Below are 144179 nucleotides of genomic sequence, written 5' to 3'. Positions count from 1 at the left end.
ATTGGGTTCAGATAAATGTGGAGAGGAGGCTACTAACTCAAGGACAGGAATGACCTTGTGGTCAGATACTGACTGACCATCTGTGTTGTGATTTGTTCTGCTTTTGTATTTAAGGAAGTTCTGAAATAAACCCTGAGCTGTTTGGCTGCTTCAGCATTACTGAACCCACCTCCCAATTCTATCCTGATTTCTTTTTCTTCTGACTTTTCTCTGGCCTCAAGGATCCCCTATCCAGGAAGCCTAGCTGACCCCGTAGGAGCAGCTCCTACAGGTGACATCCTGTTGTGCAACTCTCTGGGGAGGGGTTACAGGGACACACAAATTCCAAGTGTGCTCTCATGTGCATTAAGTACATCCTGGGAGCATCAGAAGTTGCACGGTGTAAATATAAATAAGAAGTTAGCTGTACAGCATGAAAAACAAGTAAGGAGTAACTCGAGTATAATTGTAAAATAAGTAATAGGAAAATAAGAAGTAATTTGTATAAAATTTTCAAAAAGTTAAATATATACCAGGAAAAGAGCAAATGGCTATTTGTACATTACTTATAAATATTCTAAAGGTCAGGGGTACTAAGGAAGGACACCAATATTTGCCTCAGTTTTTGAAATGTATAAAATATGTGTGCTTCCCACATTTCCTCAAGAATGAAGTATAAATCTAGAGCTTTAAAAAAGTGTGTGTGAATGAATGAGTGTATGTTTTCTTGGTCTGTGTTTTGACTGTTAGTACATTGCTGTTTTATATGATTATGTTTCTAAAAATGTTAAGTGGTACCAGGACCTGTTTTTCTGCCATTACTGTACATTTTGCTGTATTCACCTTCTTTTCTATCCTGAAAGAAATGAGGCAGGCAGCCTCTGCTTTTATCCTTCTGGGAATTTTTATTGGATCAGTTTCAGAAATGTGGGTCTCAAAAGAAAAGGCTCTCTAATGAGAGGCATGCCGCTCACCAAATTCCTTCATTAGTCTCTGGACCATAGCCTTCCAGCAGTTCCTGCAGAGGGCAAAGGTGCATGCGCATGCTCACATGGGCACAGATCCTACAGAGAAACATGCTCATGGAAATGGGGCAGCAGCAAAAAATTGTCTACTTGCAGTTAAAGAGCTGCAGGCATGTGAAACAAAAAATCTTTGATTGTGGCCAGAGATGTTAAAAGTGATCCATCACATCTGGGATGAGTTCAATTCTCATAAGGGTTTCCAAATGAAAGTAATGTTTGTGAATGTCGGCACAACTTGAGGAGTTTTTGAAGCATTCCAAGGGAAGAATGTCTTCACACAAATCTCCAAACGAGAGATTTATTTGAGAGGGAAGAAACCAAAAGCATAAATACCCCTGCCAGTGTGGAATGGAAAAACTGCATACTGAATTTGCATATGGCTTATATAGGTCTTCTTAAAACCAGGGGATATCAAAGGAGATTTTGAAGGAGGGAATTTGTTAGATTTTAATCCCCAATCCTGAACAAGGTCAGAGATGGGCTGTATTTTATATTGAGGGACTAGTAACATTTGTGCTCACTTGGAAAAGGGTAGAGTGTGGGGCTTTATTATTTGGTTGTGTTTTGAGAGTGTGTTTCTTTCACTGGCACTTTTTAATGTTTGGACTGTTTTCAGGGAAATATTGTTTCTTTAGCCAGTTCTAGATTCAGAGAAAAAGTGCTTTCTTTTGGCTCTGCTTTCAGGTCCGAGGTGTGCTTCTGTGACTAGCCCTTTCTCCCACCCATAGACTCAAAAAATGTTTTGCCCATTAGTTTGATGGTTCAAACAAAATAAAGAGATATCATAGCGCTTAAACAGATTTTTGCGCTATCCATTTTTTACGAGATAATAACTGCTGTTAGTTTACTGACTGTATGTGTGATGGCTTAAGATCTTTAAAAAATAAGTTATAATAAGCCCTCAGTTTCTTCCACAGGTCCAAATGATTAGGGTAATATGCATAAGCTTTATCAGATTGATTACACAAAAAGGTCTTACTCCTGTATGAAGTACAAAACATTAAAACACTAAATTCACTTATTGAGTGTTGTGTCGCTTTGGCCAGCAAAGAAAACGCAACACAGGACTCTTCTCAATGCAGTTTAATCAGGAAACCTTGAATAATCTTCTCACCCTGGGGAAAGCCAGCCCACAGCTAAAATAGCCTCTGGGTAGCCAACTCCAGCAAGCCATGTGGGAAATGCAGATAGGCCCAGGTACACAGAAACAAGCCAGACCCTTAGCTTTAGCCATGTATGGAGTTATTTACAACTGAAAGCACATCCCACCCGGGGGGTGGAGTGCAGAGGACAGTACCATCTTTAAGGTGCGGCACAAAGCAGCTCACTACAAGAGAGTTTCACTATAGTACAATTTTTCTCACGGTTTTGCAGAATAGACACATTAAATTCATAGAGTTTTTCTGCAAGATGGTTTATTTCATGTATTTGCAGATGATTGTGACAAAGGATTTACCACAGATTCTATTCAGAGTTTTCTCTCCAGTTTGTTTTCTCCAGTATGCATTTGAAAATGAATAATATGTGAAAAGTCTTTCTTACACTGATACACATTCTTAAAGTTTCCCTACACTGTGTGTTCTTTTATTACCATGAAAAGTACAGTGGTCTCCAAAGACTTAACCACACTGACTACATTCATAGGGGTTCTCTCTACTCTGTGATCTTTTGTACATTTGAAGATGACTGTGTTTTGCAAATGCCATACCAAAATGATTACAATCATAGGGTTTCTCTCTAGAATGTGTTTTTTATGTAATTGAAGATGACTGCAACTTGCAACAGCCTTATCACACTGATTACATTCATGGTGTTTCTATTCAGTATATATATTCTTCAATGCAATTGAAGATTTCTGTGTGTTGCAAAGGCCTTACAACACTGATAATATTCATAGGGTTTTCTTCTCTCCAGTATGTTTTCTTTCAAGCAATTGAAAAATATTTTGATATGCAAAGACCTTACCACATTGGTTACATTCATAGGGTTTCTCTCCAGCATGTGTTCTTTTATGCTTTTGAAGATTACAGTGCTGGGCAAAGAACTTAACACATTGATTACATTTACAGGGTTTCTCTCCAGTATGTGTTCTTTTAAGCTTTAGAAGATCACTGTGACATGCAAAGGCATTACAACGCTGATTTCATTCATAAGGTTTCTCTCCAATATGTGTTGTATTATGCAATTTAAGATAACTGTGCTGGGAAAAGGCCTTACCACATTGAATACATTCATAGGGTTTCTCTCCAGTTTGTGTTCTTTCATGCTTTTAAAGATAACTGTGAAATGCAAAGGCCTTACCACATTGATTACATTCATAGGGTTTCTCTCCAGTATGTGTTCTTTTATGGCTTTTCAGATTACTGTGACCTGGAAAGGCCTTACCACACTGATTATATTCATAGGGTTTCTCTCCAGAATGTGTTCTTTTATGCTTTTGAAGATCACTGTGACATGCAACGGCCTTACCACACTCATTACAATCATACGGTTTATCTCCAGTATGTGTTCTTTTATGCAATTGAAGATAACTGTGCCAGGCAAAGGTTTTACCACAATGATTACATTCATAAGGTTTCTCTCCAGTATGTGTTCTTTTATGCTTTGGAAGATAACTGTGCCGGGCAAAGGACTTACCACACTGTTTACATTCATAGGGTTTCTCTCCAGTATGTGTTCTTTTATGATTTTGAAGATTAACCTGAGTTGCAAGGGCCTTACCACACTGATTACATTCATAGGATTTCTCTCCAGTATGCATTCTTTTATGCTTTTGAAGATCAGTTTGACATGCATACACATTACCACACTGATTAAATTCATAGGGTTTCTCTCCAGGAGTATTCTTTTATGACTTTAATACGTTTCTTAAAGAACAAAGTCTTTATCTCCGTGACTGTATTCATAGGGTTTTTTTTCAGTGTGTTTACTTTTAAGCACTTGAATATGACTGTGATGAGCAAATGCTGTACCACACTGCTTACTTTTAGAGGATTTTTGCCCAGAATGTGTTTTCTCATTCCTTAGAAGGTGAGTGTCATAACACAAGGCTTTAACACAGTGAGTATACACTGAAAGTTTCTTTTTCACCATTTTGATTCCTTTCAATCCTGCAAGGATAATTGGCATATTTAAAAACTTTACCACATTCAAGATACAGTTGAACTTTATATCTGTATGAATTAATTTTATACCTTGATCCAATTCTAAAAGGAATTAGGTATTAAGATTTCATAACTCCTTTTAAAATCATGTTTGCTTTTTAAATAGGGGTCAGGTTGCATCTAGGAATATAAGTATAATGATAAATTCCTTTGTTTCATGGTTTACCTGTTTACATTTACAAAAACAGTTTTTTATATTGTTCACATTTTCAAAGACAACTGAATACACTGAGAGATTTACCAAGTTTACTGCATTTATAAATTTTATGATACTGTAAAACATATATATTTGCTTAGTGAATTAGTACATTCAGAAGTATTTACACAAACTTAGAACTCGTGGGGTATTTTTGCAATGTTTATATATTAATAATCATGCTATAAAACCATCAGTATTGTATACTTGAATCAAATTCAACAAGTATACTCTACATGGGAACTACTGCTTGTCTTCTTTTTATCTTAAGCAAATATATGTTAAATCTATCCACAACACTATGCTCAAAAGCCTTTATACACATAGAAATGGAAGAAAAATTCACATACATGTATTGAGGTATATGGATTTGTGAGAATTTAATAACCATCTATGCATTTAAAGCTGAGCTTATTTGCAATGCTGCTTTTATTTAAAAGTTCTAGGAAAAAGTGTAATCTCATCAGAGAGACATTGTTATCAACTTGCACATGAAAATTATCTTGCATGTCTTCTAGAACAATGCCAGTGTTCTTCAGTGTTATGGTCTTCTCAAATGTATCCTAAAATACAGGTCCAGAATATATGTCATATCATTTAACAATGTGCAACATTTAGTTTATTATCTTAAATGCACCTATAATGTATGACTGCTTTATTCACCTCATTCTTCTTTCTAAATCAAATTGCAGAACAACATCCTTAACCAAGGAAAAGTTGTGTCCATATTTTGAACCATGAAGGAAATTCATTTTTACCTCCAAAACTGAGGTTCCTGTAGGTCTCCAGCATTACATCTTTATAGAGATTCTTCTGGGAAGGATTCAGCAGATCCCCCTCTTCCTGAGTGAAGTTGATATACACATCATCATAGGTCACTTCCATCTAAAATATACCACACATGTGTAAAATGGAAAGCATGACAGTGACAAAGGTAGAAATGCATACTTCTTTCAGAGTATAGACATATGATTCTGGTGTTCCTTACTCTTATTTCATGACATAGACAGTCACTTTTGATGGAAATTGAGCAGCAGAGTCAACTCTGTCATTTCTGTACTCTTTATATGGGATACTACCTCAAAAGAACAATGTCTATTGAGAGGAAGAAACAACAAAACAGATCAACTGTACATAGTATTCATGAGAAAATTATATGAAGTGATATAGACCACACAAAAAAAGTAATATGGACACACTGGGTTTATTGTGTCTTCAACCACAACACTCAGAAAACAGAGGTGGATATATTTGTCTCTAAGTTGAATGCCAGTCAAACCTATGCAGTCAGGTCCAGGACAGGTGGAAGTACACATTAAGACACCATCTCCATTGCAAAAGTCAGTGAAACAAACAAATGGAATAGAAAGAACTGAAAGACATTTATTGAACTTCTTACAAATAATTTTGCATTCACTCCAGTTCTGTATTCATCGTCCAGATATCTAAGTGTTATAATTTAAACTGTAAGTCCAGTAATATTTTGTAGAATGGAACTTCATGTATAAAGCAGTTAAAATGGACAGATGAAAATACTAGAAATATAAATGTTGGTCATAAATAATCAAGAAAGGGCTGGAGAGAGGGTAGAGTAATTCAGAGATCTTGCTGGTCTAGAATGGAGTTGGGCACATTTTCCAGTACTTACATGTGGATCACAACTTTCCATTGTCCCATGATCAAGATCTTTGATCACCTTGATGAACAGGTACCCATGTAACGAATATCCATGCAGACTTATAAAATAGTCCTAATGATTTTTAAAAAATCAAATCAAGCATAACAAGCCAAACGAAGTTCATGTACTTGCAATTAACTGACTCATAATACTCAGGCAGTATTAATGTCATAAATACATGACATCCTGGGAATCAGAATGATACCCTCTTTCAAATTTTAGAATTCAAGATACACATAGAGCTCAGCATAGAAGCATATACTTGACATTTAAAAAACCTATATTCCATGGCTATCACCCTATAATATAAAAATGAATACAGCCAGAAATGATGGCCCCATTTAATGTCAGGAATTTGGAGCCACACAGTAAGGGTTACTTAGACAAGCAAACAAAACAATTAAGATAGCAGGTTGCCAAACTCCTTAACAGCAACTGTTTCTGCTATATCTCATTTTTACTTATAAAATATAGGTAAGATATAGAATATAGAGATCAAGCTTGTAATGATATTAAATTCATTTCAGTATATGTAGGAAACTGTCAAATTAATGACAAACACAAAACAGTAGATATAAATCTCAGGAAATAGTTGAGGGTATTGATACTTATCACATACAATGAGGAATTTCATCTAGACAGGTTTCTCCTACTAAAGATTCACAGGAAATTGAAAGAAAGCCAGCAAGGAGAGAAAGTTTTTCAAATACATGATCTTTTCTGGGAGGTTGTTCATTCAATAAGTACATTCTGACCTCAGTCATTGTTGGTTCATGGTCAAGAATGGAAAAAAAGCATTTAGTCATTTCAAGGATAGACATTTAAATGATCCTTCTCTGCAATGGTCCCTACACTGTCCAAATGTGTAATGTCCCCTCTGGCACTAAGGACAATCTGTTGACAACAATATCTTATAAAACCTGAAAACACATTATCTCTTTCTAACATCAATGGCACAAAATAACATTAACATTCCAAAAGCGAAAAATAAACACACAGTAAGGGAATACTGGACCAAGGCAATACTGAAGCAGGGCAAGACAATCACCAACTCCTGTAGCTGTCTAGTCAAATGTATGGGCTTCTGTTTTAAATGACTCAAATGGCCCTATCCTTGCAACTTCTCATGCATTTCTCTCTTTGGTACTTTCCACTCACTATAAGCAGCAAGGTATCCCTGGAAGTTGTGTCATAACTTAGGAATCTTAACATTTGGGGACTCAAAATGTAACCCAGCGTGTTTTGAAATAATATTTTTTAAATGTGTTTTATTTATTTATGTTGTGGAGCATTTGTTTTAATGATGCAAAAATTTTTTCCATTGGTTTAGTTGTGTGAAGTTGTGGTGCTTTGCCTATTTAAAATACCTAGTTGGTCTAAAAAAGAATTGAATGACCAATTGTAGGACAAGAAAGAATAGGCAGGGCTGCAAGGAAAGAGAAGAAATGCAAGGGAAAATCTGGGAGGAATAAAGAAGAGGCAGCATAAAGAGAGAACAATAGGAGCCTTTAATCCAGCTACACAGCAAGCCTTGGAGTAAGAAATAAAGAAAGGAATAAAGATAAAGGCCAGGGGGAAATGTAGAGAGAACAATTAAATTGAAAACAACCTGCCTTGAAATGAGCCAAAGTCAAGTATTTATAAGAAAAAAAATAAGCCTTCATGTGTGAAATTTAATTCTGAACTGTGTGCCACGTCCTAAAGGAACAAGAGAGTAAAAGAAACTACTAACAACTCCCCACCCAGCTCCAATCTTTACAGCTTCATGCAATGAACTCTCACTGTCTCCTCATTGGGCTTCTGATTGTGCCAAACACAGATGCCTGAAACAATGGTAAACTATAACCATAAACTAAAAAAATCCATGATCCTAAATTTTGATTCTTTCATGTTCCCAAGACTGACACATTACTGGTGATGCTGAGAAATTGATATTTTTAACTGCAAAGAACACTAACGAGCTTGGACCACAAGTGTAGAAGGTTTGGAATGAAGTAGCTTCCTGAGACTATGAGTCACTTTGCTCAACCATCCCTAAATTGAAGGTTTATGTGTATGGAGTCTTACTCTTAGGGCACCTTGATAAGCTTCCAGTCCAGAGCAATGGCTGTTTCTGTAATGATGATAAACTCTTTGAAAAATCCTGCCTGTATTAACACATAAATGCCTTTTTAAACTTCCTTTTTATTTTCATTTATTTCTGCCCTACTTGTATTTTTTTACTGTACAGCTAAATAAGTCATCAGTGATAACCATTGAACAGCTTCAATATTCCATTAAAGACATTAGCCCATTAGATTTTAATTTGGCATCCATCCCTGTCTATGCTGGGACTCCGCATGCTCTAAGTTGGACATTGAACTCAATTTGTACACAATCCATCTTCATTTTTAAGTTGGCATTATAACTCAGAGAAGTAGGAGTGGCCCCCATTTACCGGTCTATTTTTTTTTTCTCACTACCACTTAAGACCCAGCCCTGAAGCAGTTGCAGGACTTTTCAGCACTTGGAAGCAGAAGCAGGATTATGTGTGCAAAGGAATTCTCAATGGCATCGTGTGTGGCCAGCCTAAGTTACCAGAGACATTGTTTAAACATAAATAACTAAAAAACAGACTTGATAAAAAATGGAAAGAAATCCTTAATGACCTAGAACCAATGGAAAACAGGGAGAAATAAGAAATTAGAGCAGTGATGCATTTAAAGAAATTCTAAGTTAAAAATTGAAATTCATAGTTTGTTTTTAAAAAGATGTAGATGAAAAAACCATAAAGGTAGACTGACTTTGAAAAACACAAAACCATTCTCTGGCAGAGGGAATGGCATTAATAACATATTATTCCTCCCTGTCCTTAAATGCAATGTTAGCTGCTTGGACCTGTCACTTGACAAAAACAGCTAGAGCTAATGGATATAACCATGACAAACAAGACTGAACATACTGTATATTAGAACTCCTTGTTGGAATTTCAATATTCATTGGCTGAATTAACCTTCCCACATTGTACACTCAAATCTGGCCTGCCTTCATTACATGACATGGATCAGTACATGCTGGGAAATTACAAAATCACTTATCCATCTACAATCATATCTTGTTTCATAATGGTGACTTCACTGCTGCCTGCCTACAGTGTTTCCCCAATAGGATACACAGCCTGTGTTTACTGTTAGGTTCTGAAGGCCAAAACCATGCTCCATACAAATCCTTTTCTTGTTATTGAAATGAACAGTTTACTCCATTACTCAAATTTAAAATTTCACAACTAAGTGGTATCTGAGTTCTTCAATCTAAATATATAGATGGTTTAATCACCAGGAAAGCAAGGTCAATTTCCTGGGCAGCAATGGAGTGGTATCAAGGCTACATGATTTTGGTTTTTAAACTCTTAATAGTATTTTTATCGATTATGCCAAAAGAATGGAGTCGGGGCATTTGGGAATATCCATATGTCCTTTTCCATGGTGATAGAAAGGGACAGTGACAGCAAAGACTCTCCCTCGATTTTGTGTTTCATACAGAAGTTTAAGAAAACACACTAATTCTAATTCATGCAAAATTACATCTGAAAACTCAGTCAGTTAAAACAATCCCCATTTAATTCAGAATGAATTTCTTAGAATATCTAGTACAACACTGGCCCCATTTCTCCTGTGTGGTTATGCATGTGTAAAGATAGTTTCTATTGTATGGAATCACACAATAAAATATTACCATATTATCATACACAAAAAAAGAATATAAAGAAATGCAAGTTTGGTCAGGAAGTGGTGGTGCATGCTTTAAACTCCTGCACCTGGGAGGAAGAGACAGGCAGATCTTTGTGAGTTTGAGAACAACCTGCTGTATAGTTTGAGTCCCAGCAGAGCCAGATATACACAGAGAAACCTTCTCTTGAAAAACCCACTAAAGCCTTGTTGGCCAGAGAAGGGTGGTGTACACCTTTCATTCCAGCACTCAGGAGGCAAAGACAGGTGGATCTCTGTGAGTTTGAGGCCAAACTGGTCTACAAGAGCTAGTTCCAGACGAGGCTCTAAAACTACCTGAAACCCTGTCTTGAAAAACCAAAAAAAGCCCAAGAAAAAACAAAAAACAAAAAGACTTCAAAGATACAGAAAACCCCTGTCTTGAGAAAATGAAAACCAAACAAACAAGCAACAAGTGAAGAAACTTAAAAACTGAAGTTTAAAAAATATACTCATGATCCATTGGATCCTGAATTCTACAAGTCCCACTCTGCCCCAAATCTCCTATTACACCCCTAGAAACCCTTGCCAGGTAGTGATTAACTCTGTTGTGACTTTAAGCAAGCTTTATTATCAGAATATAATCAAAATCTCATACATTTCCTGATTTGTCTAATTAAAAAGTGGAGGTTTTAACTGACACAGTAAATCTATAGACACTAAATACAATAACTATATATATAATATATACATTGAAGAATTATACTAACAATGTCTAATCCATTTGTATTTGATAAATTTAAAGAAAATGTTTGATCATCTATCATCTAAGCCCAAGGTGTTGTACAGAAATTACTTTTCATCCTAATCTTACCAACCTTAAATAATCTTTCTATGTCTCTTAGCCTTATACACTTTATACATTTTTATGTCGTTTTTTTCAATGTGTTAACATGCATAATTACAATTATCGAGTCTTTAGCTCCATCAGTGAACCCAGAAGGATATAATATTACCTGAGTAAGCAAGAAGTATAAAGCCAACAACATTTAAAATGAAGAAGCAACACCTATTTAATATAAAATTTTGCCAGGCTGTAGTGGTGCATGCCATTACTCCCAGCACTTTCATAGCAGAGGAAGATATATCTCACTGAGTTACAGGCCAGTCTATTCTACATAGTGAGTTCCAGGAAAGCAAGAGGAACACAGAGGAATGTGTCTTTTAAAAAAAAGGGAGAAAGAAAATGTCCTTTTGTTTCATCTTGAAAACACACCTAACATGATTATAAGCATGATTAAAATAAGTGACTATTAGGCCAATTTATTCTTTTGGATGGGAATATTTTATTTGGATGATGCATTTTTTTTTAGACATCTCCGTTGTCTAGTGGTTTTTTTGATTTCTTAGTTCAATGTTTTCATACTTTTGTAAAGACAAAACAAAACTCTGCCTTAAGCCTAACTTTATGGAGTTTTATTTTTGGAAATTATATTTATTCAAAAGGAAAACATCTGTTACTCATATGAATTAGTTAACATTAAATGATAATGCTCTCTGATGAACTATTATCTCTTTTACTCAAGATAACTTTTTGTTTAAAACTAATCTTTAAGGATTTAAGTGGTCTCTATAACATTATTTCCTAATTTAATATATATCTTGGTTTTTATTCTGAACACAATGTATCTTTAAAGCATACAGATTGGTTTAATTTTGCAGGGCTTTTCTATTATCTAATGTCTACCCACACCTGTTGTTTCCTTTTTATTAGCATTTAAAAATTTAAAAGTTAATAATCTATGCTATAACTTATCTCTGTAAGCCTTAATTACCCTTTCTGTTAACTGAGCATATATTTTAAGATGCCTGATGAAGTGTTAATCTAATTAATCTTTTTCAATCCCAAAACAACCTACAAAATGATTTAAAATCTGCTTCCTGCTACATGGCATAGAGCAGAATATGTGGATTGTGCCCTATCTACCTGTCTAATACAATGCACACCTGAGAAATCTGTGTACATCAGAAACTCTTTTTGCCCAATGGAACTAAGCTTTACTGGATCACACCATTGCAGCTAGTTGCAGCACCATGTTAAGCATTCTACTCGGGGCTGGAAAGATGGCTCAGTGGTTAAGAGCACTGGCTGCTCTTCCAGAGGTCCTGAGTTCAATTCCTAGAAAACACATGGTGGCTCACAACCATCTGTAAAGAGATCAGGTGTCTTCTTCTGGTGTGCAGGCATACATGTAAGGAATGTTGCATACATAAGAAATAAATAAATATTTAAAAAAAGCATTTTAGTCAACTATGGCTCTCCCAGGTCCTAAACAATTTGTAATGTTTATAACACAAACCTGAAATTGGAATGTAATATTCAGAACTTCTAGAAACTAAATCTTCAGCTTTCTAATCTCTCTTCCCACTGTACAACAAAAAAAAATGCCCATGTGTACTCTGGACAGAGAAACATCCAGCATCATATCCTTCCATTCCAGGCCTTCAGACTCTCCCCTTTCCAAGTATGTCCATACACAAAGAGGCCACAGAGAATAAGGGAATAAAGGCCACTGCCAATATGAACAACATGGACCAACATAACTACAGTCTAGCCCATGGTACTTCCAAGTCCCAGCAGAAATAAAAGTTCAAGAAACCTGCTCTGAACACCCCCCACTCATTACAGGATAGCATATGGTCTTGCTTACCACTCCCTACAGCAGAGACAGAAGAGAATCATGAGAAGAACTCACAAATTGCCTGCTACTAGTATTCTTGATTGCTAACCCTTCCCAGAATCCCTCACTGGCTAGGGACACTGAGCTGGGTCTCTCAATATTAGCAGCTCCACTACAGGCAGATCAGAGATCAAATGACTCAGACAGCACAGGCCTTCCATGTCTGTCCTTCCAGCCAATCAAACAGGACCCCAGTTTAGACAGTTTGTATTTAGTACACATTTTCCCACTCTCCTAGAGCACATAATCATCCTCATCCAAAGCATAGGGTCCTCTGTGTGCACATTCCATTACACACTCACTTTCCAGTGCATCCATCCTATTGCCTCAGAGATGGGAAATCCCAAAGACAAACAGGTCACATTCCTACAGTAACTACTGTAACTGTGTAACTGTGGTTACTTTGTAACTGTTGTTAAAAAAAAAAGCAGAGCAGGAATTATAAAACAATTCAGGCATATTGGGGCTTGGAGGCAGCAAGGACAATGTAAATATGATGAAGTTGTCATCTCAAAAACTATTTTGAAAACTTGAGATAGACTTTATGGTCATGTACTCCAGAGACTAGGGATTTGTATTAGAGCACATTAAAATTTTCTCATGTATTTTCTCTAAAGAGCAATGTCTTAATAGAGAAAAGTCCTGTTAAGCAGGGCCACAGCTTCTATTTTAGATTAACTACTGTAAATATAGCAATTAAGTTTAAAGATAAGGTCAGTTCCTTTCCCAGATTCCTGATTGCCCTGGTCTGTGGACTGCAAACAATGGTCAATCGGGACATTCATAAAACATCTCCAATTGACTACCTGATTCCACATAGATAATCTCAACTACTTATGAAGGAGGAAAGTTCTCAACATCAGTCCAACCTCTCCCTTTCTGCACTGTGTCTCCACCAGCTTGAATAAAGTCTTCCTCCTATTGTGGTCTGAAGACAGAAGGAATTCTCCATATGCAAATCCTTTCCCTGGAACTGCATTGCATAGTCAACTACATGACTCAATAATGCATAATTTTAAAGTTGTGCAGTGGTACAGTCATTTTTAAAGGAATTTTGAAAGTCTAATGTACAGGACAGCAAGGTCATTGCCCTGGACAGCATCAGACCAAGGACACCTGCGTCAACATAAAGGAACTTGTCTCAGAAACTATTTTTTTAATAGGATGGAAATACAGCTGTTCTAGAATTAATATAACTTTCCATTGAGAAATCACATCACACAGTTAGGGTGCGAACCTGTAATCCCTCCTTGAAAAGCTTAATAGAGGTTGTTCTTTGATATGTGTGTCTTAGCATCCTAATTTCTAACAGCCCTGATTAAAACACATTTATCTTTGGGATGTTTTAGAGGCAGTCCTCCCTCAGCTAAATTCTACTTTGTGAGACTGAACTATTTCAAAGGCATTGGCAAATCCTTTGTATCAGTAATTCTACTCTTCTACATTGCAGCTTAGAAGTGGAGTGCTATCTGACAGGTGAGATGCATTGATAACGTCCACATAGTTAAATATAAATGGAGATTGTATGTAAGGTTAAATGCAAAGTGCTCAACATCGAGAAGATACTGGAGAAACGAGGAGTCTCCAACTTTGGCATATTGAAGTTGACAAGAAAGATGTTTGTACACACAACACCCTGCTCCCAATTCTCTAAGCGGATTAAGCCCAAAGTGCAAAGTTGTTCGGAGGCCTGTCCCTAGGTCTAGGAATTTACAGGACTGCATGGGACTTCACAATGCAGGGAATATGGCGGCAGATTCCCAGATGGATCCCGGAAGGACACAATACTGTCTCCCACACCTCACCCTCTTCTCCTCACCATCTGGAGACAGCATTCCCCTGCTCACCATGTTGTGGTTTCTTGGCTTGCCAAAGCCCTCAGTTTATCATCTCCCTGCAGCAACAATTTCACTGCAACAAAGGAAACCACTGGTGCCCGCTCATCTGCAAAATGGAGACTGAATGAGGATGACAGGAAGAGCCTTGCATGACTTCTGACTGGCAGGTCACCTGATGGTACTGATTGACTAGTGCGGCCTGAGTGACAAAAACACCTCCACAGTGCTGAAGTGTACTTAAAGAGACAGCACAGAGTTTTCTGGCCATACCATCCACCTGAGTCAAAGATCTTTTCTTGATTGGCTGAAATATGCATTTCAATAGCACTTGCCCGTGGCTACAAAAGCAAACACCATCAAAATCTTTTTTTTTAAAGTAATTTTATTAAATTATAAAAGTTTCCATTTCCGCCCCTCCTCCCCACCATCAAAATCTTGCACTCCATAGGATCTTTCCCTTTTCTCTCCAGGACACAACATAGCCAGCTGGCTTGTACAGTGCACTGTGCTGTGTTAGGTGGGTGCAGTGATTTCCTGTCCCACAGAGGAAAGAATGCCCAGAATATTAACAGCTAAAGAGAATTTTGAGGTTACAAAAAGAGATGATTGTTCTGTGACTTCATGCTAAGGTCCAATGAACTGAAGGAACTTTTTACATGGTTTTCATAGATATTTCACACAACAGAAAGGAGAAAAGATGGAGCCAGATCTCAAACAAGATGATAGGTCTTTCCCCCATCAGAAGGCTGAATGATGGCTCCACCTCTTTACGAATTTTATTACTGAAACTCGAAGCAAACTCCAGGAAAATGAATAATAATAAAAAGAGTAGTGTTCATGGAAATGTAAATACCTAGAGAAAAATGGAGCTAAAAAGAATGTCTTCATGAACACTATTGTTAGCCAGCACATCTTCCTCCATGGTAGGTGAATAAAATATACAACGGCAGTATTCAAGATTCTCTACATGAAGAGAACAGGTAGAATGAAGCTAAACATGTATGTGAAAAGTGGTCTTATTAGAATTTCTTACAAGCTGTGTTTCAGGTTGTCTAAAAATAGCTACTTATAAATGACAATTGATGAATCCAATAGATTTCTTCTCAGTCTTTTAGGAAGTTGCATTCTTACACTTCCTGTTTACTTAATTACATTATTTCATTCCTGGAACTCTGAGGGAATTGAAGACAACATAGTTATCATCATAGTTTACTATTTTTTTAAAAGCAGACTCAGAAAAGAAAATCACTACAGTGGTATAAATTGTATAAGCTTTAAAGACATCAAATATTGTTTTTGATAGTAATGCTAGTTAAGATATAAAGTGAATTAGGTATAAAACTTTGGATTCACCAAAGATAGGACAGATAGTGCTGTGTTTCCTCTGAATTTTCAAATAAAAATGAACTAGGCATTGTTGATTTACTCATTGTCTGTGAATATTATACATTGTTATTTTACTTACATGCTTTTTTATATTAGTTATAAATTCTTTTTTGCTATTTTAGGAAAAAAGGAAAATTTTGGTATTTTTTTGTTATCTAGCAAACAAAGCTTGCCTGAAGGTCAGAATATGGTTCTAAACTTCTAGTTGTCCATATAATCCAGACATTGGTGGCACACACTTTTAATCCCAGAATTGGGGTGGTAGAGGCAGGTGGATCTCTCTGTGTTCCAGGCTACCCTGGGCTACATGTTATTGATCCAGTCTAAAGGCAGAACACAGCCAGGTGGTGATGGCTCACATTTTCATGCCTTTAATCCCAGGATTTTACAATCACACACACTTAATTCCAGCACAAGGAACATGGATACAAGAAGGGATATGGCTTGGTAGAGCGAGGAATATATTGTGGGAGAGGACAGAAACCCATGGCATTTAATCTGAGTATTCATGGAGACAGGAACTTGACCATTTTATTCTGAGGATTTGATTGACATAAAAGAACTTTATAGTATTTGACTGCTTCATTTCTCGGATCTTTCAGCATTTTCCCCAATATTTGACTCTGCCTTTTTATAATTAGGCACAACTAGACTTTGTGCTACAGTGATTTGTAAAATAAATTTCATTAATACATTTAGTTCCACAAATCTCACAAAACATTTTTGCATATATTGTTTTTTATTTTCTATTTTATATTTTTAAGAGATTAATTTATTATGTATACTGTGCTCTGCCTGCATGTTATGCCTACAAGCCAGAAGAGGACACCATATCTCTTTTCAGACAGTTGTGAGCTATCATGTAGTTGCTGAGAATTGAACTCAGGACCTCTGAAAGAGCAACCAGTGCTATTAACTACTGATACATCTCTCCAGCCCCATGTATATTGTTTTTTTACAGTCTGACATCATAATTAACATTTACTTTTAGAGCTTTTGAATTCCAATTTTATACCTTCAAGTTTATCAACTGAAGCATGCAAAAATACCTCTGAAAATCCATTAAGTTAGGGTGATAGTAGCATAAGATATCTCCATTTAGAATTTAATGTTGAATTTCATTCAGTGTGTTAAAATTATTTATCTGTATTTTATGTGCATTTTTTGCTTTCCATTCATGTATGTCTGTGTGATAGTGTCATATCCTTTAGAACTAAAGCTACAGACAGTTATGAACTTCCATGTCGGTGCTGAGAATGGAACCAAGGTCCCCTACAAGAGGAGTCAGTACTCTAAACCACAGTACCATCTCTCCAGCCCCATCATTCATCTACAATTCAAAATATGGCTTTAGAATTGGAAACAGAGTTTACTTTCTCATTCTTTATTGTGTGGAGATTTGATGGTGGTATTTCTCTTTTAAGCATCAATTTACTTAATTTTTGAATTTTAATACACCTAAAGAACAGATGACTACAAGATAAAACTGGTAGAAAAATAGCTTTCCACTAATAAGTACCTATCAACTTGATCAAAACAAATAATCAAATCTTATTGTGGATCTAATAACTTTATGTTTTACTGTTTCCTATATTCTTTATCTTATTACAGTATGAAAGGTTATTGTCTTCAAATGTATATAATTTGATAATAAAGTATTTGCTATGATTGTTCAGATGTGTAGTTAAAGTACAAATAGAAAAATTAGGAATTAAAAGTTTAAAACTTTAATTGACTGAAAATCACAGTATATTAGTCAGGGCCAGTTAGAGTCACAGAACTTATTAACTAAAACCCTCTCTCCATCTATCTATCTATCTATTTATCTATCTATCTATCTATCTATCTATCTATCTATCTATCTATCTATCTATCATCTATCTATCTATGTGTATATGGGGATTTATTGGAGTAAATTACAAAATGTAGTCTAACAATGGCTGTTAGTGAATGGAAAATTCATGAATATAGTTGATGCTCAGTACCACAAGAATTTGTAACATGACGGCTGGCTGGCTTGGGTATCTGTCCCACCTGGTACCCCACAGGTGGCAAGCCCCAATCAAAATCACACACAGGATTCCATAAGATTATAAAACTGATTGGCCCTTAGCTCTGGCTTCTTATTAGTTCTTATAACTTATGTTACCCCATTATCCTTATCTACATTAGCCACATGGTTCAGTACCTTTCTCAGCTGGGCAAGATACATGTTGCCTCTTCTGTGGTCTGCGCAGGAATGGTTGAGGGAGCTTCCTGCTTTCCAGAATACTCCCAGGCTCTTTGCTTCACCCCTACTTCCTGTCTGACTTTCCCGCCTATACTGCCTGCTTGGCCAATCAGCGTTTTATTAAAATACATGATTGACAGAATTCAGACAATTCTCCCACACCATTTCCCACTTTTTTTTTAAACAAAGGAAAATACCCATAGTCCTTTTGTTGGGAATGTGGGTGTAGTATTTCAGGCTACTTTCTGCTGGTTGGGGACACTGATAATCTTATGGGGGACTAAAGAAAATTATCATCAAGTCCTGACTGGAGTGTCCTGTGAGTTTGATCATCTCAGGCAGCAGTCTTCAATCTGCTCTGGATGTAGAACTCAGGCATCCGGGCCATCTGTTCCTAAGGGAGATTTCTCGGGTGGTCTTCCTTGTTCAAATCTGATTTTTCTTAGCTCAGAATGAATCCACAGCCTCTCATTTCCTGTGGAAACAAAAACAAAATCTCTTCTCCAAAGTAACATACCTTTTGACTTCAGTTTTGAAGCCAAGGTATTTTCAAAATATAATCTTGGATGAGTTCAACATTATTTATAAACAAAAGTCTTTTAGCAGCTGTTTCTCCTTCCTCAGCTTTCAAACAATTCAAAGAGCATAATAACATACAGTATCAAGATTCTCTATGTATTTTCCATCTTTATGTGGCTTTATTTTAACCTCTATTTCTTTTATTTTTACTTTTACTTTTTGAGACAGGTTCTCTGTATATCTTTGTCCTGGAATAACTCTGTAGCCCAGGCTGTCCTTGAACTCACAGAGATCCACTTGTCTCTGCCTCCCAAGTGCTAGGATTAAAGGTGTGTGCTACAGCACCTTGAACTCTCAGAGATCTGTCTGTCTCTGCCTCCCAGGCATTGGGATTAAAGGTGCTTGCTACCACAACTTGAAGTCACAGAAGTCAATCTACCTCTACTCCTTGAAGTCACAGAGGTCAATATGCCTCTGCCTCCCAGGCATTGGGATTAAAGGTGTGTACTACCACACCCAACTACACTTTTTCTTCTTTTTTTACTTTTAAGAACTTTAACCTTTAGCCTGCATATATTTTTAACACACTGTAATACATTTAGAGGTTTTCTTCCTCTTTGAATCTCTCTTTACTGTATATCGCTCTTTTTCTGACCACATGAGCCTTTAATTTACTAAGCAATATGGAGAGCTGTGGCTTTGACCTCTAGATCTAGCCCATTTCTTAGCTCTCCAGCCTCATGGTGGAGGAACCATCAGAGCCATATTTGTTGTCACAACTCTACAGTGTTTCAAGGTTCCTGCCAGCAAGCAAGTTGCAGCATTCTGCTCACAGACCACACCCAGTCAGACTGCCTGCCTAGCCAATCAGCGTTTTATTAAAATATGATTGACAGAATACAGACAATTCTCCCACACCAAGAATTGTCTCAGCTGCTTTGTGTATATGCAACATTATATATAATTATACATTATAATATACATATAATAATATGTATATTCTTAGGGATTCTTAGAATCCCTAAGAAGCAAACTTCAATGACAATGAAGTAAAACCTGTGCTGACAAGGTGAGGGAACACAGAGAAATGTTGGCGTCCACAAGACTGTTAAGTGAATGCACAGCTGATAGACCAATAGGCAGTTCCACAGGAAGTGTATAAACACATGTCCACATGGAGCAATCAATTTTACAGAGCTGCAGGAACACTTATCATTTGGAAACATCACTATCATATCTGTGGAAACATTGGGAAGCCTGATTCTTCACTTTAAAATGAGATTTTTCCTAAAACACCTCAACAGTGTGACTTATGCAGGACAACTGAGTGAACTTGCTCCATAACCCCATACCAGGAGGCCTTAGAGAGATAACTTTCATTCTTTGTTCTAGCAGTCAAATTTACATAGAGTCAAACCCACAAAATTACCCACTAACAGAGTACAGAAATTTTTATAGAAGACAGGCCCTAGCAGGAAGGCAGCAAGTCCCACCTTTGCTAAAAACAAATCTTGGCATTCCCAAATCTGATTATCACCAAAGAGATTAGATAAGAAGAATGGGTGAATCCAGGTCTCAGGTGTGTTTATTAACTTTATCTAGTTGTTTGGAATGTCAGAATTTCTCCTGGAATGTGGTCTCTTTCCTAGGTTGGGTCACCTGTTCTGGAGTACTGCTTTGTCAGGTAAAACCTGTCCCTTTTGTGATTTTGACATGCATATTATCATTGTGCTTTCCTGTGAAATATTCCAACTATGTCTGTAAATACTAAAAACCTCGTGGAGATCAGCCTTTACTCTTACTCTTATTCTTCTCCTCACTACTTCTACTTCTTCCCCTTACTCTCCTTTCTTCTCCTTATTCTTTCCTTTCTTTTCTGCTTATTGTTTTTCTCCACTGTGCCCCTTTCAATTCATTTTCCCCTTGCATAAAAAAATAAAGAAGTTACTGAGTTAATGAACTTAAGGTTAATTTTTACACTCAGATCCTTGCCTGCCATAGATATCCAGTTCTGAGACCCAAGGGGTTACTGAGGCTGGTACACAAGGCACCTGATAGAGAGACAAATAACACCCCACTTTTCTTCTTCAATTGTCCTTCCAGCAGAAAGTGTGACATATATTGAAGGTGTGTCCTCCAGCTTCCAGATCTAGATTAAAGACGTGTGTCATCTTTCCTCAACATTTGGATCAAAGTTATGTTATCTTCTTACCTTAAGGTCCAGATCACAACTGTGACCTCCATTTCTGAATTGTAGTTATCCAGATATAGGAAAGTCGACAAACAGAAACAGCTATCATAATCCACACCTTGCCAATTGGCATACAATCATAATACCTTATAAATTTCCAAATGAAAATCAATCAGCCAGATGTAATTATTCCTAAACATAAGTAAATAAAATACAAATGCATTATAAATTTATGATAGTGGTAATGTTCCTTGGAGGACATCTTTTTAGTATCTCAATCTTACTTCTGATAACCACAGATATTCTCTTAATGATGTTGCATCATCTAATAAGAAAATTCAAAGATTATAGAAATAACATTACAAATGTATTATCAGCAAAATACAATAAAAGCACTCATATCAGTCAAAACTCTCATTTCCGCAATGGTCACGTGGCCTTAGATGGTATTTAGACATGCCATCCTCAGCTACCCATTTTGTATTTCTTCCAACATCTGCAAGCACTTCACAAAGGTTTTTCATCTTTTCCTAGAGAAGTGGCCTGTACCATCATTGGTGAGAGATCTGTGACCTTTGTCATACTTATTGGATTATAGTGTTCTTGTTGCAGATTAGTTTTAGTCACAAAGCATAATATCACAAAGAGATGCCCTAAAAGCTTTCTTGCAGTTCATACATAATCCTTCTTATCTCTATTGTGCAGAGACAATCAAATTTCTCCATGTTAATCTGGATATATCACTCTGCAGAAAAACCCTGTCTGAAAAACCCCTAAAAGAACAGGCAGTTGTGGCATATGCCTTTAATCCCAGCACTCGAGAGGCAGAGGCAGAAGGATCTCTGTGACTTAGAGACCAGCCTCTCTAGGATCATCAACTATAGGCTCAGTATTTATTCACCCACTCTTAACAAGGATACAGTTAGAAGGGATTTGTGGCATGGGAGGATTGAACAGATAAAAAGAAAAAGTTATATAATGTCTTTTTATTAACAATTTTTGAAGATTAATTTTAAATTAAGGAGGAGCTAGATAGATGACTCAACATTAAGAGAGCTGGGTGCTTTTACAGAGGACCTTGCTTCCGTTCCAGGACCCGTCAAGCTAGCTAACCATTTGCTCTAATTTTAGTCCCAGCTATCTCCTCTCTTCTTCTGCCCTCTGTAAATACTGTGCACAGGCACATGCAGGCAAAACACCATATAGTTAACTATGTTGTAAAGATAGAAGAAAGAATGAAATTGCCTACTGTGTTTTCAGACCCTGAGACAACAAGCCAGGGCTATTTAAAATGGACTCTTATTTGTCTGCATGAGAACAGTTGTGGCCTTTTGCCTAGTCAGCCTGCTCAGAGCAAAAGCAGCTTTGCTCTGATATTAATAAAGATCATCATAATTGTTCTTCCAGGAGGACTGTATGGAGGACTGTTAAGTGACTCTTTCTTAAATTTTTCTTGTTTTGTGTTATCTATCTTTAGTGTTTGTGAGAATTATGGTGTTGGTACGCTTATCTTTTAGATGAAACATCAAGATTGACAATTGACTTTTCAAAGTGTCATTTTCTTGATTTTCAGCTAAGAACTTATGCTACAATATGAACATGCCAGAAGCAGTTATTTCCATTGTTTTTCTAATTTACATATATTCTTACATGACTTTGAGGTAAGAATGTCCCTAAATGTCTCTGCTTTAATTCTGTGATCATGTTTAGAAGTGGATTTGTTAACTGAGTATGTTTAAAAGTAAGAAAAACATTGCATGAGCATGTTCAGACTCACTAAGTAAAATTCCCATGCTTCCTTTGTTGAGGAAAAACACTGTTTTGAAAATCATTCCCTTGCTCCTCCTGCCTCATGCAGGCTAGATTTTGTTCTCATTTCTTCTGTCTTGGCTTTTGAGATGTCTATTATTGGTAGTCAAAGTGACTACAACTGGGATTAACTAATACATATAGAACTGATAATACCTGAGAGATTTTACTTAAAGGTGTTGAAATGGGAAAACCCTCCATTAATCTGGAAAACTTGAGATAATATGACCGACCTTTAGCTGCTTGCTCTCAATGCACACTTAAACACCATCACTCAAGAGGCAGAGGCAGTGCGATTTTCTGAGTTTGAGGCCAGTCTGGCCTACAGAATGAGTTTCAGAACTACACAGATAAATCCTGCCATAAAATCACCCAAATAAATAAATAAAAATAAACCCAAATAGTACAAAGACTATGATTGAAATTTAATGAGGATCTCACAATCTGGTATCAGCAGTCACATATAAAGTATACTGAAGAAGAAAATTCTCTTATTTTGGCTTCTTGCTCTACCTCTGCCTCCCAAGCTCATTCCTTTACTAGCATTAGAGTCCACTTCTTTGGAATTTTGTGTATACAGAAAACCAACTTAGACATCGAGTCTCATAGGCTGAAAAACAACTGAATTCTTCACTTGATCTTAGACAAGAGGCTGAGTAGTAATCTGGATTTTTCAATTGCCATTGGTAGGCAGCTATTTTTAGGTGACCAGGACTACAGCTTGTGAGACATTCTAATAAGCCCACTTCCTACTTAAATGGTGAGATTCATTCTATCAACCCTGTTCATGTAGAGAATCTTTTTTAAAACTGCAGTTGTATATTTTATTCACCTGACCTTGAAAACTGTAGTTGTATATTTTATTTACCTGACTTTGAAGGGAGACGTGCTAGCTAACAATAGTGCTCATGAAGACATTTTTCCTAGCTCCATTTTTTTATTCAAATTTTCATGAATACTACCCTCTTTATTATTATTCATTTGCCTGGAGGTTGCTTTGAATTTTAGGGGAAAAAAAACAAAGCAATAAACCATCATCCAGCTTTTCAATGTGGGAAAGACCTATCTTTTTGTTGAGACAGGGTTTCTCTATAGCTTTGAAAGCTTCCCTGGAACTAGCTCTTGTAGAACAAGCTGGCCTCCAACTCACAGAGATCTGCCTGCATCTGCCTCCTTCCCAAGTCCCCACTGAGAACTGGGATTAAAGGCGTGCACCACCACCATCTGGCAAGACCTATCATCTTGTTTGTGATCTGGTTTCCGCTTTTCTTTTTTCTGTTGGAAATCCCTGTGAAAGCCATGTTAAAAGTACCTTCATTTCATACGTCCTCAGCATGAATCCACAGAAAAAGTATCTCGTTTTGTAACTTTAAAACTCTCTCTAGTTGTTAATATTCTGAACATTCTTGCCCCTGTGGCATAGGAAATTACTCCACCCAGCTAGCTTGGTAAACTGTACAAACTAGCTAGCTACTTTGCATCCAGGAGGAAAAGGGGAAAGTTCCTAGGGAGTGCAAGAAGGTGACAGTGACTGCTTTTGTAGCCAGGGGCAAGTGCATGCATATGTTCTCAGATCTGGAATAGAATTTTTGATGGGGTGGGAGGAATGACCAGGAACCAATGTGCTGTCTCTTTAAGCACACTATAACCCCATGGGAGGTGTTTCCTCCACTCCGGCCTCACTAGCCAATCATACTGGCCAGGTAACCTGCCAGTCAAAGCAGGGCAGGTCTCTTGCTGGCAGCTGCCTTCAGGCTTGACTTTGAAGGGGAGCTTATGGCAGTGATTTCCTGTGCTGTGGAACAGTTGCTGCTGCTGGGCCATGATGAACTGAGAGCTTTGGCGACCTGGAGAACAACGGCATGGTGAGCGGGGGAATGCTGTTTCCAAGTGGGGACAAGCAGAGTGCGAGGTGCGGGAGGCACTATGGTGTGTCCTCCCCGGATCTGGGTGGGAACCTGCTGCCATATTCCCTGTATTGTTAAGACCGAAAGGGTCCCTGCTAACTCATCGGCCTAGGGGCAGTTTTTTGAATAACTTTGCTCTGTGACTTAATCTGCTTAAAGTATTGGGAACAGGAAGCTGTGTGCACAGACACCATTCTAGTCAACTTCAACAGGCTTGTTGCGTCCATTAAAAACAAGTTGTCAAACTCAGAGAAGCCTAGATTCTCCAGTATCTTTTCAATATTGAGCATTTTGCATTCAGCCTTTAAATATAATTATTAAGAATAAGTGAAGGCCCGCCGGTGCAAGAAATACAATTTGGTCAAATCAAGCCAAATCAAAATGCCCGTCGTTTTATTAAGTTAGACGATCTCAAGTGGCCGAGCACATTGTGGGGAGACAGGACAGCAAGGACCTCATGTTGATCCCAAAATCCACTTGTTCCTCCTGTAGGAGGCCCCTTAAATACCCTGTGGGACTGGTTCTGACCCCCCCCACACACACAGGGAGGGATCAGGACTTGCATGATGGGATTTGGAGTCCAGAGCAAAGCAACCCCCAGGCCAGGAGCTGGGGCTACGCCCCCAACTTAATAATAATATGAATTTATATTTAAACTTGTGGAGGTTATCAAAGTCATCTCACATGTTGGGTAGCAATCCACTACTATACCATAGTGTAGAAGAGGAGAATTGGTGATATAAAAGATTTACCAATGCTTAGTGAGTAATTAAGTCTCACAAAGTAGAATTTAGCAGAGGGAGGGCTGTGTCTAAAACACCCCAAAACTAAGAATATGCTAATCAGGGATAGAAGAAATTAGAATGCTTGGGTACACATTGATCACCAGGATTGCCCAGATACTTGGCTCCAAACCATTTCAAAGAAGCCATCACTGATTTAAAAAAAAAAATTCACTAGGCCCATCCAAATATAAAATAACAGGCCTCTTACCAAGCTGCTCAAGGAGGCATTACAGAGTCACAAGCAACCTTAAGACCTGTTGTGCCTTAAAGTTCTAGTTTTCTTTTTAAGAAAAGCACAGTTCTGCCAAATGGGCAATATGACAGCAGGTGACTTATATTTGAAATGTAAAACACTGTTGTGTGAAGTTCTCGCCTGATCAATCAAGGATCGATTTAGGACCTCAGGCAGGGAGAAGGGATGCTTTTGGAAAATCTAGAAACAGCCTGGGACCTAAGTCTTGTGAGTTTCCGTAAGGACCTGATAAATTGATAATCAAACACAGATCCTTCTCTAAAAGCAGAAATATGCTTTGGAGCTGGTAATGGTCTGGTGCCAAGGTCTTTGTGGAGGGGTTGCCTCAGCTCTGGAGAACTCAACTCAGAACTATGCATATCAGTCCCAAGGCCACTCTGCCCTAAACAAAGTTTGTGAAATACCCTGTGTTCCCCTTGTGTATAATTATTGAATTAGCCTCCTCCTAAATTTGTCTCACTGGATAATAGTTTCTTCTGACTTCATATAATTTTTTTTCATTTTTCCTCTGGAAGTAGTGCATAAAATGCTAGCTGATGTCTTCTATTTTTTGATTTTCTTAGACAGATCCTCTGGGACAGTTCTGACTATCCTGGAACTCTGTAGACTAGGCTGGCCTTGAACTCACAGAGAAGCTCATGGCTATTTCCCCTGTGTCTTGGGATTAAAGGTGTGTGCCACCACCACCTGGCAAAATGCTATTTTTCTTCAGAAACTTACTAGGCATGGGACATATCCTCTGCAACACCTCCCCACCCTATGTTTTTTACCTTTTAGTTGTCCTATCTTTCTCATCCCCTGTGACCATCATTGTCAGTGAACAATGACCTGATGTAACAGGTCACTGATGTACTTATAATATTCTGGGAATATTTTTGCTGTGTAATTCTGCCATCTCCCTAAATGTCTAGACTGGAAAGTTGCCTGTTTGTATTCCAATTGTTCAAAGTGTAATCTGGACCATGAACCTAAAGGATACTTAAGGATATGTTCAACATTTCCTTAAGTGTCTTTCAGCCAGTATAGATTCCTCTGTTGAAAAAATTTCTCTGATTAGGTCTGTACTCCATTTTTTTATTAGATCATGTGATGTTTTGGAGTCCAATTTCTTTAGTTCTATGTATATTTTGGAGATCAGACCCCTGTCTGACATGGGGTTAGTGAAGATCTCTTCCAATTCTGTAGGCTGTTGTTTTATCTTGTTGACTGTGTCTTTGCTTTACAGAAGTTTTTCAGTTTCAGAAGGTCCCATTTATTAATTATTTCTCTAAGATTCTGTGCTGCTGGGATTATATTTAGGATGTGGTTCCCTGTCCCAATACATTCAAGTGTACTTCCCACTTTCTCTTCTATAAGGTTCAGTGTGGCTGGCTTTATGTTAAGATCTTTGATCCATTTGGATTTGAGTTTTGTGCATGGTGATAGATATGGATCTATTTTCATTTTTATACATGTTGATATCCAGTTATGCCAGCATCATTTGTTAAATGTGCTTTTTTCCATTTGATATTTTTTGATTCTTTAGCAAAGTGGGACATTGAAGTCTCCTACTATTCTGGTATGGAATTTGATGTGCAATTTAAGTTTTAGTAATGTTTCTTTTACATGTGTGGGTGTTCTTTTATTTGTGGCATAAATGTTCAGGATTGAGACTTCATCTTGATGTATTGTTTCTTTTAATGGGTGTGAATTGTCCTTCATCTATTCTGATTGGCTTTACTTTGAAGTATATTTTGTTAGTGTTTAAGATATCTACACTTCTGTGTTGCTTAGGTCCATTTGATTTGAAAATCTTTTTTCAACACTTTACAGCAATGTTTGTCTTTGAGGTTTAGGTGTGTTTCTTTTATAAAGCAAAAGAATGGATCCTGATTTTATATCCATTTTCTTAGCTTGTGTCATTTTATAGGTTAATTGAGACTACGGTTATTACGAGGTGTAAACAACCTGGTATTAGTTCCTGGTATTGTTCAGTAGTGGTGTTTGTGTGTTTCCCTTCTTTGGGGTTTGTGGGTGTGGAGATATCTCTTGCATGTGTTTACAGTTAGCTTCCTTGGGTTGGAGTTTTCCCTCTAGTACTTTCTATATGACTGGATTGTGGATAGGTATTATATAAATCTGGATTTGACATGGAATATCTTGTTTTCTCCATTGATGGTGGTTGAAAGCTTTGGTAGGTCTCGTGTCTGTGGTCTCTTAGTGTCTTCAGCACATCTGTCCAGGGTCTTCTTGGTTTCATGGTTTCCAAGAGAATTTGGGTATTATTCTGAAAAGTCTGCCTTTATATTGCACTTGCCCATCATCCTTTGCAGCTCTTAATATTTTTTTTCATTCTCTATGCTTTGCATTTTGATCATTATATGTTGGGGGGACTATTTTTAGGTCTAGTCTATTTGGTGTTCTCTAAGCTTCTTGTATCTTCATAGATACCCTTTGGGTTGGGAAAGGTTTTTTCCTATGTTTTTTTTTGTTGTTGTTGTTGAGTATAGTTCCTGTGCCTTTGAGTTGGTGTTGTTCTCTTTCTTCTATCCCTATTATTCTTAGCTTTTAATTTTTTCAATGGTGTCCCAGATTTACAGGATGTTTAGTGTAAGGAATTGGTTGGATTTATTGTTTTCTTTGACCAATGATTTGATTTCCTCTATAGTATCTTTAGCACCTGAGATCCTCTCTTCTATCTCTTGTATTCTGTTGGTTACACTTCCTGCTGTAGTTCCCATTTGTTTACCCAGATTTTCCATATACAGTATTCCCTTCATTTGTGTCCTTTGTTGCTCCTATTTCAGTCAAGTCTTGAGCTGTTTGTTTCATCTGTTTGATTGTTTTTTTCTTGTTTTCTTTGAAAGATTTATTGATGTCTTCCAATTTTTTCTTCATCTTTTCCTTGATTTCTTTAAGGGAATTTTTATTTCCTTCATCATCCTCCTATTGTTACATTGGGGACCCCTTCATCCTCCCAAAGCTACATTGAAAATAGTTTTGTTTTTTTTTTTTTGCTTCTTTTGGGTTATGATGATTACAACTTCCTATAGTATGATCACTGGGTTCTGGTGTTACCATGTTGCATTCTATGTTGTTGGATGAATTCTTGCATTCGCACCTACCCATCTCATCCTTCAGTTGGTACCAGCACTGTCTTTGCCTCTTGGTCCAGTCCTTGAAGTGATTGCTTTTGTCTTTGAGACCTGTTCTTGGCCAGCTCTGTGTTTCAGAGAGCCATGCCACTGAGGTCTGTCTTTGCACTCTCTCTTGACCTGCTCTTTTGGTCTGCATTTCTGGGTCATTCTCTTGGTCCAGTCTGTGCAGTCACAGCTTGTGCTTCAGGGTCCCTGTCTTGGTCCACCCTGTGAAGCTGCATCTTGTGTTTTAATGTTCTTCTGAAGTTTCAAGTGGCTGGGAGGTAGGATGGGGAGTTTTGGGGGTGGAGTGAGACTTGTAGCTTTCAGGGTCTGATGGATGGTGTAGGGGTGTTTGAGCAGCACACCTGGAGGAAACTTGCCTGTTGGCTGTCACGTGAACTGAAGCAGGTAGTGTTTGGGCCCAGAGTTTTTCCCCAGTATGGATGTCCTAGGGAGGATGTTTGCTGGGTGTGTCATCACTCACCTCTTCGTCCTTTCTGTGTAATAGCAGGCTGTGCTTCAGAGTTCCACTTAGGTTGGGGGTGCATGGATAGGAGGGCTTGGGGCAGAGTGGGACTTGTAGCTTTCAAGGTTCAATGGATGGGATGGAGGTGTTGGAGCAGCCTACTTTCAGGAAACTCACATGCTAGCTGGCTAGGGAAGCTGAGGCCACTGGGGGGTGTCCTGGAGTTTTGCTCTGGTATGGAGGGCCTAGATAGTGCGCTGTCCTGCTGTACGGTCCCCTCTGTGTAGTACAAAGCTGTGTTTCAGAGTTCCATTGATGTTGTGGCAGGGTTGAGTAGGGGAGTAATAGGACATTTAGGGCAGAGTGGAACTTGTAGAATTCAGGGTCCAATGGATCATGAGTATGTTTCTTAAACTTCAGTTTTTAAGTTTCTTCACTTCTTGCTTGTTTGTTTGCTTTTCATATTCTCAAGACAGGGGTTTTCTGTATCTTTGAAGTCTTTTTGTTTTCTGTTTTTGTTGGGCTTTTTTTTTTTTTTGGTTTTTCAAGACAGCGTTTCAGGTAGTTTTAGAACCTGGCCTTGAACTAGTTCTAACTACAACACGGAACTTGTAGACCATGTTGGCCTCAAACTCACAGAGATCCACTTGTCTCTGCCTCCTGAGTGCTGGGATGAAAGGTGTACATCACCCTTCTCTGGCCAACAAGGCTTTAGTGGGTTTTTCAAGAGAAGATTTCTCTGTGTATATCTGGCTCTGCTGGGACTCAAACTATACAGCAGGTTGTTCTCAAACTCACAGAGATCTGCCTGTCTCTTCCTCCCAGGTGCAGGGATTTAAAGCATGCACCACCATTTCATAGGCAAACTTGCATTTCTTTTTTTTTAAATATGTATTTATTTATTATGTATACAATATTCTGTTTACATGTATGCCTGCAGGCCAGAAGAGGTCACCAGACCTCATTACAGATGGTTGTGAGCCACCATGTGGTTGCTGGGAATTGAACTCAGGACCTTTGGAAGAGCAGGCAATGCTCTTAACTGCTGAGCCATCTCTCCAGCCCCCAAAACTTGCATTTCTTTATAGCCTTTTTTGTGTGTGAAAATATGGTAATATTTATTGTGTGATTCCATACAACAGAAACTATCTTTACACTTGCATAACCACACAGGAGTAATGGGGCAGTGTTGTACTAGATATTCTAAGTAATTCATTCTGAATTAAAGGAGGATGGTTTTAACTGATTGAGTTTTCAGATGTAATTTTGCATGAATTAGAATCAGTGTGTTCTCTTAAACTTCTGTATGAAACACAAAATCTAGGGAGAGTTGATGCATTTCTACTAGATTTGAAGAAAGTTTATAAACTTCCCATTCATTTCATGTCTTTGCTGTCACTGTCCCCTTCTATCACCATGGTGAATTTCTCTCAGCTTCCATATCATTTCCAATGAAATTTCAGGTAAAACAATGTTTCTTCTATGGAAAAGGACATATGGACATTCCCAATTGCCCTGACTTGATTCTGGGTTTTGTTTGTTGAAATGTGTTTCATTATAGATAAAAATATTAATAAGAGTTTAAAAACCAAAATTCTGATCTCTTTGAATCAAGAAGTATGATCAATTTATCAGGTCCCTTTAGGGACTATTATTTATACTTCTCTTGCTACTTTTTCTCCTAGATTGAAATCAGGTACAAATATTTGATCATGTAATTTGGGTACTTTTGAACTGTTCCTTACCTATTCTTTCTGATTGTAAATTAGAGGAAGTTTGCTGTGAGACAAGGGTCATGGACTTTTTAAAGACTTGTCACTTGAATTGTTTTAACAAAATGCTCATTGGCCAGTGGCCATGTGGGAAGTATATGCTGGGTGACCAAGCAGGAAGTATTGACAGGGCTGATCAGAGCAGGAGAATTCTGGGAAGAGGAAAGGTTTAGCCTGCAGTTATCACCCAGCAGCAGAGGACATCAATGAGATTGCCTTGCTGATAAAAGGTACCAAGCCATGTGACTGACACAGACAAGAATTATGGGTGATTGTAGGATGTAAGGGTTAATAGGAAGCATGAGATAATAGACACACCAGTTTATAATCAATACAGACCTCTGTTTGTTTTTTGGGGACTGAATGACTATAGGACCAGGTGAAACAGAAACCTCTGTTAACAAATGTTGTCAACATGAATAACTAAATCCAATTTAAACCAGAGAGAGCTTGGAAATTAATTCAATATGCAAAAAAACAGAGTTAGCCGGGCGGTGGTGGTGCATGCCTTTAATCCCAGCAGTCAGGAGGCAGAGGCAGGTGGATCTCTCTGAGGTCGAGGCCAGCCTGGTCTATAAGAGCTAGTTTCAGGACAGACCCCAAAGCTACAGAGAGACCCTGTCTCAAAAAACAAAAAAGCAAAAGAATAGAGTTAAGCATGGTTTCTTGGTATCAGCATTTTCTTAGCTTGGCTCTGAGAGAGGCAAGCATTGCTCATTTAAGAGAAGCTTCTTGAGTCAGTTTTTGCTGTAAAAACCTTGCAGCCCTTTTAAGAAGCACCACACCAAACACTTAAATGGTGTCTATGTACAGTCATCACCATGCTTCTTGGTGGTGCTAAAAACCTTAAAAGTCCATAGAACTGTGGCAATAAACATGGCTCCTGCCATTCCCTCAACCATGAGGCTAGACTCTCAGAAAGCTAAGGAATCAGGTGGATCCAGCTGGGAAAGCCAAGTTTTTATCCATAGCCATATTGCTTAGCATATTATAGGGGTAAAGAGAAGATTCAATAATCTACATTTTTATCCTATCATTTCATTGGGTGCCTCCTTTAGGTGGATGTTTCTGCCCCAACAAAAACTCTCAAGTGCACAGCAGCCACCTCATAAACAATTGACCCAAAAGCTTAACACATCTTATGAAAGCTTTTGCCGTGGCTTAGGCTTATTGCTAATTCACTCTTAGACTGAATATTAATACAAATTAAGAATGCTTGTGACATAGCTTAGGCTTATTACTAACTCACTCTTAGACTGAATATTGACATTCATCAAAGCAATCATGCTACCATTTAATGCTTATTTAATTCTTTTTTCTCTCATTCAATGATATGTCTTTTAAAACACATATTTCAGCTGGAATTAGCGGTGTACGGCTGTAATCACTGTACACAGGAGTGTGGGTGGGGCCAATCTCGGTTGAGTTTTAGGGTTTGAGGCCATCTTGTTCCCCATAATAAATTCCTGGCATCCATGTCAATGTAGACATATCCTGTCTCAAAAAAGTCCCAGAAGAAAGCCTACTTCAAATTATGGAACTTTTCCTTATAAAATTTGGCTGGACTTAGACTAAATTCAACCATCCTTTTTATCTTTACTCACACAGAGAGAGCTGTCTTAACAATGAAAATAAGAAGGAATATACAAATTCCATTCATATTCTGTCCATTGGATCCTTTGACAACCATCAAGAGGTAACTTTATCTTTCAAATGATAAGAGACAGAAGGAAGAGTGGGTCACCTTCACCTTCAGCACTGTAATGACATATGTGGGACCCAGAGAGTTGTCTCATGAGTACTGGTCCTCTTGGGTACCCATCTTTGAATCCTAGCACACACATCAGATTGGACTGTCCTCCCTGTATTTGTAGGTTCTGAAGATCTGGTGCATTCTTCTGGCTTTAGGGCACCAGATTGGCAAATGTTGAAGAAAAAGGTTTGTGGGTGACTCTATGTTTTAAATATGTTTTCTTCATGCGTACATATACGTGATAATATTAAAAATACATAAATATTTATAAATACTCATGACATAGTTTTAATGTTTTCTGTCAAAGGCAGATAAGAATCATGTTGCTCAAAAACAAGTAAAATTTTACAGAAAGTGGGTAAATTAGCTTCAGACATGGATGATCTCCGTATTTGTGTGTTCAAATGGCCATTTTCAGTCCTGAAACAACAACACACAATGAACAGAAATGGACTCAGTAGATTCTATTCACATATTTGTCCAAACTTAATAGTACATACTTAACAATGAAGAAATTGGAAGAGAAATATTTGGAAAGGGATAGAGAGAGGACACAAGAGGGTAAAGAGATGTAATATATTTTAATTTAAATGTGTAAAAATAGATTTTAATTAGAATGTGGCTTAAGAGATAGCTTAGAAATTAAGAGTAATGGTTGTTTTTGAAGACAGCAGGGTCATGTTGCTAGAACTCCTGTAACTCAGGTTGAAGTGATCTGATTCCCTCTTCTGCTCTGCAGGTCTTGACACAGACACATTTGTACAAACATCCATACATATAAAATGAAACTTAAAGAATGCAATCCTGTAGAGTAAATTTCACAACCTTGAAACAGATAGTAGTCAGTGCTAATTAAAATGAACAGTTTTTGGTCCTTTTTAGAAGTATCTCTGGTCTTCCTTTGAACCACCATTTTCAGTGTCAAAAGAAGCCTTGTTCTGAAGTTAGAAGAGCTCAGAATAGCTGTTCATTTAAGACAATCTTTTATAATTTGTACAGGACTTTCCCATATTTTGTATTTGTGGTCTATTTCCTATGTATATGGATATATGTTTAGAATTTATCTTTTAGATCTTGCTTGATCAGAACAATAGTTTTGGTTTGTAAATCTCCATCTGCCTACTTGGTTAGACATGCCTTCTCCTGTCTTCCTCCCCTTTTTGTTGTTTTTCAAGACTAGGTTTCTCTGTAGTTGTGAAGCCTGACATGGAACTAGCTCTTGTAGATGAGTCTGGCCTTGAACTCACAGAGCTCTGTCTACCTCTGACTCCCTAGAGTTCAGATTAAAGGTGTGTGTTACCACTGCCTGACTTCTGTCCCTCTTTAAGTTGTTCACAGTATATCCTTGGTCTTGAACTCAAAAGAAACTTCAAGATGACAGCATATGTGGAATGCAAAATGTGTTCCAGGCTGGCTCCTCTTTTTAGCATTAACCACTAGTAGATGCCTGCTGTTGTTACAGCAATTTGTGTTAATTAAATGTTTAAGTTTGTGGAATGATTTATGCCTGGGAAGGCATATTAATTCTAGAACATCAGTCTTGAGAAAAATGTTTCTGTGACAAAAATTCTTTTGTTGGATCATGTAGCCTTGATCCCACTCCATTACTGCCCAGGGAATTGACCTTGCTCTCCTGGTGATTAAACCAACTAAATTTTTAAATTGAAGAACTTAGTCACCACTGAGTTGGGAAATTTCAAATTTGAGTCATGGAGTCAACTGTTCATTTCAGTAACAGGAAAAGTATTTGTGTGGAGCATGGTTTTGGCCTTCAGATCCTAATAGTATACACAAGCTGTGTTTCCTATAGGGGAAACACTGTAGGCAAGCAGCTGTGAAGTCACCATTATGAAATAAGATGTGATTGTATTTGGATAAGTGATTTTGTAATTTCCCAGCATGTACTGATTCATTTCATGTAATGAAGGCAGGCCAGATTTGGGAGTACAATGTGGGAAGATTAATTGAGCCAATGAATACTGAAATTCCAACAAGAAGCTCTAATATACAGATATGTTCAATCTAGTTTGTCCTGGTTATATCCGTTAGCTCTAGCTGTGGTTGTCAGGTGACAGGTCCCAGAAGCAAACATTGCATTTATGGACAGGGCGCAATAATATCATATTAATGCCATTCCCTTTGCCAGAGAATGGTTTGTGTTTTTCAAAGTCAGTCTACCTTTATGGTTTTTTCATGTACATCTTTTAAAAAATAAACTATGAGTTTCAATTTTTAACTTAGAATTTCTTTAAATGCATCATTGCTTATTTCTTATTTCTCCCTGTTTCCCATTGTTTAAAGGTCAGTAGGATTTCTTTTCATTTTTTTTTTAAATCAAGTTTGTTGTTTACTAATTTATGTTTAAGCAATGTCTCTGGTAACTTAGGCTGGCCACACATGATGTCATTGAGAATTCGATTGCACACCTAATCCTGCTTCTGCTTCCAAGTTCTGAAAGGTCCTGCAACTGCTTCATGGCTGGGCATTAACTGGTCAGTGAGAAAAAACTAGACCGGTAAATGGGGGCCCTCCTACTTCTCTGGGTTATAATGCCAACTTAAAAATGAAGATGGATGGGTGTACAAATTGAGTTCAATGACCAACTAAAAGCATGCACAGTCCCAGTACAGAAAGGGATGGACAAGAAGAAGCATGAATACTTACTAAAGTAGTCTACTTTAGAAATAAGTAGTGAGGTGATATATTCAAGATGATTGATTGAAAGGTGATCCGAATTAATAGTATTAATAAAATCCCAGAGTCAGATATTGGGGTAAAGCTGACAGAACAGAGAAGCAACACAAAAGTCGCATTTACTTTTTGCCTCTCCAAATCCCCATGGTTATGGGAAATATAACTGAGATCATCTTTTGGGCAGTGAGTGATTTTAGCCTCTCAGCAATCTCCCCAGGTCAAGACTGAGGGCTTCAAAACCAATTTGAACTTGACAAATGATATAGATTTCTGCTGGGCACATTGTTCCCCACCAATAATCCCAACACATTGAATATGGGCACAGGAGGATTTTGCCCTTCTGGTTCAGTTAGTGTACATAGCAAGAACCTGTCTCAAAAGAAAACATTAAACAACTATCATTCATGCTGATTTTGATGGTTCATACTTTAGATTTCACTACATAGCAAGTTGATGCAGGAGTATCACCAATAGATTCAAACCAGGCTAAGGTATCTTGTGAGACCCTGGTTAACAAATCTTCCCTTCCCCAAACTGTTCAGACTGCTGTTCTTTTTACTGTTTCTTAAACCTAACAAAGGTCTACCCATTTGTTTGGGAATGCTGAAACCAATACCTAAAATGAAAATGGAGAACTAATTAGCACTTCTTGTAGATTCTAACTTCATAATTCTCAAGGGGATAAATACTATCTAAGCACTTTTCACTCTTTTAAATAAGTGAGCCTGTTAAAATAATGTTAAAATGTTTTCATTAAATATAAAATGATTTACTAGCTAGGGACTTGAGAAATTATGAATAAACTCTATCTCAGAAAAAAATTCAGATTGTTAATTCAGCACATCCAATACAAAATGTCAGTGGGTTTTACCTTGCTATGGTTTAAGCTTTAATGTTGCTATATCCCTTGTAAGCATCCATTTACTTAATTTTAAATTTTAATAGACTTGAATAGATGAAAGCAAGATAAAATTTAATGATAAATAGATTTCTACTCACAAGTACCTTCAACTTGATCAAAACAAATGATTAAATCTTGCCATAGATCTAATGGCCCATGCTGTTTGATAAATTTTTCATCAGTATGACACTCAATATTACACTTCATTTTCTGCATACTCTTTCAACTATTACTGCATGAAAGATTATTTTCTTCATGAGTATATTATGTGATATTGAAGTAGTTGCTAAAAGTGCTTCAGGTATGTAATTATGACATAAATAAAAAAATTGGGAACTAGATGTGGATATAGGACAGGGAAGAAAATACCTACATTAAGGCATCCATTTTAGGGTTGGAAAGAGACTTGTCTCTAGAGGGGATCCCAGATGTCCATGGGATGTCTGCAGCTAGGGCCTTCAACAGCAGGGGAGAGGGTACCTGAAAGGTGCTTTCCTCACTATCATGCTGATTATCTTGTATATCACCATAGAATTTTCATCTGGCAATGGATGGAGATAGAGACAGAGACCCTCATCAGAGGTATAGACTGAGCTCCCAAGATCCAGTTGAAAATCAGAAGGAGGGAAAAGACTCATTACCACTTGGGGTTGGTCCACCTACTGAGGCAGATATCCCGATTTTTATGTGACAAAAAATAGAAAGTTGAACATATTTAACTGTTCTTGTAGGACCAGGAAAATGCAAATGTAATGGCTGAAAGTGGGTATTGAGATCATTAGATTTCAGTTGAAAATAAAGTTGATAAAAAAAACCAATCCTGGGTTCTTTTGTCTGATTTTTTTTGTTGTTATTGTTTTCCAAGACAGGGTTTTTTTAGTGTAACAGTCTTACCTGTCCTGGCACTAGCTCTTGTAGATCAGGCTAGCCTCAACCTCAAGGGCTTCACCTGCCTCTGTCTCCCCAGGGCTAGGATTAAAGGCGTGTGTCACCACTATCCAGACATTTGTGTGAAATTTTATCTCCAAATTTTTTCTTATTCTGCCTATGTTCTAGAAATTTAGTAATGCCAAATTAAAATGTAATGAGCTAATGTCTTTAATGGAATATTGAAGTTGTTCAATGGTTATCACTGACAACTTACTTAGCTGTACAGTAAAAAGAAAAAACAAGTAGGGCAGAAATAAGTGAAAATGAAAAGGTAGTTTCAAAGGGCATTTATGTGTTAATACAGGCAGGATTTTTCAAAGAGTATATCATCATTACAGAAACAGCCATTGCTCTGGACTGGAAGCTTATCAAGGTGCCCTAAGAGTAAGACTCCATACACATAAACCTTCAATTTAGGGATGGTTGAGCAAAGTGACTCATAGTCTCAGGAAGCTACTTCATTCCAAACCTTCTACACTTGTGGTCCAAGCTCGTTAGTGTTCTTTGCAGTTAAAAATATCAATTTCTCAGCATCACCAGTAATGTGTCAGTCTTGGGAACATGAAAGAATCAAAATTTAGGATCATGGATTTTTTTAGTTTATGGTTATAGTTTACCATTGTTTCAGGCATCTGTGTTTGGCACAATCAGAAGCCCAATGAGGAGACAGTGAGAGTTCATTGCATGAAGCTGTAAAGATTGGAGCTGGGTGGGGAGTTGTTAGTTGTTTCTTTTACTCTCTTGTTCCTTTAGGACGTGGCACACAGTTCAGAATTAAATTTCACAAATGAAGGCTTATTTTTTTTCTTATAAATACTTGACTTTGGCTCATTTCAAGGCAGGTTGTTTTTCATTTAACTGCTCTCTCTATATTTCTTCCTGGCCTTTATCTTTATTCCTCTCTTTATTTCTTACTCCATGGCTTGCTGTGTAGCTGGATTAAAGGCTCCTGTTGTTCTCTCCTTATGCTGCCTCTTCTTTAATCCTCCCAGATTTTTCCTACCATTTATTCTCTTTTCCTCACAACCCTGCCTATCCTTTCTTGTCCTACAATTGGTCATTCAATTCTTTTTTAGACCGACTAGGTATTTTATATAGGCAAAACATCATAACGTCACACAGCTAAACCAATGAAACAATTCTTTGCATCATTAAAACAAATGCTCCACAACATAAAGAAATATAACATATTTTAAAATATTATTTCAAAACACACTGGGTTACATTTTGAGCCCACAGATGTTAAGATTCCTAAGTTATGACACAACTTCAATGGAGACCTAGCTACTTATAGTGAGTGGAAGTTACCAAAGAGAGAAATGCACAAGAAGTTGCAAGGATAGGGCCATTTAAGTCATTTGAAACTGAAGCTCATACATCTGACCAGAGAGCTACAGGATTTGATGTTTGTCTTGCTCTGCTTCAGTCTTGCCTTGGTCCAATCATCCCTTACTGTGTGTTTATTTTTCTCTTTTGGAATGTTAATGTTATTTTGTGCCATTGATGTTAGGAAGAGGTAACATGTTTCCAGGTTTTATAAGATAAGGTTGTCGACAGATTGTCCTGAGTGCCAGAGGGGACATTACACATTTGGACAGTGTAGGGACCATTGCAGATGAGGATCATTAAATGTCTATTCTTGAAATGACTAAATGCAATTTTCCCAATGTTGACCATGAATCAATAATGACTGGGGTCAGAATGTACTTATTGAATGAAAAACCTCCCAGAAAAGGTCATATATTTGAAAAAGTTTCTCCCCTTGGCAACTTTCTTTCAATATCCTCTGAATCTTTAGTAGAACAAGCCTGTCTAGATGAAATTCCTCACTGTATATGGTGAGTCTCAATACCCTCAACTATTTCCTGACATTTATATCTACTGTTTTGTGTTTGTCATTAATTTGACAATTTTTTTACTTATACTGAAATGATTTTGCTATCATTATAGGCTTGATCTATATATTCTATATCTTACCTATATTCTATAAGTAAAAATGAGATATAGCAGAAACAGTTGCTTTTACGTAGTTTGGCAACCTGCTATTTTAATTATTTTGTTTGCTTGTCTAAGTAACCCTTACTGTGTGGCTCCAAATTCCTGAAAGTAAAGGGGGGCATCATTTCTGGCTCTATTCATTTTTATATTATAGGGTGATAGCCCTGGAATATAGGTTTTTTATATGTCAAGTATATGTTGCTGTGGTGAGCTTCATGTGTATCTTGAATTTTAAAATTTGAAAGAGGGTTTCACTCTGATTCCCAGGATGTCATTTGTTTATGACATTAATACTGCCTGAGCATTCTGAGTCAGTTAATTGCAAGTACATGACATTCATCTGACTTGTTATTCTTGACTTGATTTTTTAAAAATCAATATGACAATTTTATATGTCTGCAGGGATATTCATTACATGGGTACCTGGTCATCAAGGTGATCAAAAGTTCTCAGAATTCTTGATCATGTAACAATGGAAATTTGTGATCCCCATGTAAGTACTGGATAATGTGCTCACCGCCACTCAAGACCTGCAAGAACTCTGAAATACTCTGCCCACTCACCAGCCCTGTTTTGATTATTAATGACCAACATTTATATTTCTAGTGTTTTCATCTGTCCATTTTAACTGCTTTATACATGAAGTTCCATTCTACAAAATGTTATTGGAATTACAGTTTAAATTATGGCACTTAGATAGCTGGAAGATGAATACAGAACTAGAATGAATGCAAAATTATTTGTAAGAAGTTCAATAAATGTCTGTCAGTTCTTTCTGTCCCATTTGTCTATTTCACTGATTTTGCAATGGAGACAGTGTCTTAATGTGTACTTCCACCTGTCCTGGACCTGGTTGCATAGGCTTGACCGGAATTCAACTTAGAGACAAATAAATATACCCACCTCGGTTTTCTGAGTGTTGTGGTTAAAGACACAATATACCCAGTGTGTCCATATTACTTTTTGTGTGTGGTCTGTAACTCTTAATACAATTTTCTCAAGCATACTATATACTGTTGATCATTTTTGCTGTATCTTCCTGTCAATAGACTGGTGTGGGAGAATTATCTGTAGTCTGTCAACCATGTATTTTAATAAAACGCTGATTAGCCAGGCAGGAAGTATAGGCGGGTCAACCAGACAGGAAGTAGAGGCGGGGCAATGAGAATAGGATAAGGCTAGGGAGGAGAAAGCTCCCTCAGCCATTCCTGCGCAGACCACCGAAGAGGCAGCATGTAACTTGCCCAGCTGGGAAAGGTACTGAGCCATGTGGCTAATGTAGATAAGGATAATGGGGTAACATAATTTATAAGAGCTAATATGTAGCCTGACCTAATGGGTCAATCAGTTTATAATCTTATGGAGTCTAGTGAGTGATTTTTCTTTGGGAATTGCTGACTGTGGGATACTGGGCTGGACAGAAACCCCAACAAGCCGGCCCTCGTGTTACATATGGTGCCCACGTGGATAACTGAATCCACAGAAAGCTTGAGAAAGCTTGGGAAAGAATAGAGTAAATCATGGTTTCTTGGTAGCAGCAATTTCTCAGATCTGCTTTGCTTGCTAGAGGCAAGCAAGTGCTCTCATCTAAGAGAGGCCTCCTGACTCAGTTTTAGTTGCAAAATCCTGCAGCTCTTTTAAGAGGCCCTGCCACCAAACACTTAAATGGTGTTGATCAAAAGCTGAACGCATGCTTTTAGGTTTTCAGCAGTAGCAGGAAAAAAGCTGAGTTGTTTTAAAATGCCAACTTTCTGGACTGTCCTGCCAGGGCACATTCTGACTCTTTCAGGAAGGCAGTTGGACTGAGTGTGGTCTTTGAGCAGGATGCTCCAGCTTGCTTGGTGGCAGGGACCTTGAAATGCCATAGAGTTGTGGCAATTAAAATGGTTGCAGTCGGTACCTCAGCCATGAGGCTGGAAAGCTAAGGAATGGGCTAATTCCAGCCATAAAAGCCACAGTTTTAGTCCTCTCCTTAAAGATTCATGTGGTCAGAAAAAGAGAGATATGCAGTAAAGAGAGATTCAAAGACGAAGAAAACCTCTAAATGGTTTACAGTGTGTTTAAAATATATGCAGGCTAAAAGGTTAAAGTCATTAAAAATAAAAAAGAAAAAAGGGAGTAGTTGGGTGTGGAGGTACACACCTTTAATCCCAACACAAGGGAGACAGAGGTAGATTGACCTCTGTGATTTCAAGGGGCAGAGGTAGATTGACCTCTGTGACCTCAAGGTGTGGTAGTACATGCCTTTAATCCCTAAGCCTGGGAGGCAGAGACAGATCTCTGTGAGTTCAACATGTGGTAACACATACCTTTAATCCCAGCACTGGGGAGATAGAGACAGGCAGATCTCTGAGTTCAAGGACAGCCTGGTCTACAGAGTTATTCCAGGAGAAAGATATACAGAGAACCTGTCTCAAAAAATAAAAGAAATAGATGTTACAAAAAATCCTCATGAAGATGGAAAATACACAGAGAATCCTGATACTGAATGTTATTATTCTCTGTTTGAATTGTTTTAAGACTGAGGAAGGAGCAACAGCTGCTAAAAGACTCTTGTTTATAAATGCTGCTGAACTAACCCAAGATAGGTATTTTGAAAATACCTTGGATTTAAAACTGAAGTCAAAAGGTATGTTATTTTGGAGAAGAGATTTAGCTTTTGTTTCCACAGAAAATGAGAGGCTGTGGATTCATTCTGAGTTAAGAAAAATCAGGGTCAAAAAAGGAAAACCACCTGAGAAATCTCTGATAGGAACAGATGGCCCAGATGACAGAGTTCTACATCCAGAACAGATTCAAGTGTGCTGCCTGAGATGATCAAGACTCACAGGATACTCCAGTCAGGACTTGATTATAACTCTAAATTTTCTTTAGGTCCCCATAAGATTATCAGCACCCCCAACCAGCAGGAAGTAGCCTGAAATACTACACCCACATTCCCAACAAATGGACTGTGGGTATTTTCCTTTGTTTAAAAAAAAGAGGGAAATGGTGTGGGAGAATTATCTGTATTCTGTCAATCATGTATTTTAATAAAACGCTGATTAGCCAGGCAGGAAGTATAGGAGGGTCAACCAGACAGGAAGTAGAGGCAGGGCAATGAGAATAGGATAAGGCTAGGGAGGAGAAAGCTCCCTCAGGACCTAATGGGCCAATCAGGTTTTAATCTTATGGAGTCTTATGAGTGATTTTTCCTTGGAGCATGCTGGCTTGTTGGGGTACCAGGCAGGACAGAAACCCCAACAAGCTGGACCCTCATGCTACAATAGACATTGCTCTTCTGAAGTGCTATCCCATACAAAGGGTACAGAAATGACAGAGTTTACTTTGCTTTTCAATTTCCTTCAAAACTGACTGTCTATATCATGGAATAAGAGTAAGGAACACCAGAATCATATGTCTATACTCTGAAAGAAGTATGCATTTCCAACTTTATCAGTGTCATGCTTTCCATTTTACCCATGTGTGGTATATTTTAGATGGCAGTGACCTATGATGATGTGTATATCAACTTCACTCAGGAAGAGTGGGATTTGCTGAATCCTTCCCAGAAGAATCTCTATAAAAATGTAATGCTGGAGACCTACAGGAACCTCATTTCTATAGGTAAAAATGAATTTCCTTAATGTTTCACAATATTGACACAACTTTTCCTTGGTTAAGGATGTTCTGCAATTTGATTTAGAAAGAAGAATGAGGTGAATAAAGCAGTCATAGTTCTTTGGTGCACTTAAGATAATAAGCTAAATGTTGCATATTGTTCAATGATATAGCCTATATTCTGGTACTGTATTTTAGGATACATTTGGGAAGACCTTAACACTGACGAACGTTGGCAATGTTCTAGAAGATATGCAAGGTAATTTTCATGTGCAAGTTGATAACAATATGCCTCTGATGTAATTTCACTTTTTCCTAGAACTTTTAAATAAAAGCAGCAATGCAAATAAGCGCAGCTTTACGTGCATAGATGGTTATTAAATCCTCACAAATCCATATACCTCAATTTCATATCTGTGAATTATTCTTCCTTTCCTATGTGTGTATAAGCTTATGAGCATAGGGATATGGAAAGATTTAACATACATCTCCTTGAGAACAAAAAGATCAGCAATACTTCCCATGTAGAGAATACTTGTTGAATTTGATTCAAGTACACAATACAGATGGTTTTCTGCCATCATTATTAATATATAAACATTACAAAAATGCCACATGAGTTCTAGGTTTGTGCAAATACTTTGGAATGTCCTAGTTTACTTAGCAAATATATACAATTCACAGTATAGTAAAATTTCAGAATGCAGTAAACTTGGTAATTCTCTCAGTGTATTCAGTTGTCATCAAAAATGTGAATAATATAATACAAAATGGTTTTGTAAATGTGAAAAGGTAAACCATGAAACAAAGGAATTTATTATTATACTCATATTCCTAGATGCAAACTGACCATTAATTAAAAGACAAACATGATCTTAAACAAAGTCATGAAATCTTAATACCTAATTGCTTTTAAAATTGGATCATGTTATAAAATTAATTCATATAGATATAAGGTTTAACTGTGTCTTGAATGTGGTAAATCTTTTAAATGTGCCAATTATCCTTGCAGGATTGAAAGGAATCAAAATGGTGAGAAGAAACTTTCAGTGTATACTCACTGTGTTAAAGCCTTGTCTTATGACACTCACCTTCTAAGGAATGAGAAGACACATTCTGGGCAAAAATGCTCTAAAAGTAAGCACTGTGGTAAAGCCTTTGCTTATCACAGTAATATTCAAGTGCTTAAAAGAAAACACACTGGGAAAAAAACACTATGAATACAGTCACGATGATAAAGACATTGTTCTTTATGAAACTCATCAAAGTCATAAAAGAACACATACTGGAGAGAAACCCTATGAATGTAATTGGTGTGGTCAGGCCTTTGCAGATCACAGTAATCTGAAAAGCCATCAAAGAACACATACTGGAGAAAAACCATATGAATGTAATCAGTGTGATAAGGCCTTTGCAGATCACAGTAATCTGAAAAGTCATCAAATAACACATACTGGAGAAAAACCATATGAATGTAATCAGTGTTGTAAGGCCTTTTCAAAACACAGTAATCTTCAAAGTCATCAAAGAACACATACTGGAGAAAAACCCTATGAATGTAATCAATGTGGTAAGGCCTTTGCCCACCACAGTAGTCTTCAATTGCATAAAAGAACACATACTGGAGAGAAACCCTATGAATGTAATCAATGTGGTAAGGCATTTGCTCGGCACAATTATCTTCAACTGCATAAAAGAACACATACTGGAGAGAAACCCTATGAATGTAATCAATGTGGTAAGGCCTTTGGCCAGCACAGTAATCTTCAAAATCATAAAAGAACTCATACTGGAGAGAAATCTTTTGAATGTAATCAGTGTGGGAAGGCCTTTGCCCAACACGTTGGTCTTCACAATCATAAAAGAACACATACTAGAGAGAAACCCTATATGCAATCACTGTGTTAAGGCTTTTGCAGATCTCGGTCATCTTAATTTGCTTAAAAAAACACATACTGGAGTGAAACCCTATGAATGTAACCAAAAGTGGCAAGGTCTTTGCCTATCAAAATAGTGTTCAATTGCATAAAAGAAAACATACTGGAGAGATGGAAACGCTATGAATGTTATCAGTATTTTAAGGCTTTTGTACCACACAGTAATCTTCAATTGCTTTGAAGAACACATACTGGTTAGAAACAACATGAAAATAATCTGTGTGATAAGGCCATTCCAAGTTGCATTCTCTTCAATTGCATAAAAAACACATTGTAGAGAGAAACACTATGATTGTAATCATTTTGGTATGGCCTTTGTAAAACACAGTCATATTCAAATATACAAAAGATCGCATAAGAGAGAGAACCCCTTTAAATGTAGGCAGTGTGGTTAAGCCTTTGGAACCCACTGCACTGTTTATGGTAGTAAAAGAACACACAATGTAGGGAATTTTTATAAATGTATATCAGTGTAAGAAAGACTTTTCACTTCTTACTCATTTTCAAATCCATAAAAGAACACATATTGGAGAGATAACAGTGAATGGAATCTGTGGTAAATCCTTTGTCACAATGATCTCCAAATCCATAAAATAAATCATCTTGCAGAAAAACTCTTTGAATTTAATGTATGTATTCTGCAAAATTATGAGAAAAATCATACTATAGTGAAACTCTATAAGTGAATTTAGTGTTTTAATGTTTTATACTTCACACAGGAGTATGTAATCAATCTAATAAAGTTTATGTATTTAAATAAACACATAAAGTGTAAAATTAAAGTATGTGTGTAATCAATGTAATAAAGTTTATGCATATTACCCTAATCATTTGGGCCTGTGGAAGAAATGTAGGGCTTATCATAACTTATTTTTAAAAGATCTTAAGCCAACACACATATAGTCAAGAAACCAACAGCAGTTATTGTCTGGAAAAAAATGGATAGCGTAAAACTCTGTTCAAGTGCTATGATATTTCTTTATATTTTGTTTGAACCAGCAAACTAATGGACCAAACTGGTTTTTGTGCCTATGGGTGGGAGAAAGGGCTAGTCAAAGAAACACACCTTGGACCTGACAGCAGAGCCAAAAGAAAGCACTTTCTCTCTGAATCTAGAACTGGCTAAAGAAACAATATCTCTCTGAAAACAGCCCAAACATTAAAAAGTGCCAGTGAAAGAAACACATACTCAAAACACAACTAAATAATAAAGCCCCATATTCTACCCTTCTCCAAGTCAGCACAAATGTAAGCAATCCCTCAGTATAAAATCCAGCCCATCTCTGACCTTAATCACGATCAGGGATTAAAATCTAACAAATTACCTCCTTCAAAATCTCCTTTGATGCACCCTGATTTTAAAAAGACCTATATGAGCCATATGCACATTCAGTATGCAACTGCCCCATTCCACACTGGTAGGGGTACTTATGCTTTTAGTTTCTTACCTCTCAAATCTGTTGATTGGAGATTTGTGTGCTGACATTTTTTCACTGGAATGCTTCAAAAACTCTTCGAGTTGTGCCAACACAATTGTTACTTTTATTTGGATCTGTGCCAATGTGAGCATGAGCGTGCACCCCTGCCCCCTGCAGGAACTGCTGTCAGGCGGTGGTTCAGTCCAGAGTATAATGAAGGAAGGTGGTCAGTGTCACACCTCTCCTTAGAGAAGCTTTTCTTTTGGGACCCAAAGTTTTGGAACTAATTCAATAAAAATTTCCAGAAGGATAAAGGCAGAGGCTGCCTGCCTCATCTCTTTCAGGATAAAAAAGAAGGTAAATACACAAAAATGTACAGTAATGACAGACAAACAGGTACTGGCACCACTTAACATTTTTAGAAACATAGTCACATAAAACAGCAATGAAGTAATGGTCAAAACACAGACCAAGAAAATATGCACTCATTCATTCACATACACTTTTTTAAAGCTCTAGATTCATACTTGATTCTGGAGGAAACTGGAAACACACATCTTTTATACATTTCAAAAACTGAAGCAATTATTGGTGTCCTTCCTTAGTATCCCGACCTCTAAAATATCTATAAGTCATGCACAAACTGTATATGCCTTATAGCTGTCTGCTATTTTCCTGGCCTATATTTAACTTTTATAAATTATATACAAATTACTTCTTATTTTCCTATTACTTATTTTACAATTATACTCGAGTTACTCCTTACTTGTTTTTCATGCTGTACAGCTAACTTCTTATTTATATTTACACCGTGCAACTTCTGATGCTCCCAGGATGTACTTAATGCACATCAGAGCACACTTTGAATTTGTGGTGTCCCTATGAAGACACCCCTCCCCAGAAAGCTGCACAGCTGGATGTCACCTATAGGAGTAGCTCCTACAAGATTAGCTAGGGTTCCTGGATAGGGTATCCTCGAGGCCAAAGAGAAGTCAGAAGAGACAGAAGACAGGATAGAATTGGAAGATGTGTCCAGTCATGCTGAAGCAACCAAACAGCCCATGGTTTCTTTCAGAACTTTCTTAAATACAAAAGCAGAACAAAGCACAGCACAGATGGTCAATCAGTATCTGACCACAAGGTCATTCCTGTCCTTGAGTGAGTAGCCTCCTCTCCACATTTATATGAACCCAATTTCAATTTTCCATATCCATTTAATTCTCATCTGAGGGAACCCAAGGATTATATAACTTGATAGTTTCAAGACACATCTCTAAGTCTGATATAGATACGTGGGTGCCATGAGTTTCCAGCAAATTCTTAGGCATAGACAGAAAAAGTTATCTTGTCCCATTACCCTGTAATTAATTTTCTTATTATCTGATACTTCTGACATTCTTTCAGGGTCCCTGTTTCAGGCACCAATAGTTTGGGTCCCTTCCCAACTACTTCCATTATGGATGATTCTGGGTACCACAGAAAACAGAACACAAAAGATGCAGGGTAGAAAATACAACTGCATACTTTATTGCAAAATCAGTGCTCTCTAATAATACTCAAATCATAATCCAAACTAAGTTCTCGTAATACTTGAAATAGTTATAGAAACTACCACCTTTGATACAAATTATTTCAATAGTTTTCTCCCCTAGTTAATCTACAGGAAACCTGTTATTATTGAAATAACTTTAGCTGTAATATTGTAGAGAGCCACGTGGTGCCATGCCTTACAGGTGGTGCTGATTCCTGCCTTCCACTTTTCCAACAGTGAATGCTTTCAAGTGTGATCAACTCCATATATGGCTAGTGCTAAGATCTGGCTTGCTTACCTGTTTCTGGACCTATCTGTGTTTCCCACGTGGCTTGCTGGGGTTGGCTACCCAGAGGTTATTTAAGCTGCAGACTGGCTTTTCCCCGGGGCAAGAAGTTGTGAGAGGTAACAAAGGATGAGAAGATTATTTTAAGGGCCTGAATAAACCGCAGTTAAGAAGAATCTGATGTTGCGTCTTCATTGCTGACAAAACGGATGCGACATAATATAATATATACAAACACTTCATCAGGAGACAAAGCCCAACCTAATCATAGCGAGTGAACTCTAGAGCACTTCTGTGTACTCAAGGACTGACTATTGGCAGGGCATTCTACTGATAGAGGAGGTATGCTTCCTCCTTACTTGGCCTGCCAAGCATGTCAGCAAGAGTACGACCTCAAGTCAGCCCTGCACAAAGTTTCTATGAAGTTCAAAGATAGCCCTCCACAGTGGAGTTATGTTTCTGCATTAGCATAATCTCTGACTGGACCTACTGAACCTCTGATCTCTTTCTGTCCTTGAGTTGTTCTCATTGGTGTCTTTGTCACAGTCACTGGAATCTAACCACTACAGCTATTTATTGTAAATTCATCTCAAGGGTTTTTTTTCTGTATTTGAAAATTTTTTATACCTACACACCAAAGGAACAAATGAAAGAGAGGAATTTAAAAGAAAGAAAAAGAGAGTCAGCAAACCTGAAAGAAGACTAGGTAACTGGAAGAGTGGATAGGTAGGGAGAACCTTCAAATGTTGCCCAGTATTGCAGCAATTAATAATATGATCAGTGAAGAGGCAGCTTAATTCAAATGACATACTTAGAGAACTATATACTTTCTTTACCCCAAAGTTTAGTAATCAAATTTAATACACTTAGTAAACAATGTATGACAGTATTCACACATTGAAATTATTCATATTTCTTCTTTCTGCATTTCTGTTCTGACTGCCAAATTGCCTGAAACATGACTTTGATCGCATTTTTACTTGTGCCTCTTTGTTTTCTATTGTGATATCCATCACAATGTCCTTAGCTGCTTGAGAAGGAAAGGATTTATTTGACTTACATTTTCCAATTACCACCAGTCAAAGAGGAAGTCACAGCAGTAGCTAAAGAAGAGAAATGTTGACTACTGCTTTGCTCCTCCTTTCTTGTTTATCCTGCCCAGGGGTATCATAATGCATAGTGGTCTTTGTGCTCCCATTTAAATCATTAATAATAAATCATTCCTTATAGTTCAGATCTGATAGCAACATTTCTCTTTTGAGACTCACTATTTCCAGAAGTCAAAAAGTTATAGCACAGTGGTGAAAAATTAAATGGTACATTATTGGGCAGAACCATTTCTCAATTTTAGTGCTTCAAGCTGCGTTCTGATTAGAAGCAATCATAGATGAGTCCAACATTGTCAGTGAAGTCAGAAAGCTGAAAATTCAGGACCAAGACGAGGTGGACAACAGAAGTCCAGGTGATTTCTGCTGTTGTGAATCACAGTGGCTGCCTTGCTGAAGATATGGTTTGATGCCTTTATATCAGGCATAGACACTTTCCTGGACAACATATTGAAATGTCAGTACTTTTGAACATTCCAGTATACCAGAGTACACAGTGTTCAAGGATCATAGCTAGAAAGAATCACAGATAGCTTTGTATCCTATAAAGGTGCAACTGTGCAGAAGAAGGTAGACTAGTTTTCTCCTAAGTAACACTGGTTGAGATTCAGGTAGAGGAAAGCTAAAACCCTCACTAGTGCTTTCTACTCATGGATGCTGAATCCTGTTCTACAACCTATACTGAGCTACAAGTTTTTATTTATTTTTGATAAGGTCAGGAAATTCCCTGGAATTCAAATCATATGAGGCTTCCTATTCCTATGAGAAACACTGATGATTGTCAGAGAACTTGCTTCTTAGTAGGACATCTGTATGATTATGAACATCACCAAAAGCAAGCTTTAAATACACTGTCTAATTGAGCTTCTTGAAAGTGGTCCCTGGAGCTCAAAACAAATTGCCAAAACAGGAGCAATCATCAAGGGTCAGCACCCAGGGAATATAACATGGCCTTCCAGTTGATTCTTTGGGGATGGGGCTGTGGGAACTGATGGTTATGAGCTGATCATCCTAAAAATTTTGGTTTATCTGCTTGGATGTCCTCAAACTCATCAGACCATGAGAAGCCTTGTCTAAAGCACAGGTAAGCATGTGAACAATGAGAGGTACAGAAGGAATCACAGAGTGCAATAAACACATGAAGAAGGACCTAGGAACTCACATCATGGCAATGACAGGAAAGAGAATTGGATTGGGGGCAGGGGTGATCTAAAAATCTAGTGACATGGAGCTCATGAGGTATTTTGAATTTCTTTGTGTGGAAAAGCATGTGGAACTGAGTATAACACCTATGCTTCTGGCTGAACCGGCCATTGACGGTTTTACAACAGCAAGGAAAAAGATTGACACAGAAACTAACTATATAATACAGAATATGAATGAGAAATGCAATATAGTCATAATATGATTCTTTAGAAAATGGTAATCAAATTCTAAACTTTTAGAAATTAAGACTCATCTTTTTTAGAATCAGAAAAGAATGGGAGAAAAACTCCAAATTTGCAGAATAACAATTATAAAATATTACTGAACATGTTGTAAAACATGAAAACCTAAAATTTTAACAATGCTTTTAAGCCTGAAGGATATCTTGAAGTGAAATATGACAGGCATGAAGAGCCTAATCTCACATGAGTTCATTTGTATGTTTTGTTTAAAATTTCTCTTAGAAGTTGGGGGTATAATTATGGTTACCAGAAAATTGTGAGTGGTCATCAGGATGGAAGATAGAAGGTGGTTACAAGGAATATTTTCTTGAAATAGGAAGTTGGCTACAATTAATATATCATAAAAACATCACCCTTAAGTATAGCCACAAATAAAATATAATATTGTGGAATAACTCTAAAGAACTGGAAGACCTGTATGACGAGAACTTTACACTTTGGAAGAAAGAAACTGAAGGAGATACCAGAGAATGGGAAGATCTCCCATGCCCTTTGGTAGGTTGAAATTATTATAGTAAAAATGAAAATCTTTCTAAAAGCAATCAACTGGTTCAATACCATTCCCATGTAAATCTCAGCAAAATTTTTCAAAAACCTTAAAAAAAATACTCAACTTCATATAAAAAAGCAAAAAGCCCACATCATAAAACCAACCATATTGAATCACAAAAAAAGAGAATGTGGGAAGTATATTTGAGCTCATTTGCACAGGAGACCATTTTCTAAATATAACTCTAGCAGCACAGACACAGAAAGTAATATTAAATGGTACCTCCTGATACTGAGAAATTTCTGTGAACCAAAGGACATGATCAACAATACAAAACAGATTGCCTATAGTATGGGAAAAAGATCTTCACCTACCCCCCACTGGACAGAAGACTGATCTCCAAAACATACAAAGAACTAAAAAAAAGTGGTCATCAAAAGAACAAATCATCCAATAAAAAGTGGGGTTCAGACCTAATCAAAGAACTCTCAATATAAGAATCTAAATTGCCTGAGAGAAACTTAGGGAAATTTCCAACGTCCTTAGCGTTTAGAGAAATGAAAATCAAAACAACTCTGAGATTCCATCTTACATCTGTAACAATCGCCAAGATAAAAAAAAAACTGATGACAACTTAAATTGGAGAGGATGTAGGATTAAGGGAATGCTCCTCCATTGCTGATGGGAGTATACATTAGTACAGCCACTTTGGATATCAATATTGTGATTTCTCAGAAAATTAGGAAGCAAACCACCTGGTGATGGTACATGTGTTTAATCCCTGTACTTGGGAGGCAAAGACAGGGAGATCTCTGTGATTTTGAGGCTAGCCTGGTTTACAATAGCTACTTCAGGACATGCTCCAAAGCGACAGAGAAACAATGTCTTAAACAACCAAAAAATAAAAAAGAAAGAAAATAGGGTAACAACCTTTCTCAAAACATAACCATACAACTTTTGATTATGTACCCAGTGGATGTTAAACCATACTACAAGGACAAGTGCTCAACTATGTTCACAGCAATATTATTTTTCACAGCCAGAACCTGAAAACAACCCCTCCACTGAAGAATTGATAAAGAAATTATAGTATATTTGCACAATGGAGTACTACACAGTGGATAAAAATAATGAATCTTGAAATATATGAGTAAATTGTCTTAGGTTGAAGCCACCCCTCAAAAACCTTACCCATCATTGACTCACTAGTCACTCAACACCAAGTTTAGCCAGATTTATGCTGAAAGATACTCCAGGGCAAATGCCTAAAGGACTTGCCATGTGGCAACATTGACCTGAGTTAGCCTTTGGCTCTAGCATCATGAAACCATGAAGATGACGCTGCAGCACGTGCAAGTATTCCAAAAGGAGACTGTGCCTGCACAGTCCTTCAAAAGTCTGCTCGAAATGGAGCCCTCTAAGTAACGTCTCAGCACTGGTGGAAGGAACCCTGGTATAGTTAACTAGACTAATAATTAATAGCCAATTAGTAAATCTTGTACTCCAGGGTCCATTAAAAATCAGCAAAAAGCTATCGTGACCAAGCAAAGGTCAAAAAACCACAACCAAATGTAAACTTAACTGTAGTATTCAATTGTAAATTTAGCTCAATTTGATTGGCCACGGCATTTGCAACCTGCCCTGAGAGGGTATCCAAAGCGCTAGCATAAGGCTTATTGATTAAAAGAAAATCCAGCAGCTTTAGCTGCTCTGGCAGCCACAGCAATGGCTGAGAAATCATGGGGAGGGTAGGTGGGCAGGAAGAGTTCAGGCACTGGACCACTTCTCAGGAATCCATCAGCTCTGCAGTAGATAGGTTAGTGTCCACTGGACCTCTTGGTTTTATCCCATCCTCAGGCCTCTGGACAGGAGAATCCATAGCACACACAGCACAGCACAGCATGCAGCAGTACCCAAATGGATTGTCAGTATTCTGTGGGAAGACACAGACAAACTCCCCTCTCAAATTAATACATGACCTGGACCATATCATATTAGTACAGGACCTGGACCAAATCAGATGCCATCAGCTAGATGAGGCATCCTGGAGGAATAATCCCCCTTTTTTGTTTTATGTAAATAGGCCTTGACTGTACGATGTATTTCTTTTAGTATAGTCTTTCTTTGGGTATTATAAGGTATACCTGATTTATGAGAAATAGAAAACTCAGAGCAAAATTTAGCAAAGCCAGCGTTGGTGTAGGCTGGTCTTGAACTTACAGAGATCTGTAGGTCTCTGCCTACAGGCATGCACCACCGAAGCCGGCCTTTTGTTTGGGCTAAAATACCCAACCCTTAAACTGCAGGGCAGTTCCTTTTGAAGCGTCCTGACCTTTTACAATGAAAACAACTTCTAGATCTAGCTCTGCCTGGAAATTCCCTAGGGGCAGAAGCGGTTACCTGACTCACCATGGGAGGGCTATCTACATCCCTGTATAGACAGATAAAGTCATCTAAGCCCCTGTTTCTATGTGGGTGCAAAACCTCTTGGCAAAACCTTTTAGCGTTTTTGTAGGCTAATTGCTTTATGGCTGGCATAGCTGAGCTCACATCCCCAAAAATACGATTTCCCAACTGCAAAAGGCAGTCAATAAACTCAGAATGAGATTCTGTAGGTACTTGTATGGTTTTAGAAAGCTGCTCTCCTGCTCCTTTATTAGGTAATGTCTTCCATGCTTTGATGGCTGCGGCAGCTATCTGAGCATAGATCGCAGGATCATATACAATTTGTGCAGCTAAGGCAGCATATTGTCCTTCACCAGTTAACATGTCAAGGTTATGCTGGGGAAAACCGGCGATGGCATTATTCTATGCAGTCCTTTTGTAATTTTTCTGCATATCACCTCTCCATAACAAATAATTTCCCCCCAAGATACAAGCCCTGCAATGCTGCATCCAATCACTGGGTGTAAGGTTGAGCTTTGCAAGGGATTCTAAAAGGCCACAGTGAAAGGAGCATGTGCTCCATAGGCCACGACTGGCTCTTTTAATTACTTAACATCCTTAAAGGCCAGAGAGTTAAGCTGCCTGGTCCTTTGTACTTGCGGATCAATAGTTTCCTCAACAGGATAAATTTGCCTCTCCCTACTTAGATTATTTGATCTGTCTTGCATCTCTCAAGTTTCTGCCCATAGGTCTATAGGGGCAAAAGCAGTAGCACAAGGATTAGAGGTGGCAAAAAATGTTTTTTTGTCGTGGAGGTCTCATCGGGGGTTCTCTGTTTGCTACCTCGCTTTCCTCTTTTTCTAGCTGCTTATTTAAAAGTGCTATCTCATTTTCTAGAATTTCTTCTTCCTCTTCAATATCCCTGATACTTCTACCCTCCTGGTCCTCAAAACTCTTAATAGAACTCACAGATTCTGCTTTCTGAGTCTCTTCAGAGTCTCTAATTGCTCCTCCTGGTCCTCAAAACTCTTAATGGAACTCACAGATTCTGCTTTCTGAGTCTCTTCAGAGTCTCTAATTGCTGTTTTACCATACATCGTTACTGAGGAGAGCATCTCTGACTAAATGCCATTGCGAAAAAAAATTCTAAGGGAAAAGATTTTGGTCCTCGTTCTTTCAGTGCATTTTGAAGGTCAGCCTTTACCTGCTCCCAATCCGTGATATTAAAACCCCCTGCGTATAGGAACCAGGGACTAAACTCTTAAACTGTCTTAACAATCTCCTGTGCTGTCTCAGCCTTGATATTGGTGCCCTGTCTCTCCAAAAGACCTAACAATTGACTTGTTAACCAGCCTTTTAACATTGGAGAAGAAAAACCCGCACCCATAGCCAAAACACCCTCAATCACTTAATGCTGGCCAGCCTTCTGAGGGCGACCCCCACGGAGATCCTTACCATCCAAAAACTTGCAGGTGGGTTCCGCAGACGAGTAGAATATAGCTGCTTTCTATCCCAGCAGCGGCCTCCAATTGTTCCACCCGAATCTGTGCTTCTCTCCCGGTACGGTTGCGCACCACGTACCTCCCATGAGTTGGGGCAAAGGCCTGGTGATTGAATAAGAGACAAACACACAAGAAACCTGGGTCATTCGATAAGAGGTCACTGAATGCCAATTTATTTAGCTTTATTCAGAGCTAATATACTTTGGCCCCAGTAAAGGAAATCCCTTCTAGCCAGGGGGTCAGAGGGAACTGGCACCGTGTGAGAACTCCATCCCAGGCAGGGAGTTTGGGGTGCAGCTGCAGTGACAGACAATCGAGAGGGAAACTGGTCCCATGAACTCTCCCGGGCAGGTGGGAAATTACCATACCAAAGATAGAACAAAGCCCTACAACTAAGTCACTGGACTGTAGCAGAGTGGGCACAGCAATTAGCAGGAAGCTAGTGGGTAACCCAAACAGTCCTTGATTTGCACCTCAAGGAGCAAGGGAAGGCCCAAGCCCTACAGAAGTCCACTCAAATACCCTGTGAGAGGGGTCAGGACCTGGCATGCTGGGTTTGGGGTCCAGACCAAAGCAACTTCCAGGCCATGGGTCTGGGATGGATGTCAGGGGTTAGGATGACACTTCCAACTTAATATTGTAGAACTGTAGGATTAGTGATATAAAGGATTTACCAATGTTTAGGAAATAGTTAAATCATAAAGTAGAATGGAGCTCAGAAAAGACTGCTTCTAAACGCTCAAAAGATAAGAATATGTAAATCAGGGAGGTTAGAGATAAGAATGCTTAGGTACACATGGTTTACCAGAATTGTCCAGTGGCTCCAAACCATTATAAAGAAGCCATCACTGACTTAAAACTAGTCACTTTGCCCATCCCATATCAAAGAACAGACCTCTAACAGTCTGCTCAATGGGGCATTACAGGGTCACAACCAATCTTAAAGCCGATTAGCCATAAAGTTCCAGTTTTCTTATTGAGAAAAACATAGTTCTGCCAAATGGACAATATGACAGCAGGTGACATGTGTTTGAAATGTAAAACACTATTGTGTGAAGGACTGGCCTGATTAATCAAAAATTTGATTTTGGACCTCAGGCAGGGAAGACCTATATAATCTTGGGAGACCTAGTATAATTTGGGACCTAAGCCTTATGAGTTTCACTAAGGACCTGATGTATTGATAATAGAACAGAGCTCCTTCAGTAAAACTAGGAATATACTTTGGAAAGCTGGTAATGGCCTGATATCGAGGCTTTTGTGGAGGAGTTGCTGCAGATCTTGAGAAAACAGTTCTTTCCCCTATATAGAGCTATGGTTGTCAGATCAAGGCAACTATGCACTTAGTAAATATTTCAAAAAACCCTGTGTACTTATTGTGTAGAGTTGTTGGATTAGCCTCCCCCTAAACTTGTCTCATTGTGTGATAGTTTCTATTGACTTCTTATAATTCATATATTTCTTCCATTTCCTTCTTGGAAGTATATGGTAATATTTTCTTTCTTTCTTTCTTTCTTTCTCTCTTTCCTTCTTTCTTTCTTCCCTTCTTCTTCTTCTTCTTCTTCTTCTTCTTCTTCTTCTTCTTCTTCTTCATCTTCTTCTTCTTCTTTGTTTTTTCAAGATAATGTTTCTCTGGGACAGTCTTGACTCTCCTAGAACTCACTCTGTATACCAGGCTGTCCTTGAACTCACTGACAACCACATGGTTCTTCACCCTGAGTCTTGAGACTAAATATGTGAGCCACGAACGCCTAGCAAGATTCTATTTTTCTGAAGAAGCCTCTAGGGGTGGGATGTATCTACTGCAATATCTCCCCACCATATCCTTTTTAACTTTTTCTTGTCTTGTCTCTCTCATCCATTGTGATCTTCACATTAAAACCCTGTCAGTGAAGAATGACATGCTGTTTTCAGCTCACTGGTGTACTTAAGAAAATATTCTGGGAATATCTTTGCTGTGTAACTCTCCCATCTGCCTAAATATCCAGACTGGCAATTTGCCTGTTTCTATTTCAATTGTTCAAAATATAGTCTGGATCATAAGCCTAAAGTACTCTCTAGGATAATAGTATACATGGAATACAAAATCTATCTAAGATGGCTCCTCTTTGAGCATTACCCAGAGATTATTGCATATCATCATTAAAGAGATTTTTCTGTATTAATCTCCTAAATGTGTGAAGTGATTTCTCAATGGAAAGGCATATTAATTCTAAAGCAGTTGTATTTCCCTCCTGTTAGAAAAGTTGTTTCTGAGACACCTTCTCCTAGGTAGACTCAAGTGGCCTTCATCCCTGTCCGTTAGTTTTCAGTGCAATTACCTTGAGTGTCCTCTATATTTTGCCTTCAAAAATTTTAAATTATTATACCACCTCACAGTTTTAAAATCATATATTTGAGTCATGTAGTTGACTATTCAATGCAGTCACAGTAAAAGGATTTGCATATGGAGCATTCTTTCTGTCTTCAAACCAGAATAGGAGGAGTAAATTATTGTGTTCTCTGCAGGAAAAACAACATTGGTAGCCAGTTGTTGGAGCCACCATTATAAAATATTGCCTGATTGTGGTAGGGGGAGTGATTTTGTATTTTCCCTGCATGTTTTAATTAATGTCATGTGAATGAACACAGAACAGATTATGTAGTTGTACATATTGGAAAGGTTATCTTGAGCCAAAAAGCACTGAATTTGCAATAAAGCAACTTTCCTATGCAGATATGGTTTATCTTGCTTGACACAGTTATGTCAGCTCAGAGATTGGAGAAACAGGCCACTGACTATAACTCTATTTGTCAGGATCAGATCTCAGGAGCCAACATAAATATTTGGGGAACATCAAATTATCTCTTATTAATAACATCCTCTCTTTTGGGGAAGGATCTACTCTTTTCTCAAAGTAAATGTAGAAATGATGTATTTAATTTTAGAAGTCTATCGTTAGGACTGGAGAGATCATTCAGTGGTTAAGAACGCTGGCTACTCTTCCAGAGGTCCTGAGTTTATTTCCTAGCAGCCACATGGTAGCTTACAATCATGTAAAATGAGATCTGGTGCCCTCTTCTTACCTGCAAGCATACATGCAGGGAGAACACTATATGCACAATGTATAAATAAATCTTTTTAAAAAGTGCATTTTTATCATCACTTTAAAAAATCACTTTTTGGTATCATTTTCAAACACTTTCTTAAGTGTTTTTTCTATTCTTATCTCTATTTGTTTCTGTTCTCTCATGTTTCTAAGTCATTATTATTTTGATTTCAATTCTCTAGAATTATCTTGGTTATTGATTTCTATGTAGAACAATGTCTCCTGTACTTAAAGCTTGCTCATTCTATGCAAATGAAAACTATTTTGAGCACCTAATTTTACCTCTGCTGCCCAATGATGGGACAACAGTCCTGTAACTCCTTCCAGGTTTGACCTGGAGTAGTGAGTGAGAAAGAAATATAGAACAGTTAAGGAATATCTGTAGAAGAGCAGTGGGCTGCGTTCTCTGAGCAGCAGGCTGTGTTCTCACCTTAATCCCGACTAGTTTAGCCCCCAAATAATTACACGGAAACTGTATTCTTTTAAATACTGCCTGGACCATTAGCTCTATCCTTTTATTGGCTAATTCTCACATCTTGATCAACCCATTTCTATTAATGTGTGTAGCACTATGAGGTGGTGACTTACTGGGAAGATTCTAGCCTATGTCCATCTTGGGCCAGAGCTTCATCATCTGCCTCACTTCCCTTCTTCCCAGCATTCTGTTCTGTCTACTCCACCTATCTAAACTGCTGTCCTATCAAAAGCCAAGGCAGTTTCTTTATTAACCAATGAATGTAACAAATACACAGATGACCCACCAACATCATTTCCCCTTTTTCTGTTTAAACAAAAAGGCTTTAAATTTAGCATAGTAAAATTACATATAACAAAACAGTTATCAAGCAAGAATTACAGTTACAATACTTATATCTATTTTATCTTTCATCATAACTAACAAAAACTATAACTACAACTAACCATTCTTCAAGTCTATCAAAGACTCCAGAAGAATATAATACTATGTACGTAAACAGAAGTAAGCAACTTCCAAACTCTAGAAAAGACATAGACATCTCGCTGCCTGGACAGTCACCCAAAGCTTTTTTGTACCATTGGGGCATCTGTCTTTGGCCTACAGGCCCATAGTATCCAGTGGCCATTTCCATGAAGCAGGAAATTTCAAAGACAGTTCAGTCACTTTCTATTGTATCCTGCAGAATGTCTCACAGACTCTTTCATGAATCAGCAACCCCAAAAGACCATCTCACCTTTAGGCAAATTCAGCAGTCCTCTCTCTGTGGGTTCTTTTAATTTAAAAAAAAAATTTATTTATTTATTTATTTATTTATTTATTTATTATGTATACAATGTTCTCTCTGTGTGTTTGCCCACAGGCCATAAGAGGACACCAGATCCCCTTACAGATGGTTGTGAGCCACCATATGGTTGCTGGGAATTGAACTCAGGACCTTTGGAAGAGCAGGCAATGCTCTTAACCTCTGAGCCATCTCTCCAGCCCCTCTTTGTGGGTTCTTTATGTCCAGTTTATACATCAGTGCAGGCAAGAGCAGCTTCTTGCCCAAATGGCTACCAAACTCCATAAGGAGACTCTGCAAGGACTATCTTCCTCTTGAAGTAGCTGGTGTTGCCAGGAGCAGATGTGTTTCATTGTCGTGAAAAGACTTAAGTTATTAAAAGACTAAATGTCATATTCTGTAGTCTTGGAAAGATATGAAGAATGCTTATTTAATTGAAATACATCTCTATATATCTAGAAAGTCTAACTAACATGACTACAAGCTTTACTATTATAGATGATTATTTTTAATCTATATTTCCTAATTATATATTTCATTCTTTTCTCTTTTTCCCCTTCCTGCCCCCTATATATTACATTCTTAAATGAACTACACAATCACAATACCTTAATCAGGATCAGAAATACATATACATTTAACAAAATTGACCTTAAAATCCATACCAATGAAAATTATTCATATCTATATCATATCCCCCTCTAAATGTAAAAGAACATTTATAGACAATATCTGGGAATATGGACATAGTTACTTCTCTCCAAACTTCTTCCTGCTGTATAGGGGCACTAATAATCAGGTCTTTAATGGTAAAACCTGTCTGTCAGATTCATCTCAGTTGGCAGTTGAGTGAAGTTATTTTCTGAAGATGTTCAGGGCAACCTTTCAGGAGGGTGTGGTCTATCATACCATATTGGGATAGAAGTAATCCACAGGGTCTTATCCTCCGTGAAAACAAAAGAAGATCTTTTCCAAAGCATCATAACCTTAGATCCATAATTTGAAGTCCAGGTATTTGCAAAATATGTATCTTTGATTAGTTCAGCAGCATTTATAAACAAATATCTTTTAGCAGCTATTACTCCTTCCTCAGCATGCAAACAATTCAAAGAGAGCATAATAGCAAACAACATCAAGATTCTCTGTATATTTTCCATCTTTATGCGGCTTTATTTCAACCTCTATTTCTTTTAATTTTACTTTTAACTTTTGGCTTTTTGAGACAGGTTCTCAGTAATATCTTTGTCCTGGAATAACTCTGTAGACCAGGCTGTCCTTGAACTCACAGAGATCCCTCGGTCTCTGCCTCCCCATTGCTGGGCTCAAAGGTGTACACTACCACAGTTTGAACTCACAGAGACCTGTCTGATCTTCCTCCCAGGCACTGGGATTAAAGGTGTGTGCTACCACACCCAACTACTCTCTTTTTTTTACTTTAAGAACTTTAACTTTTATCCTGCATATATTTTTTAACACACTGTAAACCATTTAGAGGTTTTTCTCTTCTTTGAGTCTCTCTTTACTGTATATCTCTTTTTTTCTGACTACATGAGTCTTTTAGGAGAGGATGAAAGCCTTGGCTTTGACAGCTAGATCCAGTCCATTCCTTAGCTTTCCACCCTCATGACAGAGGTACTGCCAGAGCCGTTTTTATAATCAAAACTCTACAGTGTTTCAAGGTCCCTGCCAGCAAGCAAGCTGCAGTATTCTGATCACAGACCACACTCAGTTGGACTTCCTGCCTGCAAGAGTCAGAGTTTGTCCTGGCAGGATGGCCCAGAAAGTCAGCATTTTAAACCGGTGCAGCTTTTTGTGGTTCTTTTTGACTGAACATCTGTGGGGCCAGGTGGAATACAAACCTAAGTCAAAAACTTTTCCTTTTCATGGAGGAAGTTGTACAGAGTAGTCAACCTCGCAGTAGGTTGGTAGGTGGTCACTGCAGCAATGGCGTCTTGTCTGGGGCTCAATGTTGGTCTCTACTGTTTGGCCATCTGGCAATCAGCAGCAGCTTTAGTCTGATCAACCATTGTGAATGCAAGTCCGTATTGTTGAGTTCATGCCTACCAAACCCCTGTCTTTGCCACTGTGAATACTATGTTGTCCTAATTTTCCAGTGATTCATTTCTTGTATGTCATTCAGTTTGATTCTGTCTCCCTTCTCTCTCTCTCTCTCTCTCTCTCTCTCTCTCTCTCTCTCTCTCTCTCTCTGACTCTCTCTGACTCTCTCTCTTTCTCTCTCTGTCTCTCTCTGTGTGTGTTTATGTGTAGACTATGTAGTACAGGCTTTAAAACCCACAGTGATCTTCCTGTATTTCTTGTGTTGCATGAAAGCAACCAAGTCCTTCTCCCCAAACAGCTTCATCAGAGTAAAAGCAGCCTTGTTCTGAGGTTAAGAGAGATCATCATAACTATTCATCTATGAGCACAGTATACAGTGCTGTTAGATGACTTTATCTTGAAGTTTTCTGGTTTTGTGCTCTCTACCTTTTGTGTATGTAAAAATTATTGTGTTGGTACAGTTACCTTTTAGATCAAAAATCAAGGTTGACAATTAACTTTTCACATTGTCATTTATTGAATTTTCAACTAAGACCTCATTGTAAAATATGAACATGACAGAGGCATTTCTTTCCACCGTTTTTATAATTTATATATTTCCTGCATGTCTGAGCTTAGAATGTCCCTAAATGTCTCACTTTTACATTTTGATCATGTTCAGAACTAGATTTGTTTACTGAGAATGCTTAAGAAGAGGGAGAATATTACATGTATATGTTTAGACTCCCTTTGTAAAATCTCCATGCTTCCTTTGTTAGGAAAATGACTGCTTTCTATGTCTCCTGCAGGGACAAAAATTTTCTCATTTCTCTGTCTTGGCTCTTGAGATGGCTATTCTTGGTAGTCAAACTGACTACTTCTGGGATTATTGACTACACAAAGAATTGATTATACCTGAGAGGGATTTTACTTCATTAAAGGTTTTGAAAAGGTAAACCCATCATTCATATGGATCATTTGAGGTGATAAGCTCCACATTTGCTTTTTTTTTGTTTTTTGTCTTATGTTTTGTTTTGGTTTTTGTTTTTGATGAGGCAGTGTTTTACTGTAGCTTTGGAACCTGTTTTAGAACTATCTCTTGTAGAGTCTGCTGGCCTTGAACTCAAAGAGATCTGCCTGCCTCTTTACCCAACTGCTGGGATTAAAGACAAGCACCATCACCTCCCAGCAAGCTCCACTTTTAGCTACTTGGTGGCAGTACACACCTTTAACACTATCACTCAGGGGGCTGAGGAATTGGGATTTTCTGAGCTTGAGACCAGTCTGGCCAACAGGATGAATTAAAGGGCTACACAGACAAAAAATTTGTCTTAAAAAGACCAAGGAAAACAAAACAAAACAAAAACAGAATAAATAAACAAACAAAACAAAACAAAACAAAGACTATGAACCACTTTTAACCTAGATCTCACCTTCTGGTAGCAGCTGACATATAGAAGGGATATTAAGGAAATAAGCACTCTTTTTGCTCTGGTATCCAGCTCTGGCGATCAAGTTCATTAGATTACCAGCATTTGAGTGGACTTCTTTGGAATTTTGGTGTATACTGAAAACCAGCTGAGACATTGAGCCTCATTGACTGAACACCTACTGGGTTCTTCACTTGATCTTAGACCAAAGACTGTGAAGTAATCTACTGGATTCTTCCAATTTCCATTGATGGGCAGCTATTTTATGATGACCTGGACCACAGCTCGTGAGACTTTCTAATCTGCCTACTTTCTCCTAAAATGGTGAGATTCATTCTACCAGTTCTGTTTATGCAGAAAATCTTGAATAATGCAGCTGCATGTTTTTATGCACCAGTCCATGGAGGAAGATCTGCTGGCTAACAGCAGTGCACATAAAGACAATCTTCCTGGCTTCATTATTCTCTATGTATTCAAATTTCCACGAACACTACTCTCTTTATTATTTTTCATTTGTCTACAATTTGCTCTGAATTTCAGGAATAAAACTCAAAAAGCCATGGAGTCATCACCTTGCCTTCTAGTGGGGGAAAGATCTTTTTTGAGATCTGGTTCCTGCTGTTTTCTCATGCTTGTCTGAAATCCCTGTGACAACCTGGTAAAATGTACCTTCTGTTTATCTGACCTCAGCATGAAATCACACAACAAACATTTCCTTTTGTGATCTTAAAACTCTTTAGTTGTTAATATTCTGAGCTGTCTTCTCCATGTAGGACAGGAAATCACTGCACCCACCTAGCATAGTGTACTGTACAAGCTATCTAGTCACGCTGTGTCCTGGAGGAAAAAGGGAAAGTTCCTAAGGAGTACAAGATTGTGACAGTGTCTGCTACTGGAGACAGGTGCAAGTGATATTGAAATGCTTATCTTGGCAGATCTAGAAAAGACCTTTGATGGGGGCAGAAAAGAATGGCCAGAAACCCTTGTGCTGTGTCTTTAAGCACACTATAGCCCTGTGGAAGGTGTTCTTGCCACTCAGGCCTCGAAAACCAATCATGCCCTCCAGGTGACCTGCCAGTCAGAAGGGGTGCAGTATTCTTCCTGTGACCCACCTCCATGGCAGAGCATCTTTGGGGCCTGCAGGGCTCCAAGGCAAGGGAGCAGAGGTACCTGGGACAGAGCAGGAGGCAAAGTTATCATGCACTGGGCTCAGGGCAGGGGAATGCCTCTTCAGAAGACAGGCAGTGGAGCCAGTGACTGAGAGAGGCCAGCTGCAGCAGAGCATGGCAGCCCCTCCCCTTGTTCTCTCTCTGAATCTTGAGGGCCTTTGCCTTAGACAGGAGAGAGGGACATGCATGTGGGTGACAGGGAATTGACTGCTTGCAATTAAAAACTGGGTAAATGTAAAACAGAGAATCTGAGATCATGGGCAAAAGAAAATATTAACAAAAACTCTTTTAAAAAAGCTTTGGCAGCCAAGGACACTCTCTGGCCTCTTTTCTTTTCTAAGCCAAGTTCTTCAGTATGATAACACTCAAGGTCTCTTCTGCTGGCCACCAGTTTCCTGTCTGAACCCTTTCCTGTCCTGATATTGCTTATAAGAAGTTTTAAATTGTACTAACCTGTAACTTTAAAAAATGTTGATTTTAAAATAAATGTCAAAGATACATTATGTCTAAAAATGTTTTTGTTTCCCCAGGGAAAAAATATAGGTTATAAAAATTACAAAATGATTATAAAAAGCCACAAAAGAAAAAATTATAAGAGGCCAAGATGTCTGCTGTAATTTCTTGTACCTAAATGTTTAATGGTTAATTCAGATTTTTAAAAACTCACTTGTTTTTTTAAAAAGTCATGTTTATTTCTTAAGAAAATTTGTATGTTTGTTTTGTTAAAGAATTAGCCTTTGCATGTTGTGGCTTTTTGGGACCCTAGGCTATTTGGATGCATAGCTCCCTAGGCCTGGATGTAGGGGGGAGGGCCTCAGACTTCCTAAAGTACAGGATTCCCTACCCTCTCAAAGCAGGGTGGGAGAGGGAGGAGGGGGTGTGGGGGAGTGGGCGGGGATTGGGAAGAGGGAAGGAAATGTAAATAATTGAATGGAAAATAAAAATTAAAAAAAGAAGTAGCATTTGATAATTATAAGTTTAGTACTTTTTCTCCAAGCTCTGGTCATTAGATTCGGGTTTGTAAAAATTTAAATGTTTTATGCTGTTCTTTCTTTATTGATATACAAGAATGTCAGTAACCACCGGGAATAGCTGGAACTAGACTCCCCCCAAAAAAGTTACAAGAAAAAAACACCAATGTCAAGTGATAGTCACCAAACGCTTCAGTTACAATAAATTAGGTTATAAAACTTATATGCTTACAAAATGTTTCATATTGTTAATATTTAGATTTTAGTCTCATTGTCTCTGCTAAAATCATTAATTTAAAGGTTCAATCTGACAAATATGTTGTATATAATTCTGGTCTGTTAAAATACAAGTTAATAATCAGTCATTCTCAAAGTACTAATATAAATGCAGGGATAAGCCTTATTTAGTGCCCTACATATGTTTCAAAGCTTAAAACAAGTAATTTAAAATAAAATCTGTCTAATCAGAGATACCTAAACAGCCCAAAACACTTCAGAGATCTATAAAAAATGGCATTTGAAATAAAATTTAAAAAGCTTGTTTCATACAGAGACTCTGAGATCCTAACAGCGACGCAAGGTCTCCAAAGAAGACTGTGGGACACCACAATGTCTTCACCTGGATAACAACGATGCTGACCACTGGGAAAGATGACCCCTAGTGCAGGAATGGCTGCCAGGACCCAGCCCAGACTGTGAACAAACAGTCGGACCATGGAGAATTCTTTGCACCGCTTTTGCCTAGACAAAATAAGGTTAGTCTTTCCCATGTCCCTCTTCCACAGAAACCAATCACCATAAGGGTCTGGTAAAGCCTGCTGTTCTGATACTGCTGCCTCCAATGCTTTGGAGACCTGGGTATGACTGTCTATGGGCTGGTCTCTGTCATTTTTCTACTTTGTCAGTACTTAAGTATAATTTACTTATCCATCTCAGATCTCTGATTGTATTAATGGCTAGGCCAGGTATAATATCAATTTAAGACCAAAAAGGATATCCAGATCCTTACACAAAGCTATAGCCAGCTTGTTAGTTCATTATATATAAAGGTCTGAGGATATAAAAGTTCATAAACAATAAAGCAATGACGATATACTATTTGGGTTACAAGCTCAGGATTTTCTGTGTTTTTGCTGAGACTCAAAGGTATAAGTCTATTTTTACTGTTTTGTAGATATCTCTTATTTGCTATTTTTATAATGTAAATTTTAATATGGGCCTAAAAGTTTCAAATGTATTAACTCCTGTTCCTGGTTTAAATTTGTCTCAACAGGTTTTGCTTTGGCTGGCGGACAAAAAAAAGCGTCAATTGCTGATTACAACCTGCTCAAAATGACTGTGGACCATGGACTTATTTAAAACTGATGTGGACTAGTCTAGTTGATGTAAATACTCCCTGGCTCTTCAACAAATCCAATGTTCCTCAAATTTTCTGTTTTTGACAGGCATTTCACCTTTGTTAACCCTTCACAGTGACACCCTAAAGTCAGCTAGAAGCAGTTTAAGTATTACATCGTCCAATAATCCCTGTTAAAATGCTGAGTTAAAAAACCTAAAAAAATGACTCTGTTATTGTAAAAGAAAATTTGGCCGAAGGTAGCAAAGCCAGCTCATGATTGATCTTAGGACCAAGAGACGTGGGGAATGTGGAACCCTCACCCCTTATTCTTAAAGGGGTAAGAAGAAATTTCCTAGCAGAATGTTTTCCCAGGAAGACAGTGGCCTTCCCCTGTCCCAACCAGTAGATTCCAAGCACAAGGTCACTTAGCTCAGCCCAGCCTGCCACCTGGTACTGGCTGATAAAGATGACCTAAGTCAAGAATAGTGACTTTGACCTAAGAATAAGGAGAAAGCTGACTTAACAGAATGGGAGAGAGCAAAAGTCCTTGTACCCATGCCAACGCAGCTTCAAAGATTCTCTTTGTAGTTATGTCTTTAAAAGCTTACCCCACAGAGGATATACAACTCCTCTCGACCTTGCTGTAAGGGGAATGAAGATGAGTTCCAAACATGTCTGTATTATGCATATTAAACCTTGCTTATTACAGTCTGTGCCTCCTTGGTGGTCTCTCTCTGGGGTTCCTAATCTGGGCCCAACAAGAGGCACTGGAATTTTCTGAGTTTGAGACCAGTCTGTCCTACAGAATGAGATCCACAACTACACAAAAAAATTCTGTCTTGAAATCACCAAAACAAGAAAATCTGAATCAAACAAGTCTATGATCTAACTTTAACCTTCTCACTTTCTGGTAGCAGCACTTACATATAAAGTATATTGAAGTAGAAAAGTCTCCTTGTTGTCACCTTGCTCTGGCTACCAAGCTCATTTTTTTACTACTTCTAGAGACTACTTCTTTGAAATTTTGGTGAATACTTAAAACCAGCTGAGAAATCAAGCCTCGTGAGCTGAACAACTACTGGATTCTTTACTTGATGTTTGGGAAAAGGTTGAGAAGCAATCTACTGGATCCTTCAATTGTCCTTTATAAGTAGAAGTTTTTAGACAACATGAAACACAGCTTGTGAGTCATTTTCATAAGCTCACTTTTTATGTACATGTTGAGCTTCATTCTACCTGTCCTGTTCATGTAGAGAATCCTGAATAGTGCAGTTGTGTATTTTATCCACTTGACCATGGAGGAAGATGTGCTGGCTAATAATGATGCTCGTGAAGACATTCCTTCTAGCTCCATTATTCTTACGTATTCACATTTCCATGAACACTGATCTTTTCATTATTATACATTTTCCTGCAGTTTGCGTCGAGTTTCAGTAATAAAACTGGTAAAGCAAAGGAGCCATCATCCAGCCTTTTGATGGGGGAAAGATCTATAATCATGTTTCAGATCTGGTTCCTGCTTTTCTTTTTTCTGTTGTGTGTAATATCTGTGAAAACCTTGTAAAAGTATCTTCAGTTCAACCGACCTCAGCAAGAAGCATGAACAATCATCTCCTTTTGTGACCTTAAAATTCTCTTTAGTTGTTAATATTCTGGGCATTCTACCCCTGTGGGAAAGGGAATCCCTGCACTCACCTAGCACAGCACAGTGCACAGTACAAGCCAGCTAGCCACGTTGTGTCCTGGAGGAAAAAGGGTAAGTTCCTCAGGAGTGCAAGATTTTAAAGGCATCTGCTTTTATAGCCAGGGGCAAGTGCTATTGTAAAGCATTTCTCTGCCAGTCAAGAAAAGATCTTTGACTCAGGTGGATGGAATGACCAGAAACCTCTGTGCTGTCTCTTTAAGTACGCTTCAGCCCTGTGGGAGGTGTTCTTGTCACTCAGGCCGCACTAGCCAATCAGGCCCTCCAGGTGACCTGCCAGTCAGAACTCTTCCGGGCATCCGCATTCTGTCTCGATTTTGCTGAGGGGCTGGCACTTGTGGGTTCCTGTGTTGCGTAAAGTTGCTGCTGCTGGGAGATGATGAACTGAGAGCTTTGGTGAGCTGAGAAACGACAGCATGGTGAGCAGGGGAATGCTGTCTCCAGATGGGGAGGAGCAGAAGGTGAGGTGCGGGAGACGGGATGTTGTGTTCTTCCGGGATCCCTGTGGGAACCTGCCGCCAGATTCGCTGCATTGTGAAGTCACAGGCGGTCCTGTTAATTCCTAGATCTAGAAACAGAACTCTGAACAACTTTGCGCTTTGGGCTTAATCCGCTTAGAGAATTGGGAGCAGAGTGCTGTGTCTACAAACATCTTTCTTGTCAACTTCAGTATGCAAAAGTCGGAGAAGCCTAGTTTCTCCAATATCTTCCCGATATTGAGCACTTTGCATTTAACCTTACGTTAAATTTAACTATGTGGACGACATCAAGGAATCTCACCTGTTGGGTAGCACTGCACTTCTAAGCTGCAACGTAGAAGAGTAGAATTGCTGATACAAAGGATTTGCCAATGCCTTGGAAATAGTTCAGTCTCACAAAGTAGAATTTAGCTGAGGGAGGACTGCCTCTAAAACACACAAAAAATAAATGTGTTTTAATCAGAGCTGTTAGAGATTAGAATGCTAGGGTACACATTATTCAGTGGGATTGTCCAGATACTTGGCTCCAAACTATTACAAAGAAGCCACCACTGATTTAAAACCAGACACCAGGCACATCACCATATCAAAGAGCAACCTTATTAAGCCTTTCAAAGAGGCATTAAAGGTTGGCACCCTACGTGTGTGAAGTCCTTTCTCAATGGAAAGGCATATTATTTTTTGAACAGCTGCATTTCCATCCTGTTAGAAAAATTATTTCTGAGACAAGTTCTCTTATGTTGACTCAGGTGGCCTTGGTCTGCTACTATCCAGAGCAATGACATTGCTGTCCTGTACATTAGACTTTCAAAATTCCTTTAAAAAATGATTGTACCACCTCACAGTTTTAAAATTATGCATTTAAGTCATGCAGTTGACTACGCAATACAGTTGCAGGGAAAGAATTTGTATATGGAGCATTCCTTCTGTCTTCAAAACACAATAAGAGGAAGAGTTTATTGAAGCTGGTGGACACACCATGCAGAAAAGGAGAGGCTGGACTGAGAGTGAAAACTTTTCCCCTTCATAAGTAGTTGAGATTATCTATGTGGAATCAGGTAGTCAATTATAGATGCTCTATCAGTGTCCTGATTGACCATTGTTTGCAGTCCACAGATCAGCGCAAAAAGGAATCTGGGAAAGGGACTGACTTTATCTTTAAACCTAATTGCTATATTTACTGTAGTTCATCTAAAATAGAAGATCTGGGTAAAATGTTGTGGCCCTACTTAACAGAACTTTTCTGCATTAAGACAGTGATCTTTCGAGAAAATACATGAGAAATTTTTAATGTGGTTGAATACAAATCCCTAGTCTCTGGAGTACATAACCATAAAGTCTGCCTCAAGTTTGAAAAATAGTTTTACAGTTGACAACTACATCATACTTGCATTCTCGTTGCTTCCTCCAAGCACTAATATGCCTGGATTGTTTTATAATTCCTGGTCTGTTTTTCTTTACCAACAGTTACAAAGTAACCATAGTTACACAGTAACAGTAGTTACTTTATGAATGTGACCTGTGTCTTTAGGATTAATTAGATTATTACTTCATCAGGCATCTTAAAAATATGCTCAGTTAACAGAATTGGGTAATTAAGACACCCAAATATAGGTTACAGATGGATTATTATCTTTAATTTTTTTAATGCTAATGGAAAGGAAACAGCTGTGGGGAGACATTGGTTAATAAAAAACCCTGCTGAGTTAAATCAACCTCTTTGCTTTAAAGATATGTAGAGCTCAGTATAAAAAAGCAGGGTATGTGTTAAATTGGGGAATAAAGATATAGAGACCATCAAAGTTGTTAGGAGTATTTTCTTAATGTGAGCTCTCTGCCGATGCAAAATTCCAATCAACTCACATCAAAACAAGCCAAATTAAAAAATAAGTCCAGATGTAATGGGAGTTCTGCACTCTCAGGTGGTCCCAAGGGGTCACGAACGTGACCACTGGGAGGAAGGGAAAGAGACCACGTGTTCCTCTTTTGGGAGTTCACTTAAATATTCTGTGGAAGTGGTTCTGAGCACCCCGCAGGAAGTAGCCAGATTTGAGTCTACATCTTTTTTTCCAAAGAGAGCCTAAATGTTTTTCATATTTACCACTCCAATTTTCTGTCACCCCTATATCCAAAGAGTCTAGAATGTTACGTTGGGAGCTTAGGCCCCAGCCCTTGCATCTATTCTTGCCCCCTGACCCAGAGAGTTAGCACTCTGGGCCTGGCCAGCTGGGATTTGGGGGATGTAGACTCAAATCTGGCTACTTCCTGTGGACACAAGGCATCATTGGAAAGGGGAGAGCTAGGTGTCCACATTCAACAAAAGGTGTGGCTAGAGAGGCATCTCAAGTACTGTCATCCCAGAGATGTCAGGCATCTGTTCCTTGGGGGATGTGAGAGGCAGGTGTCTAGGAAAATATTGTTATCACCAAAGATGAGTGTGCCAGAATGAGGAGCAGGTAGGTGATGTAGTGAAGAGTAGGCTGCATCCCTGGCCCAGCTAGCTTATACCTCCCAAAAATCACACAGAAATCTGTATTTATTAAACCACTGCCTGGCCCATTAGTTCTAGCCTCTTATTGGCTAACTCTCACATCTTGATTCAACCTATTTCTAATAATCTGTATGTCACCATGAGCTCATGGCTTACCGGGAAAGATTCAGCATGTCTGACCTAGCAGCTTCATGGCAGGTGGTTCTCTCTGACTCTGCTTTCTTCCTCCCAGAATTCTGTTCTGTCTTCCCCACCTCCCTGAGTTTGCCCTATCAACTAGGCCAAGGCAGTCTCTTTAACCAATGAAAGTAACACAGACAAGATACCCTCCTACACCAGGTAGGCTTTAATTTATCAAAACATGGTGAGATTGTCTTCAAGGTTCCTTCTCCACCAGAGAGTCTGAAAGACATTCTGAAAGACACAGAGGAAAGTAACTGATAAAATTTGCCAGTACAAGCTGGGACAGTCCTTCAAATTTCCTGCTTCACTGACAAGTCTATCAGATACTCTAGGCTTGTAGATTAAAGATTGATGGCCCATGGTTGCCGAGGAAATTCAAGTGACTGTCCAGGCAGTCAGAATTCTCTGATGTCAGGTAATATTACATCCTTCTGGGATCTGTGATGGAGCAGAAGACTGAACAATTAGATTTATAGTTTTCCTTACTTATGATGGAAAGTAAATTAGGTGAAAAAGTTTTGAATTACTAAAATAGGGTAGATAATAGAGTATTTTCTCTAAACTTGCTAAATACAAAAGTAATGAATATTTTAAATATGATTAAATATCTTGATAAATGGATTGTTGTATGTAGTTTTGTGGAAAAATCCAAACCTTTCATTTTAGTTTAGACACAATGTGGAATTGTTGTGGAATATTAGATGTGTTGTGTTTGTGTATACTGTGGAATATTTGTATGACAGGATTTCTTGAATTCCTGTATTTTGCATTTGTTCAACTCTGTGTAGCTGTGTGACTTTGCTTGTTGAAAGTACTTGATTAGTCTAATCTGAATAGCCTATAGATAGGTAAAATTGGGATAGGTGTGGCTGTTGTTCAGCAAGAATAAGTAGAAAGAGAAAGAGAGAAGTATCCAGGAGCAAGACAAGGAGAGACAGACATCAGGGTCTAGTCACCCAGCTATGCAGATTAATAAGTAAATAAAGGTATATAGAATAAAGAAAGATAAAAGCCCAGAAGGCAAAAGATAGATGGGACAATTTAAGTTAACAAAAGCCATGTAAAAAGAATCCAAGCTAAGGCTTAGCATTCATAGGTAAGAAGAAACCTCCATGTGATTTATTTAGAAAGCTAGTGGTAGGCCTCTAAAAGTGCCAACAATTAAAAAAAATCAACTAAATGATGAAGCATCCTTTGTGCATATGCCCAAGAATGGTATAGATGCATCTTGAGGTAGATCTATTCTCAATTTTCTGAGGAACTGCCATTTTGATTTTCATTATAGCTGAATAAGTCTGTAAATTTTATTTCTCAAACAGGAACCAGAGTGAAGCACTTAAAGTATTGCTCAGTTCATGCCATTCTAAGGTATAAGAGTCTTTCAGGGACTGTGACTTGAAATTCCTAGGACTGCTCTTACTACCCTGAATGGACTTTTTTGTTTATATTTTGTTTTCTAGCTCAGCAGGCCACTGTTTCATGGTAGTTTTCCTGCCAGCTTCTGAGAGCTGTGGTTATATGCCATGTACTTTTCTGAATTCTTATGTTAGCTTCAGAATCTAAGAGCCATGTTTACTCCTTCTTTTAGGGTGAGTAAGAAATGTGTTTCAGCCAATGAGAGGGATGTGACAGTTGCTGCAGAGACTGAGGACATTTGATGACATCAATTGTGCCATGCATATGTTTGGGGTATTGATATGGGTTATATATTTTTTTAAAGTTCAACAAGTGTGGAATAATGGTAACAAAACATGGCTCCCTGTTAGGATTGCAAGAAGACCTTACTACAGCTTACTGAATGATATCCACATTACTTTGAATAATAACAGATAGCAGTTAGAGCCTAGCAAATGGAATACTAAAAGAAAAAGATTTAATGTAGGTATTTGTAATTTGTAGCTCCAGAGAGTTTCACAGAAGCAGGACCTCTCTACTAGGTATCATGTGAAAATTTCTCATATTAGTATATGCATTCTGTATTCTTTTTAAAATGTAAGGATTTCCCCATCACCTGCTTATGCTAATAGATTGTATTATAGCTTTTATGCATTTTAAACTGTATCTTTGTCCTGGGGCAAAGGCCTCTAGTTAGTGTTTTGTACTAAAGAAGTATCATACTGATGTTAACAAATGCATACACCAGTGAATATACTAAATTTTGGTGATTCTAGCCACTGTTTCTTTGGATTTATTTTCTTTTTTAAAAAATGATTTATTTATTCTTATTTTATGTGCATTGGTGTTTCTGTATGTGTGTCTGTGCGAAGGTGTCAGATTTCCTGGAACTGGATTTACAGACAGTAGTGAGCTGTCATGTGGGTGCTGGGAATTGAACCTGGGTCCTCTGGAAGGACAGACAGTGCTCCTTACCTCTGAGCCATCTCTCTATCCCCTGGGGTTAATTTCAATTCTAAAATCTTGCCATTTATAAAGTTGACCTAAAATATTCTGATAGTAAACCTGAGTTAACTTTTGTATGTTTGGAAAGCAATCATACAAGTATATTTGCACTGACTTTATGTGCCAGTAATTGTTTTTACTTCTTTGACTACATGTATTTTTGAGCTCTTGAGATGATTCATCCCATCAATTCACACTGACATACATGTACAATAAATTTGTTCCAATGATAGAGAGAATCAGTTCTTAAAAGTTGTACATTGACCTTTATATATGAGGTATAGCATATACAAGGATTCACACATCAAATACACACACAAATCACATACACTTCTCTCTCAGATGCACATTTACTAACACAAATACAAAATACCCATAAACATTCACCACACACAAAATCACAAACACTACTCAAAGAAACACACACAAGCATAATCATATAGCATATACACATACCCACACATGTACACAAATTTAAACAAACATAAGGACACACATAAACATATATACACTCATCACAAATACACATACCTACACACAAACACACACATATACATCCACAAAGAAACTTTTCAAACCAGTGTTAGCCTTTAAAGAATACTCAGTATATGTATGGTGAATATATTTACACAGGACTGGATTTTTTTCTTCCCTTTGTTATTTTTTATTTGTATGACCTAACAGCATGTTCTGAAAAGTTCTGACCTCCTAGAACTAGTCTGTTCTGGTAGACTAGATAAATAAAATTAATATTTGCAGACTATGACTCAGCAGAATCATTTTAAATCATTTTGAGCCTTTATCAATGCCATAAAATATTGTAACAGTTGAAGACTATGATATTTTAAAGACTCTAAGACATAAGTTATAAAGATTTTTAATGTTTTGATGTAATGAAAATAGACTTTGATTTGATTTTTTCACACATTCTTTTTAGTTCAGTCTGTCATGGAAATTGCATGTAGTCCAACCTGGCCTTGAACTCACAGACAGATCCTAATGCCAAGTGCTGGTAATGAGGGCATGAACCAGCCTGCTTGTCCTTTGTTTTAGGTTCTTTGAAATAGTGGTGATATGTAATGTTGGAGTGCCTGGCATTGTTTAGAGGAACATGCTGGCTTCAAACTCAGAGATTTGCCTGCCTCTGATTCCATAACCCTGGGATTATAGTATGATCTGCCACACCTGACTGAGATCATTTTAGTATTACCACTAAATATCAATGATTGTCGTGCTATCAAAAAAATAGAATAACATGTGTGGTCTAAAAATTTTTTGTCAGAATTACTTATTTTGCTCCCTAGTCTTTAGTAGGGGTGGGTGGCCTTGACTTCCATATGCACCCAAGGATGCCCCTGTCTTGATGCTCTTATCCTCACACAATCACTGTCCAGCTCATGATTTCTATATGTAAAATGTGACAGTGTTGCGCCTTTTTCATACTGCATAGGTTTAGATTCAGAGTTGAAGGATGCTCTTGATTTTCCTTCAGATCTATGTGATTTCTGCTTGTTTTTGGTCCTTCATGGCCCACGTCTACAGAAAATAGTACTAAGTCATCATTATTACTTGACTTTTCTTTTTAAAATTTTATTTGCTTTTACAACTATGATTTTGGGTTATCTTTTATTTTCCATTATTCTAGGTAATTTTTGCATTGGGAGTGAAACCTAGCAAGGCTTCTGCTAGCAGTTCTTCTACCACTGAGCTGCTCCCTCCCTAATAATACTTGTTTAGGGCCTGGAGAAATGGCTCAGTGGTTGAGAGCATTGCCTGCTCTTCCAAAGGTTCTGAGTTCAATTTCCAGCAACCACATGGTAGATCACAACCATTTGTAATGAGGTCTTGTGCCCTCTTCTGGCCTGCAGACATACACACAGACAGAATATTGTATACATAATAAATAAATAAATATTTGTAAAAAGAATCAATAAAAATCTAAATGGGGGGGAGCAATTGCCATAACAACAACAACAAAAATAAGAAATTCTTGTGTAATATTGGAAAATGTGTTTTCTTCACTATGGTTTCAGTAAATAGATCAAGTGTTTGTTTAAAAATTATTTCTATTGTTTTTTAGTTCACTGTGGCTTTTCTCACAGTAGGATATTTGTCTTTTTAGATTACTTCATTTCTTAATTTTTAAGGTTTTTTATTCATGTATCTTACCTTTCAATAAAGACTGAAGCTTTTCTTATGGATGCTATCATGTCTGTACTTAAGAAAATATATTACTTTTTGTCACAAAGTCAACAAAATATCTTAGCTAAATAATATTTACATTGTTGTTAAACTTTTATTTAATAAAGTAATTGCTATATTTGAGCTAATTTTTCTGAGTAACATTCCTGGAATTCATTTTTGTAACCCCAGCTATTCTGACACTTGGGGAAATCCTGCTAACTTCTAAGAGCTGAGATTATACATCATGACCTGGAAAATATCATTTTTCTTCCAGTTATTTCTTACCTTGTATATGTCTAAATAAATGATTGTGTATTGTAACAAATGTGAAATCTTCTAAGAAATGTAGCTCTTGCTTACAACTAGACAGTCATTGGGAAGGATGTTTCCTATTCTTCAGTTGGAAGATAGATTTTTTGAGTTCAGATTAGTTTAATTCAAGATACATTTTCAGACCTATGAAAGCATGAAGACATTACCTGTATTTAAGTAAAGCTATTATTACTTTTCTATAACAGCTATAATGTACCAAGAAGGTCAAGACCATTACAAATTAGGGAATAAAATTTTGTTGCAGTCCTGGAGTAGGTTCTTCTAGGCCCCTGAGAACACATTGTTTTCCATGTAGGGAAAAATCTAGTGCCTTGTGTTTTCACAACATTAGACTTGCTTAGCCAGCTTGGTTTTTAGGATCAGTTTGGTGTTTGCCATGGATTCAGGGGCCCTGGGTTAAAAAATGAGGTGTACACAAGATTAAACATAGCCAGAAATCCTGGGGTTTCCTTGTCTATATTTCAGCAGCTATTTATGGAATCCTGGTACCTGTATGTATGTCTGTGTACCACTTGCATTTCTCTTACCTATTGAGTGATTCCCTGGAAATGGAATTAAAGATGGTTGTTGGTTTCTATGTGGATGTTGGAAATCATTCCAGGCCCCTTAGAAAAGGAATCAGTGCTCTTTATTGTTGGCCTTTTGCTCCTGTTCCTCAATCTTTTGCCCATCACAGATTTGTTTCATCTTGTCAGTGATGATATTATTGCTTTTGTTTGTTTAGTTTAGTATTTTGAGACAGGCTCTCAGGTAGCCCAGACTAATTGTGACCTCCTGTGAATTCTTGAACTTCTGATCCTTCTAAGTTTCCAGAATTGCTGGGATTAGAAGTGTATACCACTACCACAGCTGCTGCACATGTTTTTGGTGATGTGAATGCAGGGCAAACACTCCACCAACTAGGCAAGCTTCATCCACAGCACCTATTATGTTGTCTTTTAATTGAAACATGGTAAACCAAGTTGTCTTCTATTTCATCATATTTTCATTGAGTTCACTGATTTCAGTAGTTAGACCTGTCCTTAGTGACAAATGAATTAGATTTTATTTGAGTGAATGTTAGAGGCTCTTAAATGGATTCCTTTGAAGGAATACAAAATATTTCAAGAACTCGTGTTCATACTGTCATGCATTTGTAGTTTCCCACTCCTGTTTGAATCTTAATTTTGTAATAATACTTCTGAAAATCAGCCCACTGTCGCCTTTCCAGTACTTTCCTGTCAGCTTTTTGTAAAATTTCCATGTTTAAGCAACAATCATTTAATTAATTGATGTACTGATAGTTCATCTGTATTTTAATAAATAAAACTTGCCTGATGACCAGAGAGTAAAGCAGTTGTACTGATCAGCCATACTGATCATGTAGTCCCCATAAACCCAGTAGTTTGCCATAGAAATCGGGCAGTAGTTGTGCACACCTTTAATCCCAGCACTAGAGAAGATTATAAGATTGGAGGAGTATGGTTTCAGGTTCAGTATAATTCTCATGATCCTTGGAAGCAGTCTTGAAAATTGCCATTTTCAGGCTTAGTTAAGGTAAGAGACTGTGCCTGATTGCTTTGCTTTTCTGGTCTTCAGGTTGATCCCACAGATCTATCTCTGGGTTTTAATTAATCAAACTACAAACAGGTGTTAGGATGATATATAATATTCCAGTTGCTTTTTTTCCACCTAGCCCCATAACTGATCAGAATTATGTTGAGAAGTTCAAGTTTTTGACTGTCTTGGTTTGTTATTCCTACATTATCCACCCTTCATTATTTTACAATTTATTCATTTATTTATTTGGTTTTTTGAGATAGGGTTTCTCTGTAGCCTTGAAGCCTGTTCTGAAACTAACTCTTGTAGACTAGACTGGTCTCAAACTAGCAGGGATCCACCTGCCTCTTCCTCCCTAGTGCTGGGATTAAAGTCGTGCATCACCACTGCCTGGCTTACAATTTCATATGTAAGTTTAATGTACCATGATCAATTCCACAATTTATTTCAACCCCTACTGTGTCCCTGTCTCTTTTTTGTTTCCTCTTTTCCAGTTCAGTGGATGCTTTTAGATTCATGGAATTCACTTAGTCCTTGTGGGAGGAAAGGGCTTATTTGGCTTTCACAGACCACCATGAATGCAAGTCAGTCAGGAAATCAATGCAGAAACCTAGGTGCAGGAACTTAAATAGAGACCCTGGAGGAATACTGCTTCCTGGCTTGTTGTTCCTGACTTCCTCAATTTTCTTTCTTTATTCTTTTTTTTTCAATTGAAAATATATTTTCATACAATATATTTTGATTATGATTTTCATATCCCCAATTCCTCTCGAATCTTCCCAAACAACCCATACTACCCCCCATTTCTCTCTCTCATTAGAAAAGAAAGACACATCTAAAAGTTCTGTTTGCAATCGTATACACTGCAGGACCGCCTGACCAGGAATAGCACAGCTCTACAGTGGGCTGGTTCCTCCCTCATGAATTATTAATGAAGAAAATCCCCGATCACTGAAGTTCTTCATAAAGAATCCTAACTTTTGTCATATTGAGGAAAATCAAACCAGGAAAAGGACCATTAGTTAAAAGCCTGCCTGAAGTATGTACTGAAACCATATCTGAAAATAAAATCAAATAATATAACAGACAAGCTAAATGAATGTATGATCCCTCAAGATTAATTTAACTTTTATCATTACTCTTCAAATAATTTGTTCCTCTTCCCAAGAATTTGGATAGTCGGTTATGAAAGCATCTACTATTTTTTCCTTCCTTAAGTTTGACTTTTAACTAAACTTGGTGATTTTGTTTAGAAGTATAAAACATGGAAATGTTTGAATTGGGTAGGATCTGCTTTAGGTATTATATACTTTTATCTTTATTTCTAAATCATATCTCAGCATAATAGCTGAGAAATGACACTCAAATATTCCTCTTACGTTCTCAAGAACATTGCAGCCTATAGTCACATGTTAACTTTTGTATGAATACTCATGCAAAATAAAAAAAAAATTTGCTCGGTAGTAGTGTCACATACCTTTAATCCCAGCTCTCAGAGGCAGGAGCAGGTAGATCTCTATCCAGCCTGGTCTACAAGGGCTAGTTCCAGGACAGGCTACAAAGCTACAGAGAAATCCTGTCTCAAAAAACCAAAAAAAAGAGAAAAGAAATAAAAGAAGTAGAAGAAGAAAGAAAGAAAACTTAAACATTAGGAATGGTTAGAAGTGGAGACAGATATCTAGGAGTTCATTAATATGACAGATTTTTGTTGCTAGAGGGCAACATGAATATTGAAACTTTAGTGGTTAGATTGAAATCCTAGAGGGTAAGATTCAGAAGAGTCATTTTACCTAAGACAGTGAGCAGGAATTATTAAGAGTGAACTAGTTCAGTAAGAGCAATGTCTATAGGGTGCCAGAGAATATCCTATCATTAGGGGAATGAAAGAACAAATGCACACTACCTGTATTATTAATGTAAACACATGTGTTCAATATTCAATTGTTTATAGACACACAGATTCCACAGTGCTTTTGCTGAAGCCAGTGGAGAATTAGGAAATTATCCTCTGATCTTCACGTAAGTTTTATTTATCAGAATACAAACAAAATATCAGGCAGTGAACTTTGTAGTTTAATTTTTCTCAATGCTTCAATGTTACCATATATGACTATAGCAATTTTTATTATTCATTAATCAGTTGATGCAAATCTAGGGTGCTTTCTGTGTCCTGGCTATTGTACATATAATTACAATGAGCATGAATTAGCAGATTTACCATACATGATATAGACTTCTGGATGCTTATACCAGTGGTGGTAATGCTGGGTATATAGTATCTTTAGAGGTGGCCTTTCAAGGAACCTCCAGTTTGAGTTTAAAATTGGTTAAACCAGTTTGCGTTTCCTTAAGCACTGAAATGGAGTTCAACTTTCTGCACATTGTTGCCAGGATTTGTCATTTTTTTTAAAAAAATAGGTATATTGACATTAATGAAATCAAATCAGAGAGAAATAGTAATTCATTTGCATTTCCCCAATATTTAATAAGTGTGCTAAACACTTAAATGTTTGTCAGCCATTTGTATTTCACTTTCTGAGAATTCTCTATTTAGCTCTATTCTCCATGTTTAATATTTAAAATATAAACAAAGGAAAACTTCTTTTCCCTTCCTCTCTCCAATCACTTCATGCCCCTGCCCCTGTTGTGGAAGGATACTTTCACAATCTCAGCATGTGTTACATTTGTTTATGTCATGGAATATTACTTTAGCTATGTGAAGTTGTGTTGCATTTGCTTCATTATGTAAAGAGGTGTTATTGTTTTGTCTTGCCTGCCTAAGGCACTTGATTTGTCCAAAAAGCTGAACAGTAAATAGCTAACAGAAGGCAGGGCTGGCTGGTAGAAGGGATAAATTGGAGGAGGAATCTAGAGAGAACAAGGCGAGAATGGACGAGAATGAGAGGGACAAGCCCAGGACCTAAAGTTAGGCAGCAGCCAGCCAGCCAGATAGCAGAAGCAGAAACAAATATAGGACATACAGAAAGGAAGGAGGTAAAATGTGGATAAAGAGAAACAGGGAATTTATAAGAGCTAGCAAGAAACAAGCCTAAGAAAAAAATGTCAGCATGTCGTGATCTTGGAACTGGTTTATGAATCAAAGAAAACATGCTACATGCCACCAGTTCCTTTGCCTCAAATTAACTGTTTCTAACTATTTTAGAAAAACATTCTTTAAAAAGTAACTGGCAGGTGGTGGCGGAAAATGGCTTTAATTCCAGTGCTCAGGAGGCAGAGACAGGTGGATTTCTATGAGTTCAATGCTGGCCTGGTCTGCAGAGTGAATTTCAGGACAGGTTCCAAAGACAGAAAGAAACCCTGTCTCAAAAAACTAAAAGTAAAGAAAATACTTGGTTTACTGGTAGCAGTAAAGTTTACTCTAATAGGCATTATTTCACCTCCCACAGTTGGAGTCTTAGCACTAAAACAAAATGTCCAAATACCATAATTTACAGAGAAATAGTTAAAATGTTCCTAAATTACAAACTTTTCAAGAAAAAAATGATTCAAATTTCATAGAATGACGTAATGAAGAATGGAGGAAATGTAAGCAGTGTGAAATTTCTCCCACTTCCAGTTTATTGAAATTTAAGAAATTATAAAGACAACTACTTTGGATATGCCATCGTGTATAGAAGACTGTTATGCTCTGGAATAATGAGCTAATTGTATAGAATAAAATGTTTCCTGGAAGTTGTTTTAAAATATCCAACATATTTATTTATTAAACTATATAGTGTGTGTTTTAGGCTAGCTGGAGCATTCTTATGAGATGTTCACAAAGAACAAAGCAAAATTTTATTCAACTCTATTTGTGAGTGTGTACATGTGTGTGTTATTGGGAAAAGTCTTACTATCATAGTCACTGTGTAGACCAAACTGACTTGAATTCAATGAGATTTCCCTTGCTTTACCACCATACTCAGTTATTTTCACAGGGACCAATTGATGACACCCAAAATTAGTAAAAGAGACATAATCTGAATTTCAGGACCTCTGCTTTAATTAACCTGAGACAATTCAGCGTATTTAAAAAAAATGATTTCAGGATAAGTAAATACAAGTCAAAGTTGAAATTTTATCTTGAGATAGGGCTTCTCTATCTATCTATGGCTGTTCTTGAACTCATTTTATAGATGAGGTTAGCTTCAAATTCCCAGAAATCTGCCTGCCTCTGCTACCCTAGTATTGAAATAAAAGTAGTGTGACACATTCTCCAATTGCAACTTTCTTATTTAATTACTTATGTATATTTGTGTGCATGTGATCATTTATGTGCAGAAAAGTATGCATTTGTGTCGTGCTTTGGGTATAAAATTCAGAGCACAATTTTGGCTGTTGGTCCTTTTCTATTAGCATGTTTGAGAGAGGGTCTCTAGTTTGCTATCAGATATAAAGAGACTTGCAGAATTTCAGCTGTCTACTCTGTATCTGTCCTTAAAAGCTTTGGGTTGTAGGCATGTACTGGTACTGACTTCAGGGACAGGAGTAAGCCCATACTCTAAACATTTTATATACTTTGACTTCAAACATGGCTCATTGATATTTGAAATATCACTAAAAAAGCAAGGTTTTCTTTCTGTCTGCTCATAAAATTTTATTAATTTTGTTTGATGGTTGATACTGATTTTCAACATAAGACCTAGATTCAGGCAAGGGTGACTCTTCTAGGCCCACCTTTGAGGGCTTACATAGATCATGTTATTCTCTGGGGTGTGCTTATGAGAGATTAGCTTGTATATTAAGTTCCTTGAGATGAGAAGTCCCTTATTCCTTCCAGGATTGATAGCACTAGTACATTAAATAGGTACTGGATTTTGTAATAAGGACCAGGGCCATTTATCATTCTCTGCCTCTGGACTGTGGATACAGTATGATTATGTTAATAGTAGAATCAACAACAATCAGGTTGAAAAAATAGGAACTACCCTTGCTTGCTATCTGGTTAGAACACAAACTCTCCGGGAGTTTGCTGGGGATTCTTCTGCCTTGGGGTTTTCATGGACAATCCAAGATTTAAGGGTTCATGGAGCACTGATGACCTTTAAACAGACTTGAAACACCTGCAGAGAGGACACTAATTACAGTGAACACCTGAAGGTAGAAGTATTTTATATCCTAGATTATTAATAGAATCTCCTCTTTGTATTTTCACTTTTTTCAGAAGTAACCTGTAATCCCCAATGAAGCAAAAATTTCTTACTTCATCAAACATTTTCTCTAAAGTATGTACATTTGAATCAGCTCATAACATTCTGTATGACCTTGAAAACATACCTAACATGAGTATAATTTCAATGGAAATAGGGGACTAACTACTAACATTCATTTCTGTATGTCCTAATTAGTTGGTAATAGTAACTTTCAAGGACTAGAAATTCTCATTACATTGTAAAGTGAGTTGTATTTGGTAAAATATCTTGGACAAGAATATAAATGTATGGACAGCGTGTTTCAACAAAAATAATCTCAAGTTTTTATCAACTATAAACATCCATATCAATGTAAAATATTTAAAATAAGTAGTTGTTTTTTAAAAGTTGATTCAACAATCTCCCCTTTTATCTTATAATATCTTTGTCCTCCTTTATTCTTTGTAAAGTAGATTCAATAATCTACACGTTTATCCTATCATTTCTTTGGGGGCCTTTTGTAGGCGGATGTTTCTGCCCCACCAGAAACTCACAAGCATGTAGCAGCTGCTTCACAAACAACTGACCCAGGAGCTTAATATTAGTTACTAATAGTTGCTTAGGCTTATTACTAACTAGCTCTTGAACTGAAATTTACCTCTAATTATTATTTATGTTTATCCATGTAGTTTGTTAACTTCTCTCAGTATGGCATTCTCCACATGCACCTGACTCCACCTTCTCCTCCCTAGCATCCTCAATTGGAATTTCCAGCCTGACTTTCTGCACAGTCTGTGCCTAAATCAGTGTTTTATCAAACCAGTTCAAATGATAATTTTTTTTACACTGTACAAGAGGATTATACCACAGCAATACCCCAAAGATAAGTATTTGCTAACAAGGCCTACTAGAGATTAAGTTGCTAGGATGCATGTTGGTTATCTAGGATCATCTAGACATATGGCTCAAACCATTTCAAAGGAGGCATTATTGGTTTACAACTGCCCACAAGGTCCATCTCCATATTAAAGAACCAGCCTCTATCAAGCTGCTCACGGAGGCATTACAGGGTCAAAACCAACATTCAAGCCTGGTGCACCATAGATTCACTTTTCTTTTTGAGAAAAGCAGAGTACTGATAGATGGGCAAGGTAACAAGTATTTGTAAAGGAAAACATTGTTATGTTGAGGAATGGCCCTATCAAGAAGATTTTCACTTTAGACCCTCACACAAGGAAAAGGGATATCCTTGGCAGAGTCAGAAGTAGCCTGGAACTTGAGCCTTGGGAGCCACCACTTCACTTAGAGCCTGAGGTGTGAGAATATAAAAGATCTCTCTGTCTCTGTCTCTCTGTCTCTCTGTCTGTCTGTCTGTCTCTCTTTCTCTCTGTCTCTCTCTGTTCCGGCCCAGCATGTTTGTGCAGGGATTGTTTCAGATCTTGAAAATCAAATTCTTCCTACCTAATGGGGCTACATGTATCAGTCCCACTGACAACTATGGGCTTAGTCAGTAATGTTCTTATATTTTTGGTTGTGAGCCTAGCCTCTAATGGCTGAGCCATCTCTCCAGCCCTGTAATGTTCTTGAAAATACCTGTGTTCCCCTTATACAGCTTTGCTTGATTACCCTCGTCCTGAATTTTGGGCATTATATGATACTCTCTGCTGACTTTATAGAGGTCCCCCATTTCCTTCCTGGAAGGTAGTATACAAGGTGGTCTCATTTTTATTTTTAAACTATTTTCATGATTTATTCAACTTTATTTCATATTTGTTGGTGTGCAGGTATCAGATCCTCTGGAACTGAATTTACATGCAGTTGTGAGCTGCAATGTGCATGCTGGAAGTCAACTCAGGTGCTCTCAAAGAACAGCCATTGAAGTTAACCACTGAGCCATCATTCCAGCCCAGTGTTACTCTTCTTAAGAAAATTACTTGGAATGAGACATAGTTTCTGCAAGACTCTCCAAAAAAGTTTTGATTTCTTTTCTACCTTATATTTTTCTTATTTTCCTCATCCTGTGGACCTCTGTCTCTCAATCCTGTCACTGAAGACAGTTCTGCTGGTTAAGGTCACCAGTGTATGTAAGAAATATTTCCAGGAATATTTTACCTTGCAAGTCTCCCTTCTGCCTAAGTGGGTAGACTCGCAGTCTTCTGTCCCTATTTAAAGTGTTCAGAGCATGGAGCCTGAACCTAAAAGATGCAAGGATGACAACACGTGGAATGCAGAATCTCTTCTAGCCTGGCTGCTCTTTGAGCTGTAGCCAGAGATGGGTGTAACATATAATTAAAGAGATTTTCTTTATTAATCTCTCAAATGTGTAGAGTGAATTCTCTCTGGGGAAGTGCTATCAGTTCTAGACAGTCATATTTTCAGGCTTTTAGAAATTCCTTTCTGAGACTAGCTATCTTACCCTGACATAAGTGACTTTGGTCCCAGTCTTTTCCTCTCCAGGGCAATGACATTGTTGTGCTGTATTACACCTTCAAAAATCTTAAATTAAATGAGTGTAGCACCTCAGTTTCAAACTGAGTCATGAAGTCCTGTGTTAAAGGAAGCAAGCCTCTGGTCACTGCTAGCAAGCATAACCCACCAAAGAGAAGGCAGTTACAAAGACGCTGCATTTGACTATGTTTTCAGTTGTTTAGAATTTTTTCCAAGTTATTTTAGATTTTATGTGAAAATTTTGGCTACACATTGGAATGCCATTTGTCAAGAGATTTTGACAACTTTCCTAACTGCCAGCACATGATTACCACACAGAAGCTTTTATGATTTTAAGAACTGAAAATACTTACCCAAAAGATCATAGTTATTACTAACCTGCTCTTACATTTTAAATTAACCTATATTCCTTATTTAGTATCTTCTATTGGTAGAACATTTATCAGCATGGCACATTTATGTCTTCCTCCCTCTGTCTCATGTGCAGCTTATGGCCAGTCAGAGTTTTATTGAACCCATTTGAGTAACAAATCTTTAAAGTATATAAGAGAATTATTTCAACATAGACGTTACTTAGAAATGGGATTTAGTTTACCAAAAACCTTGGTACTCATGGAACAGTGACTTCATTTTTATGTAAAACCTACTCAATAGCTGGCAATGTTCATGTTAGAAATATAAATAGGCATACATAAACATTTAGAAAACTACACAAGCAAAGTTAGTATTGATTTGTATTTATGTTTGTAGCTGCAATTGTATATTTGTGTGAAGATGTATGTATGCATGTGATTGTGTATGTGCATATGATGTGGAAGCTCTAATAACCAGTCATGCCTAGTTAAGGCATGGCTACCTGGAACCCAGGAAGAAAACTGGGACTTACCAGGTGATCGCTCTCTCTGCGTAATTCTTGCCGACACGGAGAATGTTGGACTTCCCATTCTTGTGGTGTGAGTTTCCCATTGTAACCATTAAAAACATAATTGTTATCCTTAAGGTGGCCTGGTTATTTCCTATATCGAGCTAATTCACAATATGCATGTATATATGTGTGGAATATAGGAGAAACTCTGGTGTTATTCCTCTGATTTTCCCAAACTTATTAGTTATTTCTTTGAGGCCAAACTATTCTACAAAGAAAGTTTTGGGACAGCCAGAGTGGCTACACAGAGAAACCCTATCTTGGGGTAAAAATAAATGAACAAAAACTATCCACAGGGGCTGGAGAGATGGCTTAGAGGTTAAGAGCATTGCCTGCTCTTCCAAAAGTCCTGAGTTCAATTCCCAGCTGTCATGGAGTTACCTCATTTTTTTTTATTATTTATTTTTTTCTTTTCTCCTTTTTTAATTGATATTTATTGAGCTCTACATTTTTCTCTGCTCCCATCACCCATCTTCCCTTCAATCCTCCCCCAATGTCCCCATGCTCCCAATTTATTCAGGAGGTCTTGTCTATTTATACTTTCTACTTTCGATGTAGGTTAGATCAATGTAAGTTACTCTTAGTGTCTGCATTGTTGTCTAAGTTCTCTGGGAGTGTGGATTGTAGGTTGGCTTTCTTTGCTTTATGTTTAAAAACCACCCATGAGTGAGTACATGTGATAATTGCCTTTCTGTGTCTGGGTTATCTCACTCAAAATAATATTTTCTAATTTCATCCATTTTACTGCAAAATTCAAGCTGTTGTTATTTCTTTCTGTTGTGTAGTACTCCATTGTTTAAATGTACCACAGGGTTTGTTTTTTTTTATTCATTTTATCAAGGGGCATTTAGGTTGTTTCCAGGTTCTGGCTATGACAAACAAAGCTGTTATGAACATAGTTGAGCACATGTCTTTGTGGCATAATTGAGCATCTTTTGGATATATACCTAAAAGTGCTATTATTGAGTCTTGAGAAAGGTTGTTTCCATTTTTTTTGAGAAATTGCCACCCTGACTTCCAAAGGGGTTGTACCAGCTTGCATTCCCACCAGCAATGCAAAAGTGTTCCCTTTTCCCATAATCACTCCAGCAGAATTTGTCATCAGTGTTTTTGATCTTGGCTATTCTTACATGTGTAAGATGAAATCTCAGAGTTGTTTTGATTTGCATTTCTCTGATGACTAGGGATGTTGGACATTTTCTTAAGTGTCTTTCAGCCATTTTAGATTCCTCTATGGAGAATTTTCTGTTTAGGTCTGTACTCCACTTTTTTATTGGATTATGTGGTCTTTTGGTGTCCAATTTCTTGAGTTCTTTGTATATTTTAGAGATCAGACCTCTGTCTGATGTGCTGTTAGTGAAGATCTTTTTCCATTCTGTATGCAGTCTTTTTGTGTTGTTGACCATGTCCTTTGCTTTACAGAAGCTTTTCAGTTTTAAAAGGTTCCATTTATTAATTGTTTTCCTCAGTTTCTGTACTGCTGGGGTTCTATTTTGGAAGTGGTTCCCTGTGCCAATGCATTCAAGCATACTTCCTGCTTTCTCTTCTATAGGGTTCAGTGTCACTGGCTTTATGCTGTGGTCTTTGATCCATTTGGACTTGATATTTTTTATTTTTTAAATGAATATTTTTTTATTTTATTTGGTTTCAAATGACAGATCTGCTCAAGGTAATTTTACTCAGTTTATTTTAAAAGGGATAGGGCTACTTAAAAGACTATACATACAAAAATTTTTATTATAAGGTCAAACTTTTCTATACTGAATTACAAAGCTTACAAAATTATTGAGTGGGGTTTCTGTCAGTTGTGGTGACATCTAAAAAACATGGCCTAGATTGTATTTTGCTGTTTAGGATGCTAGCACTAAATGAGCAAATCCACTAAATGAGGACATTTAGCAAATTTTAGTAAGACTCTAATTCTATAAATACTGAAATAATCAGCACATATGCATTCATCTAATAAAACAAAGAACATGTTTTTAAAAATGTATTTAAGATATAGTTAAAGGAATTTATGTCTTGTGAATAAAACATGAAATTTTTCTAAAATGGTATAACAAATGTTAGATCCAAAACAAAACAGTAAGTTAACAGACTTCTACAGAAATGAACAGACTATTCTGCAATCCTAACAGAGCAAACCTTTGCCACAGTGAAAGTCAGATAATATCAGATCCTGTTAACAGCCTGTTTTTTGGTTGCCCTGAGTTGTGGCTCCCACCAAGGATATTGTAGTTTAGAGAGACTCCACTGAGCTTACTCTCATACCTGGTTGTTAATGTAACCACATGTAAAATTAGTACAAATAATGATGCAAGAATAAATGTTCTTGAACTTTAAGTTTACTATAAGTAAATGCTCAAGAAAGGCAAATAGCTTCAAAAATTATGTCAATGAGAAAAGAAAATGATCTTTAAAATCTCAAAAAACAGTGTATTTATTTGCTTTTAAGTTTCTGAAGTTTTGGACCTAAAAATTTTAAATTCTAGATACTAATGTCTAATTTACCTAAGAAAGTAAGTGGGATACCCAAGGTCTCAGGACTCTACCCAGCACTCAGTAAGTGGCAGCCATCAGAGCCTTGACAACAGTCTAGTAATACATAGGACTTCAACCTTACACGCCAGACCATGAAACAGAAAATAACAACTATTATTTATAAAGACAGCTTTGAGGAAAGAAAAATGGTAGAAGTGGCTACTGTGTCAACAAGTAAGTTCAATTCCTAACACCACCAAAGAAATTAAATAAAATAAAGATGATTACTTTAAAAAAGAGTAGAAACATATATATATATATAGAATATAGAATATAATAGATATAGAATATAATATATTGACTATAGAGTGTATGTATACATACATACACACACACACAGAGACACACACACACATGGTGTAATACAATCGACCTTGAATTTTTTCAAAAGATCAAAGTCATACTAATGTATTTATCTCAATATTATATCCACCTTTTTTCTCTAGTAGAGAGTCATTGGCTCTGACCATTAATCCTTTATAATCAGCCCAATTTAAATGGAAATAAACATTTATAAATAATCATTTTAGAGATTTGAGCATTATTTTCTTCAAATTGCTTTCTGTTTTTTTGGGGCAAAGTATTTTTAGGGTTCATAGAGACTTTTCCAGGGATCTTGTTTCATCAAATCCCATTAGCCTGAAATTAATCTATAGTTTTTCATCATCTGTGGAAACAAAAGCAGAACATATTTTCCAAGTTACATATCATTAGACTCAAATTTTGAAGTCAAGATACCTTTAAATATATGTGTTGGTTTAGCTGAGGAGCCCATACAATAAAATGTCTTTCTATAGTTAGCTCATGCACAGTTCACAAATTCATAGAAAACACAATAATATACATAACCCAGACTTCTGCCTTTATTTTGCTGTTTTTTTTACTCTATTTTTTACATTTATTTTCTTCATCTTTTTTTTTTTTTTGAGACAGAGTTTCTCCATGTACCTTTGGTTGTCCTGGAGCAAACTCTGTCACCCAGACTGTCACTGAACTCACAGAGATCCTCCTGCCTCTGACTCCCAACTACTGGGATCAAAGGCATGTGCCACCACACCTGACTAGTCTATTTGTTTTAAAGGACTTTCTTTTCCTTTTTCTCTTTTCTCCCAAGCCTGCATGTATTTTTTAAAAACTTTTTAACCATTTGGACCATATGTATTTTCATCTGAATCTGGCTTTGTCATAGATCTTTGTCTTTTTTGAAGCATATTAAGTATTTTTTCTTTTGTGCATTTCTTTACTTTACTTTAAATTTGTTTTTCACATTTTACAATCCAATCCCAGTTCCTACTCCCTCCTCTCATCCAGTTCCCTTACCTCTGCTCCACACATCTCACCCACTCCTCAAAGAAGTTAAAGATTCCCATGTTGGGAGTCAATAAGGTCTACCATATTGTTTGAAGAAGGACCAAGGCCCTCCCTACTACATCCAGGCAGAGCAATGTATCCATCCAAAGAGAATGGGTTCCTAAAATCCACTACAAGCAGTAGGAACTAATCCTGGTCCCACAGTCAGTGGCCCTGCAGTTTATTCCAGTTATATAACTGTCATCCACATTCAGACAGTCGAGTTTGATCCTATGCTTGTTCCTTCCCCATCAGTCTGAAGTTGGTGGTCTCCAATTATGTCAGGTTAACTGTTTCAGTGGGTATCCCCATCATAGTCTTGACCTTGTTGCCCATATTCTGACTTTTCCCACTCTTTTTTTAAAGGAGTATAAAACTATTTATTGACCACTCTTCACCACTATTTACAATAAAATAAATATACAGTTGTGGTGTGGGAGAATTATCTGTATTCTGTCAATCATGTATTTTAATAAAACGCTGATTGGACAGGCAGGAAGTATAGGCGGGTCAACCATACAGGAAGTAGAGGCGGAGTAATGAGAATAGGATAAGGCTAGGGAGGAGAAAGGTTCCTCAGCCATTCCTGTGCAGACCACCGAAGAGACAGCATGTAACCTGCCCAGCTGAAAAAGGTATGGAGCCATTATGGCTAACATAGATGAGAATAATGGGTTAATATAAGTTATAAGAGTTAACAAGAAGCCTGACCTAATGAGCCAATCAGTTTATAACCTGATGTAGACTCCGTGTGATTTTCCTTGGGACTTGCTGGCTTGTTGGGGTACTGGGTGGGGCAGAAACCCCAACAAGCTGGCCCTCATGTTACATATGGCGCCCAGACGTGGATAACTGAATCCACAGAAAGCTTGAGAAAGCTTGGGAAACAATAGAGTAAAGCATGTCTTCTTGGTAGCAGCAATTTCTCGAGTCTACTTTGCTTGCTAGAGGCAAGCAAGGCTCTCATCTAAGAGACGCTTCATGACTCAGCTTTAGCTGCAAAACCCTGCAGCTCTTTTAAGAGGTCCTGCCACAAAACACTTAAATGGTGCTGACGAAAAGCTGAATACATGATTTTCGGTTTTAAGCTGTAGCAGGAAAAAAGTTGTGCAGTTTTAAAATGTCGGCTTTCTGGGCTGTCCTGCCAGGGCAAACTCTGACTCTTTCAGGCAAGCAGTCCGACTGAGTGTGGTCTCTGAGCAGAATGCTGCAACTTGCTTGCTAGCAAGGACCTTGAAACGCCATAGAGTTGTGGCAGTGTACACAGCTCTGGCTGGTACCTCAGCCATGAGGGCGGAAAGCTAAGGAATGGGCTAATTCCAGCCGTAAAAGCCACAGTTTTAGTCCTCTCCTTAAAGGCTCATGTGGTCAGAAAAAGAGAGATATACAGATAAAGAGAGATTCAAAGATGAAGAAAACCTCTAAATGGTTTACAGTGTGTTAAAAATATATGCAGGCTAAAAGGTTAAAGTCATTAAAAATAAAAAAGAAAGAAAGGGAGATATAGGGTGTGGTGGTACACAGTTTTAATCCCAATGCCTGGGAGGCAGAGGCACATTGACCTCTGAGACTTTAAGGGGCAGAGGTAGTTGACCTCTGTGACTTCAAGGTGTGGTAGCACACACCTTTAATCCCATTGCCTGGGAGGAAGAGACAGACAGATCTCTGAGTTCAAGGTGTGGTAGCACACACCTTTAATCCTAGCACTGGGGAAGCAGAGACAGAAGGATCTCTGTGAGTTCAAGGACAGCCTGTTCTACAGAGTTATTCCAGGACAAAGATATATACAGAGAACCTCTCTCAAAAAGCCAAAAGATAAAAGTAAAAATAAAGAAATAGAGGTTAAAATAAAGATGGAAAATACAAAAAGAATCTTGATACTGTATGCCATTATGCTCTCTTTGAATTATTTGAATGCTGAGGAAGGAGCAACAGCTGCTAAAGGACTGTTGTTTATAAATGCTGCTGAACTAACCCAAGAAAGGTATTCTGAAAATACCTTGGCTTCAAAATTGAAGTCAAAAGGTATGCTACTTTGGAGAAGAGATTCTGCTTTTGTTTCCACAGAAAATGAGAGGCTTTGGATTTATTCAGAGTTAAGAAAAATCACCTTTGACTAGGGGAGGCCACCTGAAAAATCTCCAACAGGAATAGATGGCCCAGATGTCTGAGTTCTTCATCCAGAACAGGTTCAAGACTGCTGCCTGAGATGATCAAGACTCACAGCATACTTCAGTCAGGACTTGATTATAACTCTAAATTTTCTTTAGGTCCCCATAAGATTATCAGCACCCCAACCAGCAGGAAGTAGCCTGAAATACTACGCCCACATTCCCAACAAATGAACTATGGGTATTTTCCTTTGTTTAAAAAAAAGAGGGAAATGGTGTGGGAGAATTATCTGTATTCTGTCAATCATGTATTTTAATAAAATGCTGATTGGCCAGACAGAAAGTATAGGCGGATCAACCAGACAGGAAGTAGAGGCGGAGTAATGAGAATAGGATAAGGCTAGGGAGGAGAAAGGTTCCTCAGCCAATCCTGTGCAGACCACCGAAGAGACAGCATGTAACCTGCCCAGCTGAAAAAGGTATGGAGCCATTATGGCTAACATAAATGAGAATAATGGGTTAATATAAGTTATAAGAGTTAACAAGAAGCCTGACCTAATGAGCCAATCAGTTTATAACCTGATGTAGACTCCGTGTGATTTTCCTTGGGACTTGCTGGCTTGCTGGGGTACTGGGCAGGACAGAAACCCCAACAAGCTGGCCCTCATGTTACACAGTTGGAAGACATTCTGATACTACATAGTTACTTTTCTGGCTCATTGAACCAGAACCCAAATACTGAAAAGATTGATCCTATCAATAAGGAATGAGACAGGGTAAAGACAAAGCATGCAAGGCATTAGTTTATATTACCAAATTTTGTTCATTTATGTCAGCAGGTCTGAAATTGCCAACATCATCTCTAACCATGATTCTATTTCCACAGCAAACAGATATTCCACACATCATAACCTTTTAGTAGATTTCAACTTTCTACAAAGGAATGGTTCACCAGAGGAAGCTTATATGCCCAGTTGTCTTTTTGCTTAGTTTTTCGAGACAGGGATTCTCTGTATATCTCTGGCTAACCAGAAAATCAATAGACCCAGCTGATCTAGTCTAAATCAGAGAACCATCTGCCTCCAAAGGGCTGGAATTAAAGACATATGCCACCACACCCAGCATTAAGTCTTGTTATTATTAAGTCATACTGCTACTTTGTCTAATTCCATTTTCTGAAGGGGTAGTTTGTAAAGACAAAATTTTGTAAACAAACTACTGTATGTGATAATAGATAAATTCTGATGTGGTTGATTTAAAACTATCTAGTAAAGTACACAATTGTTTACTTGATATGAAATGTTATGGTTTCAGGAAAATGTTCACAAGGGAGGAATCTCAACATGTGTTTTCATCTACAGTTTTTAAATATTAAAAACAAGACAAAATGAAAAACAGTTTCAAAAGGGTCTTATGCACACACAAGCTTACAAACAAAAAACCCAGAATGGTCCTTCTGTGTCCCAGTTAAAAATAAGTACTGATTAATGACTGTAAAGTCTCCCCGGCATTTAAGAAAAGCTGTTCTTCAAAGTTGAGAAAGTACAACATGGTATCAAATATTCTACTGTTTAAAGAAGCAACTACAGAAAACTTTTATTTGCTCAAAGGAATCAGTGCCTTTTGATGCAGAACAAAACCCAAAACTATCTCAACTACTGTCAGTACTTTCAAAACCAGCATATCAAACTCGATTTTCATTAGAACACTATTTTTTCCACACTAGTAATTCAAAATTTAAGATGCAGATTTATATATATATATATATATATATATATATATATATATATATATGCAAACAATTATTGTGCCTCATTTTCTGGACAAGAATGCCAAGTCAGCCTTTCTTCATAAAAGGTGATGACAATCTGAGGACACTTTATATTTGCCTCCTTTGCCACACCAAGTCCGCCTCATCTGAGTCCTTCCATTTCATAAGAAACATTATTTCTCCACTGCTGCCTGTGGCACCAATTATTCGTTCAGGATCAAGACCTCTGGCAAAACCTCTTGGTTTGTCAGTGGCATCTCTTTTTTTACTTCGATTTGTATCATCAGATTCACTGTCAGATAAAGATTTCATTTTTGCACCATCCTTTTCTTGATCAGCTTTTGGTGAAGTAAGAAATGCTTCAATTAATTCTGGACAATCTAAATTTTCTTCTGGTTCTCAAGGCTTATCAGCATCTGTGAACCCTCTCTACTTGAGGAAAAACTCCACCTTCCCATTCACTACACACAGGTCCAGTATTTTTCTACCACAAATTCTTCTGGCTCTGCCTTTTCCACTTTTCTACTCTTTCAGTTCTGTTTGTTTCCTATTTTTTTGCAATGTAGTTTTATTGAAGGCCATTTTTTAAAAAAATCGAAGAGTTGAAGAGTTCACCAATCAGATGCTTTGGGCTGCAGATCCTGCAGAATCTCCCAGCGGTGTGCCTCAGCTCAGTCACATCCCTACCTTTCCCACTCTTCACCCAGTCTAGTTGTCTGCTGTCTCTGCTTCCATCAGTTGCTGGAGGAAGCTTCTATTTAAGATAGTCATCAATCTGAATACATAAAAAATCAGTTTAGGCACTGTCTCTTGAAGACAGTCCTAGGGTCTTGGGGGGGTCATCTTTCTGGTTTTCTGGGAATTTCTCTCATGTCAAGTTTCTTGCTATTCCCATAATGGCTCCCTCAATCAAGATACCTCTTTCCTTGCTCTCCATCTCTCTCCTTTTCTCATCTCACCTTTCCTGTTCCCTTCACTTCTCCACACATCTCACATTGTCATCTCCTTCTCTCCTTCTGCCCTATTCCTTTCCCCCACCCTCATACTCCCAAATTTCTCAAAATGATATTTCCATTTCCTGGGGGATCTACATAGGTTTCTCTTTGGGTTCTCCTTGTTATTCATCTTCTCTGTGATTGTGGACAATAGGCTCCTTATCCTTTGCTTTAGAGCTAATATCTACTTATGAGTGAGTACATATACTATGTTCATCTTTCTGTGTCCAGGTTACCTCATTTGGGATGTATTTTCCTATTCCATCTATTTGCATGTAATTTCCAAGATGTTTTTTTTTTTAACCACTAAATAGTACTCGATTGTGTGTGGCTTTTGTTTTGTTTTGTTTTGTTTTTGTTTGGTTTGGTTTGGTTTTTCGAGACAGGGTTTCTCTGTAGCTTTCAAATCTATCCTGGAACCAGCTCTTGTAGACCAGTTTAGCCTCGATCATACAGAGATCCACCTGCCTCTACTTTCTGAGTGCTGGGATTAAAGGCCTGTGCTATTACCTCCCACCCTGTTTTCTGTTTTTTTTTTTTATGGTTTTTTTTGAGTGTACGATTGTGTAAATGTACCATATTTTCTTTATCCATTCTTTCATTGAGAATCATCTAGGTTATTTCCAAGCTCTGCCTATTGCAAATAATGTTTCTATGAACATAGTTGAACAGATGTCCTTATACTATGATTGAGCATCATTTGGGTATATGCCTAAGAGTAGTACTGCTGGGTTTTGAGATAGGTTCATTTCCAATTTTCTGAGAAACCACCATAATGATTTCCAAAGGGGTTGTACAAGTTTACATTCTCACCAGCATTTGAGGAGTGTTTCCTTTACTCCACATCCTCTCCACCATAAGTTATCATTAGTGGTTTTAATCTTAGCCATTCTAACTGGTGAAAGATGCTATCTCAGAGTCATTTTGATTTGTATTTCTGTGATTGCTAAGAATGCTGAACATTTCCTTAAGTATCTTTCAGACATTTGAGATGCTTCTGTTAAAAGTTCTCTATTTAGATCTGTATCTCACTTTTATTTGGAATATTTGGAATTTGATGTCTGATTTCTTGAGTAGTTTATATATTTTCGAGATCAGTCCTTTGTCTGATCTGGTGTTGGGAAGATCTTTACCCTTTCAGTGGGATGCCTTTTTATCTTATTGACTGTGACCTTTGCTTTACAAAAGTTCCTCAGTTTCAGAAATTCCCATTTACTTATTTTTGCTCTCAGTGTTTGGCGACTGGTGCTATATTTAGGAAGTGGTCTTTTGTGCCCATGCATTGAAAGCTATTTCCTACATTTTTCTCTACCTATTTAAGTGTGCCCAGGTTTACATTGAAGTGTTTAATCTATTTGCATTTGAATTTGTGCAAATAGTTGAGTCTGGGAATAGATATGGATCATTTGCATTCTTCTACATGTTGATATCTAGTTATGCCTGCACCATTTGTCAAAGATGCTTTCTTTTTTCCATTATATAATTTTAGCTTCTTTGTCAAAAATCAGGTTTTTATAGGTATGTAGATTCATATCTGAGTCTTTGTTTTGATTCCATTAGTTAACATGTCTGTTTTTATGCCAATGCCAATTGGCTTTCATCACTATAGTTCTATAAGCTGAGGTGGTAATACTTCCAGAAGTTCTACTACTGTACAGCATTTTGGGCTTTCCTTGGTGTCTTGTTTTCCCCTATGAATTTGAGTAGTGTGCTTTCAAGGTCTGTGATGAGTCATGTTGGGATTTTGAAGATGATTGTGTTAAATCTATAGATTGTTTTTGATAGGGTTGCCCTTTGTTATTACGTTGATCCTACCTATCTAAGAGCAATGTTCCATTTTCTGGTATTTTCTTCAATTTCTTTCATTAAAGACAAACGTCTTTTCCTTCTTTAGTTAGTGTTACCAGAAGATATTTTATATTATTTGTGCCTATTTTGAATGGTGATGCTCCTCTCATTTCTTTCTAATCTTCTTTATCATTTGTATATAGTAGGATTACTGACTTTTTTAGTTGATCTTTTATCCTGACACATTACTGAAGGTATTTATGAGCTGTAGGAGTTCCCTGATAGAGTTTTGTGGGTCACTTATGTATAATATCATGTCATCTGCAAATAGCAAAAGTTTGACTTCTTCCTTACTAATTTGGATTCCCTTGGTCTTCTTTTGTTGTCATTTTACTCTAACTAGAACTTCAAGAACTATGTTTAATAGGTATGTTGAGAGAGGACAGCCTTGTTTTGTTCCTCATTTTAGGGATTCTCTCCATTTAATTTGATGTGTACTATTGCCTTTTGTTTCTTTCTTTTATTATGTTAAGATACCCTGTTTGTATCCCTCATCACTCCAAGACCTTTATCATGAAGGGGTGTTGGATTTTGTCAACTGCTTTTTCAGAATCTAATGAGATGATAATAGATATTTTTTGATTTATTTATATGGTGGATTATATTGACAGAGTTTCATATGTTAAACCATCCTGCATCTCTGGTATGAAGCTGACTTCACCATGGTGAATAAATTTTTGGGTGTGTTCTTTGATTTGGTTTGCAAGTATTTTATTGAGTATTTTTACACCAGTGATCATGAGGGAGATTGGTCTGTAATTTTCTTTCTTGATTGAGTCTCTTTGTGGTTTTATTATCAGGGTAACTGTAACTTCATAAAGAGTTTGGAAATCTTTTTCATTGTATTTTCTGTAAAAAAAAGTTGAAGAATATAGGTGTTGACTCTTTTTTGCAGTTCTGCTAGAATTCTTCACTGAAACCATTCAACCCTGGAGTTTTTTTTGAGGGGGGGAGCTTTTGATGTCTGCTCTAATACCTTGCAGGTTATAGGTCTATCTAAATTGTTTTCCTGGTCCTGATTTAATTTTGGTATGTGCTACCTATCCAGACAATTGTTTATTTACATTACATTTTCCAATTTTGTGGAATACAGGTTTTGAGGTATAACATAAAGATTCTCTGGATTTCCTCAGAGTCTTAGGTTATGTCTACTGGTGTGGGACAATGGTCTGTACCCTGTAACCTCTATTTTAAATGAATGCTGAATGGCCAGTAGCCAGGCAGGAAGTATAGCCAGGGCAACGAGAATTCTGGAAGAAGTTGGCAGTCATTACCCAAGACAGAGAGGAAGCCAGACCCAGAGCAAGCAAGATGTGACTGCCTTGCTGAAAATTGTACCAAGTCACATGACTAACACAGACAAGAATTGTGGGCTAATACATGTTATAAGAGTTAATAAGAAACCTTAGATACTGGGCCAATCAGTTTATAATTAATGTATATCATTTTGTGATTTCTTTGGGACTTAAAGACTGCAGGAACCAGGAAGGACAGAAACCTTGGAAAACAGTCTACCTTTTCATTTAGGATTTTGTTAATTTAGATGGTCTCTCTCTGCTTTTTGGTTAACTTGGATAAGGATTTGTCTATCTTCTTTAGTTTTTCAAAGAACCATTCTTTGTTACATTGAGTCTTTGTATTGTTTTCCTTGTTTATATGTTATTGATTTCAGCCCTAAATTTGATTATTTCTTTTCATCTACTCATCTTGAGCGAGACTCCTTCTTTTGATCTGGAGCTTTAGGGTGTTCTCTTAAGTTACTAGTGTGAGATTTCTCCACTTTATTTATGAAGGCACTTAGTGCTATGAATTATCTTCACAGCACTGCTTTCATAGTGTCCCATAGGTTTGAGTATGTTGTGCTTCATTATTGTTGAATTATAGAAAGTGTTTAATTCCTTCTTTCTTTCCTCCCTCCTTCCCTCCCTCTCCTTTCTTTCTTTCTTTCTTTCTTCCTTCCTTCCTTCCTTCCTTTCTTTCTCTCTTTCTTTCTTTCTTTCTTTCTTCTTTGACCCACTGTGATACAACTGAGCACTGTTCACTTTCCAAGATTTTGTAAACTTTCTGTGATTGGTGTTATTGAAGTCTAACTTTAAAACATGGTAATTTGATAAGACTTGGGGTGATTCCAGTTTCTTTGTGTCTGTTGAAATTTGCTTTGTTACCACATATGGAGTCAATTTTGGGAAAGGTCCCTGAGGTGCTGAAAAGAACCTTTTTCTTTTGGGTGGAATATTCTGTAGATGTGTGTTAAGTCCATTTGAGTCATAACATCTGTAGTTGTCTTAATTCTCTGTTAAGTTTCAGTCTGTTTGACTTGTCCATTGGAAAGAGTGGGATGTTTAAGTCTCCTACTATTAATGTGTTGAGTTTTATGTATGATTTAACCTTTAGCAATGTTTCTTTTACATATGTGGGTGCTTTTATATTAGTGGCATAGATGTTAAGGATTGAGACTTCATCTTGATGGATTTTTCCTGTGATGAGTATGAAGTGTACTTCCCCATCTATTCTGATTGATTTTAGTTTGCAGTCAATTTTGTTAGCTACACCTGCTTGTTTCTCAGGTTCATTTTATTGAAAATCTTTCCCTAACCCTTTACTCTGAGGCAATGCCTGTATTTGAGGTTGAGGTGTGTTTCTTGTATATAGCAGAAGGATGTATTCTGCTTTTGTTTTTGTTCTCTTAGACTGTGTGTTTTTTAGGTGAATTGAGTTCATTGATATTAGAAGACATTAATGAGTAGTGATTACTAATTCCTGTTATTTTTGGTGGTAGTTCTTGGGTTTCCCTTCTTTGGGGTTTGTTGGTATGAGGTTATCTATTGGTATAATTCACTTCCTTGGGTTGGAGTTTTCCTTTTATTACTTTCTGTATGGCAGGATTTGTAAATTAGAATCATTTAAATCTGGGTTTCTCATGGAATATCTTGTTTTCATTGATGGTGATTTAAATCTTTGTTGGGTCTAATAGTCAAGAAAATGCCATTTGGAATTGTCCATAGTCCATCTGACGCAGGTGTTTTCTCAGTTAGGTTTCTCTTCCCAAATAATTCTAGCTAGGGTCAAGTGGATGGACAAATAATCAGAACAAAAATCTACTCAGAATTTGTACTTTTTTTTCTGGGTGAGTTTGAGTGTGTTCATCTGTAACATTAGGGGCCCTGCTTGTTAGGGTTTCTGTCCTGCCCAGTTCCCCACAGTCAAAAAGCCCCAAATGAAATCAATCACACAGGAGATCTCTATAAGTTATAATGCTGATTGGCCCATTAGGTCAGGCTACTTATTAGCTAACGCTCACATCTTGATTAATCCATTTTTCTGATCTATTTTAGCCACAGGCTCAGGACCTTTTTCAGCAAGGCAGCTCACATCTTGCTGCTTCAGTGATCTCGGCAGGAGTGATTGAGGGAGCTTCCTCCTCCCTAGCCTTCTCCTATTCTCATTGCCCTGCCTCTACTTCCTGCCTGGTCAATCACCATTATTGAAATATATGATTGACAGAATACAGACAATTCTCCCGCACCATTTCCCTCTCTTTTTTTAAACAAAGAAAAATATCCATAGTCCATTTTTGGTGGGGAATGTGGGCGGAATATTTCAGACTTCTTCCTATTGGTTGAGGGCTGTTATCTTATGGGGACGTAAAGAAAATCATGAGTGTGATTGTGTGTATGTGAGAATGCTGATGTATGTGCACTGCAAGTATTACAGCTCCAGAGGTTAAGGGCTCCTGACTTGTCAGAAAGTCAGGCTATACTTCAAAGTGTTACAACTCTGGGGGAAGTATCCAAACTTTTTGGGAAGTTCAGATATACATACAAGTGTTATCGCTATGGAGGTAAAGGTATCCAAGCTTCTTAGGAAGTCAGGCTATACCTATAGTTCTGAAGGTATAACCTGGTTACCTACAGTCACGAGAAAAAAAAGGTATCCTTACTCCTTACTTGATGGGATGTAAGGCTATATCTGAATCTGGGGTCTGGTATGAGATGGTCACCCACAACATAAGGCAACCATGCTCTTCTCTGAGAGAGAGCCATTAGAGCTGATTTCTTGTCTGCTTCTAAGGGAGATTTACAGCAGAAATATCCTTTTAATCTCAACTACTGTAAAAGTTGTTATTACTTCTGCTTCACTCTACTAAGGAGAAACCATACAGAAATGGGCCAATCTGCTGTTTATGAAAAGAAGTTATTACTTTGTTTGGCTATGCTACCCTGTTGGAGCTTCCAAGAATAAACTCTGATCTGTGTCACCAAATGATCGTGACCCAAAATTTTTTCATAAATTATTACAGATAGAGAAATCCAGGAAATTGGGTGGCTCAGCAAATGTGGAAAAAGACAGTTCCCAAAAGAACACAAACAGGGGATTTTCTAGGGCTTCTTAGGAATGGAGTTTTCCAGGGAGAAGATTTTCAGGGAGGGTATTAGTCAGATTTCAATCCCCTTGAGCTTAGATAACCTCAGATTGGTTAGATTTCATAATTGGGAATTAGTTGGTTTTATGTTCAACTATTGGTTGATTTTCCTGGAAGCGATTGTTTAGTTTTATGTCCAGTTGGTCAGAGGCCAATTTGGTTCTGGTTCCAGGGCCAAAGTGTATTCTTTGGCTCTGGTTTTATGTCAGGTTTTGTTCCTTTTGTTCTGCTTTCAGGGTTAGGGTATGTTTCTTTCACTAAATCAGTGCTCTCCCCTCGTCTTCTACCTTCTCTCATGAACTACGTGCTACCAATTTATTCAGAGATCTTGTCTTTTTCTACATGCCACATAGATCCATGATATCTCTATTAGGGTCCGCTTTGTTGTCTATGTTCTCTGGGATTGTGTATTGTAGGCTTGTTGTCCATTGCTTTATATCTAAAAGCCATTTAGGAATGAATACATGTTTGCCTTTCTTGGTCAGAGTTAACTCATTTTATATGTTTTATAGATCCAGCCAATTGCCCAGAAACTTGAAGAGGTCATTATTTTTTTCCCTTGTGTACTACTTCACTGTGCAAATATACAACAATTTCTTTATCCATTCTTCAGTCGAGGGGTTGTTTTCAGGTTCTGGCTGTGACAAATAATGCTGCTAGAGATATATTTGAGCACTTGTCTTTGGGGTATGATCGAGCATCCTTTGGTTATTTACAAAAAATGGTATTTCTAGGTCTTGAGGTAGATTGTTTCTTATTTTTTTTCCTTTTTTTTTTTTTTTGATTTTTCAAGACAGAGGTGCTCTGTAGCTTTGAAGCATGTCCTGAAACTATCTCTTGTATACCAAGCTGGTGTCAAAATTACAGAGATCCACCTGTCTCTGCCTACCAAGTGCTAGGATTAAAAGCATGCACCACTACCACCCAGACTGCTTCCTAATTTTCTGAGAAAACACCATATTGATATCCAAAGCAGCTGTACCAGTTTGCACTCCCATAAGAAATGTAGGAGTGTTCCCTTTATCCCACAACCTCTCCAGCTTAAATTGTCATCAGTGGTTTTGATATTGCCTATATTTACAGAGCTAAGATGGAATCTCAGAGTTGTTTTGATTTGCATTTTTCTAATGACTAAAAGTGTCTCTCAGTTATTTTAGATTCATTTTTTTGAGAGTTCCCTGTTTAGGTCTGTACCCCATTTGTTATTGGATTTTTTAATAACCAATTTCTTGAGTTCTTTATAAGTCTTGGAGATCAATCCTCCATCTGATGTGGGGTTGGTGAAGATCTTTTCCCATTCTATAGGCTGCCTTTCTGTCTTGATGACAGTGATCTTTGCTTTACAGAAACTTTTCAGTTTCTGGAGGTACCATTTATTAGTTGTATCTCTCAGTGTCTGTCCTACTGGAATATTTAGCAAATGGTCTCCTATGCCAAGTTTACTTCCTACTTTGTATTTTATGAGGTTCAGAGTGGGTTTTTTTGTTGTTGTTGTTGTTGTTGAGGTCTTTGATACATTTGGACTTGGACTTCGTTTTCCAATAAGATCCATTGGTCCTCTTGTCTGTTTTTCTGCCAATACCGGGCTGTTTTCAGTATGGTAGCTCTGTAGTAGTTGGAAGTCAGGGATTGTGATGACTCCAGAAGTTATTTGTTGGACAGGATTGTTTTGAGCATCCTGTATTTTCTTTTTGCTTTTCTATATGAAAATGAGTATCATATTTTCAAGTTCTGTGAAGAATTTTTCTGGGATTTGTATGGGAATGGCACTGACTTTGGAGATTGCTCTTGGTAAGACTGCTATTTTTACTATGTTAATTCAAAGAGAATGGGACATTTCCTGGTGTCCTCTACAACTTCTTTCATCAAAGACTTAAACTTTTTTTTAAAAAAAAATATTTATTTATTTATTATATATACAATATTCTGTCTGTATGTCTGCAGGTCAGAAGCGGGCACCAGACATCATTACAGATGGTTGGGAGCCACCATGTGGTTGCCAGGAATTGAACTCAGGAACTTTGGAGGAACAGGCAATGCTCTTAACCACTGAGCCATCTCTCCAGCCCCCAAAGACTTAAACTTCTTGTCATACAGATTTTCTACTTACTTTGTTAAAGTTACTCCAAGATATTTTATGTTATTTAAAGCTATTGTGAAGAGTGATGCTTTCATGATATATTAATTCCCAGCCATCTTGCTCTTTAAAAAATATCCTTTGTAACCACCTTCTATCTACCTTCCTGATGACTTTTCCCAAGTTTCTGGTCACCATAATTATGTCCCCAACTGCTAAGGGAACTTTTAAATACAAGTGAACTCATTTGTCTCTTCATGCCTGACATATTTTACTTAATGGTATCCATTAGGCTCAAATACATTGTTGAACATTGTAGACTTTCATCTTTTCATCTTTTACAAGATGTTACAGTACTATTTTCCTTTTTCTGCAAATTTGGTAAAGTTGTTTTCCATATATTTTCTGATTCCAAGAACATGAGTCATTTTCGTCTGAAGATTTACAGTCTGATTATGGTTTTCATAAAAGAATTATATTATGGTTTTATTGATTTATTCATTCTTCATCTATATTGTATCATTGGTTTCTGCTCCTATCTTCTTCTTTGCTGTTGTTCAACAGTGCAAGGCAGGTACAGCCAAGAACAGAAGTGTTTTACTTGGTCCCTCCTTGATTTCACACATCAAAACATTAAAAATACCTCAGGAATTCTTATCTATCGATTTTAGATCAGCCCCAGCTCCAACTCTATTTCCTGGCATTACCATGATGTAAGTTTCTAGGTCCACCTTCATGTGTTATGGGAAGAGACTCGGGTTCCTTCTGCAGTCTCTGATCCATCCTGCCCCTCTCAGTGCTCACACTCGTACCTGTACTTTAGCCAAATATTCTTATGCTCTGATGACCTTGTGGAAATCCAAGTACATAAATCAAAGATTTAGGCTCATATGCTCATACTCCTCAACTCCCACAGTTCCAAACCCAGAGAATCAACTGGAATGTTAAGTCATTTTCTTTGGGTACTGTCCCTGGAATAGTTAGTTATGTTGCTATGGCAATTCATACTGAGTTCCAGGGAATACTTCCAAGAAGGTCATTAGACTGTGATAATTGAACATTGCTTTTTGCATTTATCATAATCTTTCAAATGTCCTGTTAAAAAGAAAATGATTACCTGTCTGCCATCAATGTTTCTCATACCAATAGGGGCACTCATATGTCTTAAATTCCAGGGCATAGCATATTATCATAAATAAATAAAAATTTGTTGCTCAGTATAGACTGTAGAATAGGATTCAGAGTCCTTGAGTAGGAGGCAGATGTGTGTTGGCTTTCCACTACCATCTAGTTTCTCCACAGCTGCACCTGTGATACTTTTGAGAAGACCAGTCTACCTTCTTCTGGACAGTCATACCTTTGTAAGATACTCAGTAATCTCTCCACCTTAGCTTGGTCTTAGATCATAAACTGACTTCAGTGACAAAAACAAGTGGCTATTAAAGGTGCTAAACATAATCAAATAATCAAATGTAAAGAAAATAATCAAATGTAAACTAGAATTATGCTCTGAACCTATATCATTCAAACCTCTCCACAGTCACTGAAGTACTAATCAATTAATTAGTCTTGTGGAAGGCCCAGTAGATGTGGAGATTTTTTCTGGGTACAACTGTTCACAATTGCTTAGTTCTTTGTCCTTGGACAGAAAATCATAATGGCTGGATCAGGTTGTTGAGAAATTTTCTAATGTCCTGGGGGCCAGAAAGCAGAAAGAAAGAATACAGAAAAGATCAGGGAAATAAATAACTTTCAAGGCATATCTCCAGTGATCTTTTCCCTCCCAGTAGATTATAATCATCCCACATTCCTCAAATGGTGTTACGATCTGGGAAACCAGTCAATAAGCACATAAACTATGGGGTTATTTCATGTTCAAAATGTAACAATGCCAATAAACTCCTAAACTGCACATATAGACTTCATAATTGATATGCATTTAATGTTTGTCTTCTCATATATCAGTCTGTTTACCTAATATCTAACCATCTGTTCACATTGTTTTTATAACCTGCTTTTTAGAAAATGTCTTTGGGACTTTGAGTGTTAAAGTCTTGTGTGCAAAAATTGGGTACTTGATTTTGCATTCCCAGTAGCCAAATAAAATGTAGTTATGGATGGCTATGCCTGCGATCCCAGCTAAGATAAGGTGTAGAAAAGAGGATCCCTGGGATTTGTTGATTGGCCAGAGTAGGAGAATCAGAAAGCTTCAGTGCTGGATTCTGTCTCAAAACAGTATATACATAGAGAGAAAGGGGAGAGAGTCAGAGCAGAGAGAGAGAGAGAGAGAGAGAGAGAGAGAGAGAGAGAGAGAGAGACGGATTGAGACAGACCCTTCATATCAACTCTGGACTTCACATAAACATGTTATACAGCATTTGGGGGCCCAGTCTCTAGGTTACATGGTATTTTCTCAAAAATTAAACTAAAACCAAGCACTGAGAACAAAAAACCTGGAATTGAGTGTGGCTGAGAAGACAGCAGAGCTTGTTTTGTGAGCTTAAGGTACTCAATTCAAGGCCCAGAATTCATGCTGAAAAGAAAAAGAAAAACAAATATGGTCACAGGGACGTTTAACATAGTACTATGACACAGAATATTGGGTACCTAGGGCTTATTGGCCAGATAACCTAGCCTACTTGGAAAGTTACAGAGCAATCACAGATCATATTTCAAAAGAAATAACAAATAAGTTTGAGAAAATCAGAGGAATAACATCAGAGTTTCTTCTCTGTCTTCCACAGGTATACACACACACAGACAAACACAAAATTGCACACATACATATATCTCCACAAATATGTATAGACACTCATGCACAAACATACACACACGGATATGCACTGGAGCATACAAACAGATATACATACAAATACTTTGCTTGTATAGCTTTCTAAATGTTTATTTACACCTATTTATATTTGTAACCTGGAAATTCCCAGCTATTGAGTAGGGTTTACATTAAAATGCTGTCACAGTTTCATGAGTACCCAGGTTTTGAATATTTGGTAAGCCAAATCCCATTTCCAAGTAATGTCTGTGTTGGAAAAATTCTCTTGTATATTCAAATGATTAGTCATTTAAATTAGTTTATTAAAGCACTGACTGGCCAGAAGCTGGGCATGAGGCTGAGGGATCACAACATGAATGTGCCATGCTGATGAATGTTCTACCAATGGGAGATACTAAATAAGAAATATGGGTTAACATAAATATAAGAGCAGGTTAGTAATAATTATGATCTTTTGGTTAAGTATTTTCAATTCTTAAAATCATAAAAGCTCCTGTGTGGTAATTTTGAGCTGTCAGTTAGGGAAACATAACTGTTCACTAGATAGGGGTCTGGAGAGACCCAGCAATAGTGAGGAATCTAGCCTTGTGGTCACCAATTTGTTGTTGTACAAAGAGTTCCTAAATAGTTCAGATTAGAAATAATGAAGGCTTATTCATCTGGGCATAAACTATCGGAAACTACCATGTATTGTCATTATTTAAATTGAAACACAACAAGGCAGTCTATTTCTTCACTTTAATTTTACTTTTGGTATAGTATGACTATTGACAAAAGTTCTCAGACTAACAAAATAAAGCAATTTTTGGCATTTTATGCTATAATAGCACATTTGCATCTCATAACAATTCTTGCTTTAAAAAGCTTGAATTTTTTCCTTCACATACCAACTTAATGAACTTTAAAATAATCCTTTAACAGTGATTGCCTCACCTAGATTCATTCTTTGTCCTTCATTTTTTATTGCTACCTTAGATTCTCATTTTTTATTGTTGAAGCTCTCACTTCCACATGATTTATGAGAGCACAGTTGTGACTAGAAACGGATGGGAGAAATAGATGGGTTGACATACCCTAAGCTGCAATTACATTTTATTTATGATGGACACAGTACTAACTGTGACAGTCCTTATGAGTTTCTGAGCTTTTGACCATTGTTAATGTCCTCATTTAATTTTTTAGCACAGTGACTTTATGAGACAACACTGTTTTTTCTAGAAGTGAACATTTAGGTTGTTTTTATATTTAGAACACCATGAATATAACTGCCATAAGCATGAGAATCCAATACTTCTTAATTCTAATTTTAATAATATGGAAAATATACTTAAGTGATTGCTGGGATCTATAGTAATTTATGTCATTTTATGAGTACTACTCTGTATATTGTGAAGACACATAAACACCTGGCTATAAAGAGAACTTCTGGGCGTTACACTTTACTGTGCCCCCTGTTGTAAAGGTGCTGGCCCCTGGGGGTAATATCCAAATGTATCAAAATAAATATACTAAATATGTGTAATTTTACATCAACTCTAACAATGCAATATGCTGTTATTAAATTTTAGTTGATATCTGTGGGTAATCCCAATTCACTGATATCAGAATTTATTACCCATGATACTACACAATCTCATGTCACACTCAGGTTCCCTGTTAAATTATGGATCATGCATTATTTTCATTGTTTGTTTTCTCATTTAAATCATACCAAGTGTTGAATGTTTTAGGTGAAAATAACAATGTATTCTTTGTCACTATACTATACTGTACTGTACTATACTGTACTGTACTATACTATACTATACTATACTATACTATACTATACTATACTATACTATACTGCAGTCTTCTTTCTATGTCTCTTTACATTTTCCAAATACACACTTAAGAATGTTTAGAGTCCTGGGTGAATGGCCTAGGTCAACACATGAATGAGCAGAACCATTGTCTATGATATGGTCCACCAAACTCCCAGAATATCTGACAACTCAGTAAACCTTCTCCTGCTATTCAGAAGGCAATGTACCTCCACTTCCCATGGAATGACTTATGATCTCCCTCACACTTCCCCAGAGCATCATAAGAGGAGAAATCTAGAAAAATCCCAAAATATACCTCCCAACCTCCCAATTTTGCCCCATAAAATCACCCAGCTGGGCCTTGGGATAATAGCAGTCCCCCTACTAGATGGGCAGAGATCAAAGATTACACTGCAAAGGCCTTCCCAGCTATGGCCTTTCACCCTAGAGGAAGACAAGACTGTCATCAAGTAAATTTGTATTTCAATAGGAACTCTTTCAGTCTCTCAGTACACTTCCTGTTCCTCTCCAAGATACAGTGCCTCTTGAGTGCATATTTCATTACACGCCCAATGTCCAGAGCAGGCAAGTCTCTGCATCACAACTCATAAATTCTGCTGCCAAAGAAAGGTCACATTTCAACAATGATTGCTTTAAGAGTAAAAAGAGGCCATGAATTAGGAAACAATACAGAGTCTATGGAAAGGCTTAGAAGAATAAAGAAGATGGAAATTAGGCAATTGTTATCCCCAAATATTATTCTAAAAAGTTGAAATAGGCTTTATGGCCATATAGTGCTAAGTTGAAAGATTTATGATAGAGGACACCAAGTTTCAGTCATTTTCTCTTGGGATGTTCATTTTAAACCTGTAAAATAAAAGTTCTTTTAGGCAGAGTGATACCATTTTATCCAGTTATATTTGTTCAAATTAGTGTATCTACAGTAATTTGGTTCCATAAAATAAGTTCTACTCTTTTTCCAGGATCTAGATTTCCTGGTCTGAGGATACGAGAAATGAACAGTCAGGACATTTATCAATTACTACATGATAAGTTGTCTTTTTTCAAACAAATAAAGCTTGCCTGGAGATTAGAGGTAGGAGTAACCACTAGCGGACCAGAGGATCTGGCGGGAAGTTTTTCATGCCTTTAATTCCAGCATTTGGTTGATGAATACAGGAAGATAAGATGGGTGGGGACAGGATCTCATCTCCCATTTGGTCCAAGGATTTGGAGAGCTAACAAGTGAATTTGGCTGCTGGATTGCTTGTCTTTCTGTCAGATTTCCCCCGATATTTGACTCTGGAATTTTATTAGTAATACTAATTAGGATCATGCTTCAATCAATGAACTTAATTCCTTATTTTTATTGTGGCTGCTTGGTTACTTCTGTGTTATGTCAGTTTTACTCCAATATCTGACTCTAGATTTTTACTAATAATACTAATTCAGTCAATCAATTTAACTACTTATTTCTAATATGCACTACTTTTAAAAGAGGGAAGTTTTTTATACTCCTTGTCTATACTTTTATTGGTGGGACTACATATGCTTTAAATTTGGCCATTGAACTCCACTCTTACACAGGATGTCACTCATTTATGGGTCTATTTTTCCTTCTCACTGCCCAGATAAGGCCCAGCCTTGAAGCTGTTTCAGGTCTTTCTTTCTGGCACTGGACAGCAGAAGCAGGATTGTGAGTTCAATGGAATTCTCAAACTGTTTAGTATAAGGCAAGCAGGAGACACTGCTCTAAACAGAAATAAATAATCAGGATAACTTAAGCAAACAAGAAAATTTTAATGACCTGGAAGCAATGGGGAACAGAAAGAAATAAGAAATTAGAACAAGGATAAATTTAAAGGACTTCAAATTTAAAAACTGAAACTCATAATTGTTTTTTAAAAAAGAACAAATATAACTGAAAAAAAAGCACATAGCTAAACTGACTTTGCAAAAGAGAAAATCATTCCCTGGCAGAGGGAATGGCATTAATAATATAGAACTTTACCCAGTGCATATATGTTATGTTAGTTGCTGAGACCTGTCACCTGAAATATGCAGTTATAGCTAATGGATAAAACAACGAGAGCAAGCTAGAAAATATGTGTATATGAGAGCACCGTCTTAGAAATTACATATTAATTGGTTCAATTAACCTTCCCACATTGTATACAGAAATGTGGCCTGACTTCATTACATGGCATGGATCAATACGTGTTGGGAAAAGACAAAATCCCATAACCATCTAAATCATACCAAATTTCATAATGGTGACTCTACAACTGTAGAAAGCACACATTGGAAACTTAACAGCACACCTGAATGCTCTGGAATAAAAAGAAGCAGACTCACCTAGGAGGAATAGAAGACTGGAAATAATCAAATTGAGGACTGAAGTCAACAAAATGGAAACAGAAAACAATCCAAAGAATCAATGAAACAAAAAGTTGGTTCTTGGAGAAAATCAATAAGATTGACAAACCCCTATCCAAATTAATCAAATGGCAGAGAGAGAACACACAAATTAATAAGATCAGAAATTTAAAGGGGACATAACCACAGATACAGAGGAAATTCAGAGAATCATTAGATCTTACTAAAAAAGCCTATATGCCACAAAGTTGGAAAATGTACAAGAAATGGACTTGTTTTTAGATAAGTACCATTTACCAAAGTTAAATGAAGAACAGGTGAACAATCTAAATAGACCTGCTAGTAGTGAAGAAATAGAAGCTTTTATCAACAACCTCCCTACCAAAAAAAGCCCAGGACCAGATGGTTTCAATGCAGAATTCTACCAGAACTTCCAAAAAGAGCTAATACCTATACTCCTTAATGTATTTCACAATATAGAAACAAGAGAGTCATTGCCAAATTCTTTTTATTAAGCTACAGTTACCCTGATACCAAAACCACACAAAGACACATCCAAGAAAGAGAATTACAGGCCAATCTCACTCATGAACATCGACACAAAAATCCTCAACAAAATACTGGCAAACCAAATCCAAGAACACATTAGAAAAATTATCCATTATGATCAAGTAGGCTTCATCCCAGAGATGCAGGGCTGGTTTAACATATGCAAATCTATCAATGTAATCCATCATATAAATAAACAAAGAAAAAAAACATATGATCCTTTCATTAGATGCTGGAAAAGCATTTGGCAAAATTCAACACCCCTTTATAATAAAGGTGTTGGAGAGATTGGGGATACAATGACCATACCTAAATATAATAAAAGCTATTTACAGCAAGCCGACAGCTACCATCAAATTGAATGGAGAGAAACTCAAAGGCATTCCACTAAAATCAGGAACACGACAAGGCTGTCCATTCTCACCATACCTCTTCAATATAGTGATTGACATTCTAACAATAGCAATAAGACAACATAAGGGGATCAAAGGGATTCAAATTGGAAAAGAAGAAGTTAAATTCTCGTTATTTGCAGATGATACGATAGTGTACATTAGTGACACCAAAAATTCTACCGAAGAACTCATACAGCTGATAAACACCTTTAGTAATGTGGCAGGGTAAAAGATCAACTCCAAAAAATTAGTTGCCCTCCTATACACAAAGGATAAAGTAGCAGGGAAGGAAATCAGAGAAACTTCACCTTTCACGATAGCCACAAATACCATAAAATATCTCGGGATAACTCTAACCAAGGAAGTGAAAGACCTATTTGACAAGAACTTTAAGTCTTTGAAGAACAAAATTGAGGAGGATACCAGAAAATGGAAAGACCTCCCTTTCTCTTGGACTGGGAGAATCAACATAGTAAAAATGGCAATTCTACCAAAAGCAATCTATACATTCAATGCAATCCCCATCAAAATCCCATCAAAATTCTTCACAGACCTTGAAAGAACAATAATCAATTTTATATGGAAAAACAAAAAACCCAGGACAGCCAAAACAATCTTATACAATAAAGGAACTTCTGGAGGCATTACCATCCCTGACGTCAAACTCTATTACAGAGCTACAGTATTGAAAACAGCTTGGTATTGGCATAAGAAAAGAGAAGTCGACCTATGGAATCAAATAGAAGACCCGGATATTAACCCACAAATCTATGAACACCTGATTTTCGACTACTTTTAATATATTTATAATGTGATACTAAACTTTTTGCTAAAAGTGTTTCTGATATGTATTTAGAGTAAAAATAGAAAAATTATAAACTGAAAGTTTAAAAATTTAATTGACTGAAACATCACAGTTTATTATTCAGGGTTCTTTAGAGTCATAGAACTTATGGACTAAATCTCTCTCCATTCATCTATCTATCTATCTATCTATCTATCTATCTATCTATATATATATATATATATATATATATATATATCTGTGATCATATGGGAATTTTTTAGAATAACTTTCAGAGTGCAGTCCAAAAATGGCTTTCAGTGAATGAAAGATTCAAGAATCTAGCTCAGAGCCACAGGACTGGGAGTCTCAGCTGTTTAGTGTATATGCTGGAATCCCAATGTAGACTTTAATGACAGTGAAGGAATACCCCTGTTGACAAGGTGTGGGAATTCAGAGATGTTAGAGCACACAGGACTATACAGGGGATGAACTTATGACAGATGACTAGGCATATCCACAGGAAGTGTATACATCCACCTGCACATGGAGCAACCCATTGTGCTGAGCTGTGGGAACACTTCTCTTTTGGAAAAGTCACTGTTTTACCTGTGTTAACTTTGGAAGCCATGATTCTTCCCTTTGAAATGGGATTTTTTTTCCCAAAACACCTTGGCAGTGTGACTTCTGCAGGGCAATGGTGTGACCTTGCTTCCCCACATCAGGGGGCTTTAGAGTGATACTATTTATTCCTTTGTCTAACAGTCAAATTTACATTAGTCAATCCCACCTAGAAATTTCTATAGAAGGCAAGCACTGAGCAGTAAGGCAGCATGCCCCACCTTTCCTAAATAAACAAATCTGGGCCTTCCCAAAACTAGTTATCACAAAGAGATTAGATAAGGAGAATGGGTGAATCAAGGATTCAGGCCTGTTTATTGACTTTATCTAATAGTTTGGACTGTCAGGTACTTCCCCTTGGATTCTGGCTCTTTCCTGGGTCAGGTCACCTATTCAGGAGTACTGCTTTGTCAGGTTCTACCTGCCTGTTTTTATCATTCTGACATGCCTGTTATCATTGTCTTTGCCTGTGGAATATTCCAGCTCTGTAAAAACTAGAAACCTTGTGGTGGTCAGCCCTTACACTTACACTTCTTCTCCTCACTACTTCTACTTCTTCCCCTTACTCTCCCTTCTTCTCCTTTTCCTTCCTCTTAGTCCTTTCCCCTTACTCTTGCCCTTCCCCTTGCCCTTTCTCTTGCCCTTCCTCTTCCCATTTTCCTCCTTCTCCTACTCCTCCTCCTCCTTTTTCTTCTTCTTCTTCTCTGTTACCCTTCACTTCATTTCTTTCCCCTTGCACGAAAAATAAGAAGATGCAGAGGTAATATACTTAAGGTTAACTTTTACACTCAGATCCTTGCCTGCTGTACACATCCAATTCTAAGCACTCTGCAGGTACTGAGGCTGATACTCAATCCCCCTGGTAGAGAGAAATAATACCCCATCTTTCTTCTTCCATTGTCCATTCAGCAGAAGGTGTGACACAAATTAAAGGTGTGCCTTCTAGCTTCAAGGTCTAGATCAAAGCTGAGTGTCATCCATTCTTACTATTAGGATCATTGGCCTGTTGTTTTTTCCCTTAAGGAACAGATCAGAACTCTGCACTCCATTTTTGTATTGTAGTTCATTCCTAATATAATAAAGTTGACAACCAAGAACAACTATCATGATCGATCCATTGTCAACTTGGCATACAATCATATCAACTTATTAATTTCCAAATTAATATCAGTAATTGGATTCTAATTATGACTAAACATAACATAATTATGTCAAATAAAAATAATTATAAATTTAGAATAGTGGCAATGTCCCTTGGAGGATATCTTTCTGGTATCTAAAACTTCTGATAATTACAAATATTGGGTTGTGTGATTGTTTTGTTTGTAGACTATGTAGCAGCTGTGGCCTTCTGCCTAGTCATACTGTTCAGACCAAAAACAACTTTCTCTGAGATTAATAGAGATCATCATAACTCTTCCTCCAGAAGCACTGTAGGTAATTCCATAGGGCTATTAGGTGACTTTTCCTTGAAATTTTCTGGTTTTGTGTTCTCTATTTTTTTGTGTTTGTGAAAATTATGCTGTAGGTAAACATGTCTTTTAGAATCAGCATCAAGACTGATAATCAAATGTTCACAGTGTCATCTACTTGATTTTCAAGCAAGACTTTATCATATAGTATGAACAAGACAGCGGCATTTCTTTCCACCATTTGTCTAATTTACATTTGTTCCCACATGATTTTGAGGTGAGAATATCCCTAAATGTCTCTGCTTTTACATTGTGATTGTGGTTAGAAGTGAATTTGTTAACTGGGTATGCTTAAGGAAAGGGAGAACATTGCATGAACATGTTCAACTCCCTACGTAAAATCTCCATGCTTCATTTGTTGAGAAAAAACACTGTTTTGAAAACAACTCTCACGCTTTTTGCGCCTCCTGCAGGCAAGAATTTTTCTCATTTCTTCTGTTTTGGCTATTGAAATGACTGGCTATTTTTAATAGATAAAATTGACTACCTCTGAGATCATCTGATACACAAAGAATTGGTTACACCTGAGAGAGATTTTACTTAAAGGTTTTGAAATGAGAAAATTCTCCATTAATCTGTATAATTTGAGATGATAGGACCCACCTTAAACTGCTTGCTGTTTGTGCACACTTAACCAGTGAGCCTTCTCTACAGCCCGTGTCTGTGCACAGTCTTAACACCATTACTCATGAGCAGATGTTGTGGGATTTTCTGTTTGAGACCAGTCTGGCCTACAAAATGAGTTCTACAACTATACAGAAAATTCCTGTCTTGAAGTCACCAAAAAAAAAAAAATCCTGAATCAAACAAAGACCATAACCCAACTTTAATCAGCATCTTACATTCTGGTAGCAGCAGTCACATATAAAGTATTTTGAAGAATAACAGACTTTTTCTGCCTCTGTGCTCTGGCTCTGGCTACCGAGCTCATTCCTTTACTAGCATTAGAGTCTACTTCATTGTAATTTTGGTGTATACTTAAAACCAGCTGAGTCACAGAGCCTTGTTGGCAGAACGACTACTGGATTCTTCACTAGACCTTAGACAAAAGGCTGAGAAGCAAGCTATTGGATTCTTCAATTGCCATTGGTTGGTAGCTAGTCTTAAGTTACCTGGACCACAGCTTGTGAGACATTCTAATAAGCCAACTTTTTACATCCATGGTAAGATTCATTCTACCTGTCGTGTTCATGTAGAGAATCTTGAATACTGCAGCTGTATATTTTATTCACCTGACTACGGAGGAAGATGTGCTGGCTAACAATAGTGCTCATGAAGACATTCTTTCAAGCTCCATTATTCTCTACATATTCAAATTTCCATGAACACTATTCTTTTTATTATTATTCTTTGCCTGGAGTTTGCTTCAAATTTAAGGAACCAAACCCATAAAACAATGGAGCCATCATCCAGCTTTCTGATAGAGGAAAGACCAATCATTTCATTGAGACCTGGCTCCTGCTTTTCTCTTTCCTGTTGTGTAAAATCCCTGTGAAAACCATGTAAAAAATTCCTTCAGTTCATCTGACCTCAGAGTGAAGCCACAGAACAAATATTTCATTTGTAACTTTAAAACTCTCCTTAGTTGTTAGTATTCTAGGCATCCTTACATCTGTGGGACAGGAAAATTACTCCACCCACCTAGCACAGTGTACCCCACAAGTCATATGGTGTGCTGGAAGAAAAAGGGAAAATTCCTACGGAGCGCAAGAAGATGATATTGATTGCTTTTGTAACCAGGGCCAAGTGCTATTGAAATGTATATATTCTCAGATCTGGAGAAGTTCTCTGTTGGGGCAAATGGAATAGACAGGAACCAGTATTCTGTCTCTTTAAGCACACTATAGCCCTATGGGAGGTGCTCTTGCCACTCAGGACTCACTAGCCAATCATGCACTCCAGGTGACCTGCCAGTCAGAAGCAGTGCAGGTCTCTTCCGGGCAGCCACCTTCAGTCTTGACTTTGAAGAGGAGTTGGCACCAGTGGATTCCTGTTCTCAGGTGCAGTTGCTGTTGCAGAGAGCTGATGAGCTAGAACTTTGGAAAAATGGAGAACTACAACATGGTGAGTAAGGGAATGTTCCCTCCTGATGGGGAGGAGTGGAGAGCAAGGTGCCAAAGACACCATGGTTTTACCTCCATGGGTCTGGGTGGGAACTTGCCGCCATATTCCCCGCATTGTGAATTCCCTCATGGTCACTGCTATCTCATGGGCCTAGGGGCAGGCCTCTGAATAACTTTGTTCTGTGGCTTCATCTGCTTGGAGTATTGGGAGCAGGAAGCTGTGTGTACAAACACCTTCCTAGTCAACTTCACCAGGGTTGATGTATTCATGGAAACGAGTTGCCAAACTCAGAGAAGCTAAGCTTCTCCAATATCTTCTCGATATCTAGCACTTTGCATTTAAGCTATAAATATAATCTGAATTGATATTTTAATTCGTGCAGGTTGTCAAAGGCATCTCACATGTCGTGTAGCTCTCCACTACTGTACCATAATGTAGAAGAGTAGAATTGGTAATACAATACATTTACCAATGCTTAAAAAATAATTCAGCCTCACAAAGTAGAATTTAGCAGAGGGAGAACTGCGTCTAAAACACTCAAAATGTAAGCATATGCTAATTAGGGCTGGTAGAGATTAGAATGCCCAGGTATACATTGTTTACCAGGATTGTCCAGATAGTTGACTGTAAACCATTTCAAAGAAGCCATCACTGATTTAAAAATAAAAACTCACTGCTAGGTGGTGGTGGTGCATGCCTTTAATTCCAGCACAGTTGAGGAAGAGGCAGGTGGATTTCTGTGAGCTCAAGGCCAGCCTGATCTCAAAAGTGAGTTCCAGGACAGGCCACAAAGCTACAGAGAAATCCTGTCTCAAAAAAAAAAATCACTAGGCCCATTGAAATATCAATGAACACACCTCTTAACAAGCCTCTAAAAGAGGCATTACAGGGTCACAACCAACCTTAAGGCCTGGCATGCCATAAAGTTTCAGTTTTTTTTTTTTGAGAAAAGCATAGTTCTGTCAGATGAGCAATATGAACAGCAGGTGACATATATTGGAAATGTAAAACACTTTTGTGGACAGACTCACCTGATCAATCAAGACTTTCATATAGGACTTCAGGCAGGGAGGAGGGACACTCCTGCAGACCTAGTAACAGCCTGGGACCTAAGCCTTGTGAGTTTCCCTAAGGACCTGATGTATTGATAATAAAGCAGAGCTCCTTCTCTAAAATCAGGAATATGTATTGGAGAGCCCATAATGATCTGGTGGCCAGACTTTTGTGGAGGGGTTGCTTCAGATCTTGACAACCCATCCCTTCCCACCATATGGAGCTATAGTTATCAGTACCAAGGCCGCTCTGTACATAGCAAAGATTTTGAAATACCCTATATACCCTTTGCATAGAATTGTTAGTCTATCCTCTTTCTATATTTGCCTCATTGTATGATAGTTTCTGATGACTTCATATAATTCTTTCATTTCCCCCATAGGAAGTAGTAGACCAGGCTGGCCTTGAACTCACAGAGATCTGCTGGTGGGGTTAAAGGCATGCCCCACCAGTGCTAGGCTAAGAAGCTATTTTTCCTAAGAAGCTTACCAGGCATGGGACTTATCTTCTGCCACACCTCCCCACCCTATCTTCTTTACCTTGTACTTGTCCAGTCCAGCTTTTCTCCTCCCTTGTGATCTTCACCTTAGAACCCTGTCAGTGAAGAATGACTTGCTGTAACAGGTCACTGGCATACCTAAGAAAGTATTCTGAGAATGTTTTGGCCTAAATATTTAGACTGGTAAGTTGCCTGTTTCTATTTCAATTGTTCAAAGTATAATCTGGACCATTATCCTAAGGGATACTTATCGATAACAGCATATATTGAATACAAAACCTATCTAACCTAGCTCCCCTTGAGCATTGGACAGAGATCAATTCATGACATCATTAAATAGACTTTTCTTTATTAATCCTCTAAGTGTGTGATGTGATTTCTCAGTGGAAAGGTGTATTAATTCTAGAAGAGCTGCATTTCCATCCTGATAGAAATATTGTGTCTGAGACAACTTCTGTTGACTCACGTGGCCTTGGTCCCTGTCAGTTGCTTTTCTGGACAGTGACCTTGTGTGTCCTCTATATTACACCTTCAAAGTTCTTAAACGACTGTACCAATTCACAGTTTTAAAATTATGTATTTGTGGGCAGTGGTGGTGCATGCCTTTAATCCAAGCACTTGAGAGGCAGAGGTAGGCAGATCTCTGTGAGTATGAAGCCAGCCTGGTCTACAAGAGCTAGTTCCAGGACAGGCACCAAAGCTACAGAGAATCCCTGTCTCAAAAAAATAAAATAAAATAAAATAATATAATATAATGCATTTGAGCCATGTAATTGACTGTCCAATGCAGTGGCAGGAAAAGGATTTGCATATGGAGCATTTCTTCTGTCCTCAGACCACAATAGGAAGAATAAATTATTGTGTACACTGCAAGGGGCACAGAATATGCAATCAGCTGTTGGAGCCACCGCTATGAAAATGGCCTGATTGTGGTAGCAGGAGTGGTTTGTATTTGCCCAGCATGTGTAAATTAATGTCATGTGAATGAACACAGACCAGATTGTGTGGGTGTCCAGATTAGGAAGGTTATCTTGAGTCAAGGAACATTGAATTTGCAATTAGGCAACTTTCCTCTGCATATATGATTGATTTTTTTTTTATATTTACTGAACTCTACAATTTTCTTTGCTTCACTCCCTGCCTCTCCACTCCCCTCTTCAACACTCTCCCAAGGTCCCCATGCACCCAATTTACTCAGAAGATCTTGTCTTTTTATACATTCTACTTTTCATGTAGATTAGAACTCTAAGTCCCTCTTAGCATCCTCATTTTTTTTGTCTAATATCTGGAATTGTGGTTTGTAGGCTGGCTTTGTTAGCTTTATGCTTAAAAACCACCTATGAGTGAGTACATGTGATAATTATCTTTCCGTGTCTGGGTTACTTCACTTAAAATAGTGTTTTTTAATTCCACCCATTGTCCTGCAAAATTCAAGATGTCATTATTTTTTCTGGTGTGTAGCACTCCATTGTGTAAATGTACCACATTTTTCTTATCCATTCTTCAGTTGAGTGGCATTTAGGTTATTCCCAGGTTCTCACTATGACAAACAAAGCTGCTATGAACATAGTTGAGCACATGTCCTTGTGTCACGATTGAGCATCCTTTGGTTATATACCCAAAAGTAGTATTACTGGGTCTTAAGAAAGGTTGTTTCCTAATTTTCTGAGAAATTGCCACACTGACATCCAAAGCGACTGTACCAGCTTGCTTTCCCACCAGCAATGCGAGTGTTCTCCTTTCCCCACAACCTCTCCAGCATAAGTTGTCTTCAGTGTTTTTGACCTTGGCCATTCTTACAGGTGTTAGATGGAATCTCAGAGTTGTTTTGATTTGCATTTCTCTGACAACTAAGGATACTGAACATTTCCTTAAGTGTCTTTCAGCCTGTTTAGATTCCTCTTGAGAGTTCTCTGATTAGGTCTTTACTTCATTTTTTATTGGATTATGTGTTCTTTTGGTGTCCAATTTCTTGAGTTCTTTGTATATTTTGGAGATCAGACCTCTGTCTAATGTGGGGTTAGTGATGATCTTCTACTATTCTCTAGGTTATTGTTTTTCTTTTGCTTTACAGAAACTTTTTAGTTTCAGGAGGTACCATTTATTGATTGTATCTCTCAGTGTCTGTGCTGCTGGGGTTGTATTTAGGAAGTGGTCTCCTGTGATAATGACTTCAAGTATGCTTCCCACTTTCTATTCTATAAGTTTCACTATGGCTGGCTTTATGTTGAGGTTTTTGATCAATTTGGACTTGAGTTTTGTGCATGGTGATAGATATCAGTCTATTTTAATATTTCTACTTGTTGATATCCAGTTATGCCAGCACGATTAGTTTAATATGCTTTCTTATTTCCATTTGAAACTTTTTGCTTCCTTGTCAAATATCAGATATTCAAAGATATGTGGATTGATATCTGGGTCATCTTTTCCCTTCCATTGGTCCTCCTGTCTGTTCTTATGCCAATACCAGGCTGTTTTCAGTACTGTAGCTCTGTAGTAAAGGTTGAAGTCAGGAATTGTGATGCTTCCAGAAGTTCTTTTATTGTGTCGGATTGTTTTGACTATCTTGGGTTTTATGGTTTTTGCATATGAATTTGAGTACTATTCTTTCAAAGTCTTTGAAGAATTTTGATGCGACTTTGATAGGCATTGTATTGAATCTGTAGATTGCTTTTGGTAAGACATATGATCGATCTTGCTTGGCAGAGTTATGTCAGCTCAGAGATTTGAAAAACAGGGCATTGACTAACTCTATGTGTTAGGTTACAGATCTCAGCAGTCAACATATGTATATGGGCACCATCAATCTATCTCTTGTTAATTACATCCCTTCTCCTAGGGAAGGGCCTACTCTTCCTTAAAGTCAATATAGAAAATTTTATTTAATCTTACAAGTGCATTTTTTTGGTGTCTTGAGACAGGGTTTCTCTGTAGCTTTGGAGCCTGTCCTGGAACTAGCTCTTGTAGATCAGGCTGGCCTCAAACTTCACAAAGATCCACCTGCTTTTGCCTCCCAAGTGCTGGGATTAAAGGCGTGTGCTACCACTGCCCAGCTAAAACTGAATTATTATCATCACTTTAAAAATCACATTTTGGTATCAGTTTCAAATACTTTCTTTAAGTGTATTGCTCTTATCTTTATTTGTTTCTGTTCTTCAATACTTTAGGCTTTCCTCATGCCACGTAATTGAGAATTATTTTGAACACCTAATCCTGCCTCTATTGCTCTGTTGTGCAAAGAGAGTCCTCCAACTCCTTCCAGGTTTGTCCTTTACTAGTCAGTGAGAAAGAAAAATAAAGCAGTAAATAAGTGTCTGCTGGTCTTTCTGGCTTTTGTTGGGGACTTGGAAATGAAGAGGGATTGGTATAGGAATTGAACTCATTGACCAACTTTGAAGTTGGTGGAGATACAGTGCAGGAAGTGAGAGGTTGGCCTGAGGGTGAGAGCTTTCCTCCTTCAACTGAAATTATTTATGTGGAATCAGCAGTCAATTGTGATGCTGTATGACTGTCCTGATTGACCATTGTTTGCAGTCCACAGACAATGCCAATCTGGGTATGGGTCTGACCTTATCTTCAAACCTAATTGCTGTATTTACAATAGTTCATCCAAACTAGATGATCTGGGTAAAATGTGGCCCTGCTTAACAGGACTGTTACTTTTCTGGATTAAGATATTCATCTTTAGGGAAAATACGTGAGAAGTATTAATTGTGCTCTAATACAAATCCTTAGTCTCTGGAGCACATGGCCATAAAGCCTGTTTCAACTTTTCAAAATAATTTTTGAGATTAAAACTACATCATATTCACATTGTCTTCGCTCCCTCCAAGCCCTAACATGATCTTGATTGTTTTCTAATTCATGGTCTGTTTTTCTTTATCAACAGTTACAAAGTAACCACAGTTACACAGGAACAGTGATTAAATTATGAATGTGACCTGTGTCTTTAGGATTTCCCATCTCTGGGGCAATGGGATGGCTGCACTGGAAAGTGAGTGTGCAATGGAATGTGCACGCAAAGGACCCTGTACTTTGGATGAAGAACAGGGTGTGCTCTAGGAGAGTGGAATAATGTGTACTAAATACAAACTTTCTAAATTAGGGCCCTGTGTGCTGGACTGGGAGGGCAGAACTGGAGGCATTGTGCTGTCTGAGTCGTTTGATCTCTGATCCTCCTATAGAGTAGCTGCTAATATTAAGGGGCCCAGAGTTTACTGTCCACGTATTTCAAGAAATCATAGTCACAGTTCAGAAAGCAGGGGTAGGAAGGAAGCTTAAAATTTTCTAGCTTGTTTCTAGTTGTGGTTGCTAATGTGAAATTAGTTTAACAATTATTTCTAATAGATAAGTTGCCATTTCTTGATCTCCACAGACTAGATTCCTCTGCCAGGGGTTTGACATAGCCACATTGAAATGATAGGTCTGCACCTAGAATAGAGATTAATGAAGGGTTCTTTTCTCTTTACAGGCCATCAGTACTACTTTAAACTTTCCTGCTTCCTAAGGACCCCAGAATCACTTAGCAACAAAGGTCATAGCTCTTAAACTCTTTTTGATGTTTTTGGTCTCCTGTCAATAATGGAATTGCTAAGAACTTCAGTAACATTTCTGCCTTTTTGTTAGAAAGCTGTTGCAAAAAGGAATGGTGGGCTCTGTTCCTGGTGACTCCCTGGCTAGTTTACACACAAAATAATTACATGGAAACTGTATTCATTTAAACAGTGCCTGGCCCATTAGTTCTAGCCTCTTATTGGCTAACTCTCACATCTTGACTAACCCATACCTACTAATCTGTATGCCACCATGAGGATTTTCCCATTTCAAAACATTTAAGTAAAATCTCTCTCAGATATAATTAATTAATTGTGTATTAGTTAATGCCAGAGGTAGTCAGTGCGACTACCAAAAATAGCATCTCAACAGCTGAGACAAAAATTATTGCTTGCAGGAGGCACAAAGTGCACAGCAGTAATTTTCAAACCAGTGTGTTTTTGTTAACAAAGGAATAATGGGGATTTTACTTAGGATGTCTGAACTTCCTCAGAGAATATTTTCCTTTTTCTTAAGCATGCTCAGTTAATAAATCCACTACCGAATGTGAATACAATGTAAAAACAGATAATAGGGACATTCTTACCTCAAAGTATTGTAGGAACATATGTGAGTTAGACGAATGATGGAAAGAAATGCCTCTGGCACGTTCATATGATACCATAAAGTCTTAGTTGAAAATCAAGTAGATGACACTGTGAAAAGTTGATTGTTAATCTTGATGTTTGATCTAAAAGATAACTGTACCAAAACCATAATTCTCACAGATACAAAAGATGGAGAACACAAAGCCAGAAAACTTCAAGTAAAAGTCACTCACCTAACAGCCCTCTATACAGTGCTTCTGAAAGAATGGTTATGGTGATCTCTATTAATCTCAGAACAAAGCTGCTTTTGCTCTGTGCAGGGTGGCAATGCAGAAGGCCCCAGCTGCTTCCATAGAAGACAAGGAGTCCATTTTAACTAGACCTGGCTTGTTGCTTTCCTCAGGGTTGTGACATTACTGTAGGAATTTCATGCTTTATTTTTTCTAACCTTAAAATTATTTAGTTATATGATGTTTTTCGTGAATATGCCTGTGCACAGTACCTATAGAGGGCAGAAGAAGGGATGAGATACCTGGGACTGGATTTAGAACAGATGGTAAGCTAGCATGCAGGGTCCAGGAATGCAATCAGGGTCCTCTGTAATAGCACCCAGTTCTCTAATTGCTGAGTCAACTATCTAGCTGCTCTTTTTAATTTAAATTAAGCCCCAAAAATGTTAATTAAAAGAAGTTACAAAAAAAATAAAAAAAAATTAAAAAAAAGAAGTTACATTACTTTTAGGGTTTATTTGTTCATTTCATCCTTGCCACAAATCTCTTACAACTTCATCCTTGTTATGTGTGGGTGAATAAGTATGCTAATACATGAATACAATTCACTGCTTCCATTTTTGTTGGTTGTGTATGTAAGAATAATGGACTGACTACTTTTCATTGGATAAACCGTTAGGGAGCTGATCCCTTCCTAAGACTAATTCTGTCAAATGGAGGCGAAATCTACTTTTTAATCAACATTAGGTTTCTGACCCTGACTAGGCATCCTTGGACATTGTGGTAGTACATTCTTTTAGTACCAGTAATCTTGACACAGAGGCAGGAAGATCACTGCAATTTATGGTCTTTGATCCATAGTCTACATACATACATACATACACACACATACACATACACACAGGAAAAGAAGAAAACTGAGTTACAAGAAAAGGATCACTGGAAAACTGGAACAATAAAGAATCTCTTAAATGCATTGCAAGTGTGTGCTACTGCCGCCCAAATAATCACTTTCGAAAATAAATATAGTCAAACATGAGCACATGCCATTAATTCCAGTCTCTGGGAGAAACTGAATATTTGACAGTGGGTAAACACCTTATCATGTGACCTATAGTGCCCATCATGAGCTGGGTATTATCAGATCTATCAAGTTATAAAGTAGGACATGTACAGCTGCAAACTTTTATCAAATGCATGTGGTATATAAGAGATCAGAACCAAGCAGAGGCAAAGGCACAAGGAAGCTACATGAAGAAGTGGCCAGATGGCAATCATTTCTATTCCTGTTACAATACCTTCTGCTGTTAAGCACACACCTATAGCCTATTCCGTATGATTGGCTGAATAGGAAGAGAAGCCTAGGGCCTGGCTGATGGCTCTATACATCATGCTGGAACCAACCAGAATTAGACAGCTGCAGGATTGCAACCCCTTACTGGGACAACACTGAAAGATACTTGTAAAGGGAAATCGTCACAGTGGGCAGAAGTTCAAAAAGAAGACATTTTCATACAGTTTCTTTGGAAGGAGAATTGACTTAATGTGCAACTAGCAATTCCCTGACTGATGGACTCTATCCAGTGGGTTGGCTGGATAGTCAGTAAAGGGCATGATTAGAAAATTAGTGAGACAAGAAATCTCAGGAAGAAGAATGTGGATGATCTCTAGAAATGGGAAAAGTGTATAGAGATCCTTGTATTCCATGCAAATATGATGAAAAGGTGACTTCAGTTGAGGAGGAGTTCAAAACTCAAGCAGACAGGATGACTCTTCTTTTAGAACTTGAAGCTGTAAGGCACACCTTTAATTTGTGTCATACCATCTGCTGGAAGGACAATAGAAGAGAAAAGGTGGGGGTGTCATTTCTGTCTCTATTAGGGGGCCTTGATTACCAGCCTCAGTACCCCCATAGAGCCCCAAAATGGATATCTACAGGAGGGGAGGATCTGAATGTAAAATTAAACTTAAGTACATTACTTCTGTGTCTTCTTTATTTTTCATGCAAGAGGAAAAAATGAAATGAAGGGAGCACAGAGAAGAGAAAGAATAAGGAGAAGAGTAAGCAGAAGAAAGGAGAGTAAGTGGAAGATGTTGAAATAGTGACGAGAAGAAAAAGAATAGTAAGAGTAAGGGCAGATCTCCGTGAGGTTTCTAGTTTTTACAGACATAGGTGGAAAACATATAGGCAAGGAAAATGAAAACAGGCATATCAAAATCACAAAAGCTGCAGGTAGACCTTGACAAGGCAGTACACCAAAACAGGTGACTTGACCCAGGAAAGTGCCAGCATTCAAGGGAAAATATCTGACTTTCCAAACCATTAGATAAAGTTACTAGACATGATTTATTGGTAGGCCATGACCTCATGGTTATATACAGATTAATGGAGATGGGTTATTTTAGTATGTGTTAGCCAATAAGAAGTTAGAGCTAATGGGCCTAGCAGTGTTGTAATTAATAGTTTCTGTGTAATTATTTTTGGATCTAAGCTAGCTGGGTGGCTGGGAAGGACAAGTGGCCCTTTTTTTGGAACAAATTGGTAGCCACATAGCCAACTAAATCCATGTAAAACCTGAGAGGGCTTGAAAAGGAATTCCAGGAAAAAAACATAGAGAGGTTTAACACAGCATTTTGCTCTTTGCTGATGGCATGCCACACCTCCTTTAAGAGAGGTTTTCCTGACTCAGCAGCAGCAGCAGGAAAAAAAGATGCACCATTTTGACATGTAGAATTTCTGGGTCGTGCTGCTAGTATGAGTTCTAGCTCTTTCATGAGACCAGGTATTTGGATGGGGTTTGTGAGGAGCATGCTGAAGCTTGCATATTTGTTGCATGTACTGGCTGTGTGCCTGGAAGTAAGGCAGTGCATGCAGCTTATATGCAGCAAGCAGCCCCGCCATGCTGGACTCTGTGGGGAAAGCAGGCTCTGCTGTATTTCCCTTAGCAATGATGCAGCTTACATTTTTAAGAAGTGCTTAGAATTTTAAAAAGCATCCCTGGATAGTAAACAATTATAGGTATGCAATAAAGACAAATGCAGACAAGTGTGAATCTTTAGTAGGAGAAGCCTGTCTAGATGAAATTCCTCACTGTATGTGGTGAGTCTCAATACCCTCAACTATTTCCTGACATTTATATCTACTATATTTTGTTTGTGATTAATTTGACAATTTTTTACTTATACTGAAATGATTTTGCTATCATAATAGGCTTGAACTATATATTCTATATCTTACCTATATTCTATAAGTAAAGATAAGATATAGCAGAAACAGTTGCTTTTACAGAGTTTGGCAATTTGCTACTTTAATTATTTTGTTTGCTTGTCTAAGTAACCCTTACTGTGTGGTTCCAAATTCTTGAAAGTAAAGCAGGGCATCATTTCTGGCTCTATTCATTTTTATATTATAGGGTGATAGCCATGGAATACATGTTATTTATATGACAAATATATGCTGCTGTGCTGAGCTTCATTTGTATCTTTAATTTTAAAATTTCAAGGAGGGTTTCACTCTGATTCCCAGTATGTCACGTATTTATGACATTAATACTGCCTGAGCATTCTGAGTCACTTAATTGCAAGTACATGAAATTCGTCTGGCTTGTTATTCTTGACTTGATTTTTTTTGTAAAATCAATATGACAATTTTATATGTCTGCATGGATATTCATTACATGGGTACCTGGTCATCAAGGTGATCAAAAGATCTCAGAATTCCTGATCATGGAACAATAGAAATTTGTGATCCCCATGTAAGTACTGGAAAATGTGCTCACCGCCACTCAAGACCAGCAAGAACTCTGAAATACTCTACCCTCTCACCATCCCTGTGTTGATTATTAATGGCCAACATTTATATTTCTAGTGTTTTCATCTGTCCATTTTAACTGCTTTATACATGAAGTTCCATTCTACAAAATGTTATTGGAATTACAGTTTAAATTATGGCACTTAGATAGCTGGAAGATGAATATAGAACTGGAATGAATGCAAAATTATATGTAAGAACTTCAATAAATGTCTTTCAGTTCTTTCTGTTCCATTTGTCTGTTTCACTGATTTTGTAATGGAGACAGTGTCTTAATGTGTCCTTCTACCTGTCCTGGACCTGATTGCATAGGCTTGACTGACATTCAACTTAGAGACAAATATATCCACCTCTGTTTTCTGAGTGTTGTAGTTAAAGACACAATACACCCAGTGTGTCCATATTACTTTTTTGTGTGGTCTGTAACTCTTCATACAATTTTCTCATGCATACTGTATACTGTTGATCTTTATTGTTGTCTCTTCCTGTCAATAGACATTGCTCTTCAGAGGAGATATCCCATATAAAGAGTACAGAAATGACAGAGTTTACTTTGCTTTTCAATTTCTTTCATAAGTGACTGTCTATGTCATGGAATAATAGTAAGAAACACCAGAATCATATGTCTATACTCTGAAAGAAGTATGCATTTCCAACTTTATCACTGTCATGCTTTCCAATTTAACATGTGTGGTATATTTTAGAAGGCTGTTACCTATGATGATGTGTATATCAACTTTACTCAGGAAGAGTGGGATTTGCTGAATCCTTCCCAGAAGAATCTCTATAAAAATGTAATGCTGGAGACCTACATGAACCTCATTTCTATAGGTAAAATTGAATTTCCTTCATGTTTCGAAGTATGGAAACAACTTTTCCTTGGCTAAGGGTGTTGTTCTGCAATTTGATTTAGAAAGAAGAATGAGGTGAATAAATCAGTCATAGTTCTTAGGTGCATTTAAGATAATAAGCTAAATGTTGAACATTGTTAAATGATATAGCATATATTCTGGTCCTGTATTTTAGGATACATTTGGGAGGACCTTAACACTGATGAACGTTGGCTATGTTCTAGAAGACATGCAAGGTAATTTTCATGTGCAAGTTGATAATAATGTGCCTCTGATGAGATTGCACTTTTCCCTAGAACTTTTAAATAAAAGCAGCAATGCAAATAAGTACAGCTTTAAGTGCATAGATGGTTATGAAATCCTCACAAGTTCATATACCTCAATTTCATATCTGTGAATTATTCTTTCTTTCCTATGTGTATATAAGCTTATGAGCATAGGGATATGGAAAGATTTAACATACATCTCCTTGAGAACAAAAAGAAGATCAGCAATAGTTCCCATGTAGAGAATACTTGTTGAATTTGATTCAAGTATACAATACTGATGGTTTTATAGCATGATTATTAATATATAAACATTACAGAAATGCCACATGAGTTCTACGTTTGTGCAAATACTTTGAAATGTCCTAGTTTACTTAGCAAATATATATGATTCACAGTATAGTAAAATTTATGAATGTAATAAACTTGGTAATTCTCTCAGTGTATTCAGTTGTCTTCAAAATGTGAATAATATAATACAAAATGGTTTTGTAAATGTGAAAAGGTAAACCATGAAACAAAGGAATTTATCATTATACTCATATTCCTAGATGTAACCTGACCATTAATTAAAAGGCAAACATGATTTTAAACAGAGTTATGAAATCTTAATACCTAATTCCTTTTATAATTTCATCAAGTTATAAAATTAATTCATTTAGATATATGGTTCAAAGTGTCTTGAACGAGGTAAATCTTTTAAATGTGTCACTTATTGTTGCAGGATTGAAAGGAATTCAAATGCCGAGAAGAAACTTTCCATGTATCCTCACTGTGTTAAAGCCTTGTATTATGACACTCACCTTCTACATAGTGAAAAAACACATATTGGGCAAAAATGCTCTGAAAGTAAGCAGTGTGGTAAAGCCTTTGCTTATCACAGTAATCATCAAGTGCTTAAAAGAAAGCACACTGGGAAAAAAACCTATGAATACAGTCAAGATGATAAAGACTTTGTTCTTTATGAAACTCATCAAAGTCATAAAAGAATACATCCTGGAGAGAAACCCTATGAATGTAATCAATGTGGTAAGGCCTTTGATGAAAACAGTGATCTTCAAAAGCATAAAAGAACACATACTGGAGAGAAACTCTATGAAAGTAATCAGTGTGGTAAGTCTTTTTCAAAACACAGTAATCTTCAAAGTCATCAAACAACACATACTGGAGAAAAATCCTATGAATGTAATCAGTGTGGTAAGGCCTTTGTCCAACACAGTAGTCTTCAATTGCATAAAAGGACACATACCGGAGAGGAACCAAATGAATGTAATCAATGTGATAAGACGTTAGCCCAGCACAGTAAACTTCAATTGCATAAAAGAACACATACTGGAGAGAAACCCTATGAATGTAATCAGTGTGGTAAGACCTTTTCAAAACACAGTCATCTTCAAAGTCATCAAAGATCACATACTGGAGAGAAACCCTATGAATGTAATCAATGTGGTAAGGCCTTTGCCTACTACAATAGTCTTCGATTGCATAAAAGAATGCATACTGGAGAGAAACCCTATGAATGTCATCAATGTGGTAAGGCCTTTGCCTACCACAATAGTCTTCAATTGCATAAAAGAACACATACTGGAGAGAAACCCTATGAATGTAATCAATGTGGTAAGGCCTTTTCAAAACACAGTCATCTTCAAAGTCATCAAAGAACACATACTGGAGAGAAACCCTATGAATGTAATCAATGTGGTAAGGCCTTTGTCTACCACAATAGTCTTCAATTGCATAAAAGAACACATACTGGAGAGAAACCCTATGAATGTAATCAATGTGGTAAGGCCTTTTCACAACACATTATTCTTCAAATTCATCAAAGAACACATACTAAAGAGAAGCCCTATGAATGTAATCAATGTGGTAAGGCCTTTTCCCAACAGAGTAGTCTTCAAACGCATAAAAGAACACATACTGGAGAGAAACCCTATGAATGTAATCAATGTGGTAAGGCCTTTTCACAACACAGTAATCTTCAAAGTCATCAAAGAACACATACTGGAGAGAAACCCTATGAGTGTAATCAATGTGGTAAGGCCTTTTCACGACACAGTAGTCTTCAAATGCATAAAAGAACACATACTGGAGAGAAACCCTATGAATGTAATCAATGTGGTAAGGCCTTTTCAAAACACAGTCATCTTCAAAGTCATCAAAGAACACATACTGGAGAGAAACCCTATGAATGTAATCAATGTGGTAAGGCCTTTTCCAAACAGAGTAGTCTTCAAAGTCATCAAAGAACACATACTGGAGAGAAACCCTATGAATGTAATCAATGTGGTAAGGCCTTTTCACAACACATTATTCTTCAAAGTCATCAAAGAACACATACTAAAGAGAAGCCCTATGAATGTAATCAATGTGGTAAGGCCTTTTCCCAACAGAGTAGTCTTCAAACGCATAAAAGAACACATACTGGAGAGAAACCCTATGAATGTAATCAATGTGGTAAGGCCTTTTCACAACACAGTAATCTTCAAAGTCATCAAAGAACACATACTGGAGAGAAACCCTATGAGTGTAATCAATGTGGTAAGGCCTTTTCACGACACAGTAGTCTTCAAATGCATAAAAGAACACATACTGGAGAGAAACCCTATGAATGTAATCAATGTGGTAAGGCCTTTTCCATACAGAGTAGTCTTCAAATGCATAAAAGAACACATACTGGAGAGAAACCCTATGAATGTAATCATTGTGGTAAGGCCTTTGCAACTCACAGTAATCTGAAAAGGCATAAAAGAACACATACTGGAGAGAAAGCCCATGAATGTAATCAGTGTGGTAAGGGCTTTGCACATCTCAGTCATCTTCAATTGCATAAAAGAACACATACTGGAGAGAAACCCTATGAATGTAATTAATGTGGTAAGACCTTTGTATATCGAACTAGTCTTCAATTGCATAAAAGAAAACATACTGGACAGAAGGAAACCCTATGAATGTAATGAGTGTGATAAGGCCATTGCAAGTTGCAGTTGTCTTCAATTGCATAAAAAACACATTCTAGAGAGAAACCCTATGATTGTAATCATTTTGGTAAGGCATTTGCAAAACAGTCATCTTCAAATATACAAAAGTTCACAGAGTAGAGAGAACCATGATGAATGTAGTCAATGTGGTTAGGCATTTGGAGACCACTGTACTCTTCATGGTAATAAAAGAACACAACGTGTAGTGAAACTTTATGAATGTATATGTGTGTAAGAAAGTCTTTTCACATCTTATTCATCTTCAAATGCATAAAAGAACACAGACTGGAGAGATTAGAGTGAATGGAATCTGTGGTGAATCCTTCGTCACAATCATCTTCAAATACATAAAATAAACCATCTTGCAAAAAACTCTATGAATTTAATGTGTGTATTCCATAAAACCATGAAAAATCATACTATAGTGAAACTATAAGTGAATTTAGTGTTTTAATGTTTTGTACATCGTACAGGAGTAAGAATTTGGTGTGTAATCAATCTGATAAAGCATATACATATTACCCTAACCATTTGGGCCTGTGGAAGAAACTGAGGGCTTATTATAACTTATTTTTTAAAGTTCTTTATTCAACAGACATGCAGTCAGTTAAGCATCATTAATTATTTTGTAGAAAAAAATGGATAGTGTGAATATCTGTTCATGCACTATGATATCTCTTTATTTTGTTTGAACCAGAAAACTAATGGATAAAATCATTTTTTGAGCCTCTGGGTTGGAGAAAGGGCTTGTCAATGAAACACACAGACCTGAAAACAGCCAAAGGAAAGTGCTTTTTCTCTGAATCTAGAACTGTCTAAAGACACAATATCTCCCTGAAAACAGCCCAACATTAAAAAGTGCCAGTGAAAGAAACACTGTCAAAACAGAACAAAATAAAAAAGCCCCACACTCTACACTTCTCCAAGTCAACACAAATGTATCCGATCTCTCAGTATAAAATGCATCCCATCTCTGATCTTGTTCAGGATCGAGATTTAAAGTCTTTCAAATTCCCTCCTTCAAAATCTTCTTTGATGTCCCCTGGTTTTATGAAGCCCTATATGAGCCATATGCAAATTCAGTATGCAGCTGCCCCATTCCACACTGGCAGGAGTATTTATGCTTTTGGTTTCTTCCCTCTCAGACAAATCTTTTGATTGGAGATTTGTGTGACTACATTCTTTCACTGGAATGCTTCAAAAGCTCCTCGAGTTGTGCTGACATGCAATTGTTACTTTCGTTTGGAAACCCTTATGAGAATTGAGTTCATCCCACATGTGATGGATCACTTTTAACTTCTCTAGCCACGGTTAAAGATTTTTTGTTTAACATGCCTACAGCTCCGTAACTGTAAGCAGACAATTCTTTGCTGCTGCTCCATTTGCATGAGCATGTCTCTCTGTAGAATCTCTGCCCAAGTGAGCATGCGCATGCACCCCTTTTCTCTTCCAGAACTGCCAGCAGGCTGTGGTCCAGAGAATAATGAAGGAAGGTGGTCAGTGTCATGCCTCTCCTTAGAGAAGCTTTTCTTTTGGGACCCATAGTTCTGGAACTGATCCAATAAAAATTTCTAGAAGCATAAATGCAGAGGTTGCCTGCCTCATCTCTTTCAGGAAGAAAAAGAAGGTGAATACACAAAAATGTACAGTAATGATAGACAAGCAGGTACCACTTAACATTTTTATAAACATAATCACATAAAACAGCAATGTAGTAATAGTCAAAACACAGACCAAGGAAACATGCATTCATTCAATCACACACATTTTTAAAGTCTAGATTTATACTTCATTTTGGAGGAAATGGGAGCACATACCTTTTATACATTTCAAAAACTGAAGCAATTCTTGTTGTCCTTCCTTAGTACCTCTGACCTTTAAAATATCTATAAGTAATGCACAAACAGCTGTTTGCTGTTTTCTTGGCCTATATTTAACTTTTTGAAAATTGTATAAAAATACTTCTTATTTTACTATTACTTATTTTACAATTATACTCGAGTTACTCCTTACTTTTTTTTCATGCTGTGCAGCTAACCTCTTTTTTATATTTACACTTTACAACTGCTGATACTCCCGGGATATTCTTAATGCACCTCAGAGCACCATTGGAATTTGCGGCGTCCCTATGTACACATCCCTCCCCAGAAAGCTGCACAGCTGGATGTCACATGTATGAGCTGATCCTACAAGGTGAGCTAGGGTTCCTGGATAGGGGATCCTTGTGGCCAAAGAAAAGTCAGAAGAAACAGAAGATAGGATAGAATCAGGAGGTGTGTCCAGTCATGCTGAAGCAGCCAAACAGCCCAGGGTTTATTTCAGAACTTCCTTAAATACAGAACAAAGCATAGCACAAATGGTCAGTCAGTGTCTTACCACAAGGTCATTCCTGTCCTTGAGTTAGCAGCCTTCTCTCCACATTTATCTGAACCCAATCCCAATTTTCCATATCCATTAAATTATCATCTGAGGGAAACCAAGGATTATATTCCTTGATAGTTTCAAGACACATCTCTAAGTCTGATATAGATACATGGGTGCCATGAGCTTCCAGTCAAGCTTGTATGCTTAGGCATAGACAGAAACAGAGAAAAGTTACCTTGTCCCATTGCTCTGTAATTACTTTTCTTATTATCCACCACTCCTGACATTTTTTCAGGGTCCCTGTTTCAGGCGCCAATAGTTGGGTTTCCCTTCCAACTACCTCCATTATGGATGACTCTGGGTAGTGCCACAGAAATAAGAACATAAGGGATGCAGGGTAGAAGATACTACTGCATATTTTATTGCAAAGACAAAGTTCTTTAATAATACTCAAATCACTGTCCAAGCTAGGTTCTCATAATACTTGAAATAGTTCCAGAAACTACCAAATTTGTTACAAATTATTTCAAGAGTTTTGTGTCCTAGTTATTCTAAACCAGAAGCCTGTTGTCATGGGAATATCTTTAGCTGTAATATATACAAACACTTTATCAGGAGTAAAAGCATAACCTAATCATAGTGAGTGAACTCTAGTGCACTTCTGTGTACTCAAGGACTGACTATTGGCAGGGCATTCTACTGATAGAGGAGGTATGCTTCCTCTATACTTGACCTGCCAAGCATGTCAGCAAGAGTGCAACCTCAAGTCATCCCTGCACAGAATTCCTATGAAGTTCAAAGATAGTCCTCCACAGTGGAGTTGGGTTTCTGCTTTAGCAGAATATTTGACTGGACCTATTGAACCTCTGATGTTTTTCTGTCCTTGAGTTGTTCTCATGGGTATCTTTGTCACAGTCAATGAATCTAACAACTACAGATATTTATTGTAGATTTATCTCAAGTTATTTTTCTGTATTTTACAATTTTTCATACCTACACACCAAAGGAACAAATGAAAGAGGAATTAAAACAAAAAGTAAGAGAGAGTCAGAAAAAACTGTTCTTGTAGGACCAGGAAAATGAAAATGTAATGGCAGAAAGTGGGTACTGAGATCATAGGATTTCAGTTGAAAATAAACACAATAAAAACATCAAACCTGAGGTCTTTTGTTTGATTTTTTGTAGTTGTTTTTATTTTTGCAAGACAGGGATTCTCTGTGTAACAGTCCTACCTGTCCTGGAACTAGCTCTTGTAGACCAGGCAGGCCTCAAACTCTGCCTCTGCCTCTGAGCGCTGGGATTAAAGGTGTGTGTCCCCACCTCCCAGCTCTTTGTGTGATATTTTATCATGGAACTAGAAAACATCATTTTGAGTGAGGTAACCGAGGCTCAGAAATAAAATTATCACATGCACTCACTCATAAATGGTTTTAAAGCATAAAACAAAGAAACCCAGTCTACAAATCATAATCCCAGAGTGTCTCAACAACAATTAGGACCCTAAGAGAAATATACATAAATCTAATCTACATGGGAAGTAGAAAAAGACAAGTTCTCCTGAGTAATTTGGGAGTATGGGGATAATGGGAGAGAGATGAAGGGGAGAGGAGCAGAGAAAAATGTAGAGCTCAATAAAAATAGATAAAAAATGATGCTTCAATGTGTAGGCAAAATTTTCACATGAAATCTGAAATAACTTGGAAAAAGATTCTAAACACCTAAAAGCTTTGTCTAATGCAGTTTCTTTGTAAGTGCCTTTTTTGGTGGGCTATGCTTGCTAGCAATGACCAGAGGCTTGCCTCCTTTAGCAGAATGCTTCCTGTCTCAGCATTGGTGACAAATAGAGCAGCTCTTTTAAGAGATCCTATGTTTACTGATTATGTGTCTTCTTTATCCACCTGTCCTGAGGGACTAGGCTATGATCCTGCTGGCCACTCTCCCTGTATTTCTGTAATTGAAAGAATGTGTGGAGCCTGATTTGATTCTCTAAGACAGACTCTCTCTGGTGTGAAAGCCATTAATTTGCATGTGGTGCTGCCCCTATATGGTCTTTTGTTCAATATAGCTGCCTCTTTAATAGTTTCTGGGCACCATTATGGGGAATTACCTTCAAATCCTTTCCAGAAATGTCCTTAGTCAGTACACCGACCTACTTGGTTACATTCAGTATAATCATTTGAAATTTACCACAAAGTTCTGGGGCCAAAGATAGGGTTGCTGACTTCTACTGTGGAATAGTATTTCTTTCACTTCTAATTTTGTGGCCTATTTAGTGATAGTTAAATATGGTGAGTTAGTTAAATGCATGGTGGTTAATTATGGTCTATAAATAAAAATCAGGGGGGCTGGAGAGATGGCTCAGTGGTTAAGAGCACTGCCTACTCTTCCAAAGGTCCTGAGTTCAATTCCCAGCAACCACATGGTGGCTCACAATCATCTGTAATGAGGTCTGGTGCCCTCTTCTGGCCTACAGACATACACACAGACAGAATATTGTATACATAATAAATAAATAAATATTAAAAAAATAAAAATCAGGATAAAAGAAATTTTTGATATGTCAGCCTTCAAAAGTGATTACTGACGCCACAAGGTGGTGCCACCAATAGATGAAAACAATGGGGCTGTTCTGACTAGCCAATTAAATCCACACACAACCTAGCATGGTACATGAATAAATAAGTGCATATATCCAAGAATATGTGCACATGAAAGAAAAGATCTCACTAGTCTTCACAATGTGACATAAAGTGTACTTGTGCATATAAAGACATTCATTATGTTTAGGCAAGGGATTGAAGTAAGACAGCAAGAACTCCCAAAGGCTTGCAAATCAGTAGGTAGTCTGAAATGACTACATAAAAAAGCTTCCTTAGGAGATGACTGCTGGTGATTTAAAAGCAATCAGCTGAAACTTATTTGTTTCTTAGACATGCACCACTGCCAAATGTAATATCTTTGTACAAATTCTGCAATGTGAAGGTTAAATCATGTAGGAAATAAACCCATTTTATTCCAAAAGTATACTCTTGCTTCCCTTTAAGGAGAAATACTATTTAAGTAACTATTTAAATAATATAAAAATATGTGTAATGGTTTGGTGGTGGAGTGGGACTGGTAGCTTACAGGGTGCAATAGAGAGTGTGGTGGTTTTGAAGTAGCCTACCTATAGGAATCTCACCTGCTGGCTGACTAGAGAAGTTGATGCAGGTGGGGGAGGGGACCAGGGTTTTGCCCTGGTTCCAAAGGTCTGATGAATGCCTGCCTAGTGGGTTGGGAGCTCACTCACCTCTTGTTCCACTGTGTGTCTTCTCAGCCTATACATTAGAGTTCCTCTGAGGTCTGCATACGAGGTTTTAATCTGCTGAGCTGCGTGGCTAGGTTTAAAGCTGCATCTTTGTTGGCTGGCTCCATTGCATTACATAGATTTCTGAGAGTCTAGCTTCATTGAGGAGGTACTGAAGAGAGACATGCTTATTATCACAACTCTGGAGATTCTAGGTCCATGCAGACACCAAGAAGTCTGCAGCTGACTGCTTATGAAGACAATTTAAATATTTCTTGGTAGATCTCCTTAAAAAAGCTACAAGTTTTCTGCTTTTAATCCTGAGTCAGGAAACATCTCTTAAAGGAGACCTTCCTCTGTCTCTAGCAGCGTCCTCATGATAAAATATGCTACCACCAAGAAATTATGTTTGACTTTGTTCTTTTCTCTCTAGAATCCTTTTCTAAAGCATTCTCAGACTTTATGTGGAAATTTTTGACAACCATTTGGGTTCCATTTTTAAACAGAGAGTTCATTTTTTGCATCATAAAAGGGCATGTCAGGCTTCCTCCACCCTGAAGATCTACCCAAGTTTATTAGCCAAAACATCTTTTATCCCCTAGGTAAACCAAAGTGGATACTCATAAATATTCTCTTTGCAGCGGACATGGGGCTAGGGAAATACATGCAACTTGAGTCAACAGCTTTGGAAAACACTTCTCCCCAGGTTATCTACATTTTTAACAAAGGAGAAGGAGCAATACATTCTGGCCTTTGTTAGGTAGCTATCTTGCTTGTTTGTCAGGAATGCAGCTGCCTGGTGGCCAGTGAACCTGCCTGTTGTGGGAGTAACTTCCGCTGCCTCAACCAATAGTCGCTGAAATACGAGCCCACAGTGCAGCGGGGAGCGACTTCCGCTCCGTCAGCCAATAGCTGCTGAAATACCAGCCCACTGGGGCGTGGTATATTTGTCTTTTAAAAAGAGAAGCATATCCGGAATAGGCCCTCTTGGTTCCGGCTCTTGGTTCCGGTGCTTGCTCCTGGCTCCTGCTCCCAGCTCTTGCGACTAGGCTCCCTTCCTGATGGTTTATGGTGTATGTAAGTTTTACCCCCCAAAATAAATAACCCCTTAAAACATAATTGGTGTGGGATTGATTCGCCGATAATTGACGCCCAACGTTTGGTTTAAGAACCCCCCCACCCCCCCACCCCCAGCTCGGCCTCCCAGGATACACAGGTCCGGACAGTCTCTGCCGGCTTACTTTGCCCTGTTCGGCACGGATTTTTAAATTTCTCCTTGCAACGTGAGTCAAAGAGCTCACAGCGCAAGCTCCCTTTGAAGTTCCAGCAAGCTGTTTGAAACCCCTGCCATCCGCCATAACTGATTAGGAGTGCTGCAAGCAGCTTGACCCTTAATCCCAGCACAGGGACACGGGGCCCAAAGCACTAGGCCTCTTTAGCAACAGCGCAGTGGCTGTGTCACGACCCTCTGCATCCGGTTGAACAGAGCAGCAGGGCCTTGTTTATTGCCTTGTTTATTGGCCACTAGAAGCTCTCTGACCTTTTGTGATCTGTGGATTTAACCTCTGGATTTGAGTGTATATATTCTAGAGTTTACTTCCTCAATCAACACCACTGCCATGTGGATTCAGGTGCGCCCCACCTCCTACTGGCAGGCAACGGTCATTACAGGTAAGATTTTTCTTTTCGGTTGAAAATAAATACATACATACATACATACAAGTACAATTTCCTTTGATTGAAAATGTCGGAAAATATTACTATCCAAAAGTTCAATGGTTTTTTCAGTTGCGCTATGAAGGATATTCTGAAGGATGTCTCAGATATTCCTCTTACTTTGTTATTCCTGGGATCTGTTGCTTTTCTGGTGTTTGGCTATTTTATAAGAAAGATACAGTCCTTACAGACTGAATCTACAATGCTGAGGGCAGAGATTAAAACCTTAAGAACAATTCAGACTGATACCAACCTCCTCAAAAAAGAGTTTGGAGATTTCAAAGAAGAAACTAGATCAGAGTTTGGAGATTTCAAGGAGGAAACTAGATCAGAGTTTGGAGTTTTCAAGCAGGAGACTAGATCAGAGTTTGGAGTTCTCAAGGAGGAGACTAGATCTTTGTTTGATATGACTCGGTCGACTGACCAAAATGTCAAGAAGGTACAGTCTGATATTGCTTCTTTAGAAGGGAGCATCACTGCTCTGGAGGAGGGGACAACCAAAATGACTCATAACCTCCAGTCCATGACTGTAAGTGCTGAAACATTAGCTGAGAGGATTATAACCACTGAATGTGAAAATCGGACTTTATCAAAAGGGTATGATAGATTAATTGACAGGATTTCCATACAAGAAGGCACAGTACATGCCATGAGGATTATGTCCAAGGAGGAAATAGTGTCTCTGACGGACAAGCTCCATGCCTTAGAATCGTTAATGAAGGCTTTGGAGCATAATACTGGACAGGAGATTCAGGACTTACAGAAGGCAATGGTGAGCAGATTTAATAAGATTGAGGAAATCATAGACTCTGATGAACAGGAGCAAAAGGTAGAAAGGCAACCTTCACCTCGAAAAACTCTCAGTCTACATAGAGTTATACCTGCCTTTCCAGTAATAACATCAGAAAAGATAACTGGCTCCAAAACCCCTAAGGTCATTAAAGAACATACATGGGAGCCTATACGTATAAATGATCTGAAAGAATTTAAACAAGCAATTGTGAATTATGGACTACATTCATCCTTTGTTAGGGAGATGTTAAAATCCTGGGCTCTGAGCAACAGGGCCACCCCTAAAGATTGGAACCAGCTCACATCAGCTGTCCTTGAGAACGGACCTTTATGGCATTTCAAATGCCTATTCAAACAAGAGGCCAGACTTTTACAACAACAAGAATCGGCGAAAGGAATTGAGGTTTCTCTAGATCAAATTCTAGGGGAAGGACCTTACTCTGATCCTCAGGAACAAGCTCTTTATGATGAAAACATTTTATCCATATGTGCTACAGCAGCTCTAAGGGCCTGGGACAGGGTTCAAGACTCAGGTCAGAGAGTAGAATCGTATGTCAGGGTCAAACAGGGTCAGAGAGAACCCTTTAGTGACTTTTTGCAACGACTAACTAAGGCTGTACAAATAGGGATACCTGATCCAGAAGCAAGAAATATAGTAATTGAGTCTTTGGCTTATGAGAATGCCAATGTAGAATGCAAAAGGATCCTGGGGCCTTTAAAGCTCAGATCAGCGCCTTTGGACGAATGGGTTTTACATACAATGAATGTTGATACATTTGATTATGGCAATGAAACATGGGTACAAGAAGCAATTTCCAAAGGTAAAAGGAGACATCAGATTACAAAATGCTTTCATTGTGGCAAAATGGGACACATGAAAAGGGACTGCAGACAATGGAATTCCAGGAATAATGCCTCTTCTAGGAATAACAGGAATAGGAGGACTCAGCCTTCAGGTTTATGTAGGAGATGTGGAAAGGGCAGGCATTGGACGAATGAGTGTAGGTCAACAAGAGATAAACAGGGCAACCCGTTGCCATCGGGAAACTCAATAGGGGGCCTCTCGAAGGCCCCCATGGCAAATGTGGTCCAGTCATTTCCGATCACTGCAGAGAACATGCCTCTTCAGGGAAATTAGAATGCCCCATGCCTGCTGTTAAAAGCAATAACGGCCTGAAGGATGAGTTAAATGTGGTGAATGAATCAAGAAATCTAAGAGGACAGAGTAAACGAATATTCTGGCAGACTTCTATAAATGAACAAAGACCACAGCTAAGAGTGTGTGTAAATGGCAAACTTATTACTGGCTTACTGGACACAGGTGCGGATGTAAGTATCATTACACCAGAGTCTTGGCATCCGCATTGGCCTCTTCAGGAGGTAGATATTCAGTTCTTAGGAATTGGAACCCTATCTCGAGTAAGACAAAGCACGAGATGGGTCAATTGTATAGGTCCAGACGGACAAATAGGAAAACTAAGGCCATATGTAGCAAATATTGCAGTGAATTTATGGGGCCGTGACCTATTGCAGCAATGGAACACCCAAATTAACATTCCTGCTGCTTCCAGAGCCTATATTTCTGAGGACAATATTACAAGATATTACAGATGGCAGAAACCAGCCATTAGAGCTATACAAGAACACAGCACAATTGATGGCTCTTCAGAGGTACCAACAGCCATGCCTCTACAATGGTTGACTGAGAAACCAATATGGACTAAACAGTGGCCTTTAGCTGAGGAAAAGTTACAGGCTTTAGAACAGCTGGTACAAGAGCAATTAGATGCTGGACATATAGAAGAATCTACCAGCCCTTGGAACTCTCCTGTGTTTGTTGTTAAGAAAAAATCTGGTAAATGGAGAATGGTGACAGATCTTAGAGCTATCAACAAGGTTATTCAACCTATGGGCCCTCTACAATCTGGAATTCCTCTTCCCTCCCTGTTACCAAAGGGATGGCCTCTTATAGTTATTGATCTGAAAGATTGTTTCTTCACTATACCATTACAAGAAAAAGATAGAGAAAAGTTTGCCTTCACAGTGCCTACCTATAATAACTCTCAGCCTGCAAGGAGGTACCAGTGGACCGTCCTCCCACAGGGAATGTTGAACTCTCCCACCCTGTGCCAATATTTTGTAAGCCAACCATTGAAAATTATACGCAAACAATTTCCTAAGTCCATAATATACCACTATATGGATGATATCCTGATATCTGATCAAAACAAAGATACCTTAGAAAGGCTGTTTGAAGAAGTAAAACTAGTATTACCTAAATGGGGATTGCAAATTGCTCCTGAAAAAATTCAGAGAGGAGATTCTGTTAATTATTTAGGTTATAAAATAGGCTTACAAAGAATTAAGACTCAAAAGGCACAAATCAGGAGAGACCGGTTACGAACTCTTAATGACTTTCAAAGATTATTGGGAGACATTTCCAGTCTACGACCAGCTGTTGGGATAACACCTGATCTAATAATTCATTTAAACAAAACCTTAGATGGTGACAAAGATTTGAATAGTCCCAGAGAGTTAACAGCTGAAGCAGAAAAGGAACTGATGATGGTTGAGGAAAAATTACAGGAGGCACATGTAGATAGGGTGGATCCAAATCTTAGTTGCATTCTAGTTATATTACCTTCCAGAATTTCTCCTACAGGAATTTTAATGCAGAGGGAAGATACTATTTTAGAATGGATCTTCTTACCACACAAACCAAGTAAAAAATTAAAAACTTATGTGGAAAAAGTCTCTGAATTGATTATAAAAGGAAAATTGAGACTTCGTCAATTAGCAGGTGTAGACCCAGCAGAAATTATAGTGCCTTTCACTGCTGATGAGATAAAAAAGTTGTGGGAAGACAATGAACCATGGCAAAGAGCTTGTGCTAATTTTTTGGGAGAAATCAATAACAATTACCCAAAAAGCAAGAGACTTAACTTTATAAAGAGAACTTCTTGGATCCTCCCTCGAATTGTCCGTGATGCTCCAATAACCGGAGCCCATACATTTTATACCGATGCTAATAAATCAGGGAAAGCAGGTTACAAATCAGAAGAATTGAGTAAAGTGGAACAAAGTCCTTATGATTCTGTCCAGAAGGCAGAATTATATGCCATCCTTATGGTGCTTAGGGATTTTAAAGAACCTCTTAATATAATTACTGACTCACAATATGCAGAAAGAGTTATTTTACATATTGAAACTGCTGAATTTATACCTGATGATACAGAACTGACCTCATTGTTTATCCAGGTACAAGACATGATCAGAAACAGGCTCTGCCCTATGTATATAACGCATATCCGATCCCATACGGGTCTGCCAGGTCCTCTAGCACAAGGTAATGCAGATATTGATCAATTATTGATTGGTAGTGTGCTGGAGGCATCTGAATTTCATAAAAAACATCATGTCAATAGCAAAGGCTTGAAAAAAGAGTTTTCTATTACATGGCAACAAGCTAAGGAGATTGTAAAGAAATGCCCTACTTGCTCTTTTTATAACCAAACACCATTGCCTGCAGGGACTAATCCAAAGGGTATTAAAAGGAATGAAATTTGGCAGATGGATGTGTTTCACTTTCCAGAATTTGGCAAGTTAAAATATGTACATCACACCATTGACACTTATTCAGGCTTTCAGTGGGCAACCGCTTTAAGCTCAGAAAAAGCTGACTCAGTAATCACACATTTATTAGAAGTTATGGCCATTATGGGTATACCTGCACAAATAAAAACAGATAATGGTCCAGCTTATGTATCTAGGAAAATGAAACGATTTTTTGCTTATTATAATATTAAGCATGTTACAGGTATACCATACAATCCTACAGGTCAAGCAGTTATAGAAAGATCAAATCGTACTATAAAGGATATGCTAAACAAACAGAAAGGGACGAAAGATACCCCCAGAAATAGATTGCATAATGCTTTATTAACCTTGAATTTTCTTAATGCTAATGAGAAAGGAACAACAGCAGCAGAGAGGCACTGGATAATGGAAAAAACTTCTGAACTAAACCAACCTGTTTATTTCAAAGACGTACTGACCTCTCAATGGAGGCCAGGAGATGTGCTACGTTGGGGAAGGGGTTTTGCTCTTGTTTCCACAGGAGAAGAAAAATTGTGGATACCATCAAAATTAATAAAGGTTCGATTTGAAGAGGAGAAACCTCTTGGAAAGGAGAAATGACAGCTCATCCACAATGATGATATTCATACAGTTGGTAAGAAAAACATATAGAATGGGGGCAGGGTTCTGTTCTTATCTCCACAGGAAAACACTGGTTTTTGAAAAGTTCAAGGGACCCTGGATATCTGAATACTGACAGATGGAAAATAATGGCCCAATAAGGACTATCAAGAAAACTGAATAGGTTCTGTAAGTAAAATATACTAAATCATATTTCTAAATTTATAGAGCTGGTTTTAGAGTTGGACTCTGGCTCAGTCCCTCTCTAATTCCAAGCCTGTTGTTAAAAGAAAAACCCAGAGTTTCTGGAGTCTCTGTCTCATGTCAAGAGCCATGATATGGGACAGAAAGGAATATGAGTTTAGAAAACATCTTTACTTTTCTTCATATCTATCATACCTTTCATTAAATATATCTATCATGTCTTTTATTGAATATATGTATGTCTGTATATGTCTATATGATTAATATATGATTATATATTATTATAATCATATAATATATGATATTAATATATGATTAATATATATGACTAATGTTTAAGTTTTCCACAATGAACAATAAGTTTTTCCTGCAGTGACATTTGAAGTTTCCAGGAAGAAGATGGGGCCCCATAACAACAACTCTACCTGGTTGATATGACATCATGATACTGATAGCGCTACTACAAGACCTGTTTTGAGTACCAGCTGCACAAGATGATTCCAACGTGGTTAGCTGAAATGATGCACATCTTGTACAACATTCTGGCCAGTCCTCCACAAAATACTCAGAGACTATTTGCAATTTTAAAAGACATTGATCTTGAAATTTAACCATCATTTTGCTTTCACAGGATCCCCCAGAAAGAACGTCGCCCCCATGACAGCTGGAAGTAATTCTAGAGAACGACGTCCCCTCTCCCAGTAAAGTTTGTCCTTGGGTTTAGGGACATCATTTAGGGGTTGGTTATAATTAGTATAGGGTTGAGGGTTGGGGGAGGAATTTTATAAGCGCAGGAATCCAAAAAAAAAAAAAAAGAGGGATAATTGGATTATGGGATAATAGCTTTGTACTTGTGAGTTATTGTTTTTAGACAAATATATTGGTATTGATTCTTATATATTGATACAAACTTAAATTATGTTGACTATTTTAGGCATGCATGCTTCTACCTCTGTTTAAAACATTTTTATGTATTGACATATAT

General features: G+C 37.7%; 1 protein-coding gene and 1 pseudogene across 1 annotated transcript; one reads left to right on the top strand and one right to left on the bottom strand.

Moving 5' to 3' along the window:
- The first annotated feature begins 67998 nt into the window (after positions 1 to 67998).
- Positions 67999 to 130851, top strand: LOC148117641 (uncharacterized). Its single transcript, XM_087902414.1, is given in 5 exon segments — positions 67999 to 68180; positions 127242 to 127368; positions 127564 to 127624; positions 128379 to 130483; positions 130486 to 130851. Coding segments are annotated over 5 exon segments (2370 nt in total). The 5' UTR covers positions 67999 to 68135; the 3' UTR covers positions 130518 to 130851.
- On the bottom strand, positions 93638 to 94188 carry LOC148117642 (chromobox protein homolog 3 pseudogene; annotated as a pseudogene).
- Positions 130852 to 144179: the final 13328 nt, after the last annotated feature.

The sequence above is a fragment of the Myodes glareolus genome, chromosome 27, assembly GCF_982192425.1.
Source record: "Myodes glareolus chromosome 27, mMyoGla1.1, whole genome shotgun sequence".
In the NCBI taxonomy this organism is placed as follows: Eukaryota; Metazoa; Chordata; class Mammalia; order Rodentia; family Cricetidae; genus Myodes; species Myodes glareolus.
Note: the sequence above shows the minus strand (reverse complement) of the source record. Positions and strands in the feature narration are given on the sequence as shown.